The sequence below is a fragment of the Atractosteus spatula genome, chromosome 3 (genome assembly GCF_055471065.1).
Source record: "Atractosteus spatula isolate fAtrSpa1 chromosome 3, fAtrSpa1.hap1, whole genome shotgun sequence".
In the NCBI taxonomy this organism is placed as follows: domain Eukaryota; kingdom Metazoa; phylum Chordata; class Actinopteri; order Semionotiformes; family Lepisosteidae; genus Atractosteus; species Atractosteus spatula.
Window position 1 is genome coordinate 20332850 of NC_142708.1, and position 144179 is coordinate 20477028.

Genomic DNA, 144179 nt, shown 5'->3' on the forward strand with positions numbered 1-144179 from the left:
GGCTCAAATGCTAAAGGAGTTATTTCCAGGCACAACTTCTGGGACAACATCTGTCTCATCAAATGGTCTGCCAAATTATTTCATAGTGCACTTGACCTCTCAAAGATTTTATTATACGGAGCTAGAGCCTAGTATGCTGTGAACACTTTGTTGAGGGGGCATTGTGGACCTTTTTACATAATATTGGATATGCCCAGACCTGTTTATATTCCCATATAAACCCATATATACAGTACGTATACTCACTGGATATTAGATAGTGGCACTAATCTGGGCTTCTCAGATCTGGTTGTAAAATGTGTCAGATCTGGTTGAGTGGTATGACTGCAGCTAAAAAGATGCTGGTGCTAATGTGAGATTTCACATTCTGTCCCTTGGTATTATTGGATCCTTTAGGTTCCTTATGTCATTCAAGTCTTAGAGCTTTTTCTACTGCTTGGTGCCAAAGTGTCTGGGGCTGGGTGGGACATAAAACAGTGGAGGCTCTGAATGTCATACCCATGAAATACCAGCTAGTACTCAACTACTAACATGGCGACTAGCCAAGTCTCCACTCGGTCTGCCAAGTCATCGGTGCCCATGCTAACGATGCAGGACAATTATCGAAACCACCAGACTGTTATTAAGTTGATACTTACCTCATCCCACTGGGTATTAAAGTCCAGCAGTAACCACGTCACTTGCTCAGTCATCACACCATACTGTAAGTAGAGTTTTGGTTTACATCTCTCATTTGCTTGTTTTTCATGGCCTACTTACTCTTCGATTGGACCGACCTTCATGTTGTGACCCTGCCTGCTTACTGCACTCATCTTTGGATTTTCCCTATACTTTTTCTCTGATACCTGGCTGAAACTCTGTTTAACTGACCATGGCTTCGACAGTAGTTTCGCTTTCACCAGCTTGGCCAGCTGTCTCCTGTCTCCTGACTGCTGCTCACACCAGTAGTAGGCCTCACACTTAAACACACTTAGCATTATTGCATAGTGCTTCTATCTAATTTTAGTTTGAGTATCCTTTGTTTAGTAACGTTCATATTATACCATATACCATATTATGCTAGTGCCATAGCTTTTTGATAAGTATTGTACAACTATTTTTTCTTAATAACTAAAGCTGCATTTTTTGGAATGTATTGGAATGTATTTCTTCACATGTTCCGTAGTGTGTATATAGTTTAATATATGTTCTATGTGAAACATAATTCACCACAATACAATTGTATTAATCTTTGTAACACTTACAGTATAATCTCAGTATGAAAAGCTCTAGGATTAAGTATCACGCATCATAATACATATATCTCCACATCAGGAGATGATAATCATTGTCATATTAATGAATGTCATATATGGAATTCATAAATCATCTGCAATTAATCGTTAGAAAATGTGCATTTCTACTTTATCAGGGTTAGAAGCACAGATATGCCATTGACCCCTTTTGCATAATTATTTTAATTATTTTTCTTCTCTTCTTCAAACATGCATATACTGTACTTCCATAATTCACACTGCTCACAAGTGCCATCATATGCAATGTGCTGGGCAAAACAGGTCCTGTTGTAAAGAGATACTGGTAATAGCTACCATTATAATTACAATCTCCCTTACAAGATAAATACCAAGTGCTGTGGTTAATTGTGTAACTCTTCTATTGTCTTTCTTGTCATGTGATTAGCAAAATGGTCCTGCTATGCACATTGCCTATGTTCAGCTCAGCCAAAGCAACAATTTGTTAATAATAATAAAATAATAATAATTGCTTTAGTTTTATAAAGAGAAGGATATGCTCTTCATCTAAAACTGGAATACAGCAGTCACATGGGTGTCACGCAGCATACAGTACACCCAGTCTGGCAGGAAGTGAGAAGCCACTTCACATTTCTACAGTAAGGTAGGTCAAATCATGCAGGGCTCAAGTAGAATTCAGCCAGGACACTCACGTTAATATTCTTACTTTTGTCAAAAGTGGAATTTTAATGTGTATGTAAAGCCCACAAAAGCTTTTGTTTTAATTAAACAAGAAGAAAAGGAGAAGGTAACACCATATTTGAATAATGGAAATTGATTGCTGTTCGCATGACAGAAGGTAGCCTGTCTGGGAGCTGTTGCTTGTATTGAGATATGCTTGGCTTCCACAAAACAAACTTGAACAAACTTGTACGGCGCAACCAATAAACAAGTTTGGTTTAAGATCCTGCTCCAGGAATGCAGATACTACCTACCTAAGGTCATCTTCAACTTCATCTTCAGAATATACTGTATATATTTTTACCTAAGAGACAAAAACACCTTAAAATACAGGAAGAAATAAACAGAACATCACGAGAATGACTGTCATGCAATCTGCACAAAACACAAAAATATTTGCATGCCCAGAGAAAACATTTTTATAGTCAAAATGTCAAACAACTGGGAAACAGATAGCATCTGAAGTGTCAACAAAATGACCAGTAGAGACTTTTATTTACTTATATCTTTTTGGCCTTGAGAGACCTAATGAAAAAAAATGTGTTGAATACATTGCAGAGGACAAATGATCACAATCATTCTTCTTTATCATAACTTCTCAAGGAAGTTAATGTACATATTTTATCGGTCCACATACTATATTAGCACATACTTTGTGGTCTGAATAATTCAAATATTCTGAGTCAGAGCCCCATTCATGTTCCTGCTTGGTAGCACAGCAATGATGCTTAGTCCTTTCAGCTAGAAGTTGGAGATCTCCAGCTTTGTTTTGCAGATTTGTTCATTGCAAGTGAGCAAGCAGGTGGGGTGATCCCCATATACAGTAGTACTGTGCTAGTTAGTACTCCTGTTAGTTCAATCAAGTTTTGATTAAGTCATTAAGCTTGATGGGTATAAAAACCAGGAGGTGGAGGTATGGGCCTCCACAAACCGGACAGGGAACCCCAGTGTTACACTGTACATTTTCATTATTTCTTACATATTCTTCTTCTCGAACTCTATTTAGTGTTTGGTATGAAAAAACATTTTGTCTAGTGTCTACAACACTTTTCTCTTTATAGTTAGGCACCCATTTTTGACGTTTTTGTTTTTTGAAGCTCTTCACATTATACTGTACAATATTTGTTTTTCGAAGATACAGCTTTATTTTTACCTGTATTAGTGACAGAAGTGTTGTGGAATTGAAATATGCAGCAAAAGCAAACTGGGTTGAGGTTAGCCCTGGACGTCTGAATACTCAGACTGACTTTTTCTTTAATTATTTCCTCTCCCTGTCTCTGCCCTTTTTGTTTATATAACTTCTGCTTTCACAGACATAAATTCTGTGATTTTTTTATGTGCAACAGTAGTATTCACCGTGGCAGATCACCGACTTGATGAATTTACACTCCCGCCCTGTGCCTACAGAACATACAGTAAAAGTACATTTTTAACACAATAATTACCCTAAATGTACAGTACAGTCAGATTAAAAATAAACCACTTAAATTCAGACAGAAAAGCAACAGCAAAATTGGAACACTGGTTTCACTATCCTCTGCCCTCACAATTCACTGCAATGTTGTAACTGTACCTCAACATGTGTGACAAGAGAGCATCACAACATATTCTTAGAAAGGTAGTGATATCTAACAAGGTCTATATATTGAGAAGACTGTTTAATATAACGTTTAAAATGTTGGACATTGTGATACTCAAATATATTGCAGCAATGGAGAAGGCGTACCAGATACATTCTTATGCTTTAAGGAATGTCCTACTATGTCGGGTTAAAAGAACTGATTATACCATCCATCCATTTTCTAACCACTTCTTCCAATTCAGGGTCACGGGGGAGCCAGAGCTTGTCCCAGCAAGCACTGGGCGCAAGGCAGGGTACGCCCTGGACGGAACACCAGTTCATCACTGAGCAGACAGACACCAGGGCATATTCTTCCTAATGAACTTACCCCTATATCTTTGAACAGCGCTCGTCTGAGTCTGGCCGGCAGTGGGTACACCGCAGCTAGGTATACCAAAGCTGGCAGGATGTCTGCTTTCAACACCATCACTTTCCCCATCAGGGACAGTGACTGTTTTTTCCACAGACCCAGCTTCGTGTTCACCTTACCAATCCTCTCAGTCCAGCTGATTGTCTCATTATCGTGGTCTTGGTCTTTTCTTGATATGATATGATACACTACCCTTTAGTACTCCCCAAGGGGTAAATTAAGTTGCTAACACAGTTCATAGACATAAAGTATAGTAAAAGATCATAAAAACACTAAACAGACATGAAAAAAACAGACATATAATGCCGTACATTGACAACTAATCACGTCATGCAGTGCACTAGTCTTAAAACAAGACATCAAAATAAAACAGTAAAAATCCGAGATACAAAGTCCTAAAACGTTTTGGAGCTATTCAGTACACGGATAGCCACAGGAAAAAGGATCTCCAAAGCGTCTCTGTGGTGCTTTGGGGAGATAAAAAGCAACCACTGAAAAGGCTTTTTTGACCCTTAATCAGTGTATGGAGAGGATGCCACACATTTCCCACTATAAGTGTGACCTTTTTCAGGATCCGCTTTTGTACAATGTCCTCCACAGACTCCAGTTGTACCCCAACAATGGCACTCTCCCTCTTAATAAACCTGTTACGTTGCATAGTCTTTCTTCTGTATGTTACTCCCCCCCAACACATAAATGCATAAAAGACCACCCTTAGACCACACATTAAAAGATCTAATGGAAAAAAGCCTTGATGAGCCCTTCTTACACTCCAAATCCAAATGTGTGCCCCATTCCAGGTTCTTATCCAGATGTACAACAAGGAACTTGTAGGACTCCACAATCTCTACTTTGCATGATAATGGAAATAGCATGAAGTCTTTTCCATCTAAAGAACACTACAAGTTTAGATGTTAAATTGTAAACAGTTGTCCTTACCATGATTATCAGGTATTTCCTAGTGTGTTTGTCTTCTTCCTTCAATTATTTTATATCAGCAGAGAAGCATTTATTTCTACCAGTAAAACTGTATTTCTTGACTACGTCTCGTACTCTGCCCAAATTATAGCTGATGAGATTTTCCTTAAAAATCTGGAAAATGCCGTTTTAAATATACAGTATGCTCATTGGCTGTTAAATGGAAAGAATTAGGTACCAGAGTGTAAAGCACATACAATTTCACGAAGATTTCATGTATGAAAGTAGTCACGAAGCTAAAGAATGTTGCTGTGCGTGACCAATCAGTGAGTTCCAGTATTGTCAAAAAAGGGAACAAAAAATGTTTCTCACGACTGTGTATTTAGCACGGACAGCTAAGGGGTGTCATGCTAGGTACTTTCCAATTGCGTGCTTCTGTGAGGTGGCAGAGCCGTAATGAGATTGTAAAACCCACGTCTTTAGCCATTCTTTGTTTCACAAGAAACCAAATCAAAACGACTTTAAGTGACTGTTTAGATACCAGTACACACGGTAAAAATATCACACAAAACACTATCACGTCTAAGTCTTGACAATTAAAAACACTGTTTTCTGTCTCTTAGCTGAAGATTTAACTGCATGCAGTCTTGTCCTAGGCGCCCGACTGACCGCAGACAAAACTTCAAACAGAAACCACACCTTGTTCGCATCTTATTGGTTGTATCGCCAGTGCAATTTGAATAAATTAAATATTTAAAGATGTGATTGGGGGACTAACATTTCAATCACAAAGCGGTTTTCTACTCTGTGTAAAGTGAATGTGCGGCTGAATTGACCGGGTAATGTGTGCAACACCAAGGAGTGTATGCAATAGCGGAGCGAGGGATCTGGCTAATTATTTACGTTTGAAATTAAGGAAAAAAGAGAACAAAACGAGTCAAAGGATTTAATTGAACACTGCTCAAGAAATGCGTCCTGCACGGAAATGGTGGACTATTTGCACGATAAGCATCCTATTGATTTTCTATAAGACAAAAGAAATAGCAAGAACTGAAGAACACCAGGAAACACAACTCATCGGGTAATGTTACGTTCGTTTTTGGAAATAAAAAATGAACATGCTGTACGGATGCACTTATTTTTTAATATTTTTACATAAGCTTTTTCTAGTTCACCTAAAGGATGCGCTTTATTTCTAGAAAGCTAGAGGAAGGAATATGTTTTCCTGTGAAATATGTTTTGAATAGGAGCTTATCTACCCTTTCAGAACTGTGTATTGAGTGGTAACACAAACGAGATGACTTAAAATGTTTTTTCTCCATTTTGAGGTACTGTCTATTGTCTAAGGAAATCGCAATTTCGAGGACGCTTATATTATCCTTTGTTTGCTGTGTATTAGCATTACAATTGATACACTGATGGTTAGTCGTCTTCAGTGTAGGAGTGTTAACAGCCCGTTCATTTTATCGAGGTATTGATTTCTGAATTGTTTTCCTAACATATAAGTATTATAATAGTTTGAATGCTTGGTAGTTCTATATTGTTTTCATACATTCTGCGTAGATTTTTTTTATTCGGGAAAAAATGCAATGTCTATCAATCATTCTAAAAGGCAGTTGTTTCTTTACTTGTAAAAATAATTGGAGTTTTCTACTTAGTTTCAGGTGTAGATTATAAATTAAATTCTACGTAAATACATAAATATTGGATAGATAATATTAATGAAAGCAAAACTAAAGTCAGGGATGAACCTCGGGAAAAGTGGAATTCGCATATAACCAATAATATTTGGAAATAAATAAAAATAAAACAGAAGTTCAGGTTTAGTTTACCAAAAAACAGCCAGTTTGTACAGTTTCGGATGAATTTTCCACCGGCCAAGGATTTACTGTATTTTTCAGTGCTATAAAACTAACAAAGTTCGTATCACGGCTTTGAGTAAGACGGACGCTGCTCGAAGGTTTCAGTTTGCCTCGTCTGTTTCGATGAGCTGAGGGGTTTTTCTTCGATTGTTTTGTATTTCTATATTAATATTTCACATGCTTGTGAAATGTTTGTATTTCTGCAATGGTTCTTCGGTTTACAACCTTCCAGCTTGACGTTCGTCTTTGTCCCCATTTCTGTTTTTTATCATGAAAAAACCTTTGAATTCTTGACACCGAAAGTGATAGAAATTATATGAAACACATCAGAAGCGTGAAAGATGAGTGATGAGTCAGTTATTAAGTTGAGTTTACCATAATTTTCACTCGGGAAAATATACTTGAAGACTTATAATTAGACTCAGAATTATAATATAGGTTTAAAAACCGCTTTAAAGGAGGAAACGTCTATAAGATAAATGCCAGGATGCGCATTAATTAATCAGAACTGTCGAAGTGTTTTGTGTGTAATCGTGTGTACTGTATCTCCAAGAAGGACCTTCGAAAAGTAGATTAAAAGTAATGCTGTTTTAGTTTGCTGCTCATGTGAAGTGCTGGCCTTTGAGGCAATAAAATGACGTCTGCAGAAAATATGTAAGTAGATCTAGCTTGGACATGTCTAGATGAATTCTTAGCTTTTAAAACATCTTCAGAAAACTGTGCCAACGTTAACTTATACAAGGAGTAAAAACATTTATACATACATAAAACAGGAAGAAAAAGTTCAGTGTATATTGTGGGTCAGTACTAGTTAATTAAGAAACTTTTTTCCCCTCTAACCTGCAAGGTGCAGTAAATATTATACAGATTTAGGAAGGACATCTGAGACGTGTTGCATTTCAGTTCAGTTACTGCATGATCTTTTTTTTAGTTCTTTATGGTTAGGTATTTGCTCAAGATAGTCTTGGTGATGCTTCTGTTTATGCTGATGGGGGAGCTGTGGTCAAAAGCCACACAGACTTGGCTCTGTCAGCGTTAAGGTTAAGCAAGACCTGTGGTTTCCTTTTTTCGATAAGACAAACCAAATGCTCATCAAAACAGGAAAACACGTCTTAACTTATAAACAAACACTATTTGTATAACATGAGATCTATAAACATATGTACAGCTAGTATTGCTAAACCTAAACCATTGTTGAAAACCATGCTTCATTAATTGAAGCACTATAGTATCTTTTCCGTGTAGTAAAGAAGAAGGAATAAGTCTGTGAATGGTACAGTCGCTTAAATCAGGCTGTACAGACAGAAATATTGGAGATGACTTGATGGCATGTACAGTAGTGTATAGCTTGTGGTAATAAGGGGACGTTTTGGTACAATATGTGAAGGAAAAGGAGTACTTGTTGAATGGGACCCCATAAGTATTTCCTGCCAAACATACACTTCCATTAGCATTACTTATGAAGCACAGCTGGCCAGAGCCTGGATTCGAACTGCTGTCACAGGCACAGGCTTGTGAGTGCTTGACCTATGCTATGCTAAAAGGCCATGAGTCTGATTCACACAGGTTTAACCTTCCAGAAAACTCTGGGGAGTGGTGTCAATCTTAAATGTACATTTATTTTTTTAACACCAAGTCCCATTACATGCTCTGCCCCTCAAAACCCTAAAGCAACCTCAGTAGTTGATAAGCAGTAACCCATTTTATCTGAGACACAACACTGTGATTGGTACCTGAACTCAAAAAGTCATTGTAGGCACTAGACGTTACTACAAAGTACATTAACCAGAGACAATGAATCAAATGGCTTTAAGAGACCTAGCAGAGTTAACAATGTACACAGAATTGTAAAGCTTTATTCCATGCTGAAAAGAAAAGACACAACGTTTCGGCTGTGAAACCTTCTTCAGATGACTTCTTCCTTTGCAGCCTACACATGCTAATGCAGCTACCTACTTTAACTTCTACAAAGAATTGTGACCACATTTCTTTGAGTCTGAAAGAAAGAGTACGTTTTTTTAAAACCCTTGCGTTTTCAACTTGATTCGCTTTTATCTGGTATCCAATTAGTAAGATGTTTCATCAAGTATTAAGACCTTAACAGTTATACATTGTTAAAACACCTGTGTATGTATAAGATGTCTTATTTTGTAAATGAACAAGCAGAAGTTAGAAGTAAATTTCACATTTAATTAAATAACAAGTTAAATGTACACATCATGTTTGCTGATGCTTCAGGGGCACATGTTTATACTGCCCCCCTCTCATAGTTTGAAAGAGACTGTTACAATGATGTCATTCACAAGCCTCTCCAGTTTTTTGGTGGAGTGAGCTCATGTTATGCCATGCCATGCCATTGACACTTCTTCATTAATGCTATAAAGAAAAAGTCTATTCAGAGCTTTCCCTAGGGTTCAGTTTTAATTATTTCAAGTGCAAAACCACACTCCCATCATATAACCAGTCCTACAGTTGCAGAGCTGAATTTGAAAGAGAAGTACAGGAATTTTCACACCTTGGCTCTCAAGTTACACTCCCTGATGTAGAAATAGGTAATGATGGGCAGATTACATAGACCTTCCATTTTTCACTGTTACTAATTTAAGAACAACTGTGCAAAACCAAATTTTGTTCTTTATCATTCATACAGTGCCCTCCAGAATTATTGGCACCCTTGGTGAAGATCAGCAAAAAAGGCTATGAAAAAATGTCTTTGTTGTTTATCAGCTTGATCTTACACTAAAAATATGAGAGAAAATGTACCTTTCTATGAGATAAAATTATTCAAAGAAAAAAATCCTTATAAAGAATAAAAAATTTTCTCAAAAACACGTCACAATTATTGGCACCCCTGCATTTAATACTTTGTGCACCCTCCCTTTACGAAGATAACAGCACTGAGTCTTCTCTTATAATGCTGGATGAGGTGGGAGAACACGTATAAAGGGATCTGAGACCATTCCTCCGTACAAAATCTCTCCAGATCCTTCAGAGACCTTGGTCCTTGCTTGTGGACTCTCCTTGTCAGGTCAATCCACAGGTTTCAATGGGGTTTAGGTCAGGGGACTGGGATGGCCACTGCAAAAGCTTGATTCTGTAGTTAGTGAACCATTTCTGTGTGGATTTGGAGGTTTGCTTTGGATCATTGTCCTGCTGGAAGATCCAACCATGACCCAGTCTTAACCTCCTGGCAGAGGCAGCCTGATTTTGATCTAAAATCTCCTGGTATTTGATGGAATCCATGATACCGTGTATCCTAACAAGATTCCCAGGGCCTTTGGAAGAAAAACAGCCCCACAACATCACAGATCCACCATCATTCTTCACAGTGGGGATTAGGTTCTTTTCTGCATGACCTTGACTCTTTTTACGTCAAACCCACCTCTGGTGTCTGTTGCCAAAAAGCTCTATTTCTGTCTCATCTGACCACAGAACCCGGTTGCAATCAAAGTTCCAGTGATGTTTAGCGAACTCCAGGCCTCCTGAACAATGCTCCTCACTGTGCGTGACGCAAATTACACTTGCGTCCTCTTCCAGGCAGGATCATCACAGCTCCAGTTGTTGAAACTTCTTAATTATTGCCTTAATAGGGGAGATGGGTATTTTCAGGTGTGAAGCTATTTTTTTATAGCCTTTGCCTGATTTATGAAGGTCAACAACCTTTTGTCTCATTTCATTTGTGTATTCTCTGATCTTCCCCATGTTGATGGATGACTAAGGGTGTTTGGCTTGCGTGTCACCTCATATTTATACCCCAGTGAAACAGGAAGTCGTGGATGACCACTTAAGAGTTCCTAAAGACTCAGGTGTGCTTAAAAAAAGGTCAAATATGAATGGGAATATACGTCAATTAGATTTTGTTCATAGGAATTTCTAGGGGTGCCAATAATTGTGATACCTGTTTTTGAGAAAAATGTTTATTTTTTTATAAGGATTTTTTTCTTTGAATAATTTTACCTCACTGAAAGGTTAGATTTTTCACATTTTCAGTGTAAGCTCAAGCTGATAAACAACAAACACATTTTATCATAGCCTTTTTTGCTCATCTTTACCAAGGGTGCCAAGAATTCTGGAGGTCACTGTATATTGAGTCAGGCTGCAACCTACAGCAATCAACTTTTCAACTATTAACAGTTTGTGAACCCTGGACTGTATTGAACATGTTATCAGACTCTTATTTGTAAACTTCAGGAGTTTAAGACCAGGAGAGTATTATGTACTGCTAACATATGGATTTGATGTGATATACTGTATCCAAACCTAAATCAATAAAATCCTTCTTATTGATAACTTGGGGATTGTAAAGTCAGTTTTCATTATCTTTCTATAATAAAGATTATTATGGTATGTATACAAAGTGCTTAATGACAAAAATAGTAAGTAATTATGAAGTGAACTATTTTTCTTCGCTATGTTTGTAATTGTAGGGTTCAAGCAGGGAACTGTGTACGTTTGCGTTGGCTGAACAAGTAGCCTAGAGGTTAATTCCACTGAAAAGTAGTTCTGTTTTTCAGCATGAAATTAACCTTTACTTTTACCTATATTTAAATGGTTTTTATAACATTATATAATAATTTAACATGAAAACTTAATTCTTAAGCAAAAGTAACATCAGTTTGATCATACCATTGTTCTCAGTATGGGAAAGTGTTTTCTTACTTAGCATTGTAAAGTGAATTTATTTGTTTTTGTAAAGGGCTTTTATACATTTTACTTTACAGTAATTCATTCTTTCAGAAAAGTTCCAAAAGTTCTTATTTAGGAAAAAAAAGAGAAGTGCCCGTTTTTAGGCTTTCGTCTATGTTTTATATGGAAATGCTTTAGTACAGAAATTGTGTCAATATCTGTTAACAGTGGGTAGTATATAAACAGTACGCCTTTACAAGATAACCTTCAGTTTACAGATAAGCAACAAATACAGTGTGTTCAGAACTATCTGCAGGGCTAATATGGGTATACTGTATAAGCTTATAGAATACTGAGTTGTAAAATGAGTAAATAAGGATGAATGCTGCATTTTCTCTTCTAAGTACAGTATCTTTAAATGTCTGAAAAGACCACAGCTCTCAGTTTAAAAATATAAAGGAAAAAAGATTAACCATATGTAGCATCCGTACTGCACAAAGAATATATTTCGATACAAGACCTCAAAATGTGCTTTCTAAAAAATGGTTTATTAATATGCATCAATGTGTGCTAATACATGCACTGAATACCTGACGTTTTTTTTTATCAATTGTAAACCTCAAGATGAATTTCTGATTTGTTACTTCTAATTGTAAGAAGAAGCAGTTTTGTATTTATGTATCTGTGTGTTAATTTCTATCTTAGTGTACACATATCTTTTTAGTCAGGAAAAGATAAGTGTTGCAGATTAATCTCTTCACAGGAAACAGACGCAAGTCTTTGAAAACACGTTGAACCCTCTGTAATTTTATATGCTGGCTTCTGTAGTTTTAGGGTATGAAAGTAAAGGCCCTCTGGTTCAGTGCATGTGGAAAGATCAGTAGTAACTTGCAACCACCTACACTTCCATTGCTGGGAACGCACTAACCTGATCTGAAAAAGAAGAAAACAGTTGTGTAATATTATTGTAGTTAGCATTTTAAAGCTGGGAAGGGTGTCGCATTGATGAAATATTAAATAGCACTCAGTGTGTTAGGTATACTCACAGAGACTACAGGATGTGGATGCTAATGTTATTCAGTATTCTGCTTTAAGAAAGAAAGGCAACATGTTTGTTGGTACTGCTTCATGTTCTTTTGGCATTTTTCTTTGAGGTGTTTGCATGTTCTCCACAGTCTGGTTCTTTGCCAGATCTGTAGCCCTGCAATGGAGTTCTATCCATTCCAGGGGAAAGAGCACTCGATCACACTTTCCACCCAATGCTTCAGGAATATGCCCAGGCTTGCTGTGAGCATGGATGGATAGATTTAGAAGACAAATTTGTTCAATTAAATTGTGCTTTAGTGGAAATATGTTCTGATTTATACCTGTACTTAGCACGTAATGAAATGTTCTCAGCCTCAGCCTGAAATAGTAACAGGCATTTACAGTACCGCTATTGCAAATTAAAGTGATACTACGATCTGATACCCAAAGTGTTTTGTAAAATAGTTCACTGCTAGTTGCTATAAAAAGTACTAAAACGTAGAGTTTCAAAAGCATGGAGTATAGGATTGCTGTGAAAGCCTTTCAAAAAAGTACCCCAAATCTGTTATGTCCAACGTTGCCCACCACACCCGGGAAACTGGGGTGAAGATGTAGCGGTTCCAGACCCAAGAGCATGGGGGCGACTTGGGCGCACAAAGGGGGCTGGCCTAGGTCTGCCGACCAGAAAATTCTTGCGGTCAGGAGTCCAGGAAAAGGTGGCCGCACGGAGGAGGCGGACAGCCCGCTGGAGTCGCTTGGAGTGCAGGCAGGCGGACTGGAGGCTGATGAGGGAGGGGATGGGCCGCCAAGATCCAGAGCTGTGCTGGGTCCAGAGGGCTTCACAGAGTGGAAGGGTCTGACCTTCCAGGCTGGGCAGGGGGCAGTCCAGCTGGAGGGCACCAGGAGACGGGCCGATTCAGTCTGGGCCAACAGAGACATCTGCTGAAGTCGAGTCCCCTCTCAGCCACTGGAAATCTCTGGGCAGCACAGCCATGGGCAGACGGAGCCCAAGGAAACTGGAAACCAGGGACAGGAATGGCTCCACTAGGAAAGCTGGAAGGGTGGCTCAGAAGCGAGATGTACACATCAATACTGGATTGCCGAGGAGAAGCTAAATAGTTTAAATCCTCTCAGAGCACCTGTTACAGTGAAAGCTCTCACTGAAGCCAGGTGCTCTGCCTCAGCTGAATCCACTGCGCTCAGGGTAGAACGCCGGCCATCGAACTGCGACACGCCTCGCTGGAGAACAGAGAGGGCAGGCAAGCCATACCCTGCCGAGGAGCGGCAAGAAAAAACGTTACACTGGTGAACTAAAGTCACTGTTATGTGTTACTTGTAGTTCTGGCTCCAATTGTCAAAAACAAAAGACCCTTTTGGTAATTCTTTAAAAATTGTATTTTGTTTAGTGTGAAACTATGTCTTTTACTGACATTTTACCTCACCTTTCAGTAGGTATTCCCACATGAAAAAAACCCCAATAGAATCATACTAGAAATGTTTTTAGATTAAAACTATTACTTTTATTGTTTAATTGAAGAATTACATGGCAGTCATTTTAGGTGAACTATTTCACTGTTTATTTCACATTGTATGTATAAATACCCATCATGAAGAATTAGAGAATGTTGGATAATAACTTTGAGTGATAAAAATGGTTACAAACAAACGAGGCCATTTGGGCCGTCTAACCCATTTAGTAGTTAGTAGCTAATTGATCCAAGGATCTTGTCCAAATGTATCTTGAAAGAAGCCAAAGCACTGGCTTCAACAACATGACTGGGCACCTTATTCCAGACTCCCACAAGCTTGTAGATTAGGTGTCTACAGTATATACAGTAGATCGTGTAGTAGGTCTGTATTATTACTGAATCCTCCTCAGATTTTCAAGGACCATGTGTCCCATTCTGTGATACAGGCTTAGTTGCATAGTGCATCATGAAGTGTGATGGCTTGCATGTCTGCAGAAAAATACATTTTGTGTTTTCTTTATTGGCATCACTAGTTATTTTTTGTTGATGTGTAAAATATGATGTTATAAAGTACATGTTGTACTGTCAAATATAACGGTTATTTTCCAAAACTGGAACTAAGAAATCGGTAGAAACAGGTTTCGGTCTTTTGTAATATGGTTTGACGTGTCAATGTCAACCATGTGTTTCTGCTAGTAAGTGAAAATTGTCACTTCAACAATGAAAGCTGTCTTGAGTATTTGTGTGAAACTCAAAAAAAGTTATTTAGAATAGCTCCTGTTAGAAATAATATAAAAATCCTAATTAAATTAATAGTCGTGTTTTAAAAATAGTCAGTTCCTTTGTATTCTTGTTATAGATCCCCAAGTTTCAAACTAGGAAATATGCCTGTCATTGATAAAATTGGTATACTTATATAATTATAGTTCAAGTAATGTTAAGGAATAACTTTATATGACACTAATAAAAAATGTAAGTAAGCACTCTGAACTTTCAGCCCTCATATGTACTCTGCTTTCTGTTAACCAATTCTCCTTACAAACACACATATTTTTCCAAATGCATACACCTGTAATTTGTAAATTGTTAAGAGGAACATTGTTAGCCTTCAGGAAATCTAAATGTACCATATAATACACTGTTTCTGTACGTTACTATAGTTGGTTGTTCAAAGAATTGTGAGTTAGTTAATGAAAGAAAATCTTTTCTAAATCCATTCTTTAGAATTCTTTAGAACCTTCCCATTCCTAAAATACAATTAGTAGAAGAGTATTAGGCCCTGGAGATATAAGTTCTTTTTGTACTATAACACTTCTGCCTGTTCTATGCTAATATTATTTAAATATTTGTTTGCTCAGAATGTTTTGAGACATTTTGAATGTTCCTTCCTTCGTAAACACCTGAGTGAAATATTCATATTATACTTCCTTTTCATCATGTAAATGTTTTCTGTTTTTATCTCTAAGATTCCTTCTTTTTTAAATCAGTGTTTGCAGTTCAGTATATACCTTTTCTTTAACTGGGTTATATTCTCTTTTGAATGTTTTATAAAGTGCTTTCTTTCTCCTTACGATCTTCTTAATTGATTTAACCATTTGGACTACTGCTTTCCATTACTATTTCCTTTATTTAGCTCGATTTACTTGCATGTGAGATCCATGGTTTAAGTCTTGAACCTGTGGCCATCTATTTTTATTCTATCCCATTTTTACTTCTTTTAAGCTGTCCCATTTCTGTCTTCATACTTCTGTCTTCATGAAACATTGTGGAATTTTTTGCAACCCTAAGCAAAATTACCAGGCTGTGCATCCATAACTATCCATTTACTGAACAAGAGGCATTAAAGGAGCTGTGGAAGAATATAGTTTATTCAGATGGGAATCATTATTTCTTAACTGTGGGAAGTTATTTTATTGATTGCCCAGACATTTCATGTCTGTTTTTTTTTTTTTCAGGGATGGTGAGCTCAGTTCATCGAGACGGATGGTCAATACATCTGATAAAATCATTGGACAGAGAGGACATGCATTTTTTCAACATTCAGTTGAAGGCTGGAAAGTAAATTCTTCATTAGTAATAGAAATAAGGTAAGTTATCTACTTTTTTTCATGCACTTTGGAAATGTGTATGTGTTTTGGACTAAATACATAAGGCTGTCTTGCTAATGGATAAGTGGTTGCATTGATGAGGTTAGTTTTTAACATGCAACAAAGTTGGAAAGGAGCCACCTACCAATTCTTAAATGGCTTCCATTCTTAAATACTTTAATGTGGTCAGATGCTATGGATAAGTGCATAAAGCCAAAAGTAAAAAAAAAATGGTGTTTTCCATATTTCAACCACAGGCTTTTCAGAGCAAATGTCTTTTGCCAGTAGAACAAAAAATGCCAGATATCTGCAGTGTTCATGTAGGTTAAGTACAGCAGTATAACAGATTCTAATTCCATAAAGCAGTGAAAGTCTAATCGGTATTAGCTCCTTCCATTAAGCCATTCTTTAGTTTTATTTCAAGTATATTTTATCTTAATAAAGGCTTTCAATTATTTCTTTGTTTTGTGAATTAGGTTTTGTATCTATTAAAACCACTCTGTACTGTGGGGTTCATTTTAGTCACACTCTGTTAATTCACAGTTTGACAAAATGGGCTAATTTCACAGTCGTGTGAGCCGACAAAATTCCCAAATAGGCAGGATTTGTCACTAATGCAGCATTTAGGAAATTAAGCTTTCAAGAGTAAGAAGTCATTGTTTATAGGAAATCAAGAAATAATTATGAAGGTTATTCATTATAAATCTTTAGACAAAGTATGAAACAAGTAATTTGGAATGCAAGGTTGTTATAAAAGAGAAAAGATAAAGTAGAGCCTGCTAGAATTCAATCAAATGGTGAAGAGTTACTGAACAAATTACCACTGTACATCAGATTATCTAGAAAAACTGTGGACATTGTTCTGTATGCTGCAAACAACATAATGAATGAATTAAGATAAAACAGAAAATGTGTTGTCTGCAAGACATTTAATTGCGAATACACGTTATCTGGAAAGCTGTCTGTCCACCAAAGAGCACATTTAGCACCTTAGGGATTTTTGGTTTATGGGAAACTTTGAACGTCAAGGAAAGGTGTGCTATTGCATCATTTCCAAATAAGTAAAAAAATCTGCCTAAGTACAGTGCAGTAATTAAAAATACATTTGTGGGAGCTCCAGCCAACGCTTGGGAAGTAGACTCTGCTCCAGCTGTACGCTTTTCACCCATCTGTTTTAGAACTGGTTTTGTCTGCTTGATTCATAGAGTCGTAATATTGTGAAAAAACCAATCCTCACATACGCCTTCAAGTGCAGTGTCTGTACAAACATGACGGTTTATATCTAAGTAGGATAAGCACCAGTCTGCCAGGTACAAGGATCTGCAGAGAAATTCAAAAACATTCAAACTAGTATGGAATGGGAGAGAACCCAAAGAGATACCCAGGGTGTAGAGTCAACAAGAAAACTCAAGGGAAAAACGAACATCAGAGACCTAGATAATTAAGTGCTTATACCTACAGTGGTCTGAAAAAGTGTTTGCCCCCCTCCTGATTTCTTATTTTTTTGCATGTTTGTCACACTGAAATGTTTCAGATCATCAAACAAATTGAAATATTAGACAAAGATAACACAAGTAAACACAAAATGCAGTTTTTAAATGAAGGTTTTTATTATTAAGGGGAAAAAAAAATCCAAACCTACATGGCCCTGTGTGAAAAAGTGATTGCCCCCTAAACCTAATAACTGGTTGGGCCACCCTTAGCAGCAACAACTGCAATCAAGCGTTTGCGATAACTGGCAATGAGTCTTTTACAGCGCTGTGGAGGAATTTTGGCCCCCTCATCTTTGCAGAATTGTTGTAATTCAGCCACATTGGAGGGTTTTCGAGCCTTAACCACTTTTTTAAGGTCATGCCACAACATCTCAATCGGATTCAGGTCAGGACTTTGACTAGGCCACTCCAAAGTCTTCATTTTGTTTTTCTTAAGCCATTCAGAGGTGGACTTGCTGGTGTGTTTTGGATCATTGTCCTGCTGCAGAACCCAAGTGCGCTTCAGCTTGAGGTCACGAACAGATGGCCGGACATTCTCCTTCAGGATTTTTTGGTAGACAGGAGAATTCATGGTTCCATTAACCCCAGCAAGTCTTCCAGGTCCTGAAGCAGCAAAACAGCCCCAGACCATCACACTACCACCACCATATTTTACTGTTGGTATGATGTTCCTTTTCTGAAATGCTGTGTTACTTTTACGCCAGATGTAATTGGACACACACCTTCCAAAAAGTTCAACTTTTGTCTCGTCAGTCCAAAGAGTATTTTCCCAAAAGTCTTGGGGATCATCAAGATGTTTTCTGGCAAAACTGAGACGAGCCTTTATGTTCTTTTTGCTCAGCAGTGGTTTTCGTCTTGGAACTCTGCCATGCAGGCCATTTTTGCCCAGTCTCTTTCTTATGGTGGAGTCATGAACACTGACCTTAGCTGAGGCAAGTGAAGCCTGCAGTTCTTTGGATGTTGTTGTGGGGTTTTTTGTGATCTCTTGGATGAGTCGTCGCTGCGCTCTTGGGGTAATTTTGTTCGGCCGGCCACTCCTGGGAAGGTTCACCACTGTTCCATGTTTTCGCCATTTGTGGATAATGGCTCTCACTGTGGTTCGCTGGAGTCCCAAAGCTTTAGAAATGGCTTTATAACCTTTTCCAGACTGATAAATCTCAATTACTCTGTTTCTCATTCATTCCTGAATTTCTTTGGATCACAGCATGATGTCTAGCTTTTGAGGATCTTTTGGTCTACTTCACTTTGTCAGGCAGGTCCTATTTAAGTGATTTCTTGATTGAGAACAGGTGTGGCAGTAATCAGGCCTGGGTGTGGCTAGAGAAATTGAACTCAGCTTTCCAAAGATGTGATAAACCACAGTTGATTTATGTTTTAACAAGGGGGGCAATCACTTTTTGTAGGTTTGGATTTTTTTTTCCCTTAAATATAAAAACCTTCATTTAAAAACTGCATTTTGTGTTTACTTGTGTTATCTTTGTCTAATATTTCAATTTGTTTGATGATCTGAAACATTTCAGTGTGACAAACATGCAAAAAAATAAGAAATCAGGACGGGGGCAAACACTTTTTCACACCACTGTAAATTATTAGGATTAAAATGCTAGAGAAGCTACTGTATTAGTATGCAATTATGTGATGTAATTAGAGCCACAAAAATATGGCTAACGGAGTGAAGATGGAAAATGCAATGTTAGTAGATATAGTTTACTGAAGAGCCTGGAAAGATGAAAGAGGTGGAGGTGTAGAACTATGCATCAAAAAGAACATTCAGACACATAAACATAACTTCTGTGCATCAAAGGACTCAAGCTATATGACTCAGACTTACAAAAAAAGATGCTAAAGGAATGATGTTAGGAATATGGTATAAACCGAACTGAGATATCCCAAAATAGTGCACATAAAGGGAATTAACAAAATGATGGAAACACCAAGCAATATGAATATTTATCAGCTAATAAATAGGTTGCTCACTGCCTTCAGAACAGCTTTAGTCCTTCTTGGAATACTGCTAAACAAGTTTTGAACTCATTCTAGTGGGATACTGGACCATTCTTCAAAAAGGAAAGCCTTCAGTCCTTTGAAAGATGAAGGAGGTGGAAATATACTCTGTACTCTGTTATGGAATTTCCCATAAAGGTTCCAAGACGTTTAGATCTGGTGATTGAGGCCATAGAAGGCGTTTGACATCATCTTGTTGTTCATGAAACCACTCTTTTTAGTTTTTAATCTGTTTAGAGGAGTATATTGGGACATATCCTCTTGGAACCTGATTTTAGCATCTTCTCATGACTACCATGAGATACCATAACAGAATCACATTTTTAACAGATGACAGTGTGGGCTGAAGGCTTCCTTTCACTGTGTCCAAACATAAACTCAACAAATGTAGTAAAAAAAGAGCAAAAGATGACTCATCAGACCATATTCAAACCTTATTACTTTCTTCCACTGCTTCAAAGTCCCGGTTTTGTGCTCATTACACCAGGTTGTGTGTTGCTGTGCATTGGTCTTCATTACAAATGGTTTCTGAATGGCCTCCCAACCATAAATGTCAGCTTTGTGAAGTTCAAGTCGTACAGTTTTAGCTTAGACTGGGTGGATTTAGTTCTGTGGTAATTTTTAAGGCTGTTGTTTTGTGTTTTGTTTTTCACTTATGCTATTAAGTGTCTGTTGATGAGCTTCAGCTTGTGGCCACTGTTCCTCTTTTCTGATGGAGTTTTTCTTTGTTTGGTTTATGCCGTCATGACTTTCAACACTGTTCCCTTTGACACATTAAATATTTTGCCATTTCTGTAACTGATGCACCTGCCATACAGACATCAACTATTTGACCTATTTCAAAATGTTAGATCTCTCATGTTATTTTAGAAACTTGCGTATTAAGATGCTGATTTTAAGATGTCTTTATAACAGAAACATAATGGTACTGGAAATGAATATGAAATGTGTAGAATACTTTAAAATTGTGATTTAGTTACTTCAAAATGAGTCACTTTTTGTTAAGTGTTTCCACTGTTTTATCCACTCTCTATATTTGACACTTATATAATGAAATCAAGAACATGTATTTAAAGGAAGAAGTGGTTGTTATTGGAGATTTTTAGTTTTTCTCATGAAAATTAGAAAGAAACACCAGGGACTCCACAAACTGAACCTGAAACGGTAATCATAACTGAAAACAGTTTTCTTACACAGTGTGTCTGAGCATCTAATGTAGGGAATTATTGTATGCTTTGAAGTAGACTATATTTTGAAACTGTATGGGAAGAGTCCAAAACAAAGGTCTCATATTTCAGAATGCAGGAGGTGGAAAAAAACATTTGAGAGCTAGAGTGGGTCAAGATAGATATGGAAGCCATAGAGAATGGATGAAAACAGTTTAAACATAGTGTGCTTGAAGCACATTACCAATTCATCCCACAGTAAGTAAATCAAGGTCAAGAAGACAGCAGCCAAAATTGTTTACTAAATCAGTTAGGAAAAGTCTAAGGAGATATACAGCATTTCACATAATGGTTAGAAGGATAACAAGATGAATATCAACTATAAACAAAGAAATATTGTTTATTGATTGATTAGAAAGGCCAAGAGAGAAAATAATTTTACAGTGATTGCTACTACAAACTATTATATTTTTATTGTTATATATTTGTATGCTGAAGCCTGGCTTCTTTGATGCGGCAGCTGGATATGATTTTTGGATCAATAAATGACCAGCAACTAAGTGAGCCAAATGGCTTCTGCTTATTTAACCTTTATGTTAAGTAGGTTGGATGATCAAGTACTACAGTATGTGGCAGTACGGTAGCCTTACAAGTCACTACAATGTTATGGTAGTGGGAGGAGGGGCTTAAAAGAATTGTTAAAAAGTATAAGAATTTAGTCTTATGTAGTGGATGTGATCCTTTTGTTTCCTGTAACGTGTGTTTTCAATTCCTGGCATTTCTGAGCAGGTTCTGCTGTTTTTGTTTTATTGAGAATTTATAATAGTTGTATTTCAAGATTACTTGTATTCTGTTATTAATATCACTACATTATTATTTAATCCATTTTCATAGGTGTTCTGTATATTCAATTTAAACAAAGCTTCAGTTTTTCTTGTGTTGTTTCCATGTAAATAATTAATCTTTCAAATTGGAGAGAAAGACTGAATAACTATCTGCATTTTAACTAGCTAGTCTATAACTGGGTCAGAACACGTTAGTTCTGCAAATCTTGCTTACAACAAAGCAATATAGAAAGCAACATCAGTTAGATGTAGTCTACATAATATGTCAGTTTTAATGTTCGAAAATGTTAAATTGACTTTTTGCATTTTTAAAGGATTTTATTTTTTTTCATTCTATTTTTATGCATTATATGTGAAAAATCAGGATTTTCGGTCACATCCGTTACCTAAAAAGGATGCCAAATTACTATTGAAGGTTCTGAGCATTTAGAGGTCAAAATGTTCCCTTTTTTACAGTCCAGAAGTACCAGTAGCTCCAGTATATGGTGTGATTTATTCTTGGTGCACTTTTCAAAGTTTTTTTTTTGTGAATGTATTGTACCTGGGGTGATTTATCAACTATACAATGTTATCAAAGTAGTGCAAAAAATGAAGGGAAAGTGGACAATGAAAACCAAAGAAAAAAATAGTCACTCTAAGATGTACCTTGTGAGTTCCAGTGAGCTCTTCATGTGTAAAGAAGCTAGATGTGCACACATCCCTATAATTACCTGCATAAGGACACTTTGAAAAATGTGAAAGCTTCACTTGCAGAACATGGTGAGGTAACTAAATATATAACAAAAATAGGTAACCTGAGAAAGGTTAGAAAAGAGAGAAGTCTGTTTGGCTTATGCTTTAAAATAACCATAAAGCCGCGTTTTTTCTGATTCTGAAGGATTGTTATTTCAGACAGGGTACAAAGTGAATGCCAACAGAAAGTCACATCTCGCATCATCACCACACTCTAGTGAGTGTAATTATGAGACCCAAGATGGCTAAAAAGGTAGCTAGTCCTAACCAGCATTTTTCATTGGAGGACTGCACAGCACAGCTAGTTACATTTTTTTTTCAGGTGGGTGAAATACATTCTGTGCATGAATTGTTAGCAGCAGACATAGCGTGCTAAAAACAATTTGGGAAATGTGTGAAAGAAGAGGAAATCTTTGTGGCAGCAGACACCTGCTCGGATGAGGCCATTTTAGGCAGAAAATTAACAAACTGCCAGAACATGCTTTTTTAATCAGAGGAAAAACCTGTGGCCACATAACATGCAAATCAATCTTGTCACTTTATGCTGCTACCATATCACACTTATTCAAGCTGATTTCATTTCATAACAACAGACGTCCGAGTTAACTTAATTTTATCTAGCACATTTAAAAACAATCTTCTCCAGTGCTGTACACAATAAAAGTCAAGGAAAATTGCAAAGCCAAGACAGCAAAGCAAACGCAGAAAATAAATACAGAACGCCTTTCTACAATAGTAAGTTTTTGGGTTACATTTAAAAACAATGTGGTGAGTCCTTGAGATTTTTTCCTTAGAGTGTATATAAACAGTGGGAACACATCATAAATCAGAAATTAGCTGAGCAAAGGTAGTCTAATCTGGGTGGTAGTAAACCAGTAACATTAGCCAGATACTGAGGAGCCGTACTACACAGAGCCTTGAACATGAAAACAATTCAAGACCTGACACTAAGTCAGTGTAAGAACCGCAAGACAGAAGTGATGCGATTACTTGCACATGAACCAGTGAGGATTATAACTACAGAATTGGACATACAGTAATTTACACATAATTCTAGGGACTTCTGCTGGTAAATCTTTACAGTAATCAATCCTTAAAAAAACAAATGCATGAAGGGGACTTTGTACTGCAACCATGGGCAGCATTACACACAGCATAACAGATGACTAATAGTGGAAAATTAATATCTCGAAATTCAATTGCATTACTCACAGAACTATGAGGAAAAACCTGGTTCTAGCACTTCTTTCTAGCAGTTTCTCCTGTTATGATTGAAATTATACATTAAACCCAGAACTCGCTACCTGTGCTCCAATTCACTAGAAAGTGCCTTTGTAGAAAACACAACTGGAACAGGGCAAGCATAGGAAGCAGGCTCCTTGTTTTAACAAAACCAAAAATATCAAATGTATACTGAACATCACAAGAAACTTATATAGCTTTCAACTGCTCTAAATTTGCAAAACTGTCAGGAAAATGATAAATCATTTTGTAGCAGACACACTGACATTTTATTAAATAGACATGACATAGGTACATTGATGAACCTCGTTAACTTTTGCCATTAACGGATTTGGTCGAGTGGAAGTCGCTACAGTGAAAGTTATAGGCGAGTAGTATATATGCCCACCGCATATATATGGAAGGAATATAAGCTATACACCCGTGATCCATACTTTGCACCAGGTTGTACATTTTGTCTTGTGGGATTCTGGGGATTCTTGTACAGCCTGGGCAAGTACAGTATTGCCTCTTCACCAGTCTCTTGACCCTAGATACCACATACTTTCCCAACTGATCCCACAGATTTTCAATGAGGTTCAAGTAGGGAGTGTATCAAAGGCAAAAGGGCATTGCACTCTTGGTGAGTAGGGCATATTGATCAAATCATCTCATCTGTGCCCAATCAGTTATCATACTAATGGTGTAATTTAGCACATGTTCAACAGTCAGTGTCATTTAAGTGTATTAAAGTCACTCATCAGTTAGTCAAAATGCTGTCTGAAACATTAAATCAATATGCAGAATCTGTATACTGAATTTCTCTTTAAACACACATGAAAAACAAGTAAGCAAAGTAATGAAAGAGTTGAATCAGCAATCGAAACTCGGTTGACTGATCACCAGTTGAGAAAGTTTACAGACCGTAAAGTTTTGAGGTAAAGGAGACTGCAGATTTAAAAAAATAACCATGTAACTGGAGAAAAATAAAGCAAAATTAGATAGATGGGGGACAACTTAATCAAAAATGTGATCGTTGTTTGAAGTTGGATTGTGGGCAGGCTGTGTAAAACCAGTGGAATCCTTTTAAATTGTTAAAAATTGCACAGCCACATTGAAATGTGGATCTTAAAATTATCCAGCAATAAAGCCTTGTCAAATTTAAAACACAGATTTAAAGGTTAACAAATTGCCAAATAAACACCTAAGAATAATATTGCATTTTTTACATCTAGGGTATGTGATAATAAACAGGCTGGGGAGTAAAACTAAATATAATATTTATCCAAGCCACTCAGGAGATGGGTACTCAGATATAAAAATCACACTTAGAAAATAAGGCTGTACAAAACGGTTACCTCCACAGACAGTGGAGCAACATTTCTGAAACAATCATATCCAGGTGGTACAATCTGAGTAAAACAGGAGGTGGAATAGAAAGCAGCATATTGCATCATTTCACATCACTAATGTTCTGCTTGGTGATCTCCAGCACAGTGTTCCAGCATGGTACCATGTGTGTTGTTCCATACATCTGAACTTGGTTATATAGCAATTGCCAAGATCATGTGTATTCTATAGCCTTTTTTCTCTGAGGGCACTTACTATACTCGGGCATAATGCTGCAAATGCAAATAATCTTAAAACCCCAAACTCCAGTATTTATGTGGCTGTGAAAGGATGACTAGTTTATTGTTTTGACTCAATTGACTCAATTACAAAGTATAAAAAATTCTCAACATAAAATGCAACTATTTTTATACAAGATTGTTCTGTTCATCATTGTTTTCAGTTCTAACAGAGAGTACTTTGGGGAACGTCACTATTAGAACTTTTAATCCTTTCTCACACATCATCTGTGCACTCTTTCCCCAGACAATTTTTGTGATAGTCTGTTAGTACTGTCATGGACACGGTATATATTACCTTGTGTGATGCATTCGAAAATACAGTACTTTCTGCACGGCATTTTATTTAGATGAAATGTAAAGCTTCATCAGTCAGCTTTACATGAATTACATTTATATTTTAATAAATGTAACTTATTTGTAGTAGTGACATTCAAAATGACTGTATTAAAATGGTTAGAAACAGAATTTCTATCAAAGATTCATTTCACTTGAAAAATGTCTCTTGTACAATTCTAATCACATTTTTATTAAAAGATTACCGATTGTCATAGCTGACATTGAAATCTTTAAAATCATGAGAAGACAGCTGGACCTTTTAAAAAATAACAGTGGGTACCCCGGCATTCCCAACTCACACTGTATTCATTTGCATAGGGATGAAAGAAAACCATATTCAGGATATTTAAACATATTGAAATACACAACATATTAAACAAATATATTATGTTTAGCATATTGAACAAAACATTTTCAATATGTTAATATTTTTGGATGCTTCTGCACAAGGAACATAAAATGAGTGAATTCTTTGGTTATTGCAACATATGGCAAACAACTGAATTTTTAATACAGTATTGTAAACCATCATATAACATCACATCAATGTACCCTTTCCTAGCAAAAGTAATTACTACCAGCAGGTACTGCCCAACACTAGCAGCAGGTACTGTCCGTCAGATGAAGCTATCCAAGATGACTGAACTTCACACACCATTAGGTACCAACTGAAGAGCAGAGCAGTAAAAAGCAATGACACTCATCACAGCAAGTGCACCAGTAATGAAGACTGAAATGACTGCAGACATTTTGCTAATGTTACGTTTAGTGTTGACAGCACAATTCAACAAGGGATACAACAAAGTTGCCAAAAAATGTGTCAGCCAATGTAAGTTGCTAACAGGAGTTGGTTGCCTAATTGTATAGCATTTCTGATGTTAATGGAATTGTAACATTGCAGTCTGTAGTTTGAATGTCATGCAGAGCAAAATTATATATGCCCTGTAGAAGGAAGGGCCCTGAGAGGTTTTCATTCAGTTACTTGCCATTTCACAAGCAAAAGAATGTCGATTCTGGCTAATGGTTCATTATCCATCCGTATTCCAACTTCATGTAGTACAGGGTCGGGGAAAGGCAAGAACCAGGCTCAGGGCATGACATCAGTCCGTCACAGAGCACACACACAGACACTATTACGCACACTCACACCAGGCCCAGTTTAATCTCTTAATCTGCCAGCATGCCTTTGGACTGTGGGAGGAAACCGGAGCACCTGGCAAAAACCCATTCGTACACGGGAAGAACGTACAATCTCCATGCAGTTATCATCCCGGCTCCAGAACTGAGCCCGGGGCCCTAGTGCTGCCGGGCAGCAGTGCTAATCACTGTGTTCATCATTTTCAGAGCAAAATCCCCAACACCGACTCCAACATTATGGGATCCATGGGAGTTTTTTTACATAGAGTTGAGTTTGCTTAAATTGAGTTTTGTATAATCCAAGGAGAGTGGGGAATAGAACAAGACTTCGCTACACTATTTAAGATTATATTAAATAGTGTAATATTTTAAATAAACAGAACTATTAATGTGTCTGTCACCTCCTAAACAAATCGCCACAAAAAATCCAGATCCATGTACGTTGTTTGTATGAAGTTACCAAAAGCATTTAATTTGTCGTGCCATGGGAAGTCTTACTTGTATTCGGATCTCTCTAACTCAAGTTTTTCTTGAGCTGTGTAAATTAACATGTAATTTGTACACAATTGCAAGTGCATTTAAATTTTACATTGCCTATTCCGGTATAATGCCCTGTTTGAAGAGTGTAGAGTGGGTTAATCAATAAGTAAATTAAATAATCAAAACTTCCAAATTGTGAAGATTTTGCCTAGAATATATCTGAGCAGTTGGTACCTGAGTTTTTTGGCAAAAAAAAGTCATAACTGGATTAAACATTTATTAATAATAAAAGTGCCACATTAAACAGCACACAACATAAACATACAACAAGTAAGTTACAATATCTACAAACAAAGCGTCTTGAAGGCCTAAGTCCTGACTGACAGGCCCAAAAATAGAGATAAACCTACCTTCTGGACCAAACAGAATATAACCAAGAGTCAAATGTGTCCCTATAGACCCAGATGCTGCAAAATGAATGGGAACCTATCTCACTATTCTAAAAATGCATCCAATAATCAGAAGAGGCCATTTTTAACCTAGGGATTCTCCATACAGAAAATCAAAGTTTCCCAAAAACATCAGAATGGCAAACTGTCTTAAGTTTGAAATGCATAACTCAAATCTGGTCTTAAAGGCTGATCGGTACAAGGACCTCCTGCCTGGCACTGTAGTACAATGCGGTAAACACCGCAGTTTCTTTCTTGCTTTGAAACTCCCTGAGAAAATCAAAAATGAATTACTTTTTGGTATGGAAAGTTATCTCAAATAAGCTCAGAGCCAAACCTTAACATAATCCACATAAGAAGGTGTAAATGGACAATCAAAGTGTTTTCTGTTCTTATCCTATAATTTCTTGTCTTTCAGATGTGATTTTAATGCAGTAAGACATCACTTAATGATAATTTATATGCAACTGAATAACTGTTTAGCATTAATTTATGCAATACAAAATAAAGTGCTACCCATGAGTCTCCTGTGTACAGTATATTAAATCCCTTGGGTTGTCTAGACTGAGTGTGGTAATGGCTTCATGATTCACATTACTGAGCAAGTTGTCCCTTAGTTGATTTATCATAATTTAGCAGAAACAAATATAACTACTGTAGATATATCAACAGAATGACTGGGTGGCAATAATTACTCGTGGTTTAGAAGTTCTTCAGTATTATATTTATTACCTGCTCTCACATATTTTAATATTTACAGCTTTTATTTCCGTCTCACATGTCTTTTATTTCTATATCATAGAGTTTGTTAAATGGGTGCATAACCTCCAGCATGAAACGGAAACTGTTAAATGTATTATATTTTTCCGAGAACAAGTTGTGGTTATTCTACTCAGTTACAAACTATATTCATGCCATGCACACTTGTGATATTCTGGCAGACTATGGCAAGTAAGTTACCTGTGAGAAAATAAAGAAGATAACTTAATAGGTAATAGAAAGCTTTCTGGTTCTTATATTGTAGCTTTCGTATTGTGCTACAGGAAAACTACCAACTCTAAGTAGAAAGTAACGTACTGCAAGGAGGTGGGTATGTGACTCATTTCTGTCACTGTAAATTCCCTCAACCTAGTATAGACTTAGAAAAATAAACCGAGGGTGAATTTATCTATTTTTAGATCACCACTCATTTTATGCTTTGAGACAGTCCTCCCTGAAAATGGCTGCTCACTAAATATGATTTACGTATTTAAAGCCTTAACATTTAGGCCTTAAAGAATCTATTTCTTGCTTATTCAGAACTATTTGAAACTCTTAAGTAATTACAATCCTGTCTTCTGCTCCCTAAGTCAGGCGAATATAAATTGTCTTAGGCTCTATGATTGTGCATATATAGAAGTTCTTAGTTTAGATCAGTGGTTGGCAGCCTGGAGTATGCCTGGAGTTAACTAGCGCACTTGTTTTTACTGATTTACGTGCTGTTGATTCTACACTTTTGACAAATTAAACAATTCTCTGAGTGTTCAGCTCTGAGGGAGGGACAAAGAACTGACTTCATGTATGAAAATACCTGTTTACAGAGATATTTTGCTCCAAATGCTAAAAAAGTTCCTAAATCACAAATTTTAACAAACAGTAGTTTAAAATCTGTATATTTTCCTCACAAAGTCATTGACATCTGAAACTTCATGTCTCAAAAAATAAATAGGAGTTTAAATTAGCTTGACTAATTGAAACTGGATCCTCTCCAGTTTGCCTATCGCACAAACCGCTCCACAGAGGATGCAATCTCTATAGCTTTACACACCACACTAACCCACCTGGATAAAAGGAACACCTATACAAGAATGCTGTTCATTGACTTTAGCTCAGCATTTAAGACCATCATACCCATAAACCTTTCTACCAAACTCCGGGCTCTAGGTTTAGATATAACCCTCTGCAGCTGGATCCTAGACTTCCTCGCCAGCAGACCCCAGACTGTCAGGATTGGCAACCTCACCTCCAACACACTCACCCTTAACACCAGTGCCCCTCAAGGCTGTGTGCTCAGCCCACTGCTTTACTCCCTGTTCACCCACGACTGTACTGCGAAGTTCAGCACAAACACCATCATCAAGTATGCTGACGATACCAGTCGTGGGCCTGATCACTGACAATGATGAGACTGCCTACAGGGAGGAGATAAAACAACTTGCAGACTGGTGCCAAACCAACAACCTATGTCTCAACATCAGCAAAACCAAAGAGCTGATTGTTGACTTCAGAATTCAAGGAAAAGTTCACTCCCCCATCTACATAGAAGGGTCTGCGGTGGAGATGGTGAATAACTTCAAATTCCTAGGTGTTCACATCTCTAAGGACCTTACATGGACACTGAACACCTCCAGTCTCATCAAGAAGGCACAACAGCGGCTGTACTTCCTGAGAAGGCTGAAGAAAATACACCTACATCCACAGATCCTCACCAACTTCTACAGATGTACGGTGGAGAGCATACTGACCAGCTGCATCACAGTCTGGTACGGCAACTGCACCGCATCCGACCGTAAGGCACTACAGCGGGTAGTCAAAACTGCCCAACACATCATCGGCAGTGCCTTACCATCCATCCAGGAAATCTACAACACCAGGAGTCTGAAAAAAGCCACCAAAATTATGTCTGACCCCACTCACCCTGGTCATAACTTGTTTGTTCCCCTACCATCTGGCAGAAGGTTCCGGTCACTCCAGTCACACACAACTAGACTCCAAAATAGCTTCTTCCCCAGAGCTATCAAGTTGGTGACGCCCCCACTCCCTCCCACCATATTATGATCTCTCCTAACGTCTTCCTGTACCCACAATGACGGTACTCCCACACCACTACACACACATGTAAGCCAAAATTGTACTGTCCCCTCGATAGCCCAGTAAAACTGTACCGGTCGTAATAATATTTAATATTTATTAATTAATTATACTATTTTTAACCATACTATTTTTGCACTGTTCCAAGAATTACCTTGCACTCTTTTTGTCCTGTTATATTTTCTCTGTTTGCGGAATTTTGCACAGTTTTGATTACTTGATTACATGTTATTTATGTTATGTTATTACATGTTACTGTTATTGCTATTGTGTTACTGTCTATTGTCTTATCTTCTGTCCTATTTATATAATGCACTAATGAGAGTGACTAATGAGAAACACTTTTCATTATACTATGCACCTGTGTAAGTTTAATGACAAAGTTGAATTGAATGAAAAATGAAAATGAATGAATATTGAACTTCAAACTAACTTAGGTGCATTTCAAAGTCCTCAACACCCATCCACTGAACACTGAAAAAGCCTTGTTGTTGATATCAAAGCTGTCTTGTTTAATCAGAAAAGAAAACATCAGGCAAATCCTGAAATCTGACAGAAAATTCTTGATGCCAGTTCTCGCATGTAAAGATGCAGCCATCTAGAATGCCCGTCAAATCTCGTGTTAAAGCAATGCAGTTTTGGTCGCAATCAGCCTTTCACTGCTCAAAACAGATTGATAGGTGGCACTTGTGTTGCGTTGGATATTATTTATTAAATGAAGCTGCCATTTCAGTGTTTTTCTTAGTCTAATAATCATGATTTGAAAATATAACATATTTATAAACGTAAAGTAATATTATTAATGGTGTAAAATTGGAACAAAATATTGGAAAATCAGAATGGCATTACAAAATATCTAGTGAAAATATTTTACTATGAATTCATGCAATATAAATTATCAGTATAGTTAGCAATGCACGTCACATCTCAAATGTGTATTTTTTGGATGTTTCTATTGTACTATATGTACATTCTGGTATTAATAAAATTAATCAGTTTTTGTGTATATTATGAACTTCAATAAAATAATTATATATACAAAGTATATATTTTTAGTTTAACACATTTTCTGCATTTCATTCAGATTTTTAAAGCTGTCCTTCAAATGATTGTCAACCCTATTATTAAAAAGAAAATCCCCAAACGTAAGAATTGTTTGTTCCAAAAAATGAGATCTCCTGGATATGATATATTCTAATAAGGCAGACCTCTAGTTTTTTTGCTCTAATTTTTAGTTTGGATGTGTGGAAAAATGTTTGGATAGATAGTGTATGGTCTAACAATGTTACATAAAATATTCAAGACAAATTATGCCATGAATATATACAAATGTGTATTTAATACAAAACCAAGAGCATTAAAAATATTTTTCCTACCCTTCACTCAAAATGTTGATAGAGGCATCTTTATCATGTAAAATGACCTTGGCATCATTTTAACAGAACGTTCAGTGACATGAAGCAGCTTTATTACATTTTTAAACAAGCAGGTTTATGAATACAAGATTTCAAGACAGTTTTGTCAACAAGTACTACTTGTTAACTCTTCACACATGTTGGAATGTTTCTGCGGTGAAATGTCTGCTACACTGCCTATACATATTAACTCATACAGTAGATCGCATTAAATTAGTTACTTTAGTGTCTAGTGAGCAGGAAGGGTCACTTCATGTCGCAATTCTCGCAAACTCTCACTCTCGCCTGTGGCGTGACCAGGGGTTTGCAACAACATGGCAGCTTAGAGTACTTTCACAAAGTTCACAATTTTGTGTTTAATTCAAAATTTGTCCAAAAATTCTATGGCATCTGTAGGAGTTTTGTGAATTTACTGGGACAATTTATTAATTGTAACAGTAAATTACGTGGTGCTTCTTTTGGCTATTAGGAATCAATTGTCCGTATAATCAGTGATACACACACACAGGTTCAAATACATAAAATACATTTATTAATACATCAAATTGTGCATATAAAAACATTTAACAGTCTGCCTGGATACAAATGGGAGATCTTATTGTGAGGGTTACCAAGATACAGAATATATCACAATCACAAAAAGATACAAAAAAATAAATATGCATTTAGTATACCATTCGGCTACACTATCTCGTTAATAAGTCTCATTAATACAGATTCTACATTAGATATTCATAAGTACATACATTACTTATACGATCTAAATTGATATCAACCTGTGTTGAGATAACAATAGAATTCTTGAGATCAGTAATGTTAGAATATTGGATTTAGACTCATCCAATATGGCATTAAGTGTATCTCCCGGCACGGACAGCGAAGGAACAGCTGACAGGCTCTGTCAAAGTGGTATACAATCCTTGGTCTCCTGGCTCATTGCCAAACCACACCTGGTGCAGCTCAGAGTTGTGGGAAGAAGCAGAGGGAGTTCCTCTGTCAGCTTCGTGCTGGACAGTTGTTACTTTCCAGGGACCTGCTAGTTAGCCTCACATTGAACTAGTGAATCTGCGCACAGAGGTGACTACACGGTCAGAGCAAGTCATTCTTTGGGGGGAAGAAACTTGGTTTGCTTTCGGCGTAGCAGCTACCTCTGAATAAAAGAATTTAGATGTTGACAAAAGTCCAACCGTATTGCTCCGTAGATCAGGCGGATACAACGGTGATTGACCTAGGGCAGAATTCCGTCTTTATGAAGGGCTCTCTCTGGGTTGGCACTTGGGAAAATGTTACATGTTCCGACACTCAGACTACATCACTGGCAGTTACGTGATTGTCAGACAATCAAGTTACTTAGATGAGTCTGAAGGAGTGTGAAGGTGCACGGGGGAGCAATCTCGGAGCTCTGTGCAATGTCTTTTCTCTAGAGGACAATACGGTTGGTGATTGGTCAAGAGGTTGCCGGGCAGTTGGGGTTTCCACGCCCTGTAGGTTCCTGATTGGTTGGTCAGTTTGAGGAATGATTAACCATGACATCTGACTCTAGGACCATAATCCAGATGTGCTTAGAGTCTCACTGGACAAGCAGGCACCAAGAGTGGGCACCTATCATGATAGTTGGTTGCATCTCGATCCTGGGAACTGTTCCATATCAGGAACACAAACATAATTAAGTCAGTGCAACAACATGAATGGCTTCTCCGTGGCTTGGACCACAGAGATGAGAGAGAGAGGGGCCTCACCAGGAAAAGCACAGCAACACTTAATTCTGTCTTATTAATAAGCATTGCTGCTACACATCAATAAATTTATTTTGTTACTGAGATTTAAGTGACTATAGCAACATATCCTCTATTCTTAATTTTCCAAACAGGTTAGTTTGAACTGTTCCTGACTTTATGGTTCAGAGCTCGACTCACAGACCAATCAGGCATCTGCTGAGAAGAATGTCGTCATCTTTCTTCAATGATTTGGTTAATGTTGAGGCAGTTCTCAGAAGAGCTTTGCAGAGAATAAGAAAGCAAAGAGATAGCCAAACCCTTTACAGTTCCATTTTTTTTTATTTAAAAGTTGCCATTTCAGCAGACAGGGCAGAAAGGTTTATTATCCCTGCAGTTCAATGTAACAACATAAGCTCATATCCTCAGAACATTCAAGTGTTCAAACCAATTACTATTCTGATCAAATGGTGTTTCAGTTTATTATTACTACATTTATTATTAATATTAATTTAATATTCAGTATACTGTGATATAGGATAAATAATATGTATGCAATATTGAGATTTGTATAAATTATATTTTATTATTAGAGAAAGAATCTTTATTATCCTCATGGGGCAATGTAGTAAAGTACAACTTGTGCATTGGCCAGGAAAACGAACTAGGGCCTCCAGCATGGTAGGCAAGAATTCGACTACTGAACCACCAATGCATCACTCTGATTGGACAAGCTAAATTAAAATTACATTACACTGCAAAGAAACATTATATAATATAAATATACATTTACATTAAAATTACTTATTAAAAATACCAGTGTTATAAAAACACACGTATATAATATAATATACAATATAATACAATATAATATAAATCAAAAACATTTTGTTGTAATTATTAAGCTAACTGTTTTTCTATGCCAGAGTGCTTTCGTTGGGTAGCATATTGTAAAGAATTACAGAACAGTCGAGCATAGTTTCTGTCATTTTTTATTTCTTCTTGACTTATTAGACTTTTATTCCATCTAAAATCCCTTTGCATGCCAAAATTACATATGTGCTGTAGTTTTCTAATCCCTGTTTTAGGGAGAACCCCTGCTTCTTCATCATTATTAGTTGTGGACGTCTTGGCATTAAGGCTCATACACAATTAAATTTTCCAGGAAATAGACCTACTGACCTACTGATTTGCAGCATGTTTAATCATCTTCCAATAATCATCCATTAATTCACTGTGTACTAATAACTCTATAAGAAGCACATAGCACCTGCTCCGTGTAACTGACAGCCCTGCTGTTTTTTCTGAAAGTTATTGAAGGAATAGAGTAAATACAAATGACTTTAAAGGTAGAACTGGACAGGAAAAAATACTAGGCTCTATAGCCAATACAAGCGTCCTAATTGTTCAAGGTCTTTTAGAGCTGTTCATAATAGACTCCAAAACCAGGGGATTAGGAGAATGTTTCGCACAACTTGACAGGAGCATAACATTCAATAAACTTCCTGTCTGTATGACAGTGTAAAAAAGAGAGGTAGCAGAGGGGAATATAGATTGATAGATAATGCCAAAGTCCTCTTCTTAGCTTTTCTTAGATCAGACGAATTGATCTAAAGCGAATAAGTACTCTGACACTGTCTGTCATGTTCTTGTGGACTGAACAATGTGCAGAATTCAGATATAGCAGTATTTTGAATTACAATTTCCGAAACATCCATTTTTCTAATTTAGGATTCCAACCTTTTCTAAATACAAAATTGTAGTTAATATTCAGTTCAACTTCATAGTGATCTTCAGCTGTCCTCAAATTAAAAGAAATATAAACACACCTTTATCTAAAAATTAAAACATAGTAAATGAAATAAAGGTCTTTCATTTACACAAATTCCTAATTGTATGCCAGAGCCTAGTTATATAGGTCAAAAGGATGCACAAGCAGTTTAGTTATGTTGATAAAGAACAAAGCTTCTGAAAATTAACACCGGAAGTCTATCACTGATTGTTGATTACTTTGAAAAAAGGAAGTGTCTCTCAGACAGATTTCACACCTGAGGCTCTTTCAAAATAAGTCAGTAAATAATTCCTTGTATTTATATAGCACTTTTCCTACCACAGAATCTCAGTGCGTTCGAATTGTTGTTAGCGGCATAACATACAACACATAGAGCTTTCAGTTTTGCAACTGTCATGACAAGCAGGCACAGATGTTTTCTCTCCCTAATGAATAATAGGAAATATTTGCAACACAATAAAATCAGATATATTTCACAGGACAAAGACACGGTGTAATACAAACTGGTACTTACAAATATAAACAAGCTTTGTTTAGGTTGCTTTTTGTCTTTTTTTTTAATTTTTTGATCAAGAACGTGAACATGTTTTGAAAACAGAGTTAACAATCACCTCAGTTACTGGCTGACTGAAGTTAAGAAGCAAAAAAGACTGATATTCTATGTATTAGGTTCTAGAAAATGTTACAGAAGTGGGAAAATTCTTAATAACATTTTGCATTTGTTATTTTCATAGGTAAGGTGAGGGGCAATTGCAAACAGTTAAATAGCCTGTATAGTAAACTCTGTTTTTCTTTATTGTGACGCAAAAAAGACATTTTTGTTCTCGATAAAGCTTCAGATGCATTCTGTTCAATTTTTTTTCTCTTAACAGGTTTAGTTACTGGTGTGCTTATAAAAAAAAAACATTCTTAATCTTATTTGGATCTGTATTCCAAACGACACATGAATCCCCACTGCTTCCTTTAACAATTTAAACACATACAGTACATGTTTTGAAAATTGGATCCATATTTTTTATAAATGTGCTTGCAGGAGTAATCAACACACAAAAAATTGTTCATTCAGATAGCTACTTTAAAATGCCTTGAAGCTTTTTTTTTCAAACATTTCAAAATGTTTTAAGTAATGTTAAAAATGTTTAAGCAATGCTATCAAAATGACCTCACTTATCAGGATAATAGAGGCCGATTCAGAATGAAGAAATATTTGAAACTGTCACGCTAGTGCCACCGGTTTCCTGACCTTAACACTGCTTAAATGGTGTGGGGTACTCTTGAGAGGAGCTGTAAAAGGAACATTGCAGCAGATTTAAATAGTTAAATGGGTTGGAGCATATGTGTGTTCTTAATTCAGATGTTAAGTATTCTGTCTCGTGAAAGAGATTATGTGAAACACTGCAGCATTTGACATGATTGAATAGTTAACACAGATTGTTGTTAAACACATCTAGAATTAGCACATAATTTAATCATCAGTCTTCTTAAAAATTATGATAGACTCATAGCTGTCATTTGGAAAAGCTAAAACAGCAACAGAATGTATTATGTAGGAATCAACTGTATAGTCAAACTAATGCAACACATGTACACTGAGCTTTTTTTGGAGTATTAACTGCATGAAAGCCTCATTACTTATTTAACATTTACCATTAAGAATTAAAACAGATCTGTTGTTTATTTTGTGTTTATGCATTGTAGTTTTCTCACACTTCAGGTGATTTTTAAATTTCAAATATCCAAATTCAAAGAGCTTTATTGGTATGACTGATGAATTGTAGCATTTTTTTAAAATAAAAAATGGTTATGATCAGGCAGTTTCTTCAATGAGGGAAATACAGTTTTACACTATCAATTTGTGTTAAAAAATCGCCTTACTGGTTTTAATCTGTGTAGAGGGTTTTAATGTAAACAAGATGGAGAAAAACAACTATAGAACACTGTAAGGGGGGTTAAAAGGAATTTTGAATGCATTGTTTTCCTTATTAGAGGGAGGTTTGGATTAATGGAGTATACTCCTTGTACTACTAATACTGAACTGATGTGTTAAAAACAGTATAACACTGTTTATTTCTTGAGAATGTTAGTCCCTGTCAGAGGCGCATTCGAATTAACTCCTTGTCCGCTGCATTTTAACACAACAGAACGATAATACCCAATGTTAGGGAGAAGGGGGATATACAGTATCCTTACATTATGCCATTTCTTAAATTAGGATAAATAATGAAAGTTTTTTTATTTCATAGTTATAGTTCCCTCTTTAAAGTAGAAATTGAGTATGGCCGATGGCTATAATTTTATTTGCTATTCCTCTGTCATTACCTGGAGTAACGGTCATAGTCCTAAAGAGATAATACAAAGTTAACAGTTGGCTGTGTTTAGACTTTAGGTTATGTGCTCATAATTGTAAAGCAAAGGTAAAATTCACACTTAATTACATTTTAATATTACACTTAAAGCTGAAGTGTTTCTAAGGAACAATGGTACAGTGAAGTGAGCAAAAAACTAGTGAAGTTGTATCTGCAAGCTTAATGTGTTTTCAAGGAGTGCTATGTGTTGTACTACAGTCGGTGTCCACAGAACTACTAACATCTTCCTCCTCTAAATTCTTGCATAACAATTTTAAGACCCTTTTTCCATTTGGAAACTAGGCACACATTGGTTAGAAGAACTGCATCAAAAGCCCTCAATATGGAACTGCAAACCATTGTCATGTGTTCATTTACAAAATGGGAAATTAATGGAATAAAGAAGAAAATAATTATGGATGGTCCTTGGAGCACTATGCAAAAAGTCTTTATCTTATTACATTATCTTCAGACTTGTACCCTTATGATTTGTTTGATATATTGCTTGCAGATAGAAATATTTTTTTGTTTATTAGGTTAAAAATGACAAGCATTCTGTCTTTTTATTGTTCACTTTGGCTTGAGGAAGCTGAAATTATTTTGTTTTTCAATCTGTATAATGTCATGCCTCCCCAGAGGAAAAATGTCTAGTTTTACTTATCAGGTAGCTGATTGAGGGTATAATGCTAAATTCTTCTCTGATACATTTCGGAAACTACAAACAATAAGTGCTTTTAGTGGTTTCCTTTTTCTTTCTCTTTGATATTTGTCTGCTTCTTAAAAATGGTTCCAGGGACAACTACAATGTTTTCCTTTGTGAGCTATATATTATTAGAAGACTGCATTTGTAAAGAAATAGTGTACTGAAGTAATATTGCCAGATTTAATACTACACATCATACAAGTATAAATAGCCTGTACATGGGTTTTTTCTATATATTGTATATCTTTCACTGCATTTCTATGTGTTCAGCATATCCTGGGAATGATAGTTGTAAATAGTCTTATTTATATCTTGTAAATAGATTTTTTAATAGTTCCCACTTCACAGTATTGTAAAGTGATCTATAGGACTTCCAAGTGGTGCTGTAAATTTTTCTCTGAGACAAATGGGGCACTTACTACACCTGTGTGCACAGAAATAAACCCATCTGGCAGGAAGCATAGTATTTATGGCTGACCAGAGGAGTCCCATACATTAACTGCATTAAATATCTTCCCCAGATCTTAGGGTTCTCCAACCCTTGGCCTTTATCACACTATTTAATCAAGAGCTTAAGTGGATGTTCTACATTGTGTTTTGTAAAAGTCAATATAATAATGGACTCCTTTTTTGAGTAATATACTTGGATATAATTAGTTTATATACTCACTTTTATTTTAACAAAATAGTGTTGTTTAAATATAAATACATATACATATATACATAAACTTCTCATTCTATTGCATACGTTTTCAAACAATTAACAGTTTTATGGTATAGTAAAAGAGAAAAAAATGTTTAAAACATAATTGAAAATATTGTTACAAATAGAGGTTATGAAAATAAAGAATACCAGAAATAGGCCGAGTGGGTTACTCAATAAGTAAAATGATCAATCATAACCCATAAATTGTGAAAGATACTGTATGCCGAGAATTATACAAACCAGGGCAGTTTGTATAATTAGAGGCACCCGAGTAGGTGTAAAATCGTGAACTTTGTGAAGCTACTGTGTGGTCGCCATGTTGTCGCAGGCTGGTTACACCACAAGCGATGCAAGTTTTGATGTGAAAGCAGCCCTTTCTGCTCAGTAGACATACATTGCTGTAAGCAAATGAGAAACATGGTTTCCCAACAGTATTAATTATTATGTGTATGTTTTAGCTGGTTGGTAGGTTGCTCTTTTTTTGCAATTTTTAAAAGCATCTAAAAAGACATGTTGCCTTGAATGTGCTGGTTTCATGAAAATATGTACTATTAATAGTATAACTATTAAGAGTATTATGGTAGCAAAATGCACTTGGTCTTAAGCGTGTTTACAATGTAATGGGCACTTTTGTGTCATCAGAAGCTCTGTTGCCTCATTCTGAATCACAGACAATGGCATTATGGTGCTACTTATACATTTAAACTTCGTCCCTTTTGTGATGTAAAAATGCTTTGAAATGCTCTCATCATTGACAATTTATTATATCCCAGAAACATCAAAATAGCATTGCAGTTCACCTTTAAAGGCTGATCAGAACAAGGACCCCCCCAGTCTGTCACTGTCTCTTCTCCTCTCTCTGATCCTTTTCTCTCTTCTGTGAACTTCTCTCTGTATACCTGCCTGTTCCTCAACTGTTGATGACTCGGTGTTCAGTTAATTAAAAAAGGTAAATCAGTTCTTTTCTTGCTTCGCAGCTACTGAAAACTACAAATGTTGACATGAGTTAGATGTTTGACTGTAGTGCCTAGATTCTTGAGACACCTCAATAGGCACTTAAAATAACTGTAGCAATATTAATAATATTGATAATGCTATAATATGTGCTATACACCAGTGTTTCCCAGTTCTGGTCCTGGGGTATCTATCTCTTCTGCTCTTAATAAATTAAACCAATTGATATCAAACTGTTTCTGCACACGGGTGTTAGTCTCCCACATAAACTCCTTTATATGATTCATTTCAAACTAAGTTAGCAGGACTCTGTCTCAGCTTGGCTTAAAATTGTTATATTTGTGTCATTTTCTAAATCAACCCGTTGCGGTTAATGCTATTCATTTTTTCAAGCTTATTCTTTTTTTTCTGCAAAGGAAATAAGTGTAAGTGTGTAGTAATCTAGGATGTGTAGAATTTTGGGACAGCAATAAACATAAATCTGTAGAAACATTTCAAATAAAATTTAATCTAAAAAAGCCATGAACATCTAGAGTATATGGATCAAGTAAGATAGTAATGTAAGAGATAGATCATTCAAGACTAGCAACAGAAATTACAAAAAGTCAAGTGTGGGGATGAATCTCCCTGGATAATTATTTTTTTAATAATCTTTAGGTAGTTTGCAGGGCTGAATTACTGTAAAAACAATTGTAAAATGGAACTGCCACATCCACAGGGAAATTTACTTGATAACGTTATTAAAGGGAAAGAAAATCTGTAAATTTCCAAATCTGTTGGGGATTTGGAAGGATGTGATAAATCTCTAGATATGTAGTTTTTCCCATTCAGGCTGTGTGAAGAATCACTACAGGGAAACTTACCAAATGGAAAAACCACTGTGTGAGACTTATAGGGAATGTTGTTGAGACGGAACTGTCTTAAACAGAAAAATAATGTCTTCAAAGCAAAATAAGTCTCAGAGGATTGACCTAATTTGTTGTATTTCATTTGTAAGTGTTATTTATATACCACAAGAGTTAAGGGATATTGAGCCCTTTCTGTGTTGCAGTGATAAAGGGATCAGAACACACCTAATAGTTTCTTGTGAGGTAATCTTCATTGTTGTGTTTTTTTAATAGAAAATACCTTTTTACAGTTTTTAAGCACATTATTAACTTTAAAAAGAGGAAGTATAAAACGAAACAGATATTTCAGTGATGAGAAGATACCACAATGCTCAGTGATGCATTTCATGGTTCTGTTTTAAATGTGTTTATATGATTTGTTCTTGATGTTCTTGATGGATAATGATCTGTTTTAACCTGGTTGAAAATACATTTCTTCAAACCCTGGGAAATTACAGATAACATTAAATTTCTAAACTGTTGCATTCAAATAAAAATGGCAAAATAATGTTTCTGCAAAAATAAACACCACAGTATTGGTATGCTGTACATAAAGATTTTTTTTTGTATTTAAATGGTTCAGAGCTGTAGGAATAGATTAAAATGTTATTTTCTTGAAAAGAGCTCTGCAAGCAGTTACTTTGTCAAGACTTTGTTGTGGTTAAAAGGAACACCAATTAATGTATAGTCATTGTCACAAAATGCATGCAATAAACAAAGTAACTTGGATGTGACTGAGATTACTGACAGTCTCCTAAAAGAATGGGATGTTATACTAAAGCTGAAATTATTCTAATCCAATTAGTAATCTTTACATACATACTATATTGTTATTTTATTTGTCTTGCCTGAAGTAATACAGCATCTTGATGAACTCAATGAGGATAGATAATTCCTAGAAGGAAAGAGTCCCAGACATATTGAATGATCATTAGGAAACCAGAAAGTCTCCCTAGTTGTAGCTCACTGTGTTATTAATTTATCCTTAAATTTAGTTCAAGAGTTATTTTATTATGTAGCACTATGCATTTTATCTTGGTGACCTGGAAAATAATAACATTTCCAATAAGAGATAGTAGTTTTAAAAGTAGAGGTGTTGTAATGAAGTGTTGTTATTATCTTCAAATAAAAAGAAAATTGAAGGCAAATTTAATCCTTTCTTTTTCTTAACAGGAAAGACATTCTTCGATTCTTGGATGCAGAGAGGGATGTCTCAGTTGTGAAAAGCAGTTTTAAGCCAGGTGACGTCATTCACTATGTGCTAGACAGACGTCGAACACTCAATATTTCACACAATTTACACAGCTTGCTGCCGGAGGTGTCACCAATGAAAAACAGGAGGTTTAAAACTTGTGCCGTGGTTGGCAACTCAGGGATCCTTATTAACAGTGGATGTGGAAAGGAAATTGACAACCATGATTTTGTCATAAGGTAGGTCTTCAGAATGGAGGATTTTGTGAATTTTGGAGTTTGCTAATTGGTCTAATTTGCATAGTGGTGTGATTTAAATGAGCGTAGTGAGATAAAATCATAAATGCAACATTTTTCTTTGCCTTATTTTAATGTTTTGTTTTAGAGATTGTTGCAGAATGGAAAGTATAACTCATATTTTTTGTATCATAAATCAAGTCTGGGGCTCTCCTAAGAACAAAGGCACTTCCTCTATAAGGAGGTTGAAAGAAAAGTGGTTTTAGAAGGTGGGTCTCCCAAGTGCAGGAATTCGTCCCGTAAATGTCATGTAAATTACGTTATGTTATACTGTAGCTGACAGGCTATTCTTCTCTTTAGTTTTTGGTGATTTTTGATCATACTAACCTTCAGATGACAAATTGTGATAAATGCTTACCAGTCAAGGATCATCTGACATCTTTCCTATGCATATTGTGTTTACAGTATATCCTGTATTACATAGGTAAATATTACACATGGTCCCTTAAAGGGAATATAGATTTCTAAAAACACATTGTGTTAAGATAATTAGCATTACTATAATTCCTGCTTCTTTTATTCAGTTATTTTTTTACATATTGCTGTAGTGTATGAATGATTAATTCATGTACTAAAATAAAGCTTTATATTCTCTAGCTCCAGTATAGTTTCAAGGAAGCCAGATATATCTATTTGTGTACTTGCAATGTAATGAAACTCTATATGAAGGTCTGTACTAGTCCACTTTCAAGCAGCCTGGAAGAAACCTATTGCGAAACCTGTTATAGAAAAGGGTATTTAATAGTTGTGCCAGTAAAGTTACATTAATCAGGTTGCCCCTCTAATCAGTCCTCAGTGGGCTTCTTCAGAAATTATCGGGCTGTAGAATCTTGTATGCTCCCGTTGTGTGGAATCTTCTTTGACCTCAGGGACACAGCTGTGAATCAGCTTATCACCATTTGTAACCCAATGGGCGTGAAAGTAGGCTGCATCCTCAGTGAAGTTTTCTGGGAGCTAATGAGTTTTTACTACTGACACCAATCTTGAGTGCTATGTTTTTGAGGCACCTGTCTTAGAGCACTGTGGGCATACACAAATGCTTGTGTATTAACAGAAACAAACACAAGGAGACTTCCTTTTGCTGCCACTCTTTCATCTATGTGGATCCAAAGGTCCTCAGTTTTTAAGATTTCAACCAGAGTAATCATATAATTTGTGAAGATACCAGCTGGGCATTCAGGCCTTGGGCCATCTTTGAGGCAGCATTTAAACTTGACTGACCTCTCTGGAGTTCCACTATCTCATATCTTTCTTCACCAGAAATGTAAAGCTGATTTTTTGGGGGGGGGATTCATGTATCTTCACTGAAGCAGTTATCAGCAATTCAAGAAAGGAAACAGGATTATTTTTCTCAGTGTCATGTAGTAAAGGTATCCGCTTTCAGATAATCCATGAATCACATTGGTGTAATGAATTTACTTTGTTATATTAATTTAAAATTCTTTTTAGGAATGAATGTCTATCTAGTGGGATTATTCTAAAATGTTGCTATTTCGTTTAACTTTTTTTCCATATGCAGAAGAATTCATTCAAAATCAGTGTGGATGTGATTACTCTGATTGTTCAGCAAGGACTAATTAACAGTAGAAAAAGGTGGTCTTACACCTAATTCTCTGTGTGGATGAAAAAAGTAATTCCAATATCTCCTTAAATTGTCTTCATGATGTTTTGTATCCCTAAACTAACCTGATTTTTAATACTTTAAAATATTAAAATAATTCTTAAATGACATGTACTGTAGCACAAGACTGATATTTTGTGCATGGGAGAGTGTTTTTTTTTTACTGTATAAATGTGTTTTGTAGTTGTGAAATACACATTTCCATTTACCTCTTACTGCCCTGGGTTCCAGACAAACCTATATTTAATTTCATATGAAATCTGACATGTAGCAGAAGTGTAAATTACCTCTACGGAAGCAATTCTAATTTCCTGTGCTGTCTAGAATATATTTTTTTGCTATATACAGTGCCCCAAAGGAAATAGTAACAAAACTTTAAATGACAGGATGACCTATAGATTAATGTCTTGCTTAAATAAAAATTTACTGTGATTGTAATTGCATTGCACACACCAAAGTCGTATTTGTCATAAGTAATTTAATTTCTAGAAAACAAAAAGGTCAAATTTTTAAAACATGTACGTATTCCTTTAAAGTAATCCAATAAATCTCCAATAACATTCAGCTGTTTAAAAGAGCAATTGAAACCTATGGAGGTATTTAAAGCCCTCCAAAGGTTTTGTTTTCCTGGGGTATAAAAAGGAAGAAATGGTAATATGGATCATTATGCTTAAGATCAGAGAGCTCTCCAGATTCTGCACTCAAATGGCCATTGACGTCTACAAGTTCTGTGAAAATGCGAGATGAAAATTGGGGTTTTTTAATTATGTTTGGCCTGAAAAAGGTGAAACTCGTGTTGAGACAACACTTATGACAGCTTTGAGTATATTATGTTTTGGGCTTGTTTGACATCTACTGTATATGTCCTGGAACCCTTGTTAAGATTGAGGGAATCTTGAACTTCTACATATATAGCACAATTGGGTTCCCTCTGCTAAAAGCGCAAGCTTGGCAGAAAATGAATATTGAGAGCATGACCACAATAATGTAAGCATACATTCAGACCAACAAAGGAATGGATAACAGCATACAAAAAATGCTTAACTGTCCATCTCCTTCTCTCATCAGGACTTCTCTATATTTCAATCAAATTGATACAAGAATTCTTTATAAAATAATCGGTAAAAATTCCCTCTCAGAAATGCCAAAACCTCATAGCACACTACAGGATGGTTCTTGTCTGGGTAAGCCATGTCAAAGGAGGATTTGCAAAAGACTAAAAATACTAATTACAGGGATATGACCTATAATTTGTGGCCATGAATCATAACTGGAACCCTTGTGTTTTCCAAACTTCAATTAATTATAGCAATTATGACTTTGCACTTTACGGTGCTATTGGTAGCAATGCTGTTAAGTTAGACTGTAGTATACCATTTTTATTTTCTTTCTTAACAAGGCACAGTATCCAGTCTTAAAAACTTTGTTATGTGATGATTTGTCTCTGTTTTGCTGGGGGTATGAAAACACCTGGAAGACACTACAATGCCAACGTGCACCTTCTTTTGTTGAAATACTTTAAAAAAGGGAACTGAAGGGAAATCAATTTTATCTACATGCATTTTTGGTCATATGTGTCAGTGAGCAATAGAAAAGGCTGTAGAGCAAGACACCAAGAAAGCTACTGATACCTTAACTGTTCCTTTGTTCTGGGTACATTGACTAAAGTGCAACAAGCAATAATCCTTTTGTTTTATACAGATTGGTGCAGATTTAAATACTGCTTTGAAAAAGATCATGTCAGTGCAAAAAGCAAATGAACCATGATTTTAGATGAGCAATACAAGATCAGGCTTAGTAATGTCCAAGCCCTCTTTGAACTGCAGAGAAACAAAAGATTAGTGGCACACTGCCAGGCTTTCACATCACGTGAAGGTTACATTTTACCTTTAGGCCACAATTGACTTTCTTTGACTTCTGTAAATCTATGAAGCCAGTCAGACAGTTATGCATAACAATGACTTATATTTACATTTATTATAGCCCACAGTCAGAACCATTTATCTTTATGAAATTGGTTGACTCTTTTCCAGACTGAAGATTATTTATTAAACAATGCTTTGTTTTTTTTTTGTTTGTTTTTGAAAAGGTGTAATTTGGCACCACTCGCAGAGTTTTCTGAGGATGTGGGATTGAGGTCCGACTTCATCACCATGAATCCTTCTGTTATACAACGAGCATTTGGAGGATTTAAAAATGAGACCGATCGAGAGAGATTTGTCCAAAGGCTGACATTGCTTAATGACAGTGTTCTCTGGATCCCAGCCTTCATGGTGAAAGGAGGTGAAAAACATGTGGAGTGTGTTAATGAGCTGATCCTAAAAAATAAATTAAAAGTGAGAACTGCCTATCCGTCACTAAGACTCATCCATGCTGTGAGAGGGTAAGTAGCTAAATTAAAATAAAATGTGTCCTTGGATAATGAGTCAGACTTGGGTATATAGGTTTGCCAGTTTTGTAAAGACATTTAAAAGTTAAAAGAGGAAAGCCATTAGCATAGTGCCATATTAATGTTTGTTTTGAATACAAACGTGGGAGGTAAAAGGACTAAAACTATTTCTTTAATAAATATTTATCAACAAAAGCTTTGATAGTACAATGAGAACAGATTATTAACAGGTGCTTTTCACTGCATAGTGTGGGGTACTTTTTAAAAAAAAAGATACTTTACTGTCTATACTGTATAGTGAGTCAGTGATACGAGACAAATGCTTTCCACAAACCAAATGAGCAAGAATTGATATTTAAAGTGGGGACTTTGGAACATCTTGGAATGAACGTTAATTCTGACATCATGACTGTATTATCCTCAGCAATGTAATGCACTGTGGAAACATTTCATTCTAAGCAGCTGAAGTAGGATTTTTTGTCTGAAACCTCCTGAAACAAAATGTTTTTAATCATTTAAACCTTCTGTACAACACAAAAGATCCATTTACTTTTATCTACATGAAAAAGCGTCTTATAAAAGATACAACAAAGGCAGCAATTCAAATTAAAGTATCTCAGTGACAGCTGAATCATATAATCTTTACCCAAGCATACTCACTAAAGGTCTTATTCAAGTTTCATAATAATTCATTGAACGTATTATTAATACACTCATTATATTATTTATTATTATATTATATTTTATATTATAACAATAATAATAGTTTGGATTGTTTATTAACTTGATGATTTGCATGCAGGTTAAGAAAGTATTAGAAAAATATAATTCAAATACGTTATATACACATCACAATATTAAAAGTTTTGGAATGAATTTCAAGAAATTCAGAAAAGAAATTCAAGAAATTGAAAGAGACTGTGCATCTCCTATTATTGTTTTAGTCTTGCCATTAGGTCTTATCCTTTAGTATCCACTCAGCAAAGTGTAACTTAAAAAGGGTGCTTTTACTATGTTTTCAAGAGTGCATCTTTATTTTACATTTTAATTAAGACAGTGAGTCCTAAATTCTGTTTAGCATTAGACTTTAGATTAAGATTTGCTTAAAAACAAAAAACTGTGTAGCTTACACAGTTAATAGTAATAGTTGTAAACATATTTTCAGACAATATGCTGAACCAAAAACAAAAGCTCTGTATTTTACATCTCCTGTCTATTTCCTCTTCAGTCGCACTCCTCCCTGCTAAGTTGAGGACTAGTTCCTGTATTGCTTTACCAGGACAGCTGTAGTAGATAGATAGCAAAGCTGATCTAACAGAATGACTGTGACAAGCAATGGGAACATATACTGTATGTATGCCCTAGCATGGCCCCAGCTAAAGAAAAGCTGTGAAGGTTATTCTCATAAGTACTCTGTTCTGTTACATAAACAGTAAATTCAGGAATTTAATGTGTTGGTAAGAAAATGTTTCTTAAACTTTCAGATTTTTTAGCAAAATGTTCCTTTTTGGATGATTTAGTAGAACTTAAGGTTCTTTAAAAAGTAGCGGACTGCCCAAGTTTGGTACATGTATATCATACTTTCAAATCATCAGTTTAGTTAGTGGCTTAATCATTGGTGTAAGTTACCATGCTGTTACGCACCCTGATAGTCTAGGGGTAAATGGAGTGTAACATTAAGGGAATTCCAGGTGTGCAGGGAGAAATCTTTGGTGTGGGGAAAAGACAGAAGTGAAACATGTGCAGTTGGAATAGGTGACTGGTATGGGGGTATGGTGCCAAAGGAACGGAAATAACAAACAAAATGGAGCTGGCTAATTAAGTGAGGGGAAGCTGACCTAAATACAAAACAAAACCTGAAATATCCTGTCTTCAGCGTCTTCTAACACCCTAGCTAACCTTCACTGACTATCCAAAACCATACAAGATAAAAGGCACTCACAAGTACTAAACTAGCGTTTCTAATACAAAAACAAACTACGTGTGCACAATGTTACTCGACAACCTTAACTAACCCTTTACACAAAAGTTCACACAAATACACAAGTGAGCTACGAACACAAATAAGGGAAAACATGTGTAGACACCAGGAATAGGGTACAAAAGAGCACAGAGGTTGATATAATACGTTTGGGCAAGGTAATGACGAAATAAAGGATAATACAAAACACGAAAATACAGGAGGAGATGAACACAAACCAACAAAGCCAAAGCTATACGGAAACATACACACAAAGCGAAACGTACGAAAACGAAGAGAGACGAACCTGAAGCAAAACATAAGTGAAACTAAGCCTAAGCTGAGCCGAGAAGAACCGAATTTGAGCGAAAGGCTCCCTACGTTCTGAAAACCTCCAAGTTAAATACCGAAGAAGTTGAATTCTGATTGGTCGAGAAGCTGATTTCGAATAACGTAATACGGCAAGGTGGATGAATTAATGAACCAATGGGGAGGGAGAACAAACAAATAAGGAAGTATGGAACATAGAAACAAAACAAACACACACGGACCACACTGGGACGTAACACATGCCAATAAGATGATCATAGTAGATTAATTATAGTTAAGGAGTCTTTCAACAATAATTAATGAAAAGAGAATGGTATTTTCCTAAACATGAATTCTTTCAAAGTCAATATATTTCTAACATCAGAATTATTAATGTAAAAGTTGTTGAACACATCATAATGGCTGAAAACACTGAAAATATAGCCTACTGCAGATGGTATTTTGACCACCTAAATTTAAATTGATTAAATAGGCCTCTTGCTCAAATATTCACATTGCCGCCCGCATACTATGTAAATACGCAAATGTGTGAAGTAGTACTGTAGATTTTGTGCAGTGCACTGCCACAGAGCATCACTCCAGCTTCTGAATGTCTTTTTGACACCAGCCCCTATTTGCCGTGTTAAACATCATCAGATATAATGCCATACACTGTATTAAGGTCTCAGTAGTTGCTATGCTTAAAATGTGTCTTTAGACAATGAACCCCTTGATTATTTCATCATTCAATATTGAAGCTAATGAACAAACAGCTAAACTATGATGCTAGTATTTATACTTGTGCATAAGAATATTTAAAATCTTCAGAATTATTTAGATATTTTTAGTAATTAGTATTTTGAAAGGTCTGTTTTAGAGTGAAATTGTTTTGATCTTTCATTTGAGGGGGAATGAAATTTGACATGGGTTGGGTCTGGCAGGAGACAAGGCATAAACTAGAATGAACCAAACAAGCAAAATGAACAGAATGATCTCTTTCATTTTCCTTTTGTTTTTGTATATTAGATTAAGGTGGCATATCATATGTTTTCTTATATTTTATTGCAGTGTTTGACTTTATATCTGAAACCAATATTAGGTGCTGGCACCATGAAGACATTTGTATTACCTCTCCTATGTAAAGGCAGTCACATTTTAGAAACGTAGGTTCGATGACTGAATTGAGAAATAATTTTTATCTCCCATGAACTACACAGTTGCAAAAATATAATGATCAGATAGTACATTATCTTTCATTTAGTTAGCTGCTTCGTAAAATACTGTGCAACTGTCAGAAAATCCCTTATGGTTAGAAACAGCTCTTGTGACAGTTGTATTGATGAAGAAAATTTGCCTGTCAAATTTTCCCCCTATGAAAATGATTTGAGTTTCCTACTTTTACTGATTTCATTCAGATTTGCATGATTTTCAGGTATTTCAGAACTACATTGTGAACAGTATTGGTTAAACAGTAATTAAGCAGTATTTCACCTATTAAATACCAGAACAAAGAGAGGATGAATAAGAATTGTAACTCAGAAATGAATCGCCAATCACCAGTATCCGAATACTGGATATTGGGCTAAATAATTACTCTGTCACATTTCTACAGTGGATAGACTGTAGGTTCATACAGGACTACTCTTTGATTGACTGTAGGTTGCCGTCATTCTTTATTTACCTTAAGATAAATCTCAAAGAATGTAACGGCTGCCATGGCAACTCACAAGGACAACAGATACAGCTGTAGATTGCATACTTGCAGCGATTGAGCCTGAAGCTTGGAAACATTTAGATTTTACCATGGTATACTTAAGATTTCAGTTTAATATGGGAAATGGGGGACAGTGTTCATCTACCCAGTTACCTGAAGAAAGGTTGGATTTGCCTCAGTTTTATTGTAAGAACACCTGCGTTGAATATGTTGTTCTAATTATTTCCAAATCCGAGTGTATTTAGTCATAATTATTGACATTTGTTGAAGGTATTATAAACAGATAAATATACTGGAGCACTTTAAAAATAAAGCCTCATTTTCAAGGTAAACGTTAATTGGAATTAAATTAATGTAATTTTGTGTATTTTGGCTGTGATATCACATAATCCATTGTGAACATGTTTCTGATAAGAATATCCTTTGTGTAATGTGCATCTGGTAAAACACCCCATTATTCAATGATGTGGTATGTTCACCATTAAATCGAACAAAAGCATGAAAAATACCTGGTAGATTTAGTTGGCCGTGGACCACAGTAATACAGCTCCATTATATTTTAGCAAGTTATTGCTCAAAATAAAAGAATTACACTGAACTGGGTCCAACAACAACTAAATGACAAAGTCCCAAAGTTCCAGTGTAATACTGTACAACATCAATCCAAATCTTGACTTCCATTAATTCCCTTCCATCTCTGACCCACTAATCTCAACAAAAGAAAAGTATTCCCTTTCACAAACCTCAGCAAAAAATTGTGATTTTGTTTGTACATCTGTAGCCTCTAGTAAATAAAACAACAAAAAGGTAATTAATTGGAAAAAAACACCACACTTGTCAGTATCTAGGTGGGTTCGTAATGTAAAAGTGCTGTTTTGCGATCTGATGACAGAGTAATGGCATTAACATTATAGGCTTGACTTACTTTTGTCTGATTTTATTGGTTTTCTGTGATACTGTCTGTAACTGTCATAGCTGAGGAACCTTCCCTCTGGTGTTTCTGTTGAAATTGATGATCTTGCCATTGGGTCACAGTTTATTTGGTCTGAATCAGTCAAGGGTGCTTCTGTTTGGTAGCACATCTGGAGTCTAATGATGGTGGGTGAATGAGTTCTGAGTGCACTTGCTGCTTCATTTTGTAATGATTCTGCCATTAATACATGCAGAGCTTGTTAGCTCTCTTTCATTCAGCTGTAGCATCACTGCATGTTTGCTTAAAGCTGGCAGATCTGCATACTTTCTTCCTATGTTTATGTTGACTTTGCAAGAGCAGACCTGTATTTTCCTTAATGCATCACAGATGTTTTCATCTTGCATACAGGAGGTACAAATACATCCAAAAGTTAACGTCCAAATGTGGAACTCTTAATGCTTAGTTCAGGCATTTTACATCTTCTTATAATCTCATACTTAAGCACAATAAAACCTTCACATAATTAATATTAAGGGGTGAAAATCATGTGTTGTATTTCTGAAGTGATTCAGCAGATTTGCTGACACTGTAAATCACGTGACTTGCGTAAATTCAGTAGTGAGAGTTAAGGTTAGAGCACTGGAGGTCTGCTATATTTAATAGACACTGTGGGTCTCCCCAGTAGCATCACTGATGATGCTAATGAAAGGAGGAGTGAGAAAAGAACCTTCCAGCAATGCAACAGTGCATTTAATCACCACATATGCAGAGGTAGTCAGTAATAATAATCAGAAGAAACTTCACTTCTTTTTAGAAAAATACACTACACACCTTCTCCATGGGTCACACAAGACTCGTCCTGCACAAATGTGGGTCTGATAATAAAGGTTTTAGGTAAGTTACATGTGTAAAAAGCAAGTAGTGAGGCAAGCTAGTCTAATGATGGTGAGTAAATGGGTTAGTGCCCTAGATGCTTCAATTTGTAATGATTCTTCTGGTAATACACCCAGAGATTATTAGCTCTCTCTTTCACTTAGCTGTGGCATCACTGCACGTTTACCACTTCAGGTAATCCAATTTCCACCAGGACTCTGTTTTACACTTCAGGTTTGCCAATTTTTTGTGCATGTGGGATAACAGCTGTATTACAATCATGTCAGGGGGAGAACACGCATTTTTGGCTGTGTGTTTTATTTTGTTTAATAACTGAACAGTACAGTGCAGGCTAAAAAATGTACATTTTTTATAAACTTGTTTAAAGGCTACTCTAATTTAATTACTGCACTGTATATTTTAATCATAAAGTATACATCTTAAAGGGTAAAGGTTCCTTTCATTCTCTACTAAACTGGACAGCTAGCTGCATCTACATTTTCTCTTTTTGCAAGGCTTTGATGGGGTCATCACAACATTTGACCTGCAAGTAGAAACTACCACAGGCCTTTATCACTTGTAAATAGGTTCTCTGGGTATCTGTTAAAGGGGAACAGCAGTTTAATTTCAAATTAAACACAATATCATGAACTTTGTGAAAGTACTGTACTGTAAGTCAACATGGTGTCACAAACCCCTGGTCTCACCAAGAGTGAGAACTAGATTTCCCACAAATTGTGAAGTGAAGTGCCTCCTTCCTGCTCACTAGTCACTGTAATGACTAATGTAATGCGATATACAAACAAATAAGTACAGGTTGTGCAGCAGACGTTTCAGTACAGAAATGTTCCAACATGATGTAAGCAGAGTTAACAAGTAAGTAGTATTTGTTGGCAAAACTGCCTCAAAATCAAGAGCAATATTTTTATATCCACAAGCCTCTTTCTTTACAATGTAATAGGGTTGCTTCACCTCACCGGAAGTTTTGTTGCTTTCGTTCTGAATTGCAGAATATTTTACAAGTGTACGTTTTACTGTTATTGTGGTTTGAAATGCATTCATCAGTGCTGATTCTTTCTAATCCCTAAATATAAATAAAGCGCTGCATATTCCCCTTCAATATAATAATTGATTTGAGGGGTACAAGTTTGCATTCTCACAGGGAAATGTTGTCATCAGTGTGCTAGGGATGGCTAGATGTTACAAAGCAGTTTGAGGGACACTGTTGTAGAGTGTAGTAGTAGAGAAGGGGCTTTGATGTAAGAGCTACTAAATAATAAATGCAATGAGTTTTTATGTGCTCAGATCCCTGCAGCCACCTAACCTAAAAGTAGGGTCTATCTAGGGTCTAAAAGCAGTTGGTTGCAACATGACAGCGTGGAGCAAAATGGTAAAACTCCTGAGATTTCATTGTCCTTCTTGCAGACTCATCCTGACGTAACAGCATTCCAGCAGTGCAGTGTACATCCTAATGCCACTCATGTACTAACAGCTTTATTGTGAGATGACAATCTATGCCCTACTTACCAGACATGAGCCCCTTTGAGCTTTTGTGTTATTAGGTAGGATGATGTGTGGCATCTAGGACACGTGCTTGTCTGCGTTTAGTGAGAGGAATGGCACAGCATCTCACAAGACAGCATCAATGTGGTACTGAGCTTGTGTCACAGATGTACAGCTTGTATTGATTCCAGTGTTGGCCACACATGCTGCTCGCTTATGACTTTCACAATGGCCCTCCTATTGATGACAAATGTTAATGTCATGTCTGTTCATTAAAATGTCATATAACCTGCTACAGAAATATTTTCCAGATACAGTAATAACTGTGAATTGTTTGCAGTAATAAATAAGATTTTGATGCTTTGTACATAAATAACAATTTTCCATAAATGAACTCCTGTGACTTTACACCTTATGTACAAATTGAATTGAATAAAATCAAAGTAACAAATGACATTTATTTTCTTTTCTACCATGCCTGACCCATGAATCAAATCATATTCCGCAAGAAAGTGAACATTAGTTGTGGGTGCTAGTAGAGTGCCGTTTACCTGCCTGCTGTTTGAAGTAGGAAGGTATTTCCTAGGAAAGCTGAAAGTTTTACATGCTCGGTTGAAAAAAAAGCAGTATCTCTATTGAGTGATACATTTTAAAGAGTGAAAAATATGCCTGTATGAAGACCCATTTTGTTTTCGTACTACAAGGCTGTCAGGGGAGCACTATTATAGAGAAGGAATGTAGATACCAGGAAGTAACAAAAAAATTAACCGATTGTAAAACAGACTGTAAATCAAAATATCTCTGATGAAGTTCAAAAATAACAAATTATTATATTGTAATTCAAATGAGGTAGGTGTATAAAGCAGTTCCAGTACATACACTTATGTATTTAGCCTTTTTTTTAAAAAGGTGTCTGTGATACTCAATTTAACACATAAGAGAATTCAGCATTTTTTTTTGTTAAGAAACCTAAAGATTCACTTTCTCATTTTCAGACCTATTGCGTATGCAGTGGGTGTCATTAATCCATCTACCATTCATTCTGCATGATTTTCTTCTAGTAAGATTCAATATGAAGATCACCTAATTTAAATATTTTACAGAAGTCCGGGTGGCTAGGAGATGGATGTAGTTTTGAAAATGGCGTCGGGTCTTAATTTTGTGCTTGCGGCTGTTACATTTTATTTAAGACACCATTTAAGACCTCTCATTACACCTGAGATTCAGCTTAAGTGACTGCTTGCAATTTATATTCACAGAATGGTGTTTATAACATCTGGATAATCATTCTGTCAGCCAATCTGTTTAATTCCAGATCTTTATCTCAAATTGCCCATGCACTGCTCAGTACCAGTGATAACCTAAAGCTATTGAAACTAGAATTATAACCTTTTCTTGTTTTTTATTTTAAATCAGTCTGTCTAGCGGAATATTGTGTAATGAAATAAAAATAAGAAAAGCTCTGAAGATTCCAGAAATAAAATGTTAATTTCAATTTAATAAAGGAGTTTTACATAGATTCTCATGGCCATCATTTGTTTGTAAATAGCTTTATGTAGCCTGGTTAATGCTTTCAAAATATCCTAGTAGAGGCAGCTCTAGATGTAATACCATTCTTTATTCTTTATCATTCTTCCTAATAACATAATAGATTTATAAGAACCCAGAACCCCATCCTAACCATAAGATCACTGTGTAATATGTGCTTTGTTTTTAAATACTTACTTATCACTTAGATCTCTTGAAACAATGGTCATAAAGCATTATGGATATTTCTACAGTGTCATACAGTATGTGGGCTACATGAAACCCACATAAATATCATAAACACCATGGTCAAACAAAGTACAACCCTTTATCCTTTAATGATAATTTAATAGTTTTTCTACATTGCCCTAAAAATGACTTATTTTGGGTAGAGAAATTTAAGTATAAGATAAATTCTTAAGGCAACTGATGTTTGCAAAACTTAGTCCTGGTAACCTTCTCATTCATTTTTTACTATATGCACTTTATGACTTGGTTTAAGGGCCATATCTGGGATTGCATTTTTCTGAAGTAATGTAAAAGTGGATTAATGGATTATACCTCAGAATGCTAGGTTTCATGGAGCTGTAGGCTCTAATCTATTAAATACACCACTCGTGTACTGTGGGATGAAGCATTAGCGATTGCAAGGTAAACGTGGCCTAGATTGACCTAGAATGACTTCCCATTTCAAAACTAAATTAAAATTAAAATACTTTTATTTTAAATTAATTCGACTAGGTGAAATCATAAGAAAATTCAAATTGAGTTTGATTATAATTTAGTAGTTACCATTGCCCACTCTGAATTTTGAAAATTGCGTTTATGAATTGCAATTTAGTAACTAAGTTAGAATGAGGAATCTGTTCAATTCCGTCTTCATTATTTTACAAAAGTAAACTTCAGGCAGCTTTAATTTCAGGATTTAGATTTATCACGTTGAACCTTCATTTGAAAATCCCTGCATATTAGTTAAGGTTTGAATGTTAAAGATTAGATGGTAGCACGTAATTAAGGGAATTTTTTGAGACTGAAAAAAAAAGAAATGAAATACACAAGAAATTTTCCAGCTTATAGGGAGTTTATAACAATTGCATTTTTTGTTCCTCAATTTTTCTTATTATGCATCATGTCATGAACCCAATCACTCAGTGTTCATAGTTTCTGCTTGGATTTCCCCTGCTAGTTACAGTATACCAGGCTGAGTATTCCCCGAGAAGCTTAATCATGACTTTATGTAAGAATATTAAACCAAATTGCCCTTTGCTGAACCTGTGATGATATTTTATTTCACCATTGTATGTTGTTGTGGAGTTCAAAAACCTAAGACTCTTGTTCATGCGAGGCAGCAAGGAGGAGCATGAACACATCACCTGTCAGTTTGTTCGGCCTTTGACAGTGTTGTGTGCACCGTACTGGTCGGCAATGTGAAGTGGGAGCTGTGACAAAGCTCTCCGTTTACAATTTTATCTCTTGGGAGGGCCACCAGAGTAGAAAGACCACACTCAATTGTCAAGTTTGGTTCCAGGACAAATACTATTAGTGCAGATGAAACCCTCTATATTTAATTGACACCCTTTTAGCTTCAGCCTCTTTCTTACCAGAGCAGTGACGTTCCATGTCCGAATAACATTTCTCCTTTGCCAAGGTCTTGTCCGTTGTTGTCTTGTCACTCGTGTTGCCACACTGACACAGATTTTTTAGGGTGAGCCATGCCGCAGTAAGTTTACACCTCGCGGCCTGGCTCCAGCAGGGAATCCCATTATACATGTTCTCTGTGAGATTCTTGGAGTCTCGGTCTGAACCATCATGAGGTTCTTGAGGAGGATCTTTTTTGTTCATCTGGGACCTCATCTCATGGCATTCCACCAGGGAAGATCCCACCGAGAGCACTAATCTCCAGACCGCATTGCTCTGGGATTTCATCAGTACATGCAATCCCTTCCAACCAGTTCAAGATAATGTTCTTTGGAGCAGCCCTGTAATCTTTTTTTTTTCTAAATCTGTTTTTTTACCGTTACAATTCTTTTAGAAGTTCTTAAAATCAGAAGGGTGTTACAACTAGAAGATAATTATTAGTAACAATAAGAAGTGTTGTAAGAAGAAGGGTGTTACAACTAGAAGATAATTAAGTAACAATATGTATCACCCAAAATAGCTGTTCTGAATGTAAATTAAATTTGGATCGTTCCTGGTAATGACTATAAGGACAACCCAACCTTTTAGTTTAATTCATGATCTAGGACAGGGATGTAATTGAGATTGAAAACCTGATTTTAATCTGTGATTGTCTATATCAAAAATGTGTTGTAAGAGTTTAGATTAGGAAAATAAGGAGCTACCTAGTACAATCAGTACTAACATACAAAAAATGTTATTCTTCAGTTGTGATCATTAATTTTTTTTTTCCCCATAGTGGAACAAATATAGCCTTCAGACCTTTTCTTAAATGAACTGTAGCATAGCTTTTATAAATGTCCCCCAGCCTTATGTCTTGTGTGAAGGGTGAACAACTGAGCAGAATTTTGGAGGGTTCATCATTTCATGGTTGTTAAAAGATTGAAAAAAAATATGAACAAAATTAAATTAGCTTGTACAGGTTTATTTGGTTAAGGACACTTTCCAAGATTCTCATGACTAAAGGAGTTATTGAAAGACACCCATGACATTTACATCTTTTATAGTTATTGTTTTTTTTTTCAGAAATAGCTTTCATATGTAAGGAACTTACCTCAGTTCTCACCAGGGCATATGAACTGAAATTGTATACATGGACATACATGGACAGGGACATTAGAAAATATCTTCTTTTTTATTATAATATTCATCTGATTGTTGTGGATATTGCTGTCTTTTGTGTGTTTTTTCTTCATATCTCCTAAGAGCTTCCTGTAATTGTTGGGGTGGACTAATTTTATATTATTCAGTGCATTTTCCTTCATGATAAGTTGAGGAACCTTGAATTATTTCAGATGTCTGAGTTTATTTTGCTTCGTTAGTATTAATGACAAGGCTTTCCGGTTGTGGAAGTAGCTGTCCTGCTCTTATACCTACCTGCCAGGGGCTGTTCTACTCCAATTTGTAGCTCATTCTTTGTTTCATGGTGCATTAAGGAATCCTGTGTTGTGTGTATACTGTGTAACAAGGAAGCGTCACTCTCCTTTGAACAGCATTGTTAGTATACAGTTTCATTGCTTTCGATCAGGCAGATCATTTTACTCAGCTTTATATCAGAAGTGTTTAACATCTCCTGAGAGTAATAAAAAGCAATGGGTATCATCATATAATCTGTTAGGAAATGTAGAGTAAGCTTTTTCTCTCTCTTTGTCAACAAATCTCTTTTTCCAAACTCAATTTTGTGTTTGTTACCTCAAGGCATCCATCAATGAAAAATGTCAATTTTCCCTTTTCACATTAGAGAACACTGCCATTTTTCCAAGTAAATTTCTCTTCAGAGAAATAGCATTAATGTGCAGTAAAAGATAAATTAAAATACCCATGCTCTCTAAAATCTGATGTGATTTGTATAGAATGTCTCATCTAAAATTCATGTCAATATAATATCCCTTGGCATTATTTAATAAAAAATTGTCAAGGCACTGTTGATACCATATGAATCGATCATGTGTATCTTCAGGTATTATCATAAAAACCACATTAAACTAGTTGTAAGCATTGTAATTCTGAAGGTTTTTTTTATTTTCTAAATAAGATGTGGCTGCATTGTGAAAGCTCTACCTCCAACTTTATTAGTAAGTCAGTTCAATTAATTGTTTTTATTTTAGACAGTTTTTAAGTCATGGCTGGAAATGCCCAAATACTCAAGTGGGCTGCTCAACACCTGCAATGGAACATAATCTCAGAACTGCTTGCCACTTAAATGTCAAGTATTAGAACATAGATTTCTCTAAGATAAATATGATAAGTGTGAATGTGATCATGAAATCAAGGGATTATGTATCCAGACACAAACCTTCAGTTCAGCCTATCTGACAAGTGGAATAATGTGAGCTGCAGGGAAGAACTATGTCTTCTGTCGATAGCAGCTGTGTCCTGCAGTGCAGATGAGAGTGCTGTTAAGGTCACTGAGTACTAATCACTCAATGGCGTACTAAAGATGTTGATCTATTCACAGAATCAAAAAGGTATTGGTCAGAACGATTTAATGTTCCTAATTTCTGCTGGACAGTTCCTGGGTGGCTGTCTAGACAGCTGCCATTAACTGAAACTAATCATTGTCTGCGCTAATAGGTTAGCTGCACGGTTGCTCATTTCTACTCATAAAACAAGTCAAGTTCTTTCTTATTGTGAACAGATTCACAGGCCAGTAATTGAATTATTTATATACTTGTGCTAGATTTGCAATAAAGAAATTGTGGCAAAGTTTCTGTGCTGTTTTTGGCTTTACTAAAACTGTACTTTATGGTGCATTTGCATATGTATTTATCAATATTCATAATTAAGAAGCTGTGTGGACCTTCATTTTAGACATTACTGCATGTTTTTTTTCTCAAAAAATATTTTCTGTGAACAGTTCAGCCCCCTTCTGGAAAAGTAAGAAATGGAAAAATGTGCATATCTACAACTTGTGATTTACAGGATGTATTTGTCTATGTTTACAGGGGGTTTTGCAAATACATTAAAATCAGTTTTTCAGTGCTTCCATACTTCTATGGAATTCTAACACAATTCTATTAAGTCTTTTCCTGATGTTTTCTTTGGAAAGAAATATTGTCCTGTGAGCAATGATGTGTAATACAGTTGACACGGCTTTGTTTTAGAATTCTAACATTAAAAGCATGCTAACCTCCTCTTGTTTTCAGCATTATTTATTGGGAAAAAGTAGAAGGGTAGGTCTGCATAATAACTATATTATTAGAATACAGCTAAAATGAAATATTTCTCATTTTTAGGTTATTCTTTTAAATTGGAAAGATTGATTAATTGAATTATTAAAGAATTACATTCTGGAACATTTTAGGTTTTATTATGAGCAAGCAATCATGTCAAGATGCTTAAAGAGAAGTCCTTCAGAGCCAATTCTCTGGTATGATTTTATTCTTGTGATTGGATTGCATATTCAAATTAAAGGGCAAAACACAATGTCACTCATCTCCAGCCTATTCAAGAGCCTATTTTAATCTCCTGAGAGAAGACATCAGCTATGTTAACAATGTCCTTTGGCCCTAACAAAAACTGATAAATCAGTTACTATATAAAGATAAGTGAACATTCTGATGCTGTGTAGCTATAATAGAAAAATAATCAAAGATTCACCTTTTCTCTCTCTTTCCTAGCGTTAATCCCGCATCAGCAGGGTCCGCTTGTCGGCACACCAGTCTCCATTTGGTGGTTTGAACCAAATCTTTGAGCTGACGTTGCCATTAACTGCGACCGAGAAATACTCCAACCGGCGCGGCGCTCCGCCTGCTTTCAGAGTGGGAGGGAGGGGGGGAGGAGAACAAAGTAATGTAGCCAAATGATAGAGGGGGATTATTAGGAGGCATGGGAAATTTGGCCAGGACACCCCTACTCTTTTCGAGAAACACCCTGGGATTTTTAATGACCACAGAGAGTCAGGACCCGGGTTTTACGTCTCATCCAAAGGACGGCGCTTATTTACAGTATAGTGTCAAAGATTCACCTTTTCTAATGTCCTTTTTTTCCAATTTTAGTTCTATGTAAGTCAAGGTTACACTATATAGTCAGATTTTGTTGATTGTTGATGTCAAAACTATTGCAACTTGTTGCAACTTGTCTGTGAGCTACAGCTGTTTTTTTCCTGCCACTGCCCAGAGGTTTGCTGCCATTTGATCCAACTTTCTGCAGGACTGTGGCAATTCTGTGGCCTGCCACTGGGTTTTTATTTCAGAGAGCCTGTTGCTGTACCGCTCTGGTGGTGAGACTATTCTATTTCTAAATCTTTCCCAGAACATGCACACTACAAGACCAGCCTCCCCCAACCTTGGGGAATTACATTAGTGGCAAGAACCGGCCCAATGGCACAAGGTGTATTGGGAATCTTGCAGCTACTACCCCTGAGACAAGGACTCAAGGCTCCAGATATCTAACTAGGGAAGATTTGTTGGTCACTCATCTCGCTCCACGCGAGTGTTAACACATTATAGGATCTCCGAGCCCTTCGCTCGCACATTCCCAGGCTCAGTGATCAATAAGTTACGCCACCCCTCGGTGGACTAAACCAATCCCCCCTTTTCACTTCTCGGTGTCCCTCGCTCCTAGCTAACATACTACTGGAGTGATACCAGTGCCTGCTGGACACCAGGCTATGCACATTTGTAATTGAATGCCGAAGTGTTCCTTCTCCAACTACCTCTAGTTCTCTAAGGACTTGCACACTGCAGTATCCCTAGCCCTTGACACTTGTGGGCTCCAAGTGTTAGGCAGACAGCTACCCCCCACTTACAGTGGAATTACTACTGAGGTACATACTCCCTCAGTCTACAGTCCCTCCAGCATTTGGTACCCAGGATATATAATGATCCCTTGTGAGGAATTTAAAGAATACCCAGTCTCCACCTTCCAGTATTCTTGTAATCCATAGACATCTTAGCAACTAACACTTAGTGATAAGATGTATTCCTCTAAAAAGCTGCTACTTTCTTGCTCGTGGGCTGTCATCTTGTGTTTTCAGTGTTTATAGCTCACTCATGCCCATTTGTCTGATCTCCCTTATAAGCTTATTGCTCTTGACTATCTGCTACAGGCTGATCACTGTACATGCATGCACTACATGGCTTTGCATGAGAAATGCGTTTGCATCTTTACTATCACTGTGTTCCACTTGCAACTCTCATTAACTAGTTACATATAATACTGACACAGCTAGATAAATTGTTCCATGGTCCAAGTATTTCTAGAGAAACTTTTTGTAGTACCCAGATACACTGATAAGAGATTGGGCATTGGGTAGAAAACATACTAAATTGAATAAAATTAGAATCTTTGCTTGTAATATCGGCATTGAATTCTTAAAAGCTTTCATTTCTGCAGAATAATTGTTTCCATTTACTTATGTGAAATATTAAATAGCCATTGAATATAGTCACTCGGAATGATGGTGTTCTTTCTAACAGAGAAAGAATTATATTGTAATTGTAAAAGCTGATTCCTTGAATTTTAATAGAAGTCATAGTATGATTATATGGTAACAGTACTCCTGCGTTTAGATCTCCTGCCAAGTAATTTGGCTGACTCCTGCTGCAGTTTATAGTGTTGAGAAGATGACTAAAATTTTCTAATAAGTCAATGGTGACATCTGTAATGAGAAATGTGAAGTATATCACTGGATTTTGTACATCTTTCAACCTGAACCACATTGCAGCCATTGTAGCACGGCACCTGTCAACATATTGACTGCAAATGCAAGTATACTATTATGTATGAATGTGCTATTTATGTGTGAAAATGGCCTTGCAGACATGGGACATGACAACATGTTTGTATACAGTACTGTATGTGCACATTATATTATAGGGCAGCGTAGCATAGTGGGTAAGACTTTGCAGATTCATAACTGGTGTGCTGTACTGTTATACTGTGAGCTGGGTGCTTGACCCTGATTTCTCCAGTCTACCTAGGAGGTAGGCTCTGCCTTTAACTGTTGTCCCATCCTTGGGGGAGTCATGTGGTCTCTGTTCACTAAATGACCAATGAGCCCAATGAGCAGGCCTAGCCCAATGAGCTATTTTGGCTTGAATATGGATTTTGCATACCTACACATCATTGTAGTGGAAATTTAACAGCAGCAGTTTCCCTCCTATTGATTTGCCCCCAGATAAGTCCTCAGTTTCTATGGGGTAATGGGAATAGATAGTGCATTTAACACTCAGAAGAAATCAGTTCTGTTGTTCTTCTGTATCCTGCTACCACCATTTAGTAAAGCACGTTCTCAATAGTTGTCTTCTAATCTCATATACCTAAAGATATACTTGTGAGTAATTATTTTCTGGCTCATCATGAATTGGAATTGGCATACTTGTGTTATAGTTAAGGACTTGTTTTTCTCTTGATGTCAATAGGCATAATTAAACCCATTTCCTGTGGGAAAAACCTAATTAAAACAATAAAAAGATAACTAAATATTAATTTTGTTATCATTCATTTCCAGCTTTCTTCAAAGAATGTGAACTTTGAAATAGAGATTCCTGATGAGCAGCGTTACTGACTGGTGCAGGTGGTTAGTCACTTTAGTTTGGCATTGGTAGCAGCTGTCTGTCAGCAGCGTGGCTGATTCATAGTCAGGTCTGGCTGCGGCATTTGGCAGAAGTAAAACAAACAGTAGATTTCCTGTTGTTACCTATCAGGTGGCAGGAGTTCATTTAGTGTCTGTTGTTCAGTAGAAGATGTTGGACCATTGGTCAGATGTCCTTTGATCAATGTTATGCCAAGGAACACTGCAACATGAGATGCTTTGGGTTTTGTTTTTAGTGTTTCTCTCGTGTTAGTCTTGCTGAACAGTCTGATTTCTCAGCTAAAATGAACCTGTCCTACCTTGCTTTGTCTGTGAAGAAAACATGATTTGAGTCTTTATATTGCTCACTTTTTTCATAATCTACACATCTGAAGTGCAATTTTAATAATTAAAAACTGAGGTCCTTCCTTTGTTTGTTTTGTGTTGTAAACTCATGGCATCTTAAATATTGAACTTTTTGCTGGTTCTGGAGATTGTCCCAATACTGTTTGTATGTAAGAGCACTGATCATAAATACACTTATTTCTAGTTTTGATTAATATCCCTCCAATCTATGCAATATTGTGAATTTTCTAGTCTTACACTTAATAATGTTAATGACAATCATACACCAAGCAGAAAGTTTTATATGCTATACTTCCTAAATTATTCCACTGAGTTTAAAATTGTACAGTATATTGTATAGTAAGTGAATTTAGTTTTGCTTATTGATCTCTTCCACCAGCATTGTCTGTCTTCAATTGCTTCATTCTGTGCACTTGTTTGGGTAAAACCCATTACCAAATAACAATCATTACCTGGATTGTTAAACGTCCCTATTACTTAAGTTTATCAAGTTACAGTACATAGGGCTTGTAATTTGATGGAATTTTGTTGAAAAAGCAAAGTAATTTACATAAAGCATCAACAGACATTAACTTTGTCTTACAGGGCATATCCTGTGAGAAGTTGAGGTTTATGGTGAATCAGGAAACATTAAACAATGTGTTTTGTGGGGAGGTTGGATTTGTTCCAAATCATGCAAGAAAAGACAAAGGTTTAGTGTTTCATCAACACCTTTGACTCATAAAAAGACCCACTTTGAGTGTCATATGATGATGATGATGATGATGATTATAGACAGATCCTACAACTGTATATTTCACTGCTTGCTTCATAAAGGAAATGTACTTTTATGAACAGAAACATGCCACTCTGAATAAGGTGATAAAATAATTCGCATGTGGAATGATTTATTAAATGGTGAGAATATAATCACAATGGGTGATACATTTCTGAGATTTCTTATTGCCAACTTATAATAAGATCACTTTACTGGCCATATACAATGCATTGCATTAGGAATTTGTCTTTTCACAAACTTGCTCTCCGTGAGACAAACAGACAGGGAGAGAAGCTTGGGGTCAGAGCGCAGGGTCAGCCATTTATACGGCACCCCTGGAGCAGCTGGGGTTAAGGGCCTTGCTCAGGGGCCCAACAAAGTAGGATTCCTCTGCCGGCCGCAGGATTTGAACTGGCAACCTTCCAGCCACAGGCACAGAGCCACCGCTACGCCCCCTAATTAACTAATTATAGCAGTTAATTTATCTTATTTAAATATTCATTAAAAGCCTTGGCAGAAGTATTTAAATGAAGGTAAGTTATTTCAAAATTGCCTAGACTTATTTTAATTTTTTTTTAAAAAGACTTAATTTGTTCCATCTTGGACACTATTACGTGTCTGTATCCTATGCTATTTTGTGTTTTAATGGAAAAATTAGAGGATGGTATAAAAATATTTTTTCAAGGATAATTATCGTAACATCCTACTTGCTGGAGTCTCTTAGTATAACTTTTTTTTTAAGGTTTGATTTATGTCCAGGAAGCTAGAAACTTCACTAGGTCATGCACAACTGGTCACATCACCTGTCTTGGAGTCCTTAGCACTAGCTTCCTGCCAGGTTTCCAGTTCATTTTAAAGTCCTTCTGCTTAAGCTAAAGGCTCCACATGTCTTGGCTCCTTATTAACGTGACAATATGCTATCTGCTTATTCACCTTTGCTTGACCTTTGCTCAGCTGGTTTACTGTGTGTTCATGCTGTTTGCCTGCTCTCTGTGGGTGACAGAGGCCTTTAGTGGCAACTCTCCAAAGCTCTTAAAACACCCCAAAGAAATTGCGTTGGTCAGAAGGCTCTTTTGTGACAGTTTTATCTTCTTATGTGTTTTCTTGGTTTTGGTTTCATTGGTTTTGTTTTGCATGGTTTTCTTGGTTTGGTCATTTTTAATTTAATTGTGTTTAATTGTACTGTTATGCACATTAAAAAAGAGCCAGCTGGTATTCTAAAAAATGTCACCGTATAGTGAATCGATGAATAATGAATCATTCTCATGACGGCATTAGGTTCTGGAACTCAGGTTCTGGAAATAGTCTAGACACTTCTATAAGAAATGTTTGGGGACACTTATTCTTTGTCTTCATATAGTAACTAAATAAAACAGTTCTTAAGAAATATGTTAATGTAGTATAAGAAATAAATTCTTATTTATTTATATCTTTTTTTAGCTTGTCTATTCTTTTATTGTTTTTATTGTCTTTTGGGGGTTTTCTGCTGATGCTTTTGATTGTTGATACACGCAAAATATTTAATACAGAATTAAAGGCATTGCACTATAACTGTTTACACAGTGCTATGGAAATATAAATGTATTGTGCATTACAGTACTAAAATGAATGTAAAATTCTTTGTTCACAATGCAGTGTAAAGTAGTTTCTTGAGTTTGTCCTCTGCATCAAATGCTGCCTTGTGGATTAATTATCAAAGCAACAAATTTACTAAGAAATTGCAACATATTTGCAAATTAACATATAATGAATCACTATGTAGTATGTACAGTATAATTGTAAAATGTTTTCAGATGGTTTTTAAAGGCACTGCATAAAATTATTATTATCCTAGTTTCTTGAAGTGACAAAAACAGAACCTGATAAAAAAAAACCACTGCTCGCTTTCAAAATTATACATTTGTACCATATGTGGGACTCTGCCTCTTCTGCAATTGCCTGTTGCTTTTTCTCTAGAGGGTGTTGTGTACTTTTTTCTTATTACTGTTTCTTTCTATGACAGGTACTGGCTGACAAACAAAATTAATATCAAACGACCCAGCACTGGACTTCTGATGTACACCTTGGCCACACGCTTTTGTGACGAGATCCACCTGTATGGATTTTGGCCTTTTCCAAAAGATTCTCAAGGAAGACCAGTTAAATACCACTATTATGATGAACTCAAATACAGATACTTCTCAAATGCAAGTCCACATAGAATGCCACTGGAGTTTAAAACATTGAAGATGTTGCACAACAAAGGTGCTCTCAAATTGACAACTACTAAATGCACACAGCCTTGATCTCTTTTGGACTATGTTTGCCTCAATGATGGAATATAATCACTTTGGCACTGGATCAGAAAGTTTTAACTGGTAATTGGGATGATTATGTAGAAGGGAACACGTCTGGGACCTGCACTGACAACTGAAAGGATTGAGAAAATAGTCAGTGAATGTAAGAAAACATTTTGCCTGCTAAGTTACGATGAAACAAGAAGCGAGCATATGAGATTTTTGAAGTTCTGAATTCGAAAAGTAAAATCAGTTCCGGACTGATTGAACTAAAAAGAGTCAAAGGTGTAGTGGACGAGCTGGTTGTCAAATAAAAAGGAAAGCTTGGCAGCTGTCAGTTTGCTCAGAGCTTTGTAAAATAATGGCAACAGATCTTCAGAAAGAGGTCAAAAGATATGCTGTCTGCCAACACCCAGTTACTGTACCAAGTCCTCTAGTTATGAATGGTGGCGAGATCAGAATTTCTGATGAGCTGAATGTGTTGTTCTGGCAAGGGATTTGCAGCCGTGGCCCCAAGCAGCTTTTCTTGAGAGATTGATTGGTGTGGCAGGCTTGTCACTGAAAGGGAAGTTGATAAAACAAAGCTGCACAAGGCTCTTTCTTTCCTTAATGCACCACAGCTATGCACATCCATAAACCTGTCAAGGAGTTTATCAGCTGTGACAGCTTGGTGTGATAAAACCTAGGAGGAAGTCACAGGTCAGGAAGTTTTAGTCATGCTCAATAAGGATTTTATATATAGTGGAGAAACATTTTTGGATGTTCTTAAATCGGAATAGGTGCCCTTAATATTGGTACCAAAGATTTTACGTGCCGTTTCATTACTGACCTTAATTTAAAATCAAAATACTGTGTGAAAAGTTTAGTACTGTACTGTTGTGCTAATTAGCAGCCTCAGGGCTAAATTATTTTTCTATTTGCATACATGGGAGGTACAGTAATTGCTAAACAGCGAGCTGTTTTTCAGTTCAAGAGATATAAATCTTGAAATGCTGCTTATTTTATTTGACCTTTTTCCTTCTTGTCATTCGTAAAATATCAGAATGCAGGTTTATGTAAAAGAAAAAAAGCTAATCAAGACAGAACATTTGAAATTAGATCATGCACAAAGTATAGATATACAATTGTTTTTTCTTTTAGAATCTGCCAATGAAATTACAAAAACAAACCTGGTTTTTAAGCAAGTGTTCTTAAACCTTAAACTGAAAATGTTTCCGTATTTAGTAATGGCCTGACCCCGTTCTGTGAACATAATTTAAATAAATGGTAGAATCCATTAACATATTGAATAGTTTTTAGTAGTTAGTGATTGTATTTGTCTGGTTGTAAGAGAAGGGTAAGCACAGATTTTGAAAGAAGTTGGAGATTATTATGTTTAAATTTAAACAGATGTAAAAAAATATGTCAAGATTTCCTGCTCATACAGAGAAGAATGTACTTGTGGGTAAAACTGAAAAAGAGAGAAGTATGCTGTAAGATGGTGTTTTCAAAGATTTTTACAACCATTTAAAAATACATCTCAGTTTCCATTTTTTGTTCCTATACTTAGTTGCTTACAAGCCAAGTTTTGCTTGTTTTGTTTTTTGTTTTTTTTCAAGCTCAGTCAGTGGGAAAGCAGTATTTATCAAGTGTCACATTACAAAGATTCCCAGCTCTTAAGCATCACTTCTGCTCTGGTGTACATTGTTCTCTGTGAATGCCCACATGGAATTGGTGTTTACTAGAGCCATTTTGATGTCTTTAAATAGCTTCTCAAAGTGTTCATCTTCAAATAAAGGCATTTTAATGTTCAAAAGTCATTCAAGTTAGACCATGGAAATGTGCATATGCAAAAGATTTACTAAAGTGAGAAGAAATTCTCATTTTTTTAGGTGGCAATGCGGCCTTTGAGTAATTTTAAGATTACTTCTACTGGCAACCATTTACAATGCAGTGCAGTTAGAAGCATAGCTTGAAAGTAAGAGGTTACTTTATACTTCAATGGGATTAAATTTCACCAAACTAGTGATTCTCATTTTCTACCTAACAAAGAATGAATCATTTTGTATTACTGTATTAATGTTTTTTTGTGATGTGCATAGATACATCTGTGATGTATATGGCTATTGTGATATGTATGAAATTAATATTTGTATAGGAAGACTGAATACCGACTTTAAGGTGCTGAATGTTGGTGAGTTTTTATTGTTAAACAAATTTGATACTGATTGTTTTATTATATGTACAGCTGTAAATATACGTTTTCAACTTTTTTTTGTAAATTGTATGTCAAAATGAATATTTCTATGTATCTGTGAAAAGACATTAAAAATAAATTGTTCTCTTTACAAATATTCACACTGATTTAGACTAATAACATATTTGATGTAAATAATTTGTACTCTTTCTCTGAAATTGTTTTTTTTTAAAGTCTGGTGACATTTCCTTGTTTGCAAAGGAGTCCTGCTTAGTTGTGTTACAGTAAGTGTCTACAGTAAGTGTCTTTTCTAGAGAATATGAGAATAACTCAAATGTGTATTTGAAAGTATTTTTGACAGTATTTGAAAGCCAGGTAAGTTCTTTGTTGTATCTGTTTCCCATAGACAGAATTAATCACTAAATTTAACATGGAATTATGACCAGTTAGATTTATAATATACTTAAAAGGGTTGTGAAATATTTGTAGAAAATATTTTCTGTGATCTGACAAATGTCATAGAATGTTCTTCTGAATTTGCACACGCAAAAGGGTGTTCACCAGCTTAATAGCTGGCAGAGTCAATGCAAAGACACAGACATTAAGGGCCCCACACATGTACCATCAGTAGACTCCAACCATACTACTGACACTCATGTTCACCCACACCCAAGCATTTATTTGTAACAGTCTGGAAGGGAACATCTTGAGGGGTCATTTCTGCACAGAAAAAAATACAGCTGCTAACAAAAAAACAAGGGGTTATGGAAATTACACAACACTTTTATACCCAATGATGGGTATTGGCTTGGGAGCTAAAATTTGCAGGCCATACCTTATGCATTAAAACGATCATCTGCAGCGGACTGGAAAAGGACTGGGAGTGATGACTGAAACAGAGTTGGTTAGCTGTGTTTCAGAAAGCTTGTAACTGAGTTATGCGATTCGGAGGGGCCACCTGACAAGTCTCTTCCACACAGCAACAGCTACAGCTGCGAACACAACCGCGCGTCACTGGATGTCGTGTAAATCTAAGCATGGGTAATGGTGTGACTCCAGCTTGCACACCAATCTGGGCAAGACCACCACTTTGAGTTACGTTTCCTGAAGAATCCCATTTCTCATGTCTCATTTGGCAGTGGCAGAGTACATGTTAACAAAATAAATAAGTAAAATAAAATTAACAATAAAATAAAATTAAGTTTGCTGATAGGTATGTTGAGGTATAATGTTGTTTTGATGGCAGCAGCATAATAGTTTGGGGCAGTTAATGCCAATATCTGGTGTTGGCTTGTTGATAATTTCACTGCACAGCATTGAATGCCATTCAAATTCAATGATCATACCATCCTCCTTGACTTTTTAGGTTTCTTCCTAAACTAGGTAATCAGCTGCTTAAGATAATATATCACACTTTAATATATTTTATAGTACTTTAACATTAAATAATGACTCAAATCTGTTTACAATAAAAATTCAGCACACCAGCAAATATCCAGGTATCCAAAAATAGCTAGTTGAAATTGTTGCTTGAGGTATTTGTCTACTGGCAGACACCTGAGACAGAAGGCGTGTACATTGTAGACATGGGTTAGATGTCAATAAAATTTAAAGCAGTCTTTTCTTGCTAAACTAATGGAATTCTGTAGAATACACAGAGCTCTTGATAAAAAAAAACGATTTGCTCATCTAAATATGTAAAATGCTTACAGTGTGAAGAGCGCCTGGCAAACTTATTTATTAAACTCTGGGGCAAACAAAATCATAGTCTAGGGGTAGTACATAGAGTAGAGGTGTACAAATTTAGTCCTGGGGGGTAACATCATTGCCTCTTTACAATATACAGTGGTGTGAAAAAGTGTTTGCCCCCTTCCTGATTTCTTATTCTTTTGCATGTGTGTCACACTGAAATGTTTCAGATCATCAAACAAATTGAAATATTAGACAAAGATAACACAAACACAAAATGCAGTTTTTAAATGAAGGTTTTTATTATTAAGGGAAAAAAAAAATCCAAACCTACATGGCCCTGTGTGAAGAAGTGATTGCCCCCTAAACCTAATAACTGGTTGGGCCACCCTTAGCAGCAACAACTGCAATCAAGCATTTGCGATAACTGGCAATGAGTCTTTTACAGCGCTGTGGAGGAATTTTGGCCCACTCATCTTTGCAGAATTGTTGTAATTCAGCCACATTGGAGGGTTTTTGAGCCTTAACCGCTTTTTTAAGGTCATGCCACAACATCTCAATCGGATTCAGGTCAGGACTTTGACTAGGCCACTCCAAAGTCTTCATTTTGTTTTTCTTAAGCCATTCAGAGGTGGACTTGCTGGTGTGTTTTGGATCATTGTCCTGCTGCAGAACCCAAGTGCGCTTCAGCTTGAGGTCACGAACAGATGGCCGGATATTCTCCTTCAGGATTTTTTGGTAAACAGCAGGATTCATGGTTCCATTTACCACAGCAAGTCTTCCAGGTCCTGAAGCAGCAAAACAGCCCCAGACCATCACACTACCACCACCATATTTTACTGTTGGTATGATGTTGCTTTTCTGAAATGCTGTGTTACTTTTACGCCAGATGTAATTGGACACACACCTTCCAAAAAGTTCAACTTTTGTCTCGTCAGTCCACAGAGTATTTTCCCAAAAGTCTTGGGGATCATCAAGATGTTTTCTGGCAAAATTGAGACGAGCCTTTATGTTCTTTTTGCTCAGCAGTGGTTTTCGTCTTGGAACTCTGCCATGCAGGCCATTTTTGCCCAGTCTCTTTCTTATGGTGGAGTCATGAACACTGACTTTAACTGAGGCAAGTGAAGCCTGCAGTTCTTTGGATGTTGTTGTGGGGTTTTTTGTGACCTCTTGGATGAGTCGTCGCTGCGCTCTTGGGGTAATTTTGTTCGGCCGGCCACTCCTGGGAAGGTTCACCACTGTTCCATGTTTTCGCCATTTGTGGATAATGGCTCTCACTGTGGTTCGCTGGAGTCCCAAAGCTTTAGAAATGGCTTTATAACCTTTTCCAGACTGATAAATCTCAATTACTCTGTTTCTCATTCGTTCCTGAATTTCTTTGGATCACAGCATGATGTCTAGCTTTTGAGGATCTTTTGGTCTACTTCACTTTGTCAGGCAGGTCCTATTTAAGTGATTTCTTGATTGAGAACAGGTGTGGCAGTAATCAGGCCTGGGTGTGGCTAGAGAAATTGAACTCAGCTTTCCAAAGATGTGATAAACCACAGTTGATTTATGTTTTAACAGGGGGGGCAATCACTTTTTCACACAGGGCCATGTAGGTTTGGATTTTTTTTTCCCTTAATAATAAAAACCTTCATTTAAAAACTGCATTTTGTGTTTACTTGTGTTATCTTTGTCTAATGTTTCAATTTGTTTGATGATCTGAAACATTTCAGTGTGACAAACATGCAAAAAAATAAGAAATCAGGAAGGGGGCAAACACTTTTTCACACCACTGTATCTTCCTGACCCAAAGTATTGCTGAAAGATACTAGATAGGTCCATTTCAAGCAATAATTTAACTGCTGCAGGTTAAAGCCTTCCAGAACCACAGCTGGGCACAGGAATATAAAGTGCCTTGCAAAAGAAGTCAGGCCCTTGTACAGTTTCACATTTTGTGCTTTTAAGCTTACAATCATTCCAGTTTAAAGTAGCAATCCATATTTTCATACACTCAGCCTTCTCCACACAATCAAATCAAAATGATCCAAACCCAAAGCCAAACCTGCATTGGGGGTAGATTAAGAATAAGAAAGGTAATGTCCTTGAGAGGCCCAGTCCAAGTCCTTACTTGAATTCTACTGAGAATCTGTGAAATGTACTGTCTGTAAGCACTCTCCAAGCAACTTGAGAAAAGTTGAGCACATCCTCCAAGAAGGATAGGCAAAAATTGCAGCAACTAGTTTACACATTTTTTTACTTACCCAAAAAAAAACTTGTGGCTGTAATTGCTGCCAAAGTTGCTTCCGCCAAAAAAGACAAGGTTCATGGGTCTGAGTACTTATGCAATTAAATTACAGTAAATTACAGTAAATGTCACCAAAAACTACAGAAACAATTAAATATTTAGCCAAAGACTAATAAAATATTTCATTGTTTCTTTACTTTTTGGTGATGTAACTTGTCTTCGGTCTGAGCATTCATGTTTTCATTAAAATATTCATTTTAGAAAAATGCATGTGCATCATTTTGCGGTTTCACAGAGTGGGACACCATAGAAAAGGTATGAATAATTCTGAAAAGCACTACATACAGTACAGTATCTAGGCCTTCACGACATTTATATTTTGCTGCCCTTTATACACAGTAATAAAATGCTCTCCTTTTAAAGTTACATCAATGATGGCGCTTTGACACCAGTTAATTGCTTTATTGGTCTAACCAAACGTTTGGGAGCTCTCAGCCATTTATTTCGTAAAACAAAGGCCTCCTGAACACACTCAATTTAATTCACAGTGGGGGATATTTGTCTTTTTAATTTGTTCTGTTTTTCATTTGTTTTCACTCTCCAGTAGAACATTTCTGGTATAAATTGGAGAAAACAGATCATAAGAGGAAGCCACTCGACCTAGAGAGATGGAGAGCCTCTGCATGCAGAAAAAGTGCTTTCTGTTCTTAAATTCCTCCCTGTCGTATATTGTTTATTCTACATTTTATGTAAAATACTCAATTTTCCTTACCAAATTAACTTCTCATTGAACTTTCTTAAGTGCATAATAAGAGCATGAATAGGTTTAGAGGCAACTGTATACAGTATGTGCTCATTATCATGTCAAAGGAACATCCTGGCAGGAGAGAAATGGATGACTTTATAAAACTCATGGAAATTTTCAGAAATAAAAGGAAAATGCAACGATAAAGTGGTAGAATGAGATGTTTTCTTTTTATTTTTTAAGCTGCCAAGGTTAGTAGCGTCTCTCTAGCTGTAAGCACAGTGTGAATTGCAAAAGAACTCAGGCAGCATTTAGAGGATCTGAACATACTGTATGCTCTGACAGAGGTCATCCTGATATTAAAAAAATGGGTTAAGCAAACCTGAATTTGCCAGGTCTAATCATGTGATTCATCCTATCCTTTTTAAATTATATTTGCCATATACAACATAGTATTGCAAAAATAAAAACTCTTTAAGACTATTTTTTAATTTTACACAAGTGAATAAGCATAGAAGAAGTATTAAAAACATTTGAACTGTTTCCAAAAGAGTCAAAAGAACCTTTTTAAATGGTAATTGAAGCAACTGATGTGTGTCTAATACATTTTACATAGCCATAGCCATAGCACAATAACTTCTGAAATGTTTTTTTGTGCCACCACATTTATATACATTTTGTATCTGTAACTTATTGAACATCACTATGTCAAGATAATAATACATATACTGTAATTGCAGGAAATGCCAACATTTCAATCATGTTTCTACAGCAAATTAGTGCAAGTATTGAATATGAAGGACTTGCAAATGATGAATTGGCTCTGGATCCCAGATTTTGCCACAGAACAATGATTATTATTCATATGTATATGAGGTGAAACTATTTTTTTAAACATCTTTAATTATTATAAAACAATATTATACAGTTAACTCCACTCATAAAATTGCTTAATAATACTTTTTTTTTATTACACATGAATATTTTATTGTGTATTAGGTTTCAGGATTATGTCATCCCAAAAGACCCTAATTTTGCAATTAATTTTCCTTCACCTGTTATTTTTTATTGAAAGTTTGGCAATTTGATTTCAAAACAATTTTAAAAAGACACATAAACATAATTAAGAAAAAAGAGTTTTGTGTTTACTGCACTGCTTCATCTTTTGTAACATATCCATCTTCTAATACATGGTTATTGTATTTTTTGTCTTTATTCTCATGTTATAGCCACCCAATTCAGAATGACTGATTATTTCTTTCTGTCTTGGCTCACAACTCCTTTCCTGCACTGGAACAATTAAATACAATTCAAGGTCTGCTTTACTTTATCGGCGAATTCGTGCATACTGGAGGAGACTCACCACACCGCACAGCTAATCTCTCACCACTGCATGTCTACATCACAGGAGTCCTTGTTTCACTAAGAGCATAGGTGGACCTGGCTGACTTATTCCTACCCCATTGCTGGTGGATTTTGGAACTCCTGGCCACTGTCAGCTAGTGACATGCCCAAGGCTCAAGCTCACAATGTCTGGGTCACAGTTCCTAGAACTGAGCCAATCTGGAGACCTTATACCTGCATTTTCACATTGATTTTACATCAGCTAGTTGAACAACACATTAAAAGATCATATGCAGGTAATAAAGGTCATGTGTGCAGCCAGTTTTACTTGTAATCATCTAATTCATCATCTGTAATACTATAATGAATTTTGTATTATACAACTTTGTTAACGGTGAAATTGTAAAAGATAAAAAAAACTTGACAGTGGCAGCTAAATTTAAAAAAATGATCTGTACCATTTAGCAAACCGTTTTTTTTTTCATAAGAAACTTGTCCCAGTCTCTCTATGGAATGTCAAGAGTTCATAGAACTATGTGTGTGTTTTTTTATACCAGAAATGAAGATACATCTCCAATAGAAAAAAGCTGAGCAACGTATATATTTCTGCTGCATGTTACCCAGGTAAGATACAGATGGTATTAAAATTACTAGTACAATGTGTTACTCCTACGTATGATGTACAGTACCTTTAGCCAAAGTGATGGGGATCACTGTCCATTTCATGTAAACTTCAGCAGAATTAGAGGTTGTTTACAGTAATTCAACTAAGTATTTCTGAGCCTGCTTTCCAAAATACAATAATTGATTCGTATTGCATGATACTTACTCTAAGTCCTCAGTTCGATAGATTGCAAAACTGGATGAATGTCATGATGGCTTGTTGTACTGGCATACTGTAAAAATGACTCCATACTCCATACAAGCAGTCATGGAAACATGTCAATGGCTGTCCATGTGACAGCTGGAATGTTGTATACAAAAGGTGATAAGGTGATAAAGGTGATAAGGTTTTTGTTGGTATTTTATTTTGATTACAAAAGAAAAGCGTCTCAACAGACTTGACAACAGTGATCACATGAAAATTCTTTCTGACTTCTCTTGATTTGAATGTCCACATGCAAACTTTGCACATGTGTCTGAATAACTCACTCCATTTACTGTATTTGATATTGGGTAAGTTTTGAAGAACGTTTAGGTCTCTGCTGAAATAGAATGTTTATAAAAACTATTTTATTTTACGTGTTCTGATTAAAGTGATAAATATATACAGTATATATATATACTGTATGTGTGTGATTCCCTTTGCAGTCATGTCTTCAATGTTGTATATTGAGTTTGAAAGTTTTATTAAAAATTTATATGGCAAACATATAAAACTGTCAAAGCATTTGAGTTCTACACTTTAATTTTCATGACCTGGCCCCTGAATACTCTCTTAAAATACAGTGACTTCCCATCCAGAGTGCAGTCCTGCTTCGCTTCACTGATTCTCAGACAGGCATAGCTTTGCTGCAAGCTCTTGCATGGGATAAGCAGCTTTATGATAATGGATGGATGCCCTCTGAATAAATGATATCTGGTGTAAATGGAGAAAGTTAAGGGGTTTTGTTTTTAAAATTCACTTACAGTATCTTTCAAGAGGTTATGTGTATAGCCTCTCTAAAAAAATAAATCAATAAGGTGCTACTGGGAAAAGATGTTGTCCTTAATTAGCCCTTTAAAACGTTTTTCTCATTTAAACTGTTAGATCGCATACTGCCTATTGGTGAGAAGGCGGATCCATTAGTGGCAATGACACTGTTATCCAAAGCAACATACATTTGGTACTTACACATGCATCAGGTAATTTACTCAAGCATATGAGTGACATAATTTTCTCAAGGATAGAACCACAATGCCTCAGACGGGATTTGATTCCACAATGTTCCACAACCACACTACTGTCTGTAATATCTCAAAAATGAAACAGTTTAAGCTGTACAATGCTTCCTAAATTTTTAAGGATAAGTGTTTTAACTTTTCAAAAAAAAAAAGGAAATACAATATTTTGGTTGTGGAAACAGATTTTTTCAGATATGTGAAAGAATGAGGGAAAGGAAACCAAAACCAAAAAACATGAGAAATGGTAAAGTGAGATTGTAAAGGGGATAGAATCCGAAGAGATGGCAATCTAGGAGTCAAAAACCAAGTGCAAAGTCGAAGACAGAAAACTAAATGAAAAACACATTTAGAAATAAGTTGATCAATTGGGTCGGGGTTATATTTTTATTTTATTTATTTTGACATGCACGTTACAATTATTTCTGGATGTTTTATTAGTCTAATTTTGCCTGTTCATTCAACCCAGCTGGGCTGATTCAGTAGCTCTCCTGTTTTGCGTGCAGTAAGTTTGGGTAATTTAATCCATGTTAGTTGGATCTTTTTGTCTGCAATTTAGTTCACTCAAGATGGATTAAACCACATATACAGTATACTGTGCTACAAAAGACTAAGGGGCCTGATACACTCAATCACTGTCACCTTGTGCTGATAAATTTAATTTCTAAGATTATGTTGGCATTCTTGGCCTTTTATTTACAGTACTTTGCTAGTATTTTCAGAGCTTGTTGTAAATAGAAAATATATTGAACAAAAGCTTTTGAATGTTTATTATTAATATTTTTGCTTTTTACCGATCATTTCAGAAATGTGTTACATTAAAAACTTTGATTTTTTTTTAACTTGGTAATATTTACATTCTTTTTTTTAATACAGTATGAACAAGTCTTAGAAATCAGCCAAGAAGAGGACCCCTATATAAATGCAGTCTCTAAGGTACATGACAGGCATGGCAGTTATTTTGCACTAATTTTATTTTGAAGAGCCTGAGACTAGAAGATACTGTAAGACATTTGAGCAAAAATACATCTTTATAGAGCATGAAAATGTCATGGTGCTACTTTATTTGCAAAGTATTCCTTCAAAGTCTCTTAGACCACACACAATAATGAAATCATAAATTAACTTTTAAATTTCAGAGTATATTTTAAAATGCAGTTTTGTTGTTATTTTTATAGAACATATTTTGCTATTTAAATATTATTTCTTAAAGATTGCTTTAAGAATTTCCATCGACTTGTAAATCAGCTACTGTATATCTCCTCAGTTATTTTATTACTTTGGAGCTATATCTATTAAACTAGAATCCAGAGACAAAAAAACAAATAAAAAATTATAAATGAATTTAAAAACATTATGTTTAAATTGTTTAAAGAAAAAAATACTGAACTGATGCAACTAAACCCTTCTCAACAAACAACAGAAAATCAAATAAAGCTTAACTTTTTATGATGAAAAATGTTTTTTTTTATTTGTGCCCGATAGGTCTCCTTTGTTTTAACCGTGAGCTCTGTTTTGCTAAATTGATCACAAAGTCTCCCTAAACAGAAGCCTTCTTGGGGCAGGGAAATGGATCCACAACATTCTTATTCACAAGCATATTCATATCAGAGATAATATTTCTGGTTCGTACATACAATACAACAAATATCAATAAATTGATACGTGTAGACGTATAGAGAGTTAGACCTCCTATGATAGACATAAGTAACCCAGGTCACAACTAATAACTCTTACCTAACAATAGAAAGAAATATAAAGAAACAACAAACCATTGGGCGGCATTCAGCCTAGGCATACCCGAACACACTGTCAAGTAAGAGCACAATAAGCAAGAGGTAGTAAAACATACTGTATATGATACGAATAAACACAAAGCAGTTGTGATATATTATAAATGATGCGGGGACAAGCACCCTCTCTTCACAACATTTTCTTCTTGCTCCTTGCTATTTTAATAAGTACCCTCACCAGGGCTACCTGGAAATGTTATGGAACCTCCTGTGGAAAGATGAGGACCTACTGTACATATTACACTTTATCTTTTAAGATGTATGATTTACGATTTACATTATTTTTGATGAATACAATCAAGTATTGAGCTAAATTGCAGGCTGTAAATCTTGATTGATTTTTGCAGTTAATACAGAGTCAATACAGACATCAGGCAGAAGACTCCTGTACTGTAGTAACACTGCTATATTTAATCCTTACAAATTAACCATATCTACACAATATCCTGAAAATCTGAACTTGATCAACTATTTTTATTATAAAGGTGCAGTGTCACTACCAGCTATTCTGTTACAATAGATTGACTCTTCCAAATGTGAATTTTTTCAGGTTTACTTCCAACTATCTGTTTATTGAAGGTTGGCTGTGAGTGTTTTGAGTTGTGCCCTGGTTTAATGTCATATTTTGAAATTCTACTTGCTTAAATGCGATTTTATAAGGACAACTATGACTAGTTGGTTATTTAAATCCTTGTTTAAAGAGATGCAAGTGGGAGTTTACCTTATGTATGTTTCCCTATGTTTTTTTATTTATTTTACTCTTTCTCACAGTCAGCCAAAACATCAAACTACAAAACCCTGCTTTGTGGGACATACTGAAGTTTGCAATTTTTGCAACTCTGATACCTCCATTAGGATTCTACCAAAAACCAGTTATTCTTTTCCTCCACAGTGGATCTCTCTAACCTACCCTGAATACATGTATTGTACATATGAGAGGTTAAAATCACATATGTGTCTGCCCAGTTATAATTTTACATTTAAATAAAATGAATAAAAGGCCAAATAGTGGAAATGAAAAAATATTGTTGATGTTTAAATATCTGTTTCCATCTGTGCAAAGGGAAAAGGTGACAAGTGATGTGCTGAGAATTTGTTTTGATACTGCACACAACATTGTGACTGCGACAAGTGACAGTAATGATTAATACTAGTATACATTTAGTACAAGTACACACTTTTATTGTATAAGACAAAGTTACAGGTCGCAAATAAGTTTTAAGAAATGGAAGTACAATATTGAAATTCTATGTAAGATAACTATAACCTTATTTAAGATGTACACTGTGCAGTGGCATGCAGATTTATGAATAAAATAGCAACTAAAAAGATAATATATTGGTAAAACATGGATTGGATATACTACTGTATCTTAAAAAATCTTAATGTTATAATATGATCTTCATAGTATTGCACAGAGCAAAGTCATATTTGTCAGTACAGCAAAACATGAGGGTTACATTTACCCTAAGTATTCTATGTAAGTACAGTATAAGGCAGTGTTGGAGTATATGACTTAAACAAGCATGATAATTGTAGAAGTGACTGTACATACAGTATATGAAAGGCTAGAACTGCCCCCAGTGTTGTTCAGTAGGAGACTGAGGGAAAGCTCTGGATTGCTTTCTTAGGGTGGAAAACTGAGAGCTTTGGCAGCTGTCTCCAAATGGCTTAAAATGAATGTCATAAATTGTATAAAACCAGATCTGCATTGATCTGGGTAAATATGAATATATTATAGAAATTAGTGCAAAATACAATGATGCACAATAACAGTATTAGAGGTGTAGATTGCTCTATGTCTGCTATTTTCATTATATATGAATTTATCATATATAGGTAATAAATATTAACAAAATAAGAGTATTTTCCTTGTTAACAACATGGCATTTTATATTTGTTAGAATGTGTCACTTACTGATAACGTGCAAGTAGGAAAAATATATTACATTTTTACATTGTCCTTAGAGTGAGTTTGTATGTGATATGTAAATAAGTGTTGTTCTCATGATTTGACCACTTTACCTTAATTCCCTTCCTGATTACTTTGGTAAATATAATTTAAACTAATGATTCTGAGGAACCCATAAGCCTTTGTCCCTGCTGAGTTCTTAATTTATGTTGAATGGGATTGATAATTAGTATTGGAAATTCTCTCATTTGTATGTATTAGCTGAAATGAAACAAATTTGTCTTGGGAAACAGAAAAAACAAAACCACTGATCATAGAATTGATACTGTGGTGACGAACTTGCATTATATGAACATACACAACATGTACACACAAACACAAAAGCATTACTCACCTAATTCCAAAATCTTGAGACAAGGTTACCAGCAAATCAGGCTTGTGAAGGAAAAAGAACATTAGTACACATTCCATTGATTAAAATGTAGACACAGGTGTAAGGAATTCAAATTAATTTGTAAATATAATGTTTAACACTGTGTTTGTTTTGCCTTACTGGACATTACAATGACCCGTGGTTGGATTATCTTTGCATTCACAATGCAGAGTCTCCACATCAAGCATCAGCTTTGTCTTGCTATCATTGGTCATGGGTTATTTGAATCAAAACCTATTTGTTTTTGTATTGGAGGAAGAAGAAAACTATATATTTGTTGACTTTTTTCCAGCATCCCCACTATCTTTCCCTTTACCATATGATTATTTTTTCACTTTTTTTTCCACAATGTTTTTTCATCATATAATGCATTTTTTTTTCTGTTTTTCCTGCTGTTCTGCCACTACACTATCAAAACAGTTGCAACCGAAAGATACATTGTCAGTTCCACTTGTATGGTCATATACTGTATTTGTTATCTATTAAATGCTTAAATAAGATAAAAATAGATTGCATAAGGTCTGCAATTTGAAGTCCTTGGAAAAATACAATTGATATAGACTATTTTTGAAACAAGAGACTAAGTACAGAAATGGGTAAAGTAAAATCAATTAAAGACGTGTATCAATTAAGCCCATTAATTAGCACCATGGATTCACAGTTCTGGTGGAATGAAGACCACTAGACGATAGAGTTCTCCTCGATGAGGGAATCACCTGTCTAGAAAATAAATGGGCTACTCCAATCGTATGCGGTTAGATTTCTCCAGTTTATGGTATCTGTCAGTAACTCATGAAGATGTGGACAAAAATCACATTAGCTGATTAACTGAATAATTTGTTCAATTAGAAATGATGATTTCTCAGATCAAGAACAATGTGTGGCGTCACAGGGGGATTGAACAGCCCGAATCAAGAAAAGAATGTCTGAATTACTCACACCATAGTGATCTCTTTCAATTCTTTTCATTTCCACCTCCGACCTCACTCTCCTTTCCATGGTGAATAAAGTCTTTTGCCGTTTAAGAAAGTTCCGCCACCTGTCCTGAATCTCAATACGTAAACTGATGTCCGTCTTCGTTGCAGTCCGTTATTCCTTAAACTCGATACAAATTTTGCTGTGCACCCAATACTTCCTATTTCTTGCATCCACCTACTGTCTTCCACCCCACTCAGTCCTTCCGGGTCATTTACAGTATATACTGTATTGTGCTTCCTAATAAAGCTCACCTGTTTCCAATTGTATTGTTGGTTAGGGCCCTTCCTTATGATAGGTCAGCTGATTTTCCTCATGGCCACTTTGCTCAGGTCCATTCAAGTATTCCAAGAATATAATTACAGAAATATTTATCGTTGATGACCTTCCCACTAATGATGGGTGATCTTACAAATGTTATCTCTGAAGGACGGGATCTGGTTTTAACATTGTCTCGTATTTAGTCCCACAATCACACTTTTGGTGTTAACTTGCATATATTTCACATTTTCTCCCTGTTTTGTTTTCTTTTTAAATGCTACAGACAGTGTGAGGATTGTGAACATTCTGCTCTTACTTTAGAGCCATTCATCATTTTATCATGCTGTGAGCTACACAATGCCTTTAAGTGCAATTAGTATTGACTGGAGGAGCAATGCTCCTTTCACCGATGTCACTTCAAACTTGCATGTCCAATGGTGACTTTTGTGTGACAAGCTGAGAATACCGTGGCTGATTCAAGTCCACTCAGCCATGACAGGATTTACCAAATGTGTGCTATTGCTTGGGATAAAAATGGATCTAGTTCAAAAAGGTCAGGACTACATGGTTTAGAAAGATAAAGTTACGTATTTTGTGCCATAGCCAGTAGTGACAAAGACAAACTTTTACAGACACAATAAAATTTAGGGAAATGTTTTACTGATGTAGGGTTTTCATTTACTGAATGCATGTAATTAGTAAGTGGGCTGCATTTAGGATTAGCATCAGAGCAGAATATATGAGGATAAATCTGTTAAAATAATGGGATACAATTAAAGAAAAGGAATATCATCAATTGCAAGTGAAGGAGAAAAGGAAAATTACTAAGATAAAGAGAATCTAGAACTATTTAAAATGGCTTTTCAGTATTACAACATCATAAAACAGTAAAGGAGGAAGTGTCTCAAAGATATAAATGGGAATCTCTGAAAAAGAAAATGCTGATGCATTGAATAACTATTTCAGTTAACCAGGCTGAAGAAAGACAAATTTCAATATCAAACAGTATTGGCATAGAAGAAATAGATGTATTTTGTGTACTACAATCAGATATACTTTGAGGGCCTGATGACATTTTACCAGTTGTACTTGAAGAAAAGAAATGGTGATGAAATCAATTAATTATAGACAAATAAGTGGGAATGATATTACATTTTTTAAATCAACAATAATTTCTTTTTTTTCACACATTCCTCTGCAAGTAAGAAATATCACACAAGTTGACAAATTGGTCCAGAATTGCCCCATGTGTTTCTCCAGTCTCTGAAAGAAGAGAGACTAGTATCAGTATATTCGATGAAGAAGGAGGGACAAAGAACACAGCTTCATGGTGAACCAGAAGACATACACACAGGGTCAGATGGCAACCCATATGTACATAAGTACATTTTGGGTTCTATTAGTCTCAAAACTAATGAGTCACATAAAAAGTTGATGAAACACGAAAGTTGAAACGTGTGACAGGTTTTTCGACCAAAATCTGAGGCTACATTGTATTTGAAGCTGATGAAAAATCGCCAAAGAGAAGTCTATACCTAAAGAATTTTTCCTCTCTGAATGTTTATAAACAGCATCTAGTAGAAAACTTTTGTCACCTCCCATTTCAGGATGGCAGGCAAACTGGAGAGGGTCAAGATCTGACTCTACTGCAGCCACAATGTGTAACTTGAGACTTTTTTCAAGAGTCTCCATCACTACAGTCATAACTATTGGCCTCAACTCATTGAGACTAGAGTGCTCCTCCCATTGTCTCTATCGTGTTTTACTGGCAAAACAGTACTAAATATCGGACTTGTCATGGCCAGACATCCCATCCACAAGTATACTGCCTTGTTTCTTTTGTTTGCTGGGATAGGCTCCAGCTCCAGTGCCACACTATATTGGACAGAGGGGCTAGAAAATGGAAAGATAGAAGTACAGTATTCCTTTGTGTAATATCTTTGATTTTCTAGCTAATGCCAAATGAGATCCTTGGATGAATTAGCTACCAGCAATCAAAAAAGCTAGATGATTCAAAGGGGCTCCCCTCATTTTATAACTGCTCTGAAGTTTATATTAGTATTATATCCTGTGTTCTTTATTTTAATTGGATAGATTAACTTTTTCCATGTTTTTTACGCACTGAAAATGGGACATAAAGTAATCTTTTCGGCTCATTTTCTGGCACAAGCACCGAAAATGAGATTTGCACAGGGCTGCCTAAAGACTTTTCAAAATAGGAAAGGGTGATACAATTGTGAAGTAGAATTGGAACAGCACTAACAAAAGGTTTTATTCTCACCCATGGATTTTAACTTTGTGTGACATTAATTAGCCTTTCCTGAATACTTTCTACCAGTCAGTTTGGAGAAGGCTTTTAAGATGTTGTGTTATCCTTGGTAGTGAGTTAAGAAACAAGTTATAGTGATAGTTGAAGAAACATTAAAGAAATATTCAGAACACATGCAGCAGAATCTGCTACAATTAAATAATAATTAAATATTAATTTCATTACTTAAGGTAGAATAAAGAAATAAGACGATAGACATATTCATGCTTTTTAAACATTCTTGAAGCTAGCTGCTTTTTAAAAAATACATTTTTGAGACGTGAGTATTTTTCAGAAACACAAGTTCCCTTGTGGAAAAATGCTTAAAAATGTAGTCTTTTTAAACATAGCTTGCATTTGTTTGAATCCTATATGAGGAAGCAATTTGCAGTTTAGTTGGTTCTTACTGACTGACAGGTCTCTGAGCACAGACTGAAATTTGATTGACTGTTGCTGTTGCAATTACTTTACTGGTTGTCTGAGCACTAAAAAAAAACAGTGGCAGGAAAAAAGCAATAGGGGAGAAGATCATTGAAACTGAACAAAAACTGGTCTTCAGTAGATTGACCAATAAAGATATAAGGGTATTTTGTTGCAAAGTAAGTCTTTGTTGTTTTCTTGGGCTAATGTAGATCCCTGTAGCCCACCCAGAAGCAATTCAATGGACATACTGTAGATGTGGCAGAATATTTATGTAGGTATAGAATAACAGGGTTCAGTGTTACAGAATGACATTGCCCCCAAGAATTCCCCAAGAATTCCCCGGCAGTGAAAGAGGACATGATCTTTTTGAGCAATGGCATATACCACTGAGCCGACATGCAATCCCAGTGGCCACAAAGCAGTGCTGTACTCATTACAATAGTACAAAAAAACTGTCTTCTTTAAATAAAGGATTTCTTATGCTTGTGACATGGTATAAAACACTAATTTTCAATTATCAAATTGAAAAAATGTATTTTAATAAACAGTCAAGCAAATGTTTAGCAAAATGTCATGACTACCATAATGCTGAGAGAAGAAGTAAATGGCAACCCTTAGAAAAAACCGCTGAAACCAGGTAGTAATATTTGCTGTCGACCTTGAGAAATTTGTAAAGTGCCATTCTGGCTTGTGAAACATGCAAAAACCAAATTATTTTTAACCTAGACAAGAGAAGTAGAACCTGATACAAATTAAGATATATACTGTATATATAAAAATGAGTTCACGGACAGAACAAAACCATACACTTCTCTTATAATTGGATATAAATGAAGTCAATTGTAGAATGCAGTGCTATGTGTACTGTATGTTCCTGAAAGAAGCAGGCAAGGCGAAGTTAGAGCAAAGCAAATGTAATCATATGCTGTACAGTAGTTTATTATTCATAGAAAGAAACAGTTGTTTGTTTTCAAAATCGAGGGCAAGGTTGACAAAAGTGGCAGTCGAGTTTTTTTTTCTTTTTTAACTTGCAAGCAATTAATTTGTACACTTGTGATTGATAGGAAGTAAAGTAATCACACAGTCAACATGACAATGACTATGCACAAGAAGGAAAATGCTAGGAATGAAGCATTTGGCTGACAGCCACAATCTTAAAGTCCAGTCAAACAGTCTGAATCGCCAAGCAGCGTCCGAGTGCAGATACAGTAATTGGACAGAGCCACTGAGGCCACTGGAGTACAGTATAATGTCATCAGCACTTGTGATGCACTGAATATGAGCACATCAGCTTGATTTGATTGTTATAATGGATCATGCATTTTAATCATTTTTTTTTATCTTGTAGCCATCTTTGGTCTAACTCCTTCACCGAATTGAAAAGCGAAGAAATACCCTGAATAAAAATAACTGCACTTCTTCATTGAAGTATTACTACACCTCCTCTAGACTAACCTCTTTAGGCCTCTCCTTCAACCTTGTACTTAAAAGTAGCCTAATATTCACATCCATCTTTGAACAGCTACTTCAGAGAAGTGATAACTTCTAATTTATGTAACACTATATCCCTCTCAGAGTGGTATATCACTTAAGAAACCGGCCTCTTACCATGAGAAAGTTATTTTGGATACTTCAATTATTCATACTCTTGAAACATTTTTTATGAATTACTGCTTCTTGGTTCACTTATCTTTATCATATTCACATAATAAGCGTAATAAATGACATAAAGAAAAAAAAGACTTGGACCTCTTTACTCCCCCATTTCTTACCTTGAAAACAATCTCCTGATGCTGCTTTTAATGTCTGAGATTATTAGGCGTACTACTCCATCAAAACGACATGCCACTTTCTTGGAAACTGCCTGACAAGAATGATGCAATTAAGTCAGAGTATAAAAATAGAAATATATATTACTTCACTACATTAGTCAAGCTTGACTGCAGTTTTCTTTTTCCAGTTATCGTGATGAGTCTACTTTCAGCCTTTCCCATTCAAATTGACTTTTAAATTTTTCCACATCTTTTTTTTGCTGTATATAACTGTCAAACATTACCTCATTATCTTGCTTTTATTATTGCTTACAACATGTTACCTCCATTAACTCATCATAACTTCAGCAAATGTTCACCACGTGGGAGCAGGTAAAATATTTCCACTAAAAACTATAACTCTAAATGGTTTTCCACCAGTAATTCAGGAATAAAAAGGTGAAGCCAAGTATGACTTTTTAAAATTGCTAATCATTTTGGGAGCTTAAATATTAGATTCATGTGTTTTTGAAAGATTTAATGTTGAGAGATATGTCTTGCCTAGGAAGTAATTTCATTTTTTTTCTTCTGATTGTCTCCTCTTTGTCCTGTGAGTTGAGTAAGAACATACAGTAAATACTTAAGTGTTGCAGTTCCTAAATTAGCAAAGGTTAGCAAACCAAGGACCTGACTTTCCGCGGTCATTAAAAATCTCAAGGCATTTCTTGAGAAGTGTTAACCCCAGTGTTCTGTTCACATTGCCCCCTGGCTTTACCAGTCTTGGCCTCCTAATAGTAGTGGCCTCATTGCTGTGTTGTCCTCTCCACTAGCAGATGTGTGGTGAGCAGAGCGTACTGGCTCACTTTGGCTGCAGTCATACAGTATCTTCCAGGTAGGTGCTACACATAGGTGGTGGAAGGGAGTTTGCTAAGCGGTTTGAGTGGAGTGTCCAGAAAAGTGCTATATACTGTAAGTGTAAGGACATATTATGACAAGTTTGAGAACAAAATGGCAGTCAGGTATCCATTTGCGTTTAAGCAGAGCCCCCCAACTCGTGATAAATTAATTATATTGTCTCTAGAATGGTATCCACCAAGTTTGGAGTTAATCGTTCAAGCATATTTTGAAAAGAAACGATATTCTGATTGGGCATTTCACCAAGTGATGAACCGCTGTGGTGTATCAAGTAACAGCCACATGTGAGCTGCAGTTCTGAAGCCAATCTGGGTGTGATTAAACTTGCCAAGTTTCAGATCGGTTGGTTTCCAAGACAATAGTAACTTAAATTTTGTGAACAAACTGGTGGTAAGTTAGCTTTTGTGGTTTATACAGGAATCCTATTTCACCATATGCAGACGGTATTATCAGTAATAATACAGTTACTAAATAATAAAATGATTCCAAATTTGTTGTTAATTGATGAAACAGTTATTGTACAAGAGAAGTGAACATAACAGGCCATTTTTGCCATGAACCTGATGACCAATGTGGGTGAAAAAATATCACAACAGCTGCTGAGGTGCAAATTGGAAGCAGCTTTGTTTATCCAAGAAAGAAAAACAAGTTTTGATTCAATCAGTGTAGCATTTACCAAAGCAATTTGAATTGTGGTTCTAAAACACTGGTCATGTAGCCATCTTGACATGCAGTATGCAGAAATTTAAGTATATTAGATGTTAATGGTACTGTATGCTCAATAGCAATACACTTAATACGTATACTTTCACATACAGTGTACAGTACATTCATGTTGGTACAGTACTAGAATATTATACTTAAACAGTTTTTGAATAGGGACAGTTTACATGTTTCTCAAAATGATTTATGGCCCCCTGTGGGCATAAAAATATGAAAGGAAGAATTTCAGGCTAATTCCATGATAAATAGTCAAAAGAAAACCAAACAATAATTAAGATATGTGCATTTTTCACACCTGATGTTTCTACATTTTTCTGTTTAATATTTGACATAGAATTGAATTGTAATTGTTCCTTTGTGGTTTGCACACAGATGGAATTCTGTACTTGAATTTCTTTATAAAAAACTATCACATCTATTTTTAGTCAAAATAGAAGAATTCATAAGAAGGTCTTGAAAGACTTTTCAAATGCTTAGGCCAGGTAACTATTTTGGTCTGTCAAACGACCCCTTTTTTTGTCACAAATTAACGGCTTATCTATCCCAATAGATTTGCGCATTATGAAGTTGCTATGCTGGTTTTCAAATGAGCAGTATGAGAAGTGGGATAAAAACCTTACAATTACTACAGGCTTCCAGCATGTTAAAGCCTGAACCAAAGGAAAGCAGAAGAAAACCGTAACAGAACAGCTGGAAAGACAATGATGCTTGTTTTTGTAAAAATACAACAGGTGTTCCTTGACTGTGATAATAGCTCTGTTCAGAAGGAAATGTGCAAATCCAGATTTCAGAAAGCTGTACAAGAATATGACTGAGAATACTAATCAATTGTTTTTTAGTTTCCTGCCTTTTCACGGAACTAATTTAAAAACTAATGTCAGATATGTTGTGACAAAATGAATATCAATGAGTAAACCAAAACAATTTCAACTGCATACTTAATAATGTGTGAAATATGTTTGTGTAAATACTGTATGTTACGTGATATACAACTTTGTTGTAAAATGTCTTTTACATGAGAAAGGCACTTAATACCTGAATTTGGGATATAAGCCATTGCAGAGATGAACAAATTTCTCTAATAAGTGTAGTACTTGCTATTTCTATAGCCATACTGTATAAATGTAGAAAAAATGTGGAGGTGCCTACCTAATTAAGGTCTATTGGCAAAGCTTCTGTAAATTGTCACACAGAGAACAGTGGGTCACAGGATAATAGAACTGTGGTAATATGTGACTTTGATAAGGGCAGAAATAATGGTGTTACATTCGATTAAAGCTTGACTCATTAATGCTACTGTATCTGACAGCTATTTTAAAATCGTAAGTATTAACTCAAGCTATTAATAAACCAATCTTTGCACACATTGAAGTGCTGTCAATTTCAAATGCGTAATTTTCCTGAAAATGCAGTATAATATGATTTTGAAATGAGATCACGTAGTGCACTTCCGGGTAAGAATCCTTACTCATACATCTTTAAATCAAATAAAAGCAATTTCGTATCCCTTTATTAAAGATCTCTATTTGACAGAGAGATGCTGCAACATATTTTAAACTCATAAAATCAAAAGCTTGAGAGAAGGTTAAACTTCAAGGGGAAAAAAAAGAAATAATGGTATTAGAGATAGGTACACTTAAACACACTTTTTGTCTCTGAGAAAGGCTTTTGATTTTGAAATCTAAATTTAAGACAAATTGTATAAACCATTCAATCATGAAATGTACAACTGGACATATTTCGCTAAATACTGTATCCTTGTAACAGTATTATATCGTTTTGTTAATAATTACAGGAGTTATTCTTTTTAAGAAGTGTATCATTGTGTATCATTGTCAATTTTGTCCATTAAATCAGAATCAGCACCTAGACCTTATTTACATTGGTTACACTCGTGTTGTTTTTCATCTTCCATTCAGCCTCATTTTGTTACATCTTAATGGGATCAAGGTCAGGGATCTGAGGAGGCCATGGATCAATATTCTTTCTGATGTAAGTCATTTAGATGAACACTTGTAGATTTTTAAAACACAGTATGGGTTTTCAGTAAGCATGGACCTCTCTTTAAGCAACGAATCTCCACATTCCCTCTTATTCTCTGCTGCACTGTTTTACAGTATACTTTAAATGGTGTAACATGAATGAGATTAATTTACCACCATTCCATCAAGACAAATGCTAATGGTTAATGTAGCCTTGCTTTAATGAGAAGAAAATGTTACTGAAGAGTTCACAGAAACATCTAAGTATGGTTAGAATAAAAGTGAATCAAGTGAAAATAATATTATGAAATGCAGCAAAAGATGCTAGTGTCCTGCTTGGGTAAAAATATGTTCATAAAGGAATCATAATCTTAATTCAGTCTACTGATGTCTGATGAGGGGCAAAGAGACGTACTGTGCTTTGTGTCTAGCCTGAGACAAAAGTGAAAAAATTATACGTTTAAAAAAACGTAGAAATTATTTTTAATGGGTTAATTATCACATGAAATTTCACATGAAGAAAGCCAACCGATTACCATATTGCAACATCTGCTTTGTCTGGAAGCACAGAAAACACTTTAATAATAAAGCAAAGGTCATTTTGAAGTTTAATAATCTACCTTTCCCCCGGAAATAACTATGTTAAAAGGAATTAAAGATATTACTAAGAAATGTGTTATGTATGTAAAAATAGCTTCACCTTGAGGATGCTTTTTTTTAGGCTACCCTGTCTCACAGATGCTTCAGGATATTAATTACAAAGACAGGAGGTATAACCAATGCATTTTCCTTGAACAGACGGAGCTACAGTATGCTTATTCTGATTGCGTGTTTAGGGTATTAATTATATATATAATAATATATTTTTATGTTGAACAGCAAATTATTTACTCATAAACTGACCAACAAAAAATATAATATAGAATGAAAGAGCTACAAATGCCATTTGATGACAGCTTCCACTAGTGGAACAATAAAGCAACCCCAAACCTGCACATCACACTTTACACATTTTGCTGCAGGCACAACACCATATTTTGATAATCCACATTGCCTCCTTATGCATTCTTATGAACGTTCTAAGCATTTAGCAATCTGAAATTTTTCTTTTTCTTAAAACATACTGTAGATCTTTCTTACAGTTTCTTACTTAATGACTTAATGGGAAACCGATAGCCTTGGAATTCGTCTTATTTTAGCTTATTTTTTGCCTTGCTCTTTCCGTTTTGATCGAGGCCTGTACTCCCATGATAAAAATTGTAGCCAGGTCACATTGAATGGGTTCTGAATACAAAATGTTTAAATCAAAATAATGGCTACTGTGGGGTTGTTCTGTTTACAACAACTGTTCTACAGTGGGGACTTGCTCCCACGGCCCTCTGTTTGGGAAGCAAGGCTTTCAGTACTGTTCTTTTATGCCCTTACGTACAGTTCTAATAAAGACTAATAGTTTTATGGTAACGACGCAAAATATCAGCAACTGTGTATTTTTCATTGTATAATACTTGTGGGCATATCAAAGAAAAATACACAAGCTCTCTTTGTATCCAAAGCAGGATAATGTATGTAATTTGTGTACAAAGAGGGACAACATTTATTCTTATTACAGTTTTATTGCAATCTATATTGTAGATAATTCGGTCTGCTTAAAATGTTATCTAATTGAAATGGATGAAATAGGGTTCTAATTGTATTTGTCACCTGGAAACTTCATGTATACAGATACAGAAATTGCTGTACAGATACAGCAAATACAGGAAATGCAATGATAGTATATTAACATCTTCCTTTTTTTTTTCAATTGGTTTAGAGTTAAAGTGCATTATGCACTTTTGTTGCTCCCTGGAGAAAACAAAACTGCCAGTAATTATAATCAGCTCAAAGCTGATGGAAGGCAACCAGATGATGGGTCACAGCCAACTCCTAATAACAATAATACTTTTATTCACACACAATATCTCTAAGTAGAGTAGAGTGATAATATGAAAATCAACAAATGAGGGCTATTCTTTTTTAAAAAAGGATATTACTACAGCAGATTCTGTGTTTACAGAAGGTGAGCATTATCTGATTCCAATAACATCATTGTGGAACTCCATGAAACCATGCAACAGCTGCACGTCTAATTGGCCATTTGTAACAACCTTTCTTATTTCTTATATAGAGAAAAAAAACAGAAATGTCTAAAGAAAGAATATAAATATCAGCATTCCATTTATTTATATTTATGTAACATCACATACTGTCTTACATGTGACTTAGAGGACAGCTAGCAGGTGAAGTATTTAACTCATCATTCAGTGTGGATATGATCAGATTATGAGACGTCTTATTTCAGCCATAAAACTTCCAGAAAGCATTTGATTTGTGAGATGTTTTTGAGCAAGTGCGCTTTTAATTTACTATAGACTTTCTATTTAAAATAGGAAAACTAATCTTCAACCATTTTTCCTTCGCACAAGCTTTCTTTTGCTGATTTATTTATGTAAGATTATAACTGATTTCTGAATTCAGTTGTCTCTGAATACTATTGGTTCTTTTTATGTGGTTTCAGAGCTTTGAATAATCTAGGTTACGTTCTTGTACATTTGCTTTTTTTAATTTTTAAATGTGTCAATATATTCCACCTTTCCTGTATTTTTTGAAATACATAAAATGTTATATGCTTTACCCTCATCCTGCTGGCTTTGAGTCTGTTTATGTCATAATTGCAGGCTAATGTCGTTACTTCCATCTTTTACTGTATATGTTGTTTCTAATATTAATGAGTATAATCTACTTTAATTATCTGATTTTTGCTTGATTTCCTTTTTTAACTATCTTCACTGTTACCTCCTTTGCAGACATTCTTTTAATCTTCTTTATTCAGTTGTAGTTTTACTGTTTTGCTATTTCTGTACACAGTATCCAAACACAAAGGTATTGGGACAGCTCAACCGGGAAGTCGCAACTTCTTTACTTCACAGCCAATTTTATATTTGTGATATTGAGGTTAATATGAATGATAAGTGCAGTGTGTTACATTTTATTTTGGGGCAACTCTATACATTTGATCATATTAGAACAAAAACAGACTTTGTGTTTCAAGTGACTACAAGTATTGTGATGCATTCAATTCAAATCTCAGAGTGTAAATGTCTGTATTTTTTGTCTCACCAAACACTTCAGGTAATCATTTGTGATGTCATGCTGCAACATTGTTTGAGGTCTTGCCTACAGTATATTTTGGATACTCTGTTTTATTATTCAGCATGTAAAATGCATGCTCGACTGGATTGAAATGGAGTCTGACTTGGCCAGTTGACTATTGTCCACTTTTTTTCTCCTGATGAACTCCAAAACTGTGTTGCTGTGTGGTGAAGTGCCACCCAACAAGCCTGGGAACATTTTCTTCTACATGAGTAGATGCAATGTTTTTGTAAACTTCAGGTTTCATTTTATTGCCACCATAATTAGATACAGTACATCATCAAAAATGAAGGCCCAGGGCGTGACTAACTCCACCTTGCTTCAGAGATGAGGTGGTAATTTTTGGAGAGAAAGGTTCCTTTCTCTCTCCACGCATTAACCTTTCCATCGCTTAAGTAAAGGTCTATCTTGATCTTATCAGTCCATAAAAACTTCTTCCTAGCTCATCTTTATACTTCTGAGAGATTTCTAACCTGGAATTTCTGTTCCTGATGAGAGAGGTTTGTATCTTGTGGTGTAGCTTTTGTATTTCTGAAGTCCTCTAAAAACTGTGTATTTATGAAACCTTTGGCCCTGCACTGCAGAGGTTTTTGAGGATTTCACTTACTAGACATTGTTTTTCTTTGACAGCTTTGATCATTTTTCTGTCATCAACTGCAGTTGTTTTTCTTGGGAGTTCAGATCTCGGCAAATTGCTCATTTTACTTGTGGTTTCTTTCTTCTTCAGTATATTCCAAATGGTTGATTTGGCATACCCAATTTCTGTGCTGTGGTTTTATGTGAACTTTTATTTCAGCTTCATAATTACCCGTTTTCTTTAAAAGAAGTTCTTTGGTTTTCTTTTTGACTACAGACTTCAAAAACTGAAGTTGCAGTGAGACAAGATGATTGGATGTTTGCATATCATTTACGAATTCCTAATAACAAAACAAAAAAAAACTGACCGACAAGAGATAACAGTCAGCTAAGCTAAGTTAGTTGCTTACCTGCAACTATCATGGTGTAGACAGGGTCTGGAAAGAACAGTTATTTATTCCTACTCTTCCATTTGTTTCCAAGGCCTTTGAATTTCATTTGGAAAGCATTGGTTATGCCAATGTAATTTCAATTAAGATTCAGTACTATGAATGTGATTAATATACTCAACCCAACTCTATTTGACTTTTCATAAAAGTATATCTATCTATCTGCAGTTTGTGCTATTCATGCAGTTTGGAAATAAATAAAATACTCTCAGCTCTACAGACCAGCTAAATTAATGATGATTCAACTGTTCATGTATAAGTGATTTGATCTTATGAAGTAGAGTACATGAACTCATCTGCTGTGGCGGTTTTTTATAGGTAAAATTATAATACAAGTTCAATCCCAACATTAAAATAAATGGTGTCCAGAATAAAAAAAACCCGAACATGATGTAAGTGCAATGAACTATAGTGTTTTTAATGAAGCACTAGTTTTTGCATAATCAGAAAATGAATAATAATAAAATAATCTGATCCTCAGGTTAGGTGATGGGTTGATAAGGATGTGCACTGGCCCAGAATCCAGTAAATAAAAAGGGAAAGGCAATAAAGGTTCACAAACGTGGAAAACGAAGCTAAAGATTTAACTGGCAAAGTTATATTCTTCAATTTCCAATTTCATTTTTATTACTGCTAGCTGTTGGGTGAGACAACACTTAATATTTTAACTTGAGATTTATTTACAAACATTAAACGTCAAAACAAAAATTGTGTAACCCCTTGTGTAATCCAAAACACAGAGGGTAGACTTTGCTCTATTTGTCAATAAATGACCATGACAAATGTGGACATCTTTTTTTATTGTAGGTATTTATGCTTTTGGCTGTTTATTCTACAACAGAAAATGCAATTAACAATACCCGGCATCTGTTGTGTTTGAGATTGGTGAGGAACAATGAATCTTGTATAACTCACAAAACAGTGACATCACACATTACTTTGTATTACCATTGCAGCCAATGTCCGTGATACTATGAAAAAAAATAATACTTTTAATGTTATGTATCCATTTTATTTTTCTATTATTACAATATGTATAGGCTTCAAACATTTTTGAATTAGACTCATTGGCTGGGCAAATTATATAAACTATCATCCTGAGACGATTGCTCACCAAAGTCTGAAAAGTAGTAAATCAATCATACTGTATCATTGGATGCTTCTTATTACCATGGCTATTTTGATCTATGTAGGCAGTGTACTACATTATGTGGTGACTGACTCATTTAAGGATTAGTGAAGACAATTTATTTTCTATTTTGTATTGAACATATGTCATTTCTGCAGAAATCAGTGGTATAAAATGTTTATATTCTGTTCTATATGCTGTGATAAAACATATCCTGTGTTAGAACACTGTTCAGGCACAATGACTGAGCTCATAATACTGTCAGATAATTTTATCACAGCTTGTTGAGTTTATACACAAAGAAAACTACTTTCTTATTTAAATGGTCATTGCTGTGGACAGGATTTAAAAAAAACTATTTCTGTTGTGTACTATTTTAAATTAATTTAAATTATTCAATTCACATAAAAAGTTGCCCTCTATAGTGGGGTGTCTGGAGTTCTAATTTGTGACTGACACATTTATTATGTCCATAAAATTGATTTTTTAATCATCTGAATAAATGTTTACGTTGCTAATTGTTCTGATTATTCATTCCTAGCATCCATAAAAATGATTTTTGAATTTACTCATCCAATGTTTAATTGTCTAAGTAAATTTAAAAGGTTTAGAATACAGCTTTATTATTAACCATAAGGTATTGGATTTCCCAAGTGGCAGCACACTAAGTGACTGTATATGAGTTGAATTTGTCCTGTGTGCCCTTGCTTTGGGCACCTGCAAGCTTGCAGTATTGTCAGGGAGAGCAACATCATTACTAAATCAATACTATCTATGCTGGAGGCACTGAGACGTACCAGTGTTAAAGCATGAGAACTGGCCAGATAAGTGCATATTTCAGAAGGAGGTGTGCATAGTTCACACCCACTTCCCTTCTCCCCTTGTGCAAGAGAATCATTGGTTGATAAACTGTGGCTGAGTTGAATAATGATTACTGATTCCAGAATAGGGAGGAGCTGGAGAATGATTGGCAATTCCAAAATTAAAAACTAAACCACTCAGAAAAGAAATGAGCTCAATTCAGAATTGAGACAAGGACGGCAAAGTCACTATCTTAATAAGTAATGCACTGACTACAGTATGTGTCATTACTAAGCTAACAGAATGTGCTCCCTTACAAGACCCTTTGAATATTATAATGAAAACCTTTGTCACAAGTATTGTTGTTATGTGTCTTGTACTGCCTAAAGAGCTCTTAGTAAGAAAAGTGTTGACTTTTCATGCCAATAATGAAAACCCTTTATGAAATCTAGTGGACTTGACTTAGGAGAAGCAATTTATAATAAATGGAAAGAAAAAAGACTACCACTTCTGACAAACGAAATGATTCAGATTTGATTGATTTCGATTATTCTTTCTTATACAGTACAGGCTATTTCCATACATTCTTCATTATTTTAAGTATGAGGCCTTCGGAGTAGAGGTGACTTGGTAGTTCACTTCACTAATTGTAGTATAGTTTCTGGTTTTAAAATCTCCATTGCTCGTTTAATCATTTGCTGCGGCTTTTCAAGATGCTTTTTTGTTCCCTGATGACACTACTGTCCTTTTATCCATCCACCCATCTTCTAACTACATTATCCAATACTGTACATGGCTGCAGGGGAGCCAGAGTCTACCCTGGCAAGCAAAAGGCGCAAGGCAGAGTAGATCCCGGACAGGACGTTAGTCCCTTGCATGACACACACAGGCATGTACACACTCACACCAGGACCAGTTTTCCCAGAAGCCAGTTAACTTCCTGTACCAGTATGTCTCTGGATCGCGGGAGGAAACCCACTTGAACACGGGGAGAACATACTGTACAAACTCCATGCAATGCTAGCCCACTGCTCCACCATGCAACCTGATCCCCTTTCCTTTGATTCTATAATACACTGTACAATTCGTATGATTTCTTCATTTCGCCAACAGCTGCCATTCCAGTAATGCTTTTTTACAGTGTAGCAGGATTGGAATTAAGTTTGCATTCCATTAAGGCCTTCTTTAAAATTATCTGTAGTAAAGACAACCTTTGTACTATTTCAGCTGGGTAGCTGCATCAGCATGCGTAGTCTGCAAAGAAACAAGTAATAGGTTTATTCCACGCTGAAAAGAGAAGAGAGAAAACAACGTTTTATAGAATAGATTTAGTAATAGAAACGTTTCATTCAACTTCAGACTTTGACTGCTTGGAACTCCATGTGCAAAATCATATTCCTGTCTTTCCTTCACTTTCTTCTTTCTCCACCCCATTTGTCTGATTGTTCACTATTACAGGTGGCATACTGACAAAAGAGGGCTTTCTTGTAAGCAGGAGTGTTATTTTATATTTTGTGTTTTATCATATAATTTTATATTTTAGGACAGATAGAGTATTCAAGGAGCAACCAAAGAGACTTGGAACTGAAAGAGCTGGCTGTTACCAGGCACACAGTCCCCTCTAATGTGCTTTTTACTGTGAGTACTGTAATGAAATTGGAAGTCTAACATTGAAGAGAGTGAGTCATGCTCTCCAGTCGCGCTTGTCCTCTGCACTTACCTGTAATGTTCCGATTGCCTACAGCTGCTAACATTTGTTACATGGTGCATGTTTACATCTGCACTTTAAATTTTATATAGTATTTAAAACCTCTTGGAATGTTATCAATAAAGACTCTTTTCTAGTGGGACATACATTATCCAAATAAAATCCCCTGCTTGCCCTTTCCATTTCCTGACAATGCTTTAGCTGTCTACAAACACCATCTAAACTCACTCCTAGGACTATTTCAACTTTCATATTCCCAGAACGATTTCCTTTTTTAGCAATGCCAGCAGATTGAGATGGAGGCATTGAAACCACAGAAAATTTCCTGCTTCAGAAAGTCTGCTTCATAACTTATGCTCAATTAGAGGTTTAAAATGCTACCTGTGCAGGGCAGTGTTTTGACACAAAAATGAACAATCATTTAAATTTCAAATTCAGAGCAAAGAGAAAAATTCTCTTGAAAGCAAGAGTCTGTGAGTGGACTGTAGAGTTCATCATGGAAAGCTGTGGAATCATCGATTAATTTCTACTGAAGGGAGATGCATGTTTTGGATACTCTTTTGTAGAATCTAAACTTGAATCCTTCGATTCTAGGATTACCATTACATTATACAGTTAATAACGAAAACATGTACAAGATTTGCCTTAAACTGCTTTGTATGGCCATATGGAGAAGGCAGTCAAACCCACCAGAGGATCAAATCAAGCTTTCAGTCTGTTTGCAAAAACAAATAGATTCAACATTATATTAGTTACTAAAACACATCAACAAATATGCTTCAGATACTGAAAATCAATATGAAAATATGAGTCACAAACAAGAAGGTAACTACACCAGTACATTGCGTACCCCACATATTAAGGGACATTGCCTGGACATAAGAATAGAGTTGTCAAATCTGAAAAAACAAGCCAAGTAAGTAGAACACTTGCATTAATACAGAATACAAAATTACAGTAAATGGTATTATGAAAAGAATGTCCATATCTAACAAACACCAGCAACATTCAGTAGTTGCACACAGATTCAAAACTGAGAAGGCCAACATAACAGAGTATTTACAATTGTTTTCACACTGAATTTCATGGATGATGCCTGGCAATAGAAAAGAGGCATCATCCACAAGTTCCCAAAAACAAATACCCCCCAAGACCAACACAGAGTAAATGCTAAAACATCACAGAACGCATGAAAAGTTACATTGAACATTTCCCCATTTGGGGCTTAACATAATATCCTACACAGAGAGGCTGAAGGAAGAGGGAAGACAAAAAGGGACCGGACAAAAGTATTCAAAATCCTCAGAAGCATTGATCCAGTGGACATCTTCAGAATGAATTGGGAAAAATGACCCAGAGGGCAGAAGTGTGTTTAAAACTGAGAACAGAAGGCACAATTCTTTACCCAGAGGTTGTGGGAGAGTGGAACATAGCTATCCAGTCATGTTGTTGAAGCTGACACCCTGCTATCTTTCAAGAAACAGCTAGATGAGATATTTGGAACATTACTAAATGGCTAGACAGGCCTGGTTTGAAATCTTTCTTATGTTCTCGTAACTGGCACCCATTCAGTTGCATGTTGGCAGAGATGGCACATAGTCCATTAGCGCATGAAGGTGCAAAAAGAAATAAACAGTTGGGTGTACTGATAAACATGGAAACACAAGTGCCTCATAATAGAATGAGAAGATAGCACATTTAAGCACATATGGTCATATATCAATGGCTTATATTAAATGAACATGCATACAATCCCTTGTCTAAAGTAATAACTAATGTATGATGTAATATTTTTAAAAGCTCAAATTTGAATAGCCATGTAATGTTTAAAGGCTGCCAAATACTTTATGCCCTGAAATCTGCCCTAAAATAGTAGAAGTTTATAATTTGTTTTTGTGCTTACTTCTACATTTATTGATGATGTCTTGAATAGCCTATCTGCTATAATTATGTTTCTTTTATCTGAGGTTATATATATATATTAGTATGACACTTAAAGGCAAGAAATTAAATTTGTTCACAAGTAATTAACTTTTAGTGCTTATTAATCTTTTATTGCAAAAATGTCAAACCCATTTAATGACTGAAGCATAATATATTCTTATACAGTATATAAGGATGGATGTAATAGTTCATCCATTTAAGACCTCACCTTCAGAGACCATTAAAATGCATGCTAGATGGATTTTCTAGTATACATGAATCTTCAACACACATTATTTCCAATAAACTTGATGTGTATTAAGCTCTGTGGGATCTAATTAAAAGACATATAAGAAGAGTACTTAGCATTTAGACAGTTTATTTTCTACATATACTGACAGGCAATAAAAACCCAATCAAATGGACATTGGAATCAATACTAATTCTTGCCTATTTAATGCCTGTCAGTAAACATTAGAATATAACACTCTAGCATTCATTATAACTAAAAGTATTCAAAGTATATTATAGGAAACAGAGATTAAGTGAATATTCTCTGCAACTATTTGTTTAAAGTTGATACCAGTCATTTAACAGAGACTATTGTACATTTAGAGCAGAAAGCAGAAAAGTTCATTTATGTCCTCATTCAGAACAAAAAGCATTCCATGAAGGCTCAGTGGGGTTGCAAACAAAATGCTTGCACTGATCTCAGTTTCACCATGCACCAGTAATCCCCGTCACTCCTCAGGTGCCTGGATATCTGGGAGTGGGCGTTATCAGTAATGACTATGATCGCCTCCCACCCAACATGAAAAACAGGTCAGTGGTACTCTAGGAACCAAATGTGATCAGACATTTATGGCTTAATAGTATGCATTTGAGAGGTTGTGTTTGCAGTCTTCTCTTTCAGACAGGTTGAGGAATGGCAGAGGAAATGTATTTGTGTTGGTGTTGCACTTTAGAAAATACTAGACGTGCCCATTCATATACAACATATACAACAGAAACCCAAACGTTATTTGGGTTTCTGTTGATCTGTAATTTTACAAAGATTGATAATTAAAGCTGCTGTGCTTCACCATAGTGCAATGTTTACCATTATATTCACTTTTAAACTGACGTAAAATATTATTTTCTCATTTAAAACCATAAATGTAGATTTAAACAGTTTCCACTGTGTCCATCTACATTGTCCCATCACTAGCATGTCTTAGTCCAATACCGAGGTGCATAAAATAATCACTGAACCTACTGAACAATACAGACTGTATTTCATATGGATATTACTTCAATGTGTATTAGACTCCCTGTGGAGGCTTGCCCCTTTTCATCCTAAAACATACAGTACATATTAATAACACAACCTTAATCAAAATAGCAAGTAGAAGATATTCATTAACACTGTGTAACTCTTGACATTTTCCATGAGTCATATCTTATAACAAGGTTTATTGATCCAAACAAGTTTATTCATTACCACCCCTTTGTTTTTATATTCTGATCTTTTTGGTTTATAATTAGAGACTTCCATTAAGTAGCTAAACTAAAAAGAAAACTTACCACCATATTTACACATCTTATACTGTGTGACATTTAAACTGCAAGCTTACCCGTTAATTTACAAAGATGGCTAATTAAAGCTGCTGTACTTCACCACAGTGCATTTGCTGTTTAATTCACGTGCTGGGGTGAAAAGCTGCTCTCCACCCAAGCTCACGCCACCTGCTGGCAGTTAACAAAAACAGCGGAAAAGAAAAAAGAAGAAATGCTAATGGACACTGAACATGACAATTAAAAAAATAATTGTAGCAGTGTGCATTACATTGGCATAAAAAGGAGGTATAATTAATGGCTATACCTAAATATTAGACATTGAATATTAGACAGAAGGTTTGATTCTCAGTCCTTTTCAGATTTGTAATAGAAAACAGTATTTATATGGCTATGCCAACAGACATATGCAAAATACTATGCACCCTTTTAAACCTCATTTAACATACTTCACTAAGTAGAATAGAGTACTGCAACAAGAATTGTTTTCTGAAATATATTGGGGAATTTTCAGTTTAACAGAGCTCCAGCACAACTCTCATCAGCAAAGATGTCATATTGTAAGTTAACTAAAAATGCATTAAACCCTTAGTTATGGTACTCCAAATTGAGTGTAAGCAAAATATATAAGCATCCATCTCTTAATTCAAAAGGGCTGGAAGTTTCAGAGAGGTGCCTGCACTATTAAGTTGACATGAATCGTGTCTTTAAATAGGAGAATATACAGTACATCCTCATTTTCTGCTAACACACTAGCTCAGTTTTTTGTGTTAACAATAATTTAAACTAACAATTGTCATCTTGATTTTAACCTCCCTTACCTTCCTGCTATTTTAAATCATGTTAGTATCATAGTTGGTGTTACATGGTCCTGTTAATTATATCCTACAAGGATTGAGCACATTTTAAGCATGGCACAAATGTGTTATGTTAGCATAGTGGTTAGCATTTCTTCCTCTGGGGAAGCTCTGGGTTCAATTCTGGACCTACGGTGCCATCTCTGTGGAGTTTGTACTATATCCTGTGCTCGTATGGCTGTCCTCTGGGTGCTCCAGTTTCCTCCCACAGTCCAAAAACATATGGTAGGTTGGTTGGCCTCTGGGAAAACTGGTTCTGGTGTGAGTGTGTGCCCTGTGATGGACTGGTGTCCCATCCAGGGAGTATCCCACCTTGGCCCGGTTAATTGCTGGAATAGGCTCTGGCTCCCCCACAACCCTATATTGAATAAACTCCTTTTAATGTTAATCACATGCCTTTGATTATACTGTTCACCTCCTAGAACAGTTTTTTAGCTTAGCAGAATTCACCGTTTTGTGTGTTATATAATAATTTCCAATGTAGTGTGAAATTTCCTCTACCATGTAAGTGACATTATCAAAAAATGCTAATATATTAGTTAGCTACAAATTTAACCACCAATTGGACAAGAATAATTTTAGACAATTTTTTTTAAATTTTAACCTGATTTAGACAGAGAATGGCACAATGTGAGACTTACACTTCAGTAAAATGCACAGAAGAATAATATCCACTACATAGTATATTAAATACCTTTGGTCTATATATGATACAGAATGTAATAAGTTTCTGTCTTATCTCCATAGCAAAGCTTCAGAGCAAGCTAGTGTTTGCCATGAGAGCCGGCCATGTAGCTTTCTCTCAATCCCAGTTACCATGGAAATGCATGCCGATAGGAAATCTGCATCACCTGTGAGCAATTGTCAGTCTTCTGTTAGTAGTCTTCGCATTCTCAGTTATTTATCTTCTGTTCACTGACTGTGCTTGCCTTCTTGATTTGTTCCTGGATTGCTCCTGTACTGTGCTTGTGATTTCTCTGGATTTTAATACTAGCTTGCTGTTTCTATGTCACTTCTGTGTTTTTACTTTAGTACTTCACTGTTACCGTGAGTATAGCGATATTATACTTTCAGGTTATAAAACAAATTTCATTCAGTCCATCCATCCATCTATCTTCTCGCTATTTCAATTGTTCCAGGGTCCTTTAAAAACCCAAAGCCTGTCTTGGCAAAATGATAAAAAAATGTTTCGATAAGTCTGTATGGTGGGTTCATCATTACTGAGGGTATGAAGAACTGTTTTATCACTCGAACAACTGACTGTGTGAAATCAAATACAATTTCAAAATATGTTAATATTATAAAACACACCAGTAGTATATTTTAGATTACACATATTTAAAGAGGCATATCTATCAGATATTGTAATTAATTGTAAACCAGTAACGTGTGCTGTCTTTAACCAATTCTGAACACTATCTGGTTATTTTCACAGGTCTATTTCCCCCACTTACCTCATCAGTTCCAGGCTACTTACAGCAAGTCCTATCCTGTCCACAGTCAGATGCTCTGCCATTGAGCTTCCTACTCTCATATGGAAGTGCTCTTCATACTAACCAGCCTGCTAGTAAACCACCCAGTACTGTACATTGCCTGAACCAGCCTAAAGCCTTGATCCCAATCTCGAGGCAGAAACTGACAGTCAGTCAGATCCCCATTATCTCCTAGCTGCATGTCTGTGGGTGGTGTCCTAGCAACTAACCTGACCTGCCAGGGGCATACACTGTTTTCCATCCAGGTTGTGGCATTTGGGGAAAAAAAGAGCTACTGGGAGGTGTTTAACTCTGCTTGTGAACACAGCTGGTTACCATGGAGACCAGGGGCTGCAAATTCTGGCTTGCCTGGGCCTAACATCCTGCTGTTATTTTGGTCAGTTTTAATATGTTAATTCACCCTGTTTTATTTAAACTCTTTGTTGATATCTAACCTGGCCCAGCGCTTCAATAATTAGACTGTACTATCTGTCTCTGGTCAGAAGTTTTACTTTTTGTTGCATTTGTAGTGGCAGTTTGACCTTAAAACTCTGTACTCCCTGTTGTCTATTCGGGTTATATAAAATAATTGGAGTGGACATCAAGGTTTTCTAACTGGTTTAAAATAATTATCCTTACAATTGTAGAATTTTGTTTAAATCCATTTTTAATGTTTTTGACAAACGCTCAAACAGGTTTTCTGTTCCAAAATGTTCTCATAAGTGGAAATAGAAGGAGACAGCTTTGCAACCCATGGTTTGAGTTAATTTCCTTTTAATTACTTTACTGTTGTCCACAAAATAAGAACAATACTGTTAGTAAAATATTACTAATGCTTAAGAAATTAAATATTTGTACAAAATAATTATACAAATATAATTAATAATTAGTGTTAGCTGGTAATAAACAATTTACTAACAATAGTTTTGCACAAAAGCACAAATGAAAAATGTCAAAACAAATTATAGGTTTTGTTAAAATACAGGGTTGAGAAAATAGGAAATACTGGAAACAGACCAAGTGGGATAATCAATAATTAAAATGAATAATCATAACCACCAAATTGTAAAGATTATGCCAAAAATATACCCTATCAGTTGATACAATCAGAGGCACCTGAGCAAAAGAGTAATAGATATGGCACACTGGGTAAAACAAATATGTATTAATACTGACAACAACACACAACACAAAATACAACATACAAGTTAATCTATTTACAAACATGGTGTCTCAAAGGTCTATGTCCTGACCATGCAGAAAAACTTAAGACTGCTACCAAGTACTTGAATCCTCTACATCACCCAACAGCCCTCCAAATAGAGATAATCCTATCTTCCAAGACAAAACAGAATACGGCCTGCAGGCAAATCTCTATAATCTGGATGCTACGAAGTGAATGGAAAACCTATCTCTGCATTCTAAAAATGTATTCACTAACCATGGGAGACCACTTGTAACTTAGCAATTCTCTATACAGGAAATCACAGTTTCCTAAAACAACAGAACGGCAAACTCTCTTAATAAGGTTGAAATACTTAACTCAAATCTGGTCTTAAAGGCTTATTGTGAACGTTGGCTTTGTACAAGCTTTGAAACTGTTCAAACAGTGGCTTTGTATTTCAAAGCCACATCTTACTGTATGTCATTTTCTGGTTGTGGTATGCTTACAAGCTTAATTTTTGTTATGAGAATTGCTGAAAAGTAGGTTTTCACACAAGCAGGTTTTTAGAAAAGGATAGTAAAACTATCAGAGCCTCGTTTCTCAGAATTGTTTTTTTCTTCTTCACTTTGACCCAGAGCACACTTAGTGAACCTGTTTGATTTTGTCAATTGTAGCACAGTGTCTCATTGTTTTGGATCTCAAAAAGCTTCTCTTAAAGACCAGCAATGCCTGAAATGTTGTCAAAGTCAAATGCACACACAGCCGTCCTCTGGAATATAGCGGTTCTGCTAGGAAATTGTCTCGATGTTACATGCACTGAACCCAGGAGTACTCAATTACCAGGAGTTATACTTGATGCCTAAATCTTACTTTCATGAAGATGATATTCTGGTTCCTAAACCATTATTTTTAAATGAAGTTGCAAAATATTTTCCGGGTTTTCTTAAATGATTATTGCGAAATAAAAAAAATGATCTCAAAATAAAATAATATTTTTCATGGTGCTAAAACCATAAAAACATGGTTGTGTAGGAGGAAATTTCAATTCATTAAGAAAGATCGTGGCCATCCACCCTAAATGTCATTGCAACCAACTTCCCCTACCCTAGACTGGACAATTAAGGAACTGTGATTATAGTAAGGTATTCTTTGAAATGTATTTTCAGACTATACAGGGAATGAGCAAAATGTTTAAATAAAAACATTTATGATTTAAAGAAAGCAGATTATGAAGGAAAGAGAAAAGGTTCCAGAGAAAAAGAATGGGATAAGGTAAATATACATTAATTATAATAATGGTTCCTACTTGTGCTCCTGGAGTACTCTGCCTTTTGTTTTCTGTTCCATCTAAGGCGTTGATTAATTACCTTATTGCATTTAAAAAAACACCAGCACTGTTTGATTTGTTTGACTATTTTCTGCACTCAAGTGTTAGTTTTACAAACAATCTTCCTTATTTCATTAATAATCCAAGAAATTTTGCAGTACTTAGAGGTCATGATTGGGAGACATCATAGCAGAAAATAGAGAAAAGCAGAATGTGGTGGTTTAAATTGTTTCATAAAAAATTTTAAGCAGGGATAACCAGAAAGCACTGAATACTATTAACAAAAAGAATAGGATCCAGTTGAAGAAAGGACCATGATGATTTGCAAGACAGAGTGAAAAAAAAACATTACACACAAATAGAGATAAAAAGAAATATTGCAAAATAAAAAACATATTTAGATTTAGTTTTGTTTCAGCATCACAAAAGCCAAGTATCAGCAGAGTTTGAAATAATGTGGTGAATAAATAAGAATGAGAAACATATCAATACATGAAAACATGCTCAAATCATGCTTCAGGCAGAGGAAAGTTAAAGTTCTATATTAAATTATATAAGTATAGGAGAAGCAGAACTGGTGTAAACCAGATGTAAAAAAAAAGACGTTATTTGTAAGCCATAAACAAAACCCTTCTCACGGTCACTCAAGACAAGTGCCTTAACAGGAAACCTAACGTCGGACCCATTCTCAAGGCTGGCCCTAGCTTTCTGGGGGCCTAAACAAGATCTTGGAAAGGGGTCCCTCCAGGTCACAATTTGCACAGACACTACTATTATCGGCTTCCACCATAGCCTTATTTTACTACTTAGATCAATTAATAATAATAATAATAATAATAATAATTGTTTATACTTATATAGCGCTTTTCTGGACACTCCACTCAAAGCGCTTTACAGGTAATGGGGACTCCCCTCCACCACCACCAATGTGCAGCATCCACCTGGATGATGCGACGGCAGCCATAGTGCGCCAGAACACTCACCACACATCAGCTATCAGTGGGCAGGAGAGCAGAGTAATGAAGCCAATTCATAGATGGGGATTATTAGGAGGCCATGTTTGGTAAGGGCCACTGGGAAATTTGGCCAGGACATCGGGGTTACACCCCTACTCTTTTCGAGAAACGCCCTGGGATTTTTAATGACCACAGAGAGTCAGGACCTCGGTTTTACGTCTCATTCGAAGGACGACGCCTGTTTACAGTATAGTGTCCCCGTCGCTATACTGGGGCATAAGGACCCACATAGACCGCAGGGTGAGCGCCCCCTGCTGGCTCCACTAACACCTCTTCCAGCAGCAACCTTAGTTTTTCCCAGGAGGTCTCCCATCCAGGTACTGACCAGGCTCACAGCTGCTTAGCTTCAGTGGGTTGCCAGTTGTGAGTTGCAGGGTGATATGGCTAACTGGTTTAATTAAATTTAAGTTTAATTAAATAAATTATATAATTTGAAAACCTTTTAACCAGCTTTGAAGAACTAAGTAATAAATTACTCAGGAACAAGAAAAGGAGGCACACATTTTACAAAGATAACGTATTCTAACATTGAAAGTAAAGAAAATTTAGAAACAATAAATAAGTAGGTTATCTGTTACTTCAAAATTATAGCAATCATAATGTGAAAAGTAATGCTCTGAAACTTTGTAGAAAGGAACTGCAGAATAAACATTACATTAAGTAAGAAAATCGAGTGCAATCAATAACGAGGGAGGTGAGATCAGTAAGGTTGCGCAGGTGGGAAAGTTTGATTAAAAAAATGCCTATATTTTCAACCTCAGGTATGTTTTAATCAACTTGAGCTAACAGGTTAATCAACGCGAAGGGCTACAGGTTGGGTTGACAAAACCCCCACTTAATTACAGGAGAAACCGCAAGGAAGACAATGCGTTTCAATGTACAGTAAATTACATTTAATCGCTGAACAGTGTTTTGTTCTGCAGCGCAGAGTTTTAGTCAGGCAGCACTTACTTAATCACACGGCCTGTGTACATTTACTGGAAACATGAATCTGTTAACTTCTAGCAAAAAACCTCGAGTAGTCTACGTGTCTAGCTTGAAAAAGCGTCACATCTACCTTTCGCTAGTTACATGGATCTGACAAATGAAATACAAAGTATTACATTATTATGCAGATTATGCATTATTACAGGGACTTGCAATAATTCTAATAATCTCAGTTTTGAGATTGGACATTTTGCTTTTCTATTCTGGGCTTTAGAAACATATACCGTAATCCACAGCAGCAACAGAAGGAGACACTATTGTGAATTTTTTGTCACATTTGAACGTGCAGATTAAAAATATGCAACATTGCACTTTCAGAGGGCCACCTGGTGGCCTCGGGACCCTAGGCAGTTGCCTAGTTTGCCTATGCCTAGGCCTATGCTCATTCTAAAAAATGGCAAAAAAAAATGAATGAAGTAAATATAGTCTTACTACTATTATATTAAAGGTTACAGAAAGGACAATTATAATTAGAACTAACCTAGAGGATCAATTGTATGGAAATAAGATTTTAGAAGATAGTTAACATTAAAACAGTCTTTCTTGTTGGAATTTGTTGAAGAAACAACACTTTAATGGATACAGTTGATAGACCTCCACAGAAAATAAAAAAATGCAAGTACTGCAAACGAAATACAACGTTAATGAATAGCAAACTGGGAGATCAGATAAGGGGCAAATGCTCAGATTGTGGTGTTATAATCTGTAGAGTTAATCCATCAAGGTATAGTTAATAAACCTGTCAAGTTTAAAGATTATACCGAAGTATGGTAATAACACAACAGATGCAGGAAACTAAAAATAGTTTAATGGAGAAAACACACGAGTGGTGTGGTGTCCTGACATGCCAGTAACAATTATTTAATTACAGTTTAGTTATTTAATAACAATTTGGAGTAGCCAAGGTATTACTGTAGCTTCAACAGCAAATTATATTGTTAGAAATGTAGGAAAATAGAGAATACCAAAATAACCAAGAGGGATAATCAATGAGTTACAATCCTCCTGTACTAAGAAATCCTGTATAATGCCTAAACAGGCCATCAAGAAAGATAAACCTCCCTTCTAAATAAAACAGAACACAACCTCGAGTTTAATCTGCCTTCCTCTAAATTTGAATGATCCAAAGTGACTGGTACCTGTGACTGGAGACTCCCGTTTCCAGATCATCCACATGAACACATACACATACGTAAACACTTCACTATCTAAACAAAGGCGATAACACTGGTTTCCAATATAAACAAACTAGTCTGGAATTCCGGAGATAGCTTTGCTTGCTCTGTGGGTTGTTCCCGTATTATCAAAATTAAACATTAACTCAAGCCAAACACCTGTTTTCCTTTGATTTAGAAGTGAAATGAACCAAATTGGTGATCAACTCGTGAGTTTCAAATAAATACGCTGTTTGGATTTCTCACCGGCAAAATGGTTTCTCCCGCAAAACTTTGGCATGGCAACAGGGGCTGGCTTAGTAGTGCCTGTTTCAGGATTGCGCATGCGTGGATTGAGTTGAACGAAGATACCATTAAAAGGGGGTAGTATTTTCTTAAACAACAGTTATGTACATAAAAGGAGTATGATGTTTTATTTTTGGTAATAATATGTTCTTTGTTGAATTGTGTACTTAACGGAGAATTGTGTATATCAGAATTCTGATTATTATTTTGTAAAATTATTTTTTGTGCTTTATAGTGGAATATTCTAGGGGGAGGAGTTTAACCTAGAAAAGGAACTCTTGAAGATAGGAGAAAGTGGATTGTGGGTGTAGAATAGGAGCTGCCTACAATCTATTTTTTATAGTAATTAATGTATGTATTATTGTACTATAGCTTTGTGTTGTTTTCTTTTTTTCTGGTTAGTTTGTGGTTTCACTTTGTTTTTCTTGGGTGTGGACTTTGGGAACACAGTTCCTTGTAATAAACACCATTGCACATCTTTGCAATTTTGGCTGTGCCATAGTTATTGTTATATTCCATCTACGCCTCTAAACTCTGCAAGGAGGAGACTGTGACAGTACCCTAATTCCCTATTCTAAAAAACACGTCCACTAACCAGGAGAGAACGTTTTTAACCTGGGGATTCTTTATAACAGAAGTTTCTAAAACAACAGAACGGCAAGCACTCTTAAACAAGGTTGAAATACTTAACTGGAATCTTGGTCTGGATGATTCAAACAAGATCCTCTTCTCTGTAACAGTTCTTCCCTTCTCTCTCTCTTCTCTTTCTGTAATTCCTCTGTCTGTCCTTCTGTGTCTCCGTCTTCCTTGTCCTTGTTTCCTACCTGTCTTTTTATGCTGTGTCCCTTGACTGCTGATGACTCTTAATGATATACCAAGAACCTAATTAAGTTAAACCAGACAATTCCTTTTGATCAATATGTCTCAAACTCCCCTACAGCTCAGCAAACACCTTCCATACTTTATTCACTTTGAAATCCTGAGAACTACAAACGTCACAAGCTACTGTTGATGTTGACCACTGTCTCTAGATCCTGAGACACCTCAATAGCTGTAACAATATTATTCATATTTAATATGAAGGAGGTTGTTGTAAGAAACACTTGTGTGAGAATGGCAACCTGTATTGTACAATACTAACATTATAATATGCAACATTAAATACTGTTTAGTGAGGTGTAGTTTATTCGCTTTTGCTTAAGGAGCTTGATTAGTTATCTGAATGTTCAATGTTCTTTTTCTAATGTCAGGCAATGTCTCCACTCAGATTACGAATAATGAACTAGCTATGAACTTGCTCTCTGCACTAAGTTGCAAACAAGTAATATTTTATTAATATGTACTGTAACTGCTTTGGGAAGGTGCCACACACACAGTAAACTCTAAATGCCTCACAATGATAACATTACTTAAATTTTATGGGTATACCCCAGTTAGTAATTAGTTTAATTAAAGATTTAAGGGCTTTTCCAGAAGTGGAATAAAAACACAAGAAGGTGTTTTTTAGACTGCTATTTAGACTGCTAAATAGCCAACCTGCAGCTCCTTTAGCAAATCACCTGTAATGGCTACATGGACACACAGTTTTCACTGTATTCAGCATAACCGCAATAGTATATATTGCATACACCATGGACACATACAGTAGCAGCTCTACTCATATTGAGTTTTATTCAATTTCTATTACATCTATTATTATGTAATCTTATTTTCATAACCTCAGTTTTGTGATTTTTGTGATTCTTGTGATTTTTGTGAGCTCGCGGAAAATACATTTCATTGCCAGCAACTACTGCTGCACGCTGTATTGTTGTGCATTTGATAAATAAACTTTGATTTGAGGTGCTGCAACCTCTGAGTACAGGAGTTTCCCATTTCTGAATATGGAAGCAAAAACAATGTTAGGATGGATTCTCCATGGTTATGAGGTTTCACTTTTCTTTTTTATTGATTGGTGATGATATTTACTTTAATAATTGTAATGGCAGCCAGGCAGCACAGTGGTTAGCATTGCTGCCTCGCAGTGCTGGGGCCGCGAGTTTGGTTCTGGACATGGGGTACTATCAGCGTGGAGTCTATATGTTTACATGGGTTTCCTCCAGGTGCTCCAGTTTCCTCCCACAGTCCAAAAACATACTGGTAGGTTAACTGGCTTTAAGGGGAAAAAATGGCCCTGGTGTAAGAGTGTGCATGTCAGGGACTGTTTACCCAGCGATAGACTGGCGTCCCTTCCATTGTGTACCCTGCCTTGAGCTGGGATAGGCTCCAGCTCCTATCCAATTTGAAATCAATGGACAAGGGTAGCCTTGCATGTCATTCAAATAAAACAGGGGATCAAATCAACTATGCATAAAAACTACATTGACTTCTCTGTTTCTTTTTCTAATCACAATGTCAATTAAAATAAGTCAAGCCCATAAGTTATACTTGTTATCTTGCAATATCATTGCAGTGTCCAAAAATGTGACATTTCAATACAAATGTTGTCAGCTGGTGAGTGGGGAAAAAAGATACACCTTAGTTACACATGGCAGGGCAATATTGTACCATAAAATACATAGAATTTTATAGTATAAAATTATATACTATAATATAATATAGTATAGTATAGTATAGTATGCCAGTTTTGAGCACATCAACACCACTCTCTTGCTTCTGAAATTAAGATAATGGGCAAACTGTTCTTTGCTGATATTTTTAGTAGGACTGTGGAAATATCTTTCACAAATGAAGCTCTGCTGACCTTCAGCCATGTTAACATGAGACTAAAATGTGCTTAAATATGATTTACCTCTAATATAATGGAGAAAAAAACATTTCCTCTGATTCCTTCAAAAGATTTTTTTGCTGAAAATGTGCTGTCATGTTGCCAATATTGACTGCCTTTTCCCCATGGCAGTAAAATAGTCATACATTTAGTTATGAACCTAGAATATTTAAATACTTAATAATATCTATAATACTTAAAAATAACTTATAAACAGAAAATTGAATAATCTATAAATAAATAAATAGGTTTAAATAACTCTAGTAAAAAAAAAAGTAAGAATACAATAGTTGCTTTATCAAGCAAATAATGTCCTCAGACAACTCCACAATCAGCTGTTAGCACAGCATTGAAATACAGACTGTATGTCTTTAATTAGTAAATTAGATTTTAATTTCACTTTCTAGGCTTTTTAATAAATACAATTAGTGACAAGGCATTGCCTATATTGCATAAAAGAACCACACAAACTAGTTTAAATGTTGAAAACATAAAGCAGAAGAAAGAGCTCCATGTAACATTTTGTTTAGATATGCTTTCTTAAAAGTACCTCGGAGGGCATATTTTTTCTTATGGGAATGTGCTATACCACTAGAATCAAGTCTTTAGTAAAATATACTGTATCTGCATGGTATAAGAGGATTATGCTGTCTTTCTGAGTACAATGTGATGAAAATATTCAATGTTAATGGAAATGTTCTAGAACTACTTATCATACCAAAGAATGAGAGACCATGCAAAATCACTATAATAGAAAATCGAAATAGAACCTTCTCTGATGCAGCTGTAACCATAAATGACCTTTATTTATATTTTTCTCCATGAGAATTTGAAGTAAATTGCTTTTCTAAATCCTAAAGTGTGTAATTTTCTCTTTTTTGAGGATTGCAGTGTAGGAATATTGTGTCATATTTCCTGACCAAAACTGAAGATAGACGTCCACATATTTTTTCTAAGGAACAGATTCACTAAATTATTTTCAACGCAGGTTACTTTTTAAAAAAGGTACAGGATCACCAAATATTTTCTTTTATATATCTTCCAAATTTGTGGTGGTCAATCAAGTAATGCCTCATCTGAAAGCAGCTTTGCCTTACATGTCTAAAAGCACCCATACTTGTCTACCCCTAATATAATGAAACACTGACTTAACTGTTAGAGAAGAGCAGATAAATATTGGTTAATATAAGAACTGATCAAATAAATGTGCGTAATAATCATTAAGATAACAAATGTATGGTATTTAAATCTACAAGCAAAATTAATTATTCTTTATTATTAACAAGTTTCAACCAAGTAGTTTCTGACAGTATACTACACCCACCAGCACATCATAGAGCATGCTGAGAAAAAAAATGGGTCGTAATGTTCATTTGTTGCATTTTTAATGTCTGTTAAAAATGTTGAATATCTGTTAGTGTAAGCCTGGGGATACCATCAATTTTTCAAAATAAATAGAATACTGCCGGCTGTTTTTTAGGCTTTCTATGAAATTCCAGCATCATGAATAATAATAATAATTGCTTACACTTATATAGCGCTTTTCTGGACACTCCACTCAAAGCGCTTTGAGCGCATCAAGCCCCACCTGGATGATGCGACGGCAGCCATAGTGCGCCAGAACGCTCCCCACACATCAGCTATCAGTGGGGAGGAGAGCAGAGTAATGAAGCCAATTCATAGATGGGGATTATTAGGAGGCCATGATTGTTAAGGGCCAATGGGAAATTTGGCCAGGACGCCAGGGTTACACCCCTACGCTTTTCGAGAAACGCCCTGGGATTTTTAATGACCACAGAGAGTCAGGACCCTGGTTTTACGTCTCATTCGAAGGACGGCTCCTGTTTACAGTATAGTGTCCCTGTTGCTATACTGGGGCATTAGGACCCACATAGACCGCGGGGTGAGCGCCCCCTGCTGGCCCCAATAACACCTCTTCCAGCAGCAACCTTAGTTTTTCCCAGGAGGTCTCCCATCCAGGTACTGACCAGGCTCACACCTGCTTAGCTTCAGTGGGTTGCCAGTTGTGAGTTGCCAGGTGATATAATACAATTTAGTAGGTGAAATAGTACGGTAAAGTGATATGGCAGTAACAACTTTTAAACAGTTGCAGTTTGCAGTACAGGCCACGTATTAACAGTACAAGAGAAGGCATAGTCAAGCGACTGCTTAGGGACTACATTTTTCCATACTGCAGTTGTACTGTAAACAGAATGATATCTATTAATCTGTCATACATTACTTGATCACAGTTTGCAAATAGTCAAGAGCATGATGACACAGCATGTGCACAAAAAGTGCAAGGCAAGGCCACATCTGAAAGAGTGATGAAACCAGTTACATTTCATTTGTATTGGCATAGCAGTTCCCAAGACGGAGACAGTTTTAATTTTCAGAAAAAAAAATGGTGATCAGGCATTCACCTCAGTGTAAGCAGGAACGCTATTTCAAATACAAAATGCTTTTGAATTCTGAAAACAAAATAGAAATCAGGCAGCTATTGTGGTTTATGCAAAAACCCAATTTTGCTATATGCTAATGGTACACACAGCAGAACACCTACTAAATTGTTAGTTCATTGTCCAAACAGCCATTAAATTAAGCAGAAGGAGTGTGCATATGAAGCAGCATTTGGCCAAACTGCTGATGACCCATAATGAACAGAAAAATTGCAACTTGTGCAAATCAGAAGCAGCTATGGTTATTTGTGAATGCTGCCAAGTTTCAATTTAATCAGTGAAGCAATTCCAAAGACAGAGACAGTTTGTGTCTGGAGAAAAAAATGGCAATCATATTGCCATCTTGGGGAACTCTATATATGAACAACAGAGCATCTGATTTATACTCATGAGAAATAACACTGTGTTATGAGATAAATGACCAAATACTTTTTAAACAGCAAGAGTTATTGTTATGGGATGCATAATGATTTCTCCAAATGGTTTAAGATATGTTGTAGGCATAAAATTTATATTAGCAACTTTTTAGGTGCAAGCTTTGTACAATTTTGCAAGCATTTTAGTTGAAAAATCTTGATTAAATCAGCTGTTTCAATTAAAATAATATGGCAGTTCTTACATTTTTTAAAAGGATTTTTAAATATATGGTTCAGGCAACTACTTTGATTAACCCAGGACTCTACCTACTGTTTTTTTTTCTTACATACTATGAAGTATAAAGATGCTCTGCTGCCCTTTCTTTGAAATTGACCAGTTTTGGAAAGTGGGAAGAAAACATTCAATCACTATAGGCTTCCACTATAGTAAGCATGCAGTCACTACAGCCTTCTGTGGAAGCCTTAAAGATGCAATAGTATCTCAGTAAAAACAAGAAACATTTAAAAATGTCTTTGTTGAACATGTGGGCATCATCAGTACTTCATCAGTTTAATTTGTGAAAAGGGTTTCATGCTTTTTGAGTAACTGGAAGGGTATAAAAAATCATACATTTTGTTATTATGTCCTTGGAAAGACAGGGTAAGGAAAGTAAGACAATGATACTATACTAGTGTGAACCATTTCCAGCATCTTTCCTTCCAATGCACTAAATGCCTGTCCAATCTTTAAACATTACATTAATCGATATTCAATATATGAATGCAAACAGAAGACAAGAATAACGTTGTACACAAATGTCATTACAAATACACATCAAAAACATGAACTGTTTAAAATATTTTATTCATATTGTGTAAACTTAAAATGCAAATAATCATAGATTCATCAACAACATCTTGTTGAGCAATCAATAAATCTCTCTCATCCTAAAAAATTCTCTACATGTACACCCAATCCTCTTTATTCACAGGAGATACGATCCTGAACTGCCCACAAATAACAAAAAACTAAGAACTAGGAAAAAAGTATCTTCTATTCCACATATACAGTATACCACAAGCATACTTAATACGCCATGCAAATCAACATACTGTATACAGTATGTCAAAACATGACCGAAACATACTGCATAACAAAAATAATTACATAAAATACAATACTGCATATTCCCAATGTTTTCCATTATAAAAAATAATTACAAATCCACATTATGCACACAACTTTACAGATTGTGAGTGCAGTAATCTTCATGAATAAGGAATGAGACTACAGTGATGGACATGAATACCCAAGATGATATCTTGATGGCATCAGATGAACCAAACTGTGATGATGGTGAAGTTGCTGATGAAATAATTATGCACAACTGTATCACTGCAGCTCATCTTCCTTTATTTTACTTTTTGGCATGACCACAAAAATGGCATCAAAGAGCCGCAAAGGACTGTGAGCACCTGTACAATACAGAGTGAATAAAGGACTTGGAAGAGATGCAATGGGCAATGTGAAGAAGAACACACATGTCCAAATTTGAAATTGAGTCTCGAAGACGGTCTAAGAAGCTTGTGCCTCTGAGAGAAACGCAGAGACTGGAGATAAAGAGGAAGGGATGTACATAGAAATATTAATTCAGCTGCAATTCATTGGCTTGCAATTCTATTATTTGCAACCGAAAATACTACATGACTGTAAAAATGTGGTAATATACCCCTTCATACATAATCAATAAATTAATACAATATGATTATATGTAGCCAAATGGTCAATCAAACTTTATTATCAATCATGCACTCATACCTCACTTTCAAAGAAACAGTATTAAAGTGTAGCTGAGGTGGGTAGGTTTTCTTAACAGCCATGCTAAGCTTAACAGATGGAACTCAGAGAAATGAAAACAACTGTTACAGTCTTTCTTATTTGTCTCAGTCCAACAAATGGAATGGAAGGAAGTCTGTTTATTTGCTCAAAAGACACAGACTATTCAATAATATGTGACTGTGACATAGTTGTCTCCATTTTTATTTTGAACATGGAGTTGCTGTAACCACATCTTCATTTTCAATTAACTAAAAAGCCAGCCAACTGTGAAAAAATACAGAACACTTAGCATTGTGGAAACCTTTGTAAATTTCCCAGTGTATTCACTACATAATTCAATGTCAAGGGCAGTTTTTAAAAATAGCATATTCACCTTTCACTTCATCTTAGAAACAATGGTGTCATTTGGTCCAACCACACACATAGCTTGCAGGTCAACCTTTAATATCTTATATATATTTTATATATACAAACACTATTTGCACATATCATCCAGTTATGTACTGTATAGCAAAATGAAATCACATTTTTTTACAACATAACCAAAAAGAAAAAAGTGTTTCTTTTGGCTCTGTGCTGAAAACAGTGCAATATCAATGTTAAGTGTTTTAGTATCCAAAAGATCTGTATGGTAAAAACTTAAACTTATACTTAAAGAAAGTTCAGTTCCGAAACATGTCTTTGCCTCATAAGTTCATGAACTTCCTTTGGTTTTCAGGTGTCTACATTTTCCAAACTTTGCCATTTTATCTGTAAAAAAGAAAACAAAAATGTCAGATTGTTACTACTGTACATGCCCACGATATGAGGAACTGCCCCTTGTAAGCACTTAAATCAATCCATTTTCAAAACTGCTTTATCCAAACGGCTTTAGTCACGAGAAGCCAGAGCCCATACTCGTAAGGAATGGACGCAAGCAGGACACACTCCGGTCAGGACACCAGTCCATCAGACTGTACACGCTCATACCAGGGCCAAATTTACGAAAGCCAGTTAACCTACCAGAACGTCTGTGGACTGTGGGAGGAAACCGGAGCATCCAGAGGAAACCCATGCGAACATGGGGAGAACATACTGTATAAAGTCTACACTGCTCCCAAATCTACAAGCACAACAGGAACAGAACCCAGGTCTGTGAGGCACCAGTGCTAACCACTGCACCATCGTGACACCCTAGCTCTTAAATGATAATATACAAATGATATTCACAATAACCACGGAAATCACAGAACTACACAAAAGCAGAGGCATAACATCAAAAGCACTTTCAAATGTGATCTGTTTTATTAAAAATAATTTCATGAGAAAATAGGATAGGCTGCATTACTGCATTATAATGAGTATTTTCAAGACTACTGGAATAATATTTCCCTGTTATTTTATGTATTGTAAAGTAAGCAGTGTACGCTAAGCTATTTCATGATTAGGACTCCTACCATTTGTCTTTAGGGCAGTAAGGTCTAGCATACTGGATTGTCAGTGGGCACTTAATTATATCAGAGGTTCCCATGGAGAGTTACTTTAATGAGAAAGAAAGATTTGAAACAATCTTCAGGAAAGCCCATGTGCTTGCTTTTTCCAGAACACGAAAAAAAAAAACTGCAGAAAGGGAAATTCTTTTTAGCATTTAAGAACTCAATCTAACGTATCAATGAATTGTGGTTTCTTATGTGATGTGTTCAATTGGAAAAGCCAAATATATGAGTCAGAGTTACAGTATGGTTCAAAATTTTCAGATTGTGTTGAAAATGAGATTAAAATTCCACACTTTGAAAAAAAAACGTCTTCAATCTTTGGCGTTTATCTCGACAAATTCATATTTACCACAAAAATAAAAAGTATACTCATGTTAAACTGATTGTAAATAACCCAGCCATTTAAAATTTGCTGTTTATACTATGATACCACTTGTCACTTGTACTGTCTTCTTCGGTGAGGGTATCACAGGCCAGAAGGCACCAGACTAAAGCAAGTATACTGTAGCACATCAGTTGGTACACATTCAGTTTTCTGCAATTAATAGCTCTATGCAGATTTACCCACATCTTCAAAATACATTCAGGAATGTGCAATTTGATAATATCACATTAAATAAAGACTGAGCTTTTTGCAATATGAGCAAAATTATCTGCATACTGTATATAATGCAATAACATCTTTTAGGTCTTTAAAAAATCTGAGATACTAAAATACAAAAATATTTTTTTGGGAGTGAATGTCCAACGTCTGTGATGTTCATGTTCCTTCTGAACAAAAATAAATGTGTTCTTTTTGTTAATTTAAAAGCAATATCCCTGTGGAAAAATCTGCCAACAAGACTATTGCTTTTTGCAGAACCTAAGGCAAAATAAATAACTAAGTACAGCATCTAATAAACCCAAGCAGTTGCCCATCAGAGATGAGAATCTTGCTTTATACAGTATGTTGGTATTTCTCCCTGTAGGACACCGACTTGCCACAGAACTTCGCCTGAGCAATATTCCATGCACAACACACAGCAAACAGGAAAATATTTTAACTACTAGAAGCCTAGAAGAACTGTAAGCATAGCAACAATAACCCACGGCAGAAAAAACCCCAGAATATTCACAGTTAACCGAATTAAGATTAAGAAACTCAAGACAGATGTAGTGAAGAAATGAATGGGGGTATTCTTCTCATAATGTACTGTAGTGAAGCACCTTAAGGGTATTTTTAAAAACATAAATATAACTACTTTTTTTGACTTGTAAAAATAACCAATAACCTACTTATTTTAAACTAACTTTTTTAAAGAAGAGAAGGTTTATTGCTTTTTTCTCTATCCACTATGTCATTATGTCATAGGTACCTTTCTGTACCTTTGCATTACAGAGTGAATCAAGGAACCCCAGTAGTTTGGATTTGTTTGCTATTTTCTGAGTATTCAGAAATGAACTGTAGCAGCAAGGGACACTAAGCTCATTAAACTAAGAATTAAGCTTTTGGAAAAGATTTCTAATAATCTGTTGTTGCCCTGAAGGAACCTGGAGCAGCAGTTGTAAAGTAAAACTACTCTAAAACAAACCAGGACATTATAAAGTGTGTGCATCGTTGATGATTAATCACCCAACTTAGCTCCTTTCAGTCTGGAACTCCAGGAGGTTGACTCATTTGAGTTTAACCCTGAGCTGGAGGTCATCGGTCAATCATCCAAAACATGACCAACCAATGAGGAACATCACACTGTAGGTGGAGAAGGACACTACACCTGATGATGTCACAACCAATCACTAACCCCGATTACTAGACTTGGAAGGTGGCTTTTGCAAGGCTATAAACTTTCTCCTGAGCCGCTCTCTAAATCAAGGTCCGGTAAAAGAATTGACAACATGACTGCAATTACTATTGTCAAAGTCAGAAAACTAAACAGAACTCTGTCCAAGACTTCCTGTGCACAAGACAAATGGTACAAATAGCTAGCCAACCTAGTTTTCACCTGTTCAATGAAACTGATATGGCTGGACTTCAAGAAGCCTGATTATCACAGGTATATTCAATAATAGCAGTACACCATGCAGCAGATGGAATTCCATGTCACTTGCAGACTGAAACAGAATCAGACCTTGTGCACTGTAGGAAAACCAAGCTCAGTGTGATTCCAGCCACAGAGCTTTCCTCTTTTCCCTTTGCAACAGAACTCAGCCCCATCTCTCCTAAGGATTTTCAAACTGCAAATAGAACAGTTGGCCTGTGTATTCCGATGAGCAATACAATGCACTGTAGCTCTCATTCCATTGTCACATTTTTAAATGAACATTTTACCAGCTCTCCAAACCAGATTTCTCCTGAAAAACTGAAAACCTACAATATAAAATGGCAGACTGAAGAGGACAACTGATGAATTTAACACAATTACAAAATTGTCACAGGATGTCCTCTTTGTCTAAACATTTATTAATTACATATAATTAAAAAATCTAATTTTATGCATATACGCTGAGTACCGAAATAAGTTTATAATTGCAAATTTACAATTATCAAGGAATAGAATGTGATATTTGTAGTACAGAAGATACACTGACATTTTATTAATCATGCTTGATATAGGCATAGTGTATATGCTGATTAATATTAATAATCAGAATATCCAGAGGAAACAGTGAAAGTCACATACTAGTAGTGTTTACCCTTGAAAGCAATGCAAGCTGTACATCTGTAGTACATGCTTTGTGCACTGCTAAAGAGGACTTGGCTTCACTGCTGTTGAGTCTACCTGAGATGTTGTTCTTACATACCTAATGTACAAAGGCACCGTTTTTTTCACCAGGCTCAAAAGTTCAAGTTAAATCACCTTTGCCTGTTCAGCTCAATCACTAATGAAGTGTTTTAGTCCAGGTCAATTTCATTTAAATCAGTCATGCAAAATCAAGTTTAAATTGACTTTATAATACATTACCCCAAATCTGCAGGCTTTACTTTATTTTTTCTAGAATATACAGTATATGCATAACATAGAGCAAAGCACACATATAGATTTATATCTAAATGTAAAATCAGTAAATGTTAATAAAGACTGGAAACACATCTGTACAGTATGAGAATTAATGTTTTTAAAAATGGAAATATGCTTTACTAAAATGAAATGAATGATCATATCATGGAACTGACAGTTGCCCATAGACTCTGGCAATTTGTAGAACTGAAAAGAACAATGAAGTTTCAAGCACCAGAAGAGTTTGGTTACCATCACCAGTTCTTTGTCACTCAGAAACTTGATCATATTTGTGCTTTATTTCTTTATTCCACCTTGTCAAACTGGATCAATGTTTGAAGTTCAGACAGCAGCTCAGTTGTGATGCTCCCTTCCCATTGCAAAAAAATGCCCTATTTTTTCCAATCGACACACAATTTGTGATCTTGTCTGATCAATTTGCGCTATTTGCTGCAACGCCAAAGGTTATTTAGCCAGCATTTTTTGTAGGTTTAAGTTATAAATATAATAGCATACAATATAGAGGTAGTACTGATATAAATTAAAAAAGTTCAACTTCACTGTCACATTTCAGTTTTACGTATTAACCAATGACATGCATTGTTAACAGGTGACTGTTAACAGCAGCAATAAACTGAAAACCAATGAAGCTTGATAGACTGACCTTATTCAAAGTCGAAATATTCTGTGTCTGGGAAATAACAGATTTACAGATAGAAACCTCTTTTTGAGAAGTGTGAATTAATAGTCTGCAAGAACCTTACTGTTTGACCATTATGTAGTATGCCTGCCTACATTTAAGGTTCCCTGACTTTACATGGCCAGAACTTGAATCTGTGAAAATATTCTGACCTTCAGGTCTGAAAAACACATTTGATTTTTCCTGGGTTTCCACAAATTTCATGACCCATAGAATTGTGACAAAGGCTAGGTTGCATCCTCTTCATCCTGAGCTACTGACAATTACATTTCAGGTGTTATATAGGGTGTATTTCTTGTAATGAGGTCACAGCTTGTTCAGTTTTTATCAAATAGTATTTTTACAATACAATACATTTGACATTCTGAAACTCTTGTTGCCTGCACCTTGGTTTTAAAGGCTAACAATTGGACAGTGTAAAGACATCTCAGACTAAAACATTTACTACATAAAAAGGGAACAAGAACAAGGTTCTACTATTAATCAAAAGGCACTACAAAAGATGTAATCCCATATGGAAAAAGTAGATGTAACAATTAAGAATAATCTGGTCACCTGTTGGCACAAATCAAACCTCAAAAAAGGAAGAAAGTGGAGCCCTGGTCACGAAGATATACGAGTCACAGGTGGTGAGTAGTGTCACTTTAATTAAAAAAATATATTTTAAGTTATATCACATATGATCCTACATTGCTTAAATTAGTAGCATTGCTAAGTTCAGGTATTTCTGTATAACACTGTATGCATATTTAGGGCCTCATTTTCATAACAGTGCAAAGAAAAATGCATTCACATAATCCTCATCACTGTTCAGGACCAAGCACAGGTGCTGTCTGTAATGTGGGAAAATCTTGTCTTGAGGTCACAGAGAACAGCATAAATACTAATACTACTTATAATATCATGTGTGTATTGTATGAAAGATCACTTCAGTGTGTAGTCTGGCCAGGGACATTTTCACTGGAGTACAGATACAGCTATAGAACTGGCCATTATACTATACTGTATATTCCTACCTATCACATACACTTGGCTACTGCCATTGGATGGGGTCAGTCCCTCTTAGTACTTACAGGATTTAGGGTAGGAAAATCATACTCTTGCTACTTGCTAGGGCACACCTGCAGCCAGACTTCCCTTTCTGTAAACATCAACTAAATAAACAGAAATCAACTTCCACAGACACACACTGTCACAGTCTTAGAAGCGCATTGTGAGAGTTTTTATGAAAACAAACAAAAAAAAAACCCACTAATAAGCACTGCATTCAATGTGTGACTGACAAGAGCCTCTTTCATAACTGGAAGATGAAGTATTTACACCAGGGGTGTCCAGTTCTTGTCTTGGGGGGGCCAAAGTGTCTGCAGATTTTCAAGGTCACTTGAAAGTTGCAGGACCTGAATAGCTTGGAGATGCTGTTAGATTAGTTCAGTTAAGCCAGAAACCAGCTGGTTTTGCTCATTAAAAGCTGATTTGAAATAAAAATCATGGAAACGCCAGCCCTCCAGGAGCAGGTTTGGACAGCCCTGATTTACATACCAAGTATCATTTTACAGCTCTAGAACAACAGAAAGCACAGTTGTTTCTCTTAATTTACAGTGCTTAGCAAGTGTGCTCTGAAATATAACCATAGGAGCATATCATATTTAGTAAAATCATAATGAGTCACAGTAGACTCTTTACTCAAAGCATTATTCTAGCTTGGTAGGAATCATAGCCAATACTCCAGACTTCGCTCCTCTTAATGTTATAAATCATCCGTTACTTATAAAAAGGTACACAATTATACTGAGTTAGCATCATCACAAAAATCAGTCTTGAGTTACAAGAAGCATTTAACAGCTTAACAAAAAAAACTGAATTAATACGGGATGCTGTATTAAAAGTTACATTTCTTTTTTTAGAAATATATTTTTCAAAATGATGAGACTATATCATACACAGGCTGTTAGAAAGGTATTTCAATGACCGTACAAGGTGTAATCAGTAAGATACAGCCTGATCCTACTCATGCTTACCTCCTTGAATGACGAGCATCAAACAATGTGGTATCATCGTCTTCATCCTCGTCCTGCTCTAGTGGTGTCATTTCCATGGCAAGATTTGTGTCCAAGACTCCATACCTCCTTGTTTTACGGTTCTTTTTCATTCTGAATTAAGAAGAAAAGATCTTCAGTACAAAATACATGCAAACTTTAAACACATGGTGGTTTTGATGTTAACTATGATAGGCCTCATTTTCACATTCACAGTACTCCACACTTACATGCCACATCCTAGCAGTGGAACTTGTTTACAGAACATATTGCTTGACAGAATTCCATAATGTGCAACTAATCCTTTAAAAAAAGTCTTCTGACTGCAAGGCTAGAGAGCAATATTATCTTAACCTACCACAGTAGCAGTATTTAAAGAGCAGATATAAGACCTCAGCCAACAAATCTACTTGAACATGTTCGTAAAAGTAACCAGTAGCAAATTTCAATATGCATTTCAAGTACAATACAGAGGTATCAAAACCCTGTTAAAGTGTCAACAACATTATTTTCCTTTATTTCTACATCTGTAGAAAGTATAGTACTAACATTCTTCATTCTTCTAACACTAATACATTTTTCTAACAAAATATAAAATGCTTGGGGATAAACCAAAAAGAGAAGAATAACAGACAATAAAGCCTCATGTTCTAGTCATTAATATCAAAATAGGTTCAATTTTTCCTTTGGGCAAACTGTGGGCAAAGTGCCCACTCCAGAGTACATTAATCAGTTGGGACAGTTTTCAAATAATGAAAATTAAATTAAAGACTTTCTTATTTGCTTCCTAAGTAGAGGTGTCTGTGTTTTGGGAGTTCATTTTTTATTGAGCAAACTGATGTCCTACAATCCATTTAATGAATTGTAATATTGTGAAGCCAAGCCAAGAATTGGTTTGTGTAAAACCAATGGAGAATTACTATTTCTTACCATTTTACCATTGAAACTGATTTTAAATAACCTAAAAAGGTTTTACCAATCCATACCAATTTTTAGATGCAAAAATACATGAAGCAGAAAAAAATGAAAACTTAATCAGTGTATGTGAAATAATAAGTGAACCCTAGTTTACTGAGCACAATTAAATAGCATTGGTTAAATAATTGTGTAAATAAAAAAAAGGAATGAGTTTGGGCACTCCTGTCTTAAAATGTCTAAAAATACTAAAAATAATCTCAAACACTTTGAGAGTGTGGTTTACACCATACAGGATAAAGGAAACGCATCATGACATTATCAAAAACAATTTCAGAGGACCTCAGAAAAAGAGTGGTTGATGCTCATCAGTCTGGAGAGAATTAATTAAAACATTTCTAAACTTCTGGGGCTCCATTCATCCATTCGGGAAATGGAAAATATCTGAAACCACAGTAACTCTATCCCAGGACCTGGCAGGTTGTCCTGCCAACAACAATCCTGTAAATCATCAAGGAATTCACAAAGAACCCCAGAGAAACATCTAAGGATCTAATAATAAGTGTCTGTCTGCCTAAACCATCAGAAATAAAACTGGACGGATATGGATGTCATGGGAAAAAAGCATTGCTCTCTACAATAACATGTCAGCCATGTCAAGTTTGCTGAAGTGCACCTGGTTGATCCACAATACTACTATAAGAATGTTGTCTGGACAGTCATATCAAAAGCTGAATTTTTTGACTACGATTAGAAATGTTTTGTGTTGTGAAAACCAAATGCTTCCTTGCAGCAGAATTGATGTCCCTCATCTTTGATGGAACCATTAATTCAGCACTGTATTGGCAAATTCTGGGGGAGAATGTCAGGCCATCCATTCATCACCTGAAGCTGATCTGAAAAGAGGTCATACAGCAAGACAACAATCCTAAACATACAAGCAGATCTCCAACAGAATGACCAAAGAAGAAATTTCACATTCGAATTGGCCATTTAAATGTTGTACCATGACCTGAAGCCAGCTGTTCACGCAAGGAAACCCTGAAATATCAGGGACTTGAAGCAGTAAGAGACTGATAAACATTTACAGAAAATGTCTAACTGAAGTCATTGCTGCTCAGGAGGTGCTGCCAGAATCTGAATCTAATTTATTGACATGAATCTAATCTTAATTAATCTAATGTATTCCCACAATGGGGTATTTTAACTAAATAATACAAATATATCTTTGCATTCCATGTTTAACGAAGTTTGCTTTATAATTTATTGAGACTTCCATGAGGACATGAGGATTTAATTACTTTGTAGGTGTAAAATATACAAAAATATGGACCAACCTAGCGAGTTCATAAATCTTTTCTTGACACTGTATATCATTTTCACTTTTGGGAAAGTCACCTTAGAACTTCTTCTGTCTTCCCTATTTAGTGAATTAAGAAGCAGTAAAAATGTATTTTTTGACCATGTGGAAAAATAAATATGTGATTTCAACTTGATTTAAATGGCATTGTAGTTTAGTCTACCACGTCTAAACCACACTTGACGTAATCATAGAATATCCCATAGATATCCCAAACCCTGGAGGTTGCCAGAATAATTTTAAATCAGTGAGTCAAATACTTTAATTTCCAGATAGAGGAGGGTGATACACTTAAAAGTATGCATCATAAAATTATAAATGTTACAGACAATATAAGATGCACCTCATTTTGCGTACAGTATGTACAGTATATACAAGATATATTTTATTTGTACTTGTACTGTAGCATTACTTTAACTGGATACTAAAAGTTGGCCAGAACTTATAATGTGAAATTCCTTAGCACATAGGGGTAGTCAATACATTTCAAAATGTTCATGAGAAAATATGTTTACATGTAGATTAATACAGCATTATAAAGGGTATTGAATGTATTTGCATTTCTGTGTTTCACAAGTCTGTCTTGCAGTTGAACACTATTTTATAAATACTGTTATTGTGGTTAGGACACAGTCCTAAATACAAGAGGAATAATACATAGCTTAAAGCAGATAAATATAAATAAAAATGCTTATTTTTGTGAGCAAGCAGATCAATTTCAATTTATTTCAGATAAATGCATCAACACTGATTAGTCTTTTTCTTGCCTGAAACCTTTCCATTAATTCAATCCAGATCAAGGCAATAGTTCCTAAGAGGACAGGAGTCACACAACACAGGTTACAGATATTGTTTCGACTTAGGCAGTTCTTTAAAGTTCCAATTGCAATTTTGTTTGTAAGTTTAGTTCAATAAGGTATAAATCAGCACCAGCCTTATTGCTGAAAAATATATGTTTCATATCGTTTGGTTTTAAATTTTACTCTCAAAGCCCCTAATTTAATGAAGAAGAAGAAGAAAAAAACATTTTTCCACAAAATACCCGTAACTGCTTCAACCAACCAAGGTGCAGATGAGTGTTCTGAACCAGTACCAAACAAAAATAATTAAATCCAAAATGTTACAATGTTGCAAAAGACAACAGCCATATGAAACTGCGAAGGATTTGTGAAAACAAAACAAAAGCACAAAAAAAATCACCTCATCGCAACTCAGTCGCCGCTTTTAAAGAGGATGTCGCATTACAAAAGCATCTAATAAAACAGAAAAGTAGCTTAGGCAATCGGAAAACTATGATGCAGTCCTTACTTGACAGTCCTGATGACGAAATAAACGATGACAAGAGCGCTGACAGCCACGAGCACATACAGTGCCCTCTGAATGGACATCGGTCTGCTGTCATTCGCGGCCAGCTCCGCTGCCACAGTCCGGCTGATGCTCTGGAAGTCGCCCGTACTGTTGTTTTTGCCTTCCCTGACTCCAACGGAGCCTGTGTGCGTATTCATCTTGGTATTAACGCTGCTGGCATTGCCGGTGTTTTTGCTGATGCCCACCTGGATCTTTGTAGACGGAGCTTTGTACAGGCCAACTGTGGCAACAGGAGGCAAAAGTACAGGCAGTAAGATGCACACAAACAAACTAGCGCTAAAGACCTGCGTCTTTTCAGGACCCATGTCCTAAAATAATTTCTGTTTTTTTTTATGTCAGCACTGACGTATTGTTATAACACACAGTGCAGAATCAACTCCCTCTTATTTCCCTCATATTGTTTATGCGTTGACTTCCTACCGTCGCTACGCAGTGTGACATCATCTTCCCTGCGTGCCTGCGGGAGCTGCTATTGATGGGCTTCAGAAACTGAGAAGAAGACACCCGGATGTACCTGTAAAACGTGTTTGGTAATAGTAGCGTAGCAATGAGTCTTTTTTAAAATGAGTAGCAACGTCTGTTTAGTAATGTAATTAGGTAGAACTCTCACAAAGTCACAGGACCCAAGCTTACAAACGAAAGAAAAATATCCTGCAAATGTTTTTTTTTGGTCTTTGACCTAAAATGATTAGCCATTGACAATGACAATTGAAGTACTGTACATATTCTTTATTATTAAAATATCTTAAAATAGATATTCTAAAAGTACTGCACATAATTTAGTCTACAATGCTTTAACAATAAGAAATGTTAAAGATTTGTGATGTGTACTGTATGTGGCATCTGTATGTGCCACCTTATTTTCCAGTAGTAGGCAGTTAGTGTGGTTAATACTAATACAGTCAAAGAAAGAACACAAAATCAAGTAAAAAAACAAACAAACAGAATGCAACAAGTGAATATATGTGTAAAGTTAAGAAAAGTTTTATCTGCCTACCCATCATCAGAAACTCCTGGTGAAGGTCAGGAAAAACAGGAGCCTGCTATTATCTAAATGTGTAATTTTCCCAATCAATCAAGGAATTGAGCAACGAATAACAATAATCTAGAGGCAGATGGAAATATGCCAGAATATAACAAACAACATCACAGTCCCTCATGAAATGAGTTTCTAATATATTACATTGACCCAGAGCAATTTAGTGAAATAATGCTTCTCTTTCTAATTAAATGATACTGAAAAAAAAATCAATACAACTATTGAGGCTAAGACTTCTTGTCAATCTGTTTAACTGTATGTTATTCTTTCTTCTTTCTCATTGTTTGCTTCACTGATTCTGGTTGTCTCACATGGTTCTGCCTGGAAAGGTCTCGTAAAGGTCTCTACGTCTGGTGCCTTTTTGAAGGCAGTTAAAATGGATACCTGAAAAAAAATGTTTATAGGATAAGCATTTGTAGTTATACACAAAGATTCACTTTTTTACTTTTTTTAGGAAGCAAAAAAAACAATGCATCTTTTGTATTAATTAAAGTCTTGTGCTCTTATCTGTATACCATCAAAACCTCACTCGTCCACTACCTAAAGTTTAAAACCTAGGATCCAACATATAAAACAGAGCATCTTGTCTGTCTGTTCCTTTATGCTGTGATGGGAAACCTATGTGGTCTATTGCTTAATTTCATCCAGGCCACAGGAGCCGGGTCAAATATTGGATAGCCTCCTCTGACATCCAGGGGAAAGTCAAGAGCTGTGTACAGTATGACCACAAAATTGTCCTGCCACACATTTTGTGCACCAGGCATTTTGAATTTTGTGAAAGGAAAAGAACTGTCATTTATGATTGAATTTGATGCCACCACGATACTGACAAAAGTCAAAAGACTAAATATTCAGGTTCAGGTACAGCTATGTTGTGTACGTGTGTGTGTGTATGTATGAGGTGCAACTGTAATTGAGCGGCTGCTTTCTGTCTCTGTATTTCCGTATTGCATAAGCATATTTTTATTTTGCCACGGGGTGAAATTAGTACTCTTTATCATACTAAGGGATTTCTATCCATCCGTTTTCTAAGCTGCGTTATCTAGTACAGGGTCACTTCACGATGATAGCCAGAGACAAGCAATGGGTGCAAGGCGGGATAGACCCTGAATGAGATACAAATCCATCATAGGGTACAGACGCAGGAAACAAACACGCACACGCTCACATCAGGGTTAATTTTCCCAGAAGTCAGTTAACCTACCAGTATGTCTTTGGACTGTGGGAAGAAACTGGAGCACTTGGAGGAAGCACATGAACAATAGGAGAACAAACAAACTCCACACAGACAGCATCTGTGATGCCACTAGGGGCACTGTACTGAATGGGAGGTACTTTGGGTAGAGTGTCATAGATTTCACTGAGACTTTTGACCACATTGAGATGCCAGGACAGACATGTTGTGACACAGAATGCCACAAGGGTATCAGAAGGGGAACAAGCTATTTATACAGGTGTGCACACATTACAGGACTATGATGATGACAGGGATGACAGCGAGAGAGTGGTTCATTATGCACCACTGCACACAATTTACATTTGATGGATTTCAGTGAGTATGCAATTTGGAAAATGACAAAGAAAGTGTGTTGGAAGAAAGGACTGTATTATCTAAGCTATAGTGAAGCACAGGAAACACAATAAAAAGAAGGGCAAAGTACTAAAAGGAATATGTAAAGAGTTAAGTAAGAGACTTATCACTCCATGGGACAAACTGAAAGAGAAAGGAGAAGCAGGAAGATAAAACAGGCTTAACAAGCTCCTGTAGCTTTTTTTTCTAATTCAGGGAAGGAGACATAAACATATACAAATAAGAGAAAGACTTGATACTCTGAGGTTGTTTATATTTTTATATTGTTAAGAAGGCAAGTCTGGAATTGCTTTGAGGAAGAAAAACAACAAGACATTACTTTTCTAACTTTGAGAAAAACAAATGTCGTGTTTTTGATACAAGTAAATTATTTGTTTTCTACTATGTTAATAGGATATTTTAAGATATTTTTTAGTGTAGTCCAGCTTCCCCGATCTAGGGGTTATTTTTTTATCCTCACCAAAAGTAAGTGAATCATTTATTTTTCAATGAATTCTTTTTTATAAAACAAAATACATTTTTTTTACTCTATATACGAAAGCTGTGCCTTGTCAGGGCTCTAACACTGCAAGGCAGCATTGCTAACCACCATGCCTCCCAACTAAGGGATTTGATTATGTTAGTTTTGCCCTGTCCTACACATGACATCACGCTGTCCAATTAGTGTGGCCAATTACCCTAATCAGAATGCTTCTGGCATGTGGCAGGAAACCAATGCAGACAGAGCCGCTTAGCCAGAAAGTGATCTCTTGTTCCCACGGCTGTGAGACAGCAGTGCTACAGAAAACGCAGTATCCCCAATCCCCCTGTTAGGCAAATATAACCCTCTGTAAAACTGAACAGATGAACATGACATATTTACCTCATGGCAAATTTATGTGTTCAAGTTTTCAACTGGGAGGTACAGTGGCTCTGTGTATAGTACTGCTGCCTGCTGGTATTATTATAGATCAGTATCACAGTGATATTTATAATTATGAATTAACCTGGTTAAGAAATATAGTCATACATTTAACTGTGATGGTTGGATCTAAAACAATGACCCTGCGAACCTAACTAGTAGCAGCCAAGTCTTACTAGACAGGTCTCGTGCATCTGAACACTATATCCCACTTTATGTGTAAAACAGTTTTTTTTAATTAAAAATTCAGGCAATAAAGTAATAACAATTGCTACAGTAGCACTACAGTAGTACAGTAGGTTTCTATGCAACCAGAGATTCTTGCCTTTTGGAACAGCATTAATTTGCCTAAAATATCCTAAAGATATAAACTCTCAGTACTGAGTTCTGTAGAGTATTTTATTGGATTGGCTTTTGTTGGATTTTTTATTCTTGAAAATATTTGTTGGATTTTATATTCTTGAAAATGAAGTTTACGTCATATACAGGAAACAGGATGGGCACAAATAATATTGATTGCTGATACCATGAGCATTACCAGTTGGATTAATATAAATTAAAGGTACATACTGTATAATATTCCTTTATTCCAATTTTGATGGAATGGCTTTATCTGATTATACAAGCTGCACATTCTAGAGAGAACTTTAGAGGACACCATGCATTTGACATCATATCAGATATACTGTAAATGTAGGATTATCACCTGTTGAAGTTACTATCAACCTAACACACATGTGGCAGTAGTACAAGGGCAGCTTGCATTTAAAATTCTTTCTATGGTTATAATCCTGGTTCACCATCAAGCAAATGCCTTTAAATAAATATTGCAGATCTATTACATACTTAAATATTATGAATTTACTGAAGACATGAAGACATGGCCCACCATTTTCACAGCAGTAGAGCACATTTGTTTAGATGGAGATGAAGCCTAAAGAGATTCTATTTGCCAAAAAAGAAGATGCTTTAGTTATGGTTTTTGGATACTTCTGTGTGAGGTAAAATACATTTTAGTTGGCTTCCTCAAAAAATCAGCACATCATCACAAAGTAAGATTTTTTGTGATATAATCATTGTACAGTAGGTTTTTGCCTGTGAAATTACATATACTGTATTTACAAATCAATAGGGATCTAATATTTTGAAATCCATTAAATACAGTAGTATGCAACATAAAAAGCTAACAGTAATATCTAAAAATTTGTAAAATAATACTTTAAATTACTAAATGTATTTTCAGTACAAATTTCAATTCCATATTTAGAAAATTCTACATGTGTTTTATAATATTCTTAACTGGTCACATCTGTACAACCTATGAAACTGAAACTGATAAGGACTCTGCAGTACTTAGTCTTTAATGAGATGTATGAACATACTGTTGTCACAGATGTCGGAAGGGACGAACCGTGGAGAGACAGGAGCACAAAAAAAGACCCTATGCGAGGTGGTGGAACAGGGAGTTAGCCCGGGCTCATGAGTGCAAAGAGTTCTGGAGTGCCGTATAGAAACCTATGCCCTCAGGTAGCGGACGTGGGGCGACCTGGTGCTAGGCGGGTCTCAGGACATCCGAACGTCAATGCCGAGCCAGGCAGAATAAGTGACCCGGAAATATATAGCCCAAGGAAAGAGGGAAACTGGAAGGACAGCAAAGCAGGAAACCAGGGACAGGACAGAGTAGGAGCGCCCTCTGGCTGCAGAGGGCGTGACAACTGTTACATGTTATCATTCGCAAAGGTGTACTAAGGGAGGATTAAACATAATATACCTGTTGCTTTGTGAGAGTGGGGTGCTAGGAACACATACTGTAGATGTGTTTCTTTATGTCAACCATAAGACAGACTATAGCATACCATAGGTTAGTGAGGGATAAGCCAACTGGGTCACAAATTATGTTGGTATGGTGAATGATTAGAGCCTGCATTGATCTGATCTTTTCAAGTAACCAAAATAGAATAAGAAAGGTAAAAGTAAGAGAAGCATTGGAATAAACACAACATGATCATTTTCAAGGTATGTTTTAACATTCAACAAAGGCAAATTAAGGAAAGGTTTATGATAGAGAAACAGAGGAATTTGGGAATATACTGTATAGGGAATCAGAAAGGTATACACAGCTAAAGGTTTGAAATTCAGTTGTAGAGCCATTGATAAAATTCATATAATTAATTGCATCACTATATTGGGGCATTAGGACCAACATAGACCACAGCACCCCCTGCTGGCTCCACTAACATCTCTTCCAGCAGCAACCTTAGTTTTTCCCAGGAGGTCTCCCATCCAGGTACTGACCAGACTCACACCTGTTTAAGGTCAGTGGGTAGCCAGTTGTGAGTTGCAGGGTGATATGGCTGCTGGTGTATGAAAGGTCAACAAATCATGGCCCAGAAATGGTTCAATAGATTACTAAAGAAAAATGTTTTATAGGGACCAAGATGCAGAAAAGTGGAGAGGTACACTGGGCTACTACACAAGATTACAGATTTTGAGGCAAAACTAATTCCAAGAGCTTTTTACATTATTACAATAGCAAAAGACTGGAAAGGAAAGAAGTAGTGTCATAGAGATACAAATGGTTTTAATACAAAAGACAAGCATAGAAAAAGTAGAGGATTTCAATAATTCATTTACTCAGGTGTTCAAAAAGAAGTAAATTAATAAAGTGCTGCAGGTTGAAGAAAGCTTCAAACAAACAAATTAAACCAGATGGTATTTATTGACGTGAAGGAATAACAGACCTTATTTATAGCCCTCTTGTTAATCAATCAATAAATCAATTGACTTCTATTGCAGTTGATTGTGTGTACTGATTGGAAAATTGCAATTCTTTTATCCATTCATAAAAAAGTAAAGAAAACAGAATTAGTGAATTATGGACAAGTCAGCCTTGCTTACATCTAAAGATATGAAAAAAATATAAGAAGCAGATTGGAAGAAGATGTCAAAAGGCTTCTCTTGGCTTTCCCACCCTGGTATAATGTAACTCAACATGAGTGAATCCTGTAGAGGTTTGAGACACTTTGAAACACAAATATGGCAACTGAAAGTCTCCGCCAATAATAAAATATCCACACATGTTCTTGGCGTCTGATTGAGATGCTCCCCCAGTGTCATGGATGTCGGAAGGACGAACCGTGGAATGACAGGAGAGCGAGAAGACCCAATGGGTAGCGGCAAGACAGGGGTAGCCCGGGCTCAGCTGTTCAGGGAATGCCGTAGAGAAACCTATGCCCTCAGGTAGTGGACGTGGGGCGACCTGGTGCTAGGCGGGTTTCAGGACATCCGAACGTCAATGCTGAGCCCAGGCAAAGTGAAAGACCCGGAAATATATAACCCCAGAGAGAGAGAGAAACACCTGAAGGACAGCAGAGAACCGGAAATGAGAGACAGGACAGAGAAGGAGCGCTCTCTGGCTGCAGAGGGCGTGACACCCAGCCCATCAGCCAATGGATGTTATGGCATGGTGAAAAGTATGTATCTGTATGGTAAATACCCGAAATATGCTAAACATGTTTCAGCAAACTAAATGTAACTTGTACATGTGGTCTGTGATCATTTCTATTTGTATGTTTGCACTTGAGATAAATAAACCAAGAGCATGCATTAGGCTTTGACACTGTGCAAAGTAAAGGCTTCTGGAAATCTGGTTACACAGTCACTGAAAACAATAATAAAGTGATTGCCTCTGCTGCTTCACTCTACATGCCCTGCTACTGTACTGTATATCCATAGCAACTCACTGGAACTGAATGTCGATGACAGATAGTGTTGTAATGGAGACCTGCCAGAAAGTCATATTTCTGTTGTCAATTGACAGTTTTGCAGTAATCGGTCACATCCAGGTACTGTATAACACTGTCCTTGCTAATGTTTTTGCACGTCCCATATCCCTGACTGGTGTGGTACACCCTAGTCATAGTATCATCTCTTTTAGCACCAACTGTGCATTCAGTACAATAAATAGTTTTCTACTATACTGTATAGGTCTTTTCAGACACTGGCTTACAACTTGTTGCTGTTTGTCAAAAAGAACTTATAAAGAGGGATCTGTCCTTTGTAGTTCTGCAAAATTTCCTGCAGCCTGCAAATCTGACTTGATAATAATAATCTTTTATTTAAACAGCCAAGTCACTTGAGAACAAATTTTCATTTACAATGGCAACCAGACTGAGTCTTACAACATTGTTGCACAAAAGGCAAAGCAGTGTAGAAAGAAAAGAACAATCAATAAAAAGTAAACACCATAACAGGATCTAAGCACAGAATACCCTTAGATATGACAGGAGATGTTTAATTCTGCAGATTGTTCCAGTCATTGGCAGCAGCAAATTGAAATGAATTAAAGTACCCAGATTTGGTAGTTGCAGCTGGGAGGTTTCATGAAAGTGCTACATCCGAAATTATAGGATGGCAGGGAGACCTGAAATTCATTATTAAGATAGGAATTATGATCTAATTAAATAAAATACAAATATTTAAAATTAATTTAAACCAGTGAAGCATCTTCCTATTATACATAGAGGGACAACTGATCAAAGAGTAAAGATCACAATGATGAGTTTCATAGGGTGCAATAGAAATAAATAATTCAAAAGAATGGTATTAAACTCCATTGTGGGTTTCCTCACACTATGTATATGGGGAACATAGACATCTGAACTAATGGATGCCTATAGAAACATACAGTATAAATAAGATTGGTTTTGATAAAAGAAATGTAATCTAGACTTTATCTGGTAATTAATCAATATGGACTTTAAAAGTTAAAATAATATATTCAAATTTATAAACTGTGATTTACTTATCTTTTTTTTACTTGCAGCAAAAACTGTAATTTTTTTTACCAAATTCTTTTTTAAAATTTTACAGTATATTGTGATGCCACATGGGGAGGCTTCCACATGGGACAAAGGTTCTACAAAGACACACCCCACACACCAGTCTTAAAGTCAACTGTTCCTTATTGCTAGAAATGTGCAATCTGGCTTGTATTTGACACAGCAACAGGAGTAGTCAATGTCCTGTCCTGGGTGGCCATGATAGCATCATAGGCACATGTCTTCAGTCTGATGCCTGTAGGTAGCCAAGAGACTGTAGTCTTAAGCCTTGTGGATGTGTCGCTGAGCCAGCAGCCTGCATAGTCATTGCAGTCCAGAGGCTTATGAGGCAGCTGATACAAAAATAGAGCCTTCAGCTTGGTAGATCTATTTTTGTATCAACAGCTTGTACTGTGATAGAGAGATTGGAGCAGTGGCATCACAGCTGGTCTTCATCCTGTAGGCTTGGGAATCAGCCATGTGGATGAGATCTGCAGCTTAGTAGCTGTATTTGAAAAAATAAACAGCCTGCATTGTGTTAGGGTGGCTGATGTGGTAGCAGCACAGTTTATCTTCAGCATGGAGGCTGGGATTGTAGCTGGTGTAGCTGGAATCTACAAACACAAGGTCCTATATTAAATAATATTAGCATAAAAGTGGCAGACAAATTACAGATACTAGAAGCACTTGAGATAAATCTCCAGGGCCTGATGCTATTATTCCTGTTGTACTTATGGAAATATGAGATGGTATTCATATGCCATTAACATAAGTCTTCCAGCAGTCTCTCAAGACAGGAGTAATACCCACTGACTGGAAAATTGCTAATATAGCGCCTGACCTTACAAAGAGTGAACCAAGTAATTATAGACCAATAAATCTTTCTTATATTACATGCAAGGATATGGAAACAATAACCTGTCAGAGTTCTCAAGAAACAGCTGTAATGCAAGAGAGAAATGACACGGTACATTTAGATTTCTAAAAGGCTTTTGATGAAGTTCCTCATGAAAAATAAATTCCCAAGGCTGCAGATATTCAAGGTAATGTGTGTACTGTACTTGGATTAAGAATTAGTTATTTGACAGGAAACAAAGGGTGCAGATAAGAGGTAAATCAAGGTGTACGAGGTGTATAATTAAAAGTTTACCAGACGGATATGTATTAGCACCTCTGCTTTTCCTAATTTATGTCAATAATTTAGACTTTTGTATAGGGAGAAAAGCAGTCATATTTTAGGATTACACCAAACTAGGAGGATAAGCAAATGCTACAGAAACTGCAAAAGATACTGAAAAATACTTAAACCAAATACAAGACTGGGCAAGACCTAGCTGATATCATTAAATGTAAACAAGAGTGGTGTGTTATGAACAGTAGAGGCAGCAAACCATAAACTCGTATATAAAATGGGAAACACTGAGCCTGAAAGGGCTGCTTAAAAGAAAGACTTACTGTATGACTTTATTTGGACACATAATTTTTATCTACTAGAGACTATGAATGATAGAATATATGGATTTAAGTGTAGAATTCAAAAGGATGCTTTGTTAGAATTGCAGAAGGTAATAGTTAGACCTAATTTATAATATTGTGTATACTTATAAACATATCGCTGCAATGATATCTGTCCAGAGAACAGCCACCACATACTTGTACATTTCCTGGCTCAAAGGAATGTCCTGCTCTGACAGGCTATAATAACAATGTTCTTAACCTTAGACAGAGAAGGTTACTATTAAACTTTCTGTCCGATTTTACTAATAAACACCCTAAAACACATTGACAAAGCCCATTTACTGTGAATGACTAGAATCAACACTTAAAGTTGATTAAGAAGATCCAAGTGGAAGCTAAATTTGAAACTGAAAACAGGAGATTCTTCTTAACACAAAAGGTTGGGGTGGTACAGTGCAAGATGTCCAGCCATGTTGTTGAAGTTGACCACCTGTTTTTTTTCAAGAAGTGGCTGGATGAGATGCTTGGATCATTGAGCTACTGGAAAACCAAAGGGTCCTAAAGGCCTCTTTTTGTTTGTAACTGCACCTAGGTTCTCAAAAGGCTTTTGCTGAGAAGTGTTCTTAGCAGATTGATCTTGGTGCTTAGCCTGGCTCTGTCTTAAAACTAATAAAACAAAAAACAAAAATAAAAGCAGTCACCCAATATTTTATCATTTAATTGTAATGAAGCATATTTCTGCTGCTGTTTAGTTGTTTCTCCCCTATTGCAATGCAGAAGTGATGCCGATATTCCTATGTAATAACTCATATTTCATTTAAATAGTTTTGCCTGATGATACCTGACTCTGCTGAATGGAAAGGTCATTATAGGCCTGTCTGGTTTTTACTGGCCATTAGTCCTCTAATTCAGGCAATTCTTTCAGCCTTGTTCAATATCGTTCTCATCCTGTATGTAAGCTATGGTAGGGTCAACACAGTAGTCTGATGGTAGAAGCCCAACATTCAGAGCTGTGATCTCAGCAAACCAGTGCCGCATTACCATTCCCTCAGTTGCTGATTCCTTTGTCTTTCTGGTTGTGCTCGGCACATCTGACCTGTGCTCTAGTGCATGCCAACCATCACCCTGTAAAGACAGCATATGTCTGTTTTCCCTGATGTGAAGTCGAGCCTGTACAAACCGTTGTCCTCTAAATACGGTATATATTTGTTTTATATCATTGGTCCTGATTATTGCACTAGCAATAAATTGTGTTAGGATCAAAGAAACAATTCCACCAATGTGTTAGGATTTCTAATTTATACATTTAAAATACGCCCCCTAATTTATTATAATATTTTTTTCAAAGCTTAATAAAAAGCCACATAAATCAAAATGCAATACAGTATTTTCCAGGTACAAATGGCACTAAAAAAGAGCAAATGATTTACTGTATTATTAATAGGTAGATAGCTTAGCAGTTAAAGTCCTAATGCATTTTACAGATAAACTATTACAAAATTAAAACATCCATTACATCAGATAGTGTGTATTGGATAAAACTGATAAAATAGTTAGCATATTTGACAAACAAACAATGAAATATAACATAGGAGAACATTGCAATTCCATGATTATAAGATTGTTGATATCAACAGTATTAAATGCTTATTCTTTAAATAAATCATGCTAAAGTCACAATCTAAAGGTTATTACAGACTGGAAGTCAACTATCAAAGAGTCCAAGTAGGTCCTTTGAGCCTGGTAAAATTAAATGAGGGCCTTCATTCTGGGTTTTTATCCTTCACTTTACTACAGCTTGCATATTGTTTCAAGAATAAAGAAAGAGCATAATTATACTAAAAATATGGGCATTAAAAAACAATTTTTACAACTGACAATTGTCAAGCGGGGTGATTTAATCGGCTTTGCTTGATGAAAGAGAACAGATTAATGCATCTCTTAGCCCTGCCTGATTGACAGACCCATGAGATATGTGACTCTCATATGTTTTGCATGCTCACTCAAATGATAAAATTAATTTCTGTTCCATTTATGGGCAAACATTTTTTTCCCCTCAAGTTTACTCCAGATTGCTGTTGTACTGGCCTCTGGAACACTTAATTACTTGCTATACAGTGTATGTGCTTGTTTGGTGTACAGTATGTCTTTGCTTAATTTGAAACAGCAATTGAGACAATATTGTCAGAATGCTATTCTTGACGTGAATGAGATTTTAAGTAAAAACAAAAGAAAAATTTGTGAGAAGTGGGTTTCTTTGTTCAGCTCTCCAAGAAGACTTAGAACTTTAATCTTAAAAATGTTCACCATGGGAAACATTTTCTTTTATGACTATGAGTGGGCTGAGTAACCTGCTTGTAAAATTTCCATACACATAGAAAATAGTCGCTTATCCTATATCCCTTCTGCTTTTTTTAGACATCCACAGTTTTTCCCCTATGACAAAAAGAATATTAAACATTTTTTTCAGTTGTAGATTTCTATATATTTCCCTTTAATGTATTTTTCTTTCAGTAGCATTTTCCTTTTAAACAGTTGCTCAATTCCAAATTTCCTCAGATCCCACATCTCAGTGAAATCCCCACATTTATTCAAAGATGAGTAAGGTATTAGTTGTGCTCTTCTAAAAAGTCATTGATATTTAAGTGTGTACTATTTTTTCTCTACTGAAAACTATGTACCAATGTAACTATGCAGCAGTGTACTATGCAGTGTAATATGTGTATTACAGTACATGTGTAGCACTTAGTGCTGCTCATGGGTCTTAGTTGAATTCCAGATGGGGGCCACTTCCATGTGGAGTCTGAATGCTCTCCCTGCATTCAAATGCTTTTTCTCAAGGTCTCTGGTGTGCTTCCACTAATCAAAGACATTCTTGTGAAGTCTGATTAGCTGATACATAATATATAAGCAGTCTTGTGCTCTGAACCATTAAGATATGATGTCATATGCATATCTGTTAGAAATTATTAATGTGGTAAACTCTTGCAGTTGCCTGATATTGTCTACACTGTACAGTATAAAAACATAATTGAGCTTTTTTTTGTACTGTCTTAAAGCAGATGGTCTGAAATAGTATGTTCATTTATTTATGAAAACTCCAAAAAACATCAGCAGTAAAGACAAGTGAGTCAGTTCCAGAGATGGCCAATCATGTCCTGGCCAGGACATGTCCTCCACCACTCTTCACAGACGAGGTGGCTCTCTGTGGAACATCTGCAGTTCCTTTCTTTCTCCACAAGTAAATCTTTTCACCACGTTGGTAAATCTGTATCTGTGTCTCAACATTGCACAAAAGTTTGTTCAGAAACTCATCTTCTTATACTGTACTTCAGCATATTCTGAAACATAACAGAGGTGATGTCATGTGATGTCAGTAGCTGTATCTGTAACTAGTGCATGTAGCTTTATTGATGTTGTGACTGGTGGCAGCAGCAGAATTATTACTGAAATATTTTTTTCTGCTATTGTAGATTAAAATGATTCCATCCTTATGGTGCTTCACCATACACCATGACAGTGATCCAAAAAATATGATCTGTGTGACCAAAGAGAGTAGCAGGAGACAAAAGTGGAGAATCTTAGACTGGCCAAGTCAATCTTCAGTTCAATTGCAATTAACTGTACATACCGAAGAAGAAATTGAAGTCAGGACACCCCAAGAGCATGCAAGAACTGTAAGGGGATCTAGCAAAGACTTGACAAAGAATCTCAAATGATTACAATTACAATTTGGTGGAGTTCATGCAGGTATTGCCTCAAAGATATGCATAACCAAATAATGACTTTTATACTCTGAAATGTACTTAAATCAAATGTTTCCCAATATGTATGGTTACTTGAAAATGGTTTGAACACAAAGTTTGGTTTGGTGTCAAAAAACACAAGTGTTTTACTTGTTACATTATTAAATCTATGCATAGAACTACCCAAAAATAAAACGTTACATTGTATTTATTATTTACCTCATGATCACAAATACGAACTGCTGGACTGTATAGTAAAAAATAACAATTTTGACTTAAATGTCCAAATACAGTACATTTGGAGGGCAATGTACTTTCCTGTATTAACCTAATGTACTGTTTAACACTTTCTAGTTAGACCTATATATACTCATAAACTGTAAGTACTGTGTACCACATTTTGTTCTGTGCTGCCTCTATGTGTTCTCTAAGTTGTTCAAATATCTTTTGACAATTTCAAGATAGTAGCTAAAATATATTATTAATCACCCTGTCACGGATGTGCTTGTATCACAATTATGGCATAATATGGCACACTAAGGTTCAAACTTCCATGATGTTTAGTTTCTTTTTTCAAAATGTATCATTTTTTTAAATAAAGCTGCACACTATGTCAGCTAAATCATGTTACCTATCAATGTAAATTTCCCCTCTTAATGTAGAACATCCCATAGGAAGTTTACAATCCTGCAGAATTTTACAGTTTGATTTTTCATTGGGGGAGGGTTGAATTTCATTATAGCAGAAGAAAATAATAATATATACGATAACATTGCAGTTCCAGAAAATTTTATACTTTGCATTTAAAAAGTTTAAGCAAAAAAAGGGTACAGTAGCTGGATGCATAAAATGCTGCACAAATTATTGCTAGATGCACCAAAAATGATATGATTCCCTTTAATATTTTCAGAAACAAATATTGAAGTGAACTGCATCTTTGAATAAATTTAAATCTCGGCATTTTCAGTCTCTCAAGAGATACCTACTGCACACTGTCTTTATCTAATATGCCATTAAGTTAAGTACATGTTAAAGTACATATAGTCATTTATTATAAAGGACACGTTTATCACTCGCAGCAGTAGAAATGGCTGCTAACACGTCCAAGACTCTTTTGTAAAAAGCTATCGACTTTAAAACTCTGTTGTTGAAAAGTATGTACCTTCACTGACAATTCAATTGACAGTTATCTTTAAACGTTTGTTAAGAATTTAGTAAAGAAACACATTATACAGCATTCCTAAAAGTTAAAAATATGCAACTTCATTTGGCTCCTCCTATTTTTGATTGCAGTTCAGTACTTTACTACATGTCTACATTTTCTGCAGCTCCTCTTAATTCTCCTCTTGCTTTCTGTATGCCAAAGCACATTGCGTCGAAGTGATGGATTACTTGAAGTGGAAACAGGAATTACTTAAAAAAATCTTGCCCTGATCTTTCCTTAGCACATTTATAGTTCCATATTGTGAAAGATTAATACCCTCAGAAAGAGGCAATGAAAGAAGGCCAGTTCCTCAAATCTCAATCTTTCTGAAGTAATTTTTAAATTTTGTTGTGAGTAGTTACCAACTCTGATCCAACAGATTCATAAACAACACTCACCCAACTGTCCAAGCTTTGCATTTTTTTCTATGCAAAAAGATAAAAATACAAATATAAAATAAATGTAATAACTATTTCTAGGGGTAGGGGAATGAGGGACCAAATTTCTACACCATGCTAGATGTAATACTTCACGACACACACCCAACAGAGTTGCAAATTCCATTATTTCAGTGAACTATGGTAATACAGTATGATGCAAATTGAGAATAGTAAAACTAATAACATATGGCGATGTACGCAGAACATGCATTATGTATTGTATTATGAAGTGCTTTGGCTATTTCTTAGTGACCTTTAAGACCTATTTTAGTGACCTATAGGTGCAACTAAAGAGAAATAGACATTTTGAGCATATGCAAAAAAAGCAATTTTGAATACTTTCTAGTAATCATGGGTCCATCTTTTATGTAATTTGACCTCACAATTCTAACAAATAAAAACAATTTTGGGTTCCCCTTTGCTATGACAAAACTTTGGAAAACAAACGAAGATGACATGTGAAAGCACTGCATAGATTTGGGCAATGCACTGTTTGTAGAAGAATCTCACATGATGGTGAGAATCTATTCTCCAAGATTAGGGAGTTCATGAGAAAATTTATCCCTGAGGGATGTATCCAATGTTTCTTCTCAAACAGAGCAATCATGTGCATGATAATGCTGATAAAACCAGCCATGGTGGCATTATCAGGAGAGCTAAATTTTTTAAGGTAAAAACTGATCAACAAGCACCAAAGGACAACCATTTGGCAATCTGACGCATGGGTTTGTAGGTTGTTCCAGATACCCACAGCCATCTCTGCAAAAAACTTGCTTTTTTATTCTCCGTTTTAAATGTACTTCTTCTTAGGTTCCATTTGTGTCTTTTGGTTCATGTTTCACTGTTGATTCTGTCCTATGGGCTGACGT

At 35.8% G+C, this 144179-nt stretch overlaps 2 protein-coding genes across 2 annotated transcripts; one reads left to right on the top strand and one right to left on the bottom strand.

The window, feature by feature from the left end:
- The first annotated feature begins 5665 nt into the window (after positions 1–5665).
- On the top strand, positions 5666–69036 carry st8sia4 (ST8 alpha-N-acetyl-neuraminide alpha-2,8-sialyltransferase 4). Its single transcript, XM_088911922.1, has 5 exons — positions 5666–5963; positions 15821–15952; positions 41987–42244; positions 46012–46305; positions 66430–69036. The coding sequence occupies exons 1-5, from the start codon at positions 5851–5853 to the stop codon at positions 66710–66712; spliced, it is 1080 nt and encodes a 359-aa protein (XP_088768048.1). The 5' UTR covers positions 5666–5850; the 3' UTR covers positions 66713–69036.
- A 47251-nt stretch (positions 69037–116287) lies between these two features.
- On the bottom strand, positions 116288–128566 carry LOC148837547 (membrane protein FAM174-like). The gene is made up of 3 exons (XM_088911543.1): positions 128052–128566; positions 124451–124582; positions 116288–118029 (listed from the first exon to the last, which is right to left on the bottom strand). Exons 1-3 carry the CDS (start codon positions 128414–128416, stop codon positions 118026–118028), a joined length of 501 nt encoding a protein of 166 aa, XP_088767669.1. The 5' UTR covers positions 128417–128566; the 3' UTR covers positions 116288–118025.
- Between the last annotated feature and the right edge of the window lie 15613 nt (positions 128567–144179).

Coding starts and splice junctions, on each gene's coding strand:
- st8sia4 (XM_088911922.1), top strand. CDS start 5,851: ATGCGTCCTGCACGGAAATGGTGGACTATTTGCACGATAAGCATCCTA. Junction 5,964..15,820: donor CAGGAAACACAACTCATCGG/GTAATGTTACGT, acceptor TTTTTTTTTCAG/GGATGGTGAGCTCAGTTCAT. Junction 42,245..46,011: donor AACCATGATTTTGTCATAAG/GTAGGTCTTCAG, acceptor GTTTTTGAAAAG/GTGTAATTTGGCACCACTCG.
- LOC148837547 (XM_088911543.1), bottom strand. CDS start 128,416: ATGGGTCCTGAAAAGACGCAGGTCTTTAGCGCTAGTTTGTTTGTGTGC. Junction 124,583..128,051: donor TTCGTCATCAGGACTGTCAA/GTAAGGACTGCA, acceptor TTCTTAATTCAG/AATGAAAAAGAACCGTAAAA.